This window comes from Chroicocephalus ridibundus, chromosome 12 (assembly GCF_963924245.1).
Source record: "Chroicocephalus ridibundus chromosome 12, bChrRid1.1, whole genome shotgun sequence".
Lineage (NCBI taxonomy): Eukaryota > Metazoa > Chordata > Aves > Charadriiformes > Laridae > Chroicocephalus > Chroicocephalus ridibundus.
In genome coordinates this window covers 3,751,984-3,873,879 of record NC_086295.1, presented here as the reverse complement: position 1 = coordinate 3,873,879, position 121,896 = coordinate 3,751,984, and the positions used below count along the sequence as shown (strand labels likewise).

General features: G+C 48.4%; 2 protein-coding genes across 12 annotated transcripts in view; both read left to right on the top strand.

Moving 5' to 3' along the window:
* Window positions 1-294: 294 nt before the first annotated feature.
* Window positions 295-78,332, top strand: KCNQ2 (potassium voltage-gated channel subfamily Q member 2). Of its 9 annotated transcripts, XM_063349647.1 has the most exons (18): window positions 295-596; window positions 24,767-24,857; window positions 26,419-26,545; window positions 27,699-27,874; window positions 29,031-29,156; window positions 31,502-31,612; window positions 32,277-32,372; window positions 33,097-33,191; window positions 36,535-36,564; window positions 41,085-41,153; window positions 43,144-43,173; window positions 48,778-48,831; window positions 56,203-56,426; window positions 56,834-56,942; window positions 57,477-57,608; window positions 60,536-60,643; window positions 66,523-66,646; window positions 67,391-78,332. In XM_063349647.1, the coding sequence occupies exons 1-18, from the start codon at window positions 301-303 to the stop codon at window positions 68,108-68,110; spliced, it is 2,718 nt and encodes a 905-aa protein (XP_063205717.1). In that variant the 5' UTR covers window positions 295-300; the 3' UTR covers window positions 68,111-78,332. The 9 variants fall into 9 exon arrangements, with proteins under 9 accessions (XP_063205717.1, XP_063205718.1, XP_063205719.1 ...); XM_063349648.1 differs by lacking the exon at window positions 48,778-48,831; XM_063349649.1 differs by lacking the exon at window positions 60,536-60,643.
* A 25,989-nt stretch (window positions 78,333-104,321) lies between these two features.
* CHRNA4 (cholinergic receptor nicotinic alpha 4 subunit) overlaps window positions 104,322-121,896 on the top strand; it is a 44,962-nt gene continuing 27,387 nt past the window's right edge. Inside the window, exons 1-2 of one of the 3 annotated variants that reach the window (XM_063350154.1) lie at window positions 104,322-104,347; window positions 120,631-120,771. The gene's annotated coding sequence lies outside the window, so the exon portion shown is untranslated. Of the gene's footprint in view, window positions 104,348-120,502; window positions 120,772-121,896 lie in introns of those variants that run through there. The other 2 variants (XM_063350155.1, XM_063350153.1) reach the window with 2 other exon arrangements.

Genomic DNA, 121,896 nt, shown 5'->3' with positions numbered 1-121,896 from the left:
TTTCTCCTTTCGGGTAGGGGGTGCCGAACCCGGATTTTTCGGGGTGGGGGGTGTGTGGGTGTGGGGGGAAAAACTGCCGGAGGCTGCCTTTGCAGGGGGCCGGCTCGGGAGGGCAAGGGTTAAGGGGGCGGGGGCGCGGGCGGGGCGGCGCTGGCGGAGCAGATTGCAGCCGGCTCCTGCGGCTTCGCCTGCGCCGGGCGCGGAGCAGCGGCGGGGAGCGCGGGCGGAGCCCCCCGCCGCCCCCGGCCCCGCCGCCCCCCCCCCCCCTCCCCATCCCACCCCCCTCCCCCGACCGCCACCATGGTGCAGAAATCCCGCAACGGAGGCGTCTACCCGGGACCCGCCGCCGAAAAGAAGCTGAAGGTGGGCTTCGTGGGGCTGGACCCGGGAGCCCCGGACTCCAGCCGGGACGGAGCGCTCCTCATCGCCGGCTCCGAGAGCACCAAGCGGGGCAGCATCCTCAGCAAGCCGCGCTCCGGGGTGTCGGGCAGCGGGAAGCCCCCCAAAAGGAATGCTTTTTACCGCAAGCTGCAGAATTTCCTCTACAATGTGCTGGAGAGACCGCGGGGCTGGGCTTTCATTTACCACGCATACGTGTGAGTAAAAGGAATTTGGGGAGGGGGGGGGCGCAAACCCCATGGGAGAGACCTCCACACGCACCCGGTCCGGATCTGCCCTTGACAGCCCCCTCTCTCCATCCCCCTCCCCACCCCCCCCCAAAACGCATGCCGAAGGATGCTCCAGCTGCAGAGCGGGTGCAGGGAGGGGATGCCGGGTGCCAGGGCTGGTTGGGGAGCCCCCGGGGGGATGCTAGGGGGTAGCGGAGGCTGAGCCTCCCCCCCCCCCCCCGCCAACTCTCCTCCGCCTCCCCCGCGAGCAGCCGGGCCGCCGCTGCATCCCTTTGCCGGTACCCGGGCACGCTGCGCCCGCGGACGGGGTGTGTGACGGTGGGGAGGGCAATCCGGGGCGGGGGAGAAGCTGTCCCTGCAGAGATGGGGGGTGGCTCCCCGGGGAGATGCAATGCACCGGTCCCCTGCCGTCCCCCGCCTTCCTCCTGCCCGCTCCCGCTGGCGGGGGAAGGGGCCGCTCCCTGCGGTCGGTGCAGGGGGCTGGAGCAGCGGGAGTGATGGGTAGGGACTGCTCCTCCGTCTTGCTTGAAATCACCATAGCAATGCTGTGAGCAGGGGAACAAAAAAGCTCTGCTCAGGCACTGTCTCTCCTTCCCTCCTCCTTCCCCCTCCCCACCCCCCCGGCCCCATTTTTGGTTGCTGCGGAGGGTTTGGGGGCCGGGGGTTGGTTTTGTGGCTCTGCGCTGGCCTCTGGAGGTATTTCTTGTCCCCCTGTGGGAAGTGGCTGAATGGAAGATGAGTCTAGAAAGAAATGCTAATCGGTGTCTGGGGCTTCCTGACTGCACAGCCATGGAGCGGTAAACAAAGGAGCAGTCCCAGGGTGCACATTTCCCCGCTGCCACCCCCTTTTTTTTTTTTTTTGCCAGAAATGGCCACATCTGACCCGCCGTTTGGCAGAAGGATGCCCATATCTGAAGGCATTGCTGCATAGGGAGCGCAGATGACTTCCCGTTGTTTGGAGGATTGCAAAGGGAGGGTCAAGATAAATTGCTGTGTTACTGCAACTCCCTTCCCTCTGGGACTTTCCACAGTCCCACCAGGCTCTTCTGCAGGCCTGGGCTCAGGCTTGGGTGCTCGTTCCCTTGGTGCCGGTGGGTTTTTTTTTTGTTTGCGTGTTTTTCATCATGGCTAGGGCCTCTGTCAGCGCCGGCAAGAGGATTTTTTGGGCCTTTTGGGTTTTTTTTTTTTTCCCCCCCGTTATTTTGCTGTTATGCCATTCTCAGATAAGGTGTCGGGATATGCTTTCTGGTCCTCAGCCATTTTGTACATTGGGGCCTTCCAGGGAGGTGTTGGTGAGTCCAGTCGGTGAAATGCTGGCTGGGTGGGAAGGGGGAGCTTTGCCATGCGCTGCAGCGGGTTGGGGTCCTTCCGGGAGCTCATTCCCCCAGGGAAATGGGAGAAAAGAGAAGAGGGAGTGTCTGTCGAGCTCAGTTGTGGTTGTGATGAGGAGTGTGGAGTCCAACGCTGGGACTCCTGAGCATCCTCCATGCTCAGGGCCGTCCCCTCGACTTGTAGATGGTTTGTGTCGCAAAATCCTCCAGAATCGTGTGGAGGGGCCAAGCGTTCGCGTTGCGAGCCGGGTGCTTGCTTGTGTGTGCGCCGAGGATGGGGGGACGTTGGGTGCAGCCTGCGCTGTAAGCTATTAAATACAGGTGACACCCCAGCTTGGGGACACTGGGGTGACAATGACAGAGGTGGAAGGGGATGAAAGCCAAATGGCAAGCGGTAGCCCTGACTGCGAGGGGTTTATAAGCATCCTTGGCTTCTTCAGCTACTCCGTCTTAACTTCTGACCCCCCTGGCTGTCTGCGGTGACATTTTTTTGGGCAGCTGGTAATCCTCACAGGGCAGGAGCGGGGACACCCCAAACTGACCTCCTGCCAGGGCTCACTTTCCCCGGGAATGCCCCGTCCCTGGTGCCAGGCTGCGGTGCCCCTTGGCTCTCATCACGTAGCCGCATCCCCGACATGCCTTTCCCCCCCACTGCCCCAGCCCAAGCAGCTGCATCTCTCCTGGGCTCGTGACTCCACTTGTACCTGCTGTGACACCATGTGGAGCCGTGCGGTCCCATCAGAAACCGCTGGCCTGGGATGCGCTGGGAGCTGGGCAACCTCCCTGGATCACCTTGGGGCAGATGCTCAAGCAGCCGTGAGATGTAACCACTGCGAAACCATCCTCTGACCCCCCACTCTCGCACCCATCGGGAAATGGAGGCGTGGAGGCTGGATTCAGGGCTGAGGTGGTAATTGCACCAATGTCTGTGAAGCATTGGTGATATAATTAATTTTTTTTAACAGTGTGTCGGGAAGTTATATGGAATCCAATCTTCTGGACTATACATATCATAGGTTTAGCCTTCGCAGTTTGCTAATATATTATTTAAAGAGCTGAAGGGTATGTTAAACATCATACAAATCACCAGGATAAGCCCATGCACCAGTTGGTGCCCTCTGTTGGCTGGGCGAGCCTGGCATGGCCTGTGCCAGATGCGCATGTGTTTGCGTGGGGCAGGGAGAGGGTTTTCTGGGTGTCTGTAATCCAGACAGGCAGGGCAGATGAATAAGCAGCCACTAAGCTTTTTAAAGATATGGGAGGGTGAAGGGACTGGCTCAAGGTCATAAAGTTTGTACGGGCGAGCTGGAGCCACCCCCGACGTCCCGATGGCTGGTGCAGTGCCCTACCTGCGCTACTGGGGTCACGCCATCTCCTCCTGCCCAAAACACCATTTTGTGCCAAAGCCTTGAGCACAAAAACACTTTTACCCTTCATACCGCCGGAGTGGTGGCCCCGAGGGAGGCTGTGGCTGGGGGACCCTGTCCTGCCACCGTGTTGGGCTGTGCATCACTCATCCCCTCCATCCTGGACCCCATCTACCAGCATCCCTGTATCTCTGCTCCTGCTGCTCGCAGGGGCTTTCTTCCATGAAGATTTAGGACCTGTTTCCAGCGTGAATGAGTTTGTGACCCTGCGAGGTTGGATTTTAGCTTGTAGAGATGAGTTTGTGACCCTGCGAGGCTGGATTTTTAGCTCCTGCAGATTCTTACAGACCCCCACAGCGTTTTTAGGCGTGGGGCTGCTGTGCTGCTCGGGCAGCCACCCTGCACCCAAGCGCCAAGACACAAACTGTAGAGACTCTTCCAGCATGGACGTGTTTTAACGAATCTGAGAGGTGCTTCTGCATAAGTACCTCTGAGAAATGCCGATCTGCAGAGGCCCACCTCCCAGGCTGGTATCACACCGGGTGACTGCTGCACCGCCTCGAGATGCCTCTGCAAGTTGCATTTATTTCCAGTGCTGCATCCCAGATCCAATCCACCCGATTTCTTTCCCCACCTCTTCTTCCAGTCATCGCTCGTTCCCTTTTGCACCATTTCATGCATAAGAAACCAGGGAAATTCAGAGCAACTCCCACCCCTCAGCCCCAAATGCGTTAACGTGGTCTCATCTCAGATGTTGCCTCTGTAAAAGCGCCGTTACCTCTGCGAGCAAAAGCACTATTTTATATTTCTGTGCTGTGATTCATTTTTGTACTTACTAGCTCTTCCTACACTGACACAACTGGGTGACCTGCTCATGGTAGCTGCGTGTTTATGTATATAATAATATATATATTTCGTGAAGCCCCATGGACAGCTGAGCCTGATGGGTCCCACTTTTGAGCATGGCTGGAGGCGGGCTCTGGCTGCCGGAGGTCTGAGCCTCCCCTGTCTCGCATCTTCTCCCAGTATTTATCTCAGCGCCTTTCTTTTCTATTCCCCCTCCTCCCCCCCTTTTTTTTTTTTCTTTTTCTTTTTTTTCTTTTTTTTTTTTTGACAGAGCCCTGGCAATGCCGCACATGGCCTCATTCCGCTCAAGGTTGAGCTGAAACTTGAAAAGTTGAGCTTGTGCCTGAATAGCAGGCCAGGCTTTTTGAGGGATGCAGCAGCACTTAGATCTTGTGGTAGACCTTCTCTGCATGGGGAGGCATTTTGCTTCCGAAATGCTTCCATTTTATTTCTTTTAATAATTTATTTTTTTTTTTCTTCTAGTCCTTTTACCTTGGTTATTGTAACCTGCCCTGTGCTCGGTGGTGCTGAGTTTGTAGGGCTGCGATACTTGAAAGTGATTTTTGTCCCTACCTGCCCTCTTATTTCGAGAGGGATCGCTGTGTTCTGTGCCAGCCTCAGCCAGGTGCTTGCAGAGGGCACCCCCGTGGCCTGATGCATCCGGAGACGCGTTTGCTGATCCCCCCCGGTGAGCTGCTCGTCTTTGGTCCCTGAGCTGAAGACGGGGGCTGGATTTGGGGCAGTAGCAAGAAAACAGCCTGTATTCAGAGACTTCTAAAGCTGTGTGCCCAGGGCCAACGCAATCCTTGCGTTTCCTACTTTGAATTTACAACCTTAATGCGTCTTTTTAACTGCGTTAAAAATAGTTTGGGTGCATTTTTTATCCGCATACTGTGCACCATGCATTCAGTTAATTAAGCGAGTGCACGGACTTAAATTATAATAAGGAAGAACATTTCCTCCCCATCTAATTTATTAAAATTTCCTTGTGCCATCCCCGTCCCGTTTGTTCTTCCCTTTTAACCTAGCCAGAAGCCACCTCTCTCTCCAGAAAGTCTCCTCCCTGTGCCGCCCGCATCCTGGCATGGCTACGGTTGGCGCGGTGGGAGGATGGAGAGTTGATGCGATTGCTTCCCTGAAGGTCCAGGGTTTCTTGGTGCAGAGGTCGCCGCTTTTCCGACTCCTTCCCCTCCTCAGGGACTGATGAAAACAAGGTTGTTTCATATAGATCCATTCCCAGATGATCTTTTGCATCAGATGGAACGACTCTGGGAACCCGCAGCCATTTTTCTGCTGCCTGGGTTGGATTTTTAGGCAGCTCTTGTGTTTTGTTTTGTTTTCCACTTACTTTTTCAATAATGGTTTTAAGACGCGTAAATTTAGTTGGCCAGTCTCATTTATCCATCCCCAAGCAGCGAGGGGTGGTGTTTCATGGCAAGCCCTCACCCACAGACCGGGGTATTGCTAGGAGGTGTGATGCCACCAAACTCAGCCCATCCACCAGCGATGTGCAGGGACCTCTTGGGTTCTCCTCCCCACCTCCTAGTTGAGTATGTGGGATGGAGGTGCCAATAGAGGTCTCCCGTAAGCGTTGAATTTAATGGACCTGCTGGGCTTTGAGCTCAGCTGTGCAGTTGTGCCTGTCCTGGGGACCAGGGACCTCCGCGGTGTGATGCCTCACGAGCTCCTCTCCAGCTGCTTAGTCAGAGCTTGGTGGGAGCAACCTGATTTCAGTCGCTTTAATGTGTCACGTTCCAGCCGTCACATTCGCCCCACACTGACATTAAAGAAATGAAAAACAAACCGATTCTCTGGGTGACCTCCTTTCTGTGCTGCAGCACACCTCAACCAGGTGAGACTTCCTATGGCTCAATTTATCATAAAAGGGAATAACCCCAAAAGCAAGCCCGAAATCCCACCCTAAAGGAAAGATAGGCATTGCTTAAAGAGATGTAGTTAGCAAAAATTAGATTTCTTGATTTTTCTTTTCTTTTTTTTTTTTTTTTTGCATTGCAGCAGAGGGAAGGGACGTCAGCAGGGTGAGACACGGTGTGGTTTGTTTGGTGGGGCAGGGTAGAGGGTTTGCCTGTCAGTTAGGCATCAGTGGGGCTCACCAGGATAAAAAAACCCACATACATTTAGTATTTGGCATCTGGGATTTAAGCAGCAAACACGTAGCCCTGCATAATCCTTTTTAAGGTAGCCCAAGTGCTCAGCTGGTTTCTCAGGCAGTTCTTGAGGGACAGATTCCTCTTTAAATTGTGGTGGCAGGGAGATGTGCCAGTCCCTTTTTCTGCTATGTAATCTCCTGTAGAGAAGATACAGGAGAGCTGAGAAAGATGGAGAGTGGTTCCTACAAAGGATTAAACTGTGTCTACGGTGTGCTTCTCAGGCAAACGTGAGCCCGTCTGTGCTGGTGTGAAATGTCCCCAGTCCCCACTGCATCAGAGAGAGAGGAGGTCTCCAGCACCGAGGTGCACATTGCTGCAGAATAACACAATGGCTTTTAGCCCCCAACGGCCAAAAAGGAACCCGATTTCAAAACCAGGTTATTGTGGTGGTCTGAGCTGAGCTTCTCGAATGTCTTTAGGCAGGAGGCGTGTTGCAAGGTGATTTGATCAGTGAGCACACGAGGGCAAAACCAGGGAGTGCCAAAGGGTTTGGCCGGCACAGCTGGGTCCTTCACCACCATATGTTTAAATGGCTCCTCATCGGGTCACAAGCCAAAATCATTTGGGCTACTCTGACACTCACCTATGGCAAAAGATGGCCCCACCAGGACTACAGGAGTAGGTATTTAAATATGGTCCCTTGGTGGACGTGCCCACCCACCCAAGGTAAAAGAAAAATGACGTTTTTCTCCAGTAAGAACGAGTTGGGTGGTACTTGGTCAGCCCACTGAAGCCGGGGGTGACCTCAGCTCCCCACGTGGTTCTCCTGGCCTTGTCCTGGGTAAGCTGCGAATGCAGCCTCCTGTGACACTTACATGGAAGGTGTGTTTTTGGGGGGTGGGAGTCATGTGCATTTATTCTAAAACACTGAATTAATTACATATAGTGTTGTTTGCTGGGGAGCATCTCACATAAGTCACCGGCTGCAAGATCTTCTCGCCTCTCGCTCTTGCTGCTGTAGGGAGGGGGTTTAAAGCTCCATGAGGGTCGCCTGGAGTGCTGGGCGCAGCAGCAGCCTTGTCTGTGCGAGCCCCGTGACCGAGCACTCACTGGATTTGTTTCAGTGCATACAATGGCCAGACGTCGCAGGTGGAGTGGGCGTTCAGCTGGGGTTCGGTGATGCTCAGATACCTGCTGGGTTCCTCGTGGAAATCCCATAGGAGCCTCCGTGCAGATCTCAGGTGGGCAGGGCTGCCTTCTGGAAGTGCCCATTTCTCTCTGTTGATGGCAGAGAGTTGATGCAAGTTCCCTTGCATACCTTAGGGGAAAGCTGGGGGGGATGAGTCCAGACAACAGAGGGGGAAGACGGAGCCTGGCACAACTTCAAACTGAAAACTGGAGTGAGTCGAGGCATCTCCCACCTCCTGCCCCAGCCTGTAGGAACTGGGGAGTTCAGAGCCAGAACTCCCCCGTGGACACCCTGCCAGGTAAGGTCACGGCGAGAGATGGGGCTGATCCGCATTGAAACGGGATGACCAGGATCCGAGATCCACATTTACTCAGCAACGTTTGAGAAAAGGTTTTGGGAAAAGAACCTTTATAGCAAAGCCTGATCAACTCATGGACCTCCAACCCCTGGGACCCAGGGGAAATCAGAAGATAATCAAGCCTTATTAATACTGATTAACGTTCATAAGCAGCTACAGTTGTGTTTAGGCTCTCAGAGGAGAGTGCCCAGTGGTCAGTGTTCGTTCAGAAATCCTCCTTTTTTTAATCCTCCCGCGGGAGGGTGGAACAGGACAAAGAAACAAGAGGACAGGCAAGGTCAGAGGGAGCATCTGTCCCTGTGTGGGTTGGGAGGTGACCGCTCGCCATCTGAGGATCCCGGCCGTCCATCGTGGCTGGCACTTGGTCTCTTCAGGACAAGATCGAAAGACACAGAGATTTTTGCCTTCCGGAGGGTCTTTCCCAGGGATTCACAAATGCCTCATTTGTAAACAAACCCTGTTCTGCCTGGAAGTCCTGCTTTCTCATTTCGAGCTTTGCCAGCCAGGGGGAGGTGACAGTGTCGACGCAAAATACGGCTGGGGCGATAACTGAGCTGCTGTCGCACGCTGCGGTGGATGAGCGCAGCAGGAGAGGCAATCCCAGTGCCGCTTCCACGGATACGCTGTCACCCTCCATAAAGTTACGATGATGCCCGGGGGGAAAAAAAAAACAAAACCAAAACCAAACAAAACCTAGCAGAAATCCTGACTCAAAGGTGACTCACGTACACCTCTTCTCCGTCTCGCGTGTGAATGCGGTAGCTTGTGTCTGGGTACCTGCTGTGTGTGCTTGTTCCAACTTTGGTTTGATAACGCTTGGAACAAGTAATACGCGGCACAAAAGAAAAAGAAAAACTTCAGTCAAATAGTAGTTAAAGTGCAAACCAAGGGGAAAACAATACTCCATTAATATTAACAGCAGCGTGTGAGCACCCGTAATGGAAATAGAGGTCTACAAGCTTCTCTTCTGTACGTCAAGCCAAAAAGAGCCAGTCCCTGCTCTAAGGACTTACTGTATTGAACAGACAAGACAGATGAAAGGCATAAAGCAGTTGTCAGGGAAGGGCTGGTAAATGTTATCTTTGCTCGGCTTTTTCTTTTTAACAGTGTTTGCCCGGCTTCTCATTTGCTTTTGAATTGGTGGGTTGGTTTCTATTCATGCTCCTTGGGTTTGCAAAAGAAAGCGGGGTTTGTTTTGGCCGGAGCAGACTCTCAGAGACACCGGCGGGTTTATCTTGGAGGGAAATCCCGTGGTCTGAGGACCTCAGCGGAGTTAACTTTGGGCTGGGAGAACGTCTTCCCGCGGCCGTGGCTCACCCATACTGGGGCAGTTCGCTGTGGTCTTGCTGTTCATTGCAAATGGGGCGCGTAGAGGGCTGTGAATTGGGCTTGTCGGCTTTCTCACTGTTCGAGTGTTGTACGCGGCAGCAAAATGACAGCACTGGGAGGCTTTTTTTCCTGCGTGTTTATGGGCTTTCGCACAACTCGGAGTCTCGAAGTGGCCATTAATTGAGTTTGTGCTTGCTCGGAGGTTTGTTACCTGATCTGAAGAACATAATAAGGGATGTAAGAGCGCTCCATCTGTCACTCAGGAGGAGAGCAAAGGAGTTAAATATAAATATCTGTATCTGATAGCTGGACAAGCAGGGAGCGAGGCCGCGTTGCTCCTGCCACGTCAAGCCATGCAGTGGTTAGGCCTGAGTGCTTCCAGGAGGGGCAGTGAAAACCAAAACCTCTCCCCAGTAACAAGGACTACTCACTGCTCTTGGAGGAGGTAGACGGCACGAAGGGGTCAGGCTGGTGTGGCCATTGCTTCAGTGTTGGACACTGGTTTAATTCTGTGGTTACTCGTCCTTCCTCTATGTCTGGCACGGCTGGAAATACCATGTCTTGTCGGGTTAACCCCTCTCTGGGCCTTCCCCCAAGTCTCCTAGGGTTTATTAGCAGTGATTTGTGCTTTAAGGACTAGTGAGATCCCTGAGTCATCTCCTTAGGCAGGGAGCTATTTATTTCAGTGTGTGTGTTACACTCCCTGGGAGTGGGTGTCTCTCTTCCGCTTTTGGATCCTGCCCTGACTCTATATAAAGACTCCAGGCTTGAATGAGCAGCAAAACCAACCCTCAAACTGGCTCCATCGTTTGGAAGATTCGTGCTGCTGATCCCGTCTCTCCTGGCTGAAGGAGCATGGCTGTTTGGAGCACGGGTAGGAGTTTGCGTGCGACTTCTTGTCCGTCTCCGCGTGGCGTAGCTGCTAGGACACAGCGTACTGTGTGTCCATGGCCAGGAGCAAGTCTTGCTCTACAGGAGGTTGTGAGCAAGAGGAAAGCACGATTTGGACCTCCTCTTCTTCCCTAAGGTCGATTTGCTGACACTGTTGGGTTTTCGGTTGGTGAGATTTTTCTTACTTAGGAGGGATGAGATATTTCTGATGAGATGAGATATTCCACTTAGGAGAGTGGCTGTAATTCTCCGTTGCTGTCAGAGCAGGGACTGGAGGTGCCACGGGCAGATGAAGATGGACTCCTCTGAGACATCATCAGTGCAGGAGCTGCCGGGTTTTCACTGTGTCTTATCTCCTGGGATGGCCCTTTTCAGACACATCCCGTGCTTGCTTGGTGGCCTTGTAGAAAGCTGCCTTGCTGCGTGTGAGTTTGGGGGTGCAAGGAGAGCCCCTCACGTAACAGTTCTCGGGGGAGCTGCAAAGAAGCCAGCGTGCTAATGGCAATGTTCATCCAAAAGCTGGCTTCACACCCAATGAAGCATCACCCTGAGCCAGAGGGACAAGTCCTCATGTCATTATGTCTTGAACTAAATTGCTGGCACTTCATGAGGGCTCTGTCTCCATAGCCTGAGGGGCCGATGCATTTAATCCGTATCAGCGCTAAAGAAACTTTGTTAACGTGACCTCGTGGTTTGGTCCTTACGGCTGCTGGATGCACATTGCTGTGGTTGTCTTTTTCTTAATTATGGCTATTCCTGTAAGGAAGGAAAGAGACCTAGAGAAAAGGAGAATTTTCTGAGCTCTTTGTCTGCAATTTGCCAGGCATGACATGCAGTCACAGAATTTTGCACTGGATTTTTCTTCTTTCCCACGTTTTCCCCTTTAACATCTAGATGTTTTTAATGCTTTCCTTATTTAGCAGCTTCTGTCTTACTGTACCAGCTAATGAAGGGTGGGAAGAATTTCTGCCTTGACCTTTTGTTGTTGCTGATGTTCTTCTTTTCCGCAACAGAAATCAGATATAATTTGAAACCTTCTCTGAGCTGCCCCTCCAGGCCCTGCGCCTGCGCTCCCCCCGATGCCTGTTTGCGGGTGGTTGGGAGCATCTCGAGTCGTGCGAAATGGCACAGAGCGAGCTGCCGAGCCTGTGAATCAGTGGGTCTCCCATCTGAGTCGGGGATAAATAACACAGCTGTAGGTCTGAACTTGGTTTTAAGTTGGTGATGGATTCACCTGCCTTAGTATGGGGGGAATGATTTGAGGTTGTGAGTACAGGGAAAGGTAAGGAAAGTGCCTGAATAAGAGAAGTGAATGGGACTCTAAAGGTGTCTCTGTCCCATTGTTTCTGCTGGGAGATGGAGACGTCTACAAGTAGATGAGTTTAGATTAAATATCAGGAAGAAATTCTTTGCTGTGAGGGTGGTGAGCCCCTGGCCCAGGTTGCCCAGAGCAGCTGTGGCTGCCCCATCCCTGGAGGGGTTCAAGGCCAGGTTGGACGGGGCTTGGAGCAACCTGGGCTGGTGGGAGGTGTCCCTGGCCAGGGCAGGGGGTTGGAACTGGGTGATCTTTAAGTCCCTTCCAACCCAAACCATTCTCTGTGTGTGTGTGAGGCATATCCCAACCTCAGGTCTCCACCTTGTGCTTTGGAAAAAGCAAATCTGGGAGACCTGCTAGTAGACAGGAGTTGATGTTGCCTGGGTGTCCTGAGCTTGACCCATCCGTATGCAAGAACTTGGGCACCTGGGGAACACCTCCATTGAATTTGCCATTTTTCCTGTCCCTCCTTGCAAACACCCTGCAGAGCCAATAAGCCCACCCTGGGGTGTCCTCGGTGGGGAGCACCTCCCAAGCCCCAGCTCCCTGCAGAGAAACGGGCTGAACCTCCAAAACGAGTTCCAGTCCTACCTAGCCTTGCTCGTTTGGCCCTTCTCCACGTGGGAGCAGACGGCTATTAAAAATTCTGGAGAAATTCATTAAGCTAACGGGTTGCCAGCCCCCATCCGTGACGGGGGAGGCCTGTCTGCCCTGCAGCCGTGTCCCCATGGGATGTGAGTTGGGAAGAGTGGCCGGAGCCAACCCCAATGGCATTCCCTGCTGCTGCGGCGGGATGTGCATCCCATGTGTGAAACACAAGGGCTGGCAGAGCAGCCCAGGGAGGTAGCCCAGACCTGATGGGACAGCTTATGTTTCATTTGCTGAAAGCACAGCAGAAATTAAATGAAGATTAATTAAACCTTTTCTTTTTTTTTTTTTTTTTTGTCTCCTGCTTCCTCTCGCTCTTTGCTGTTTCTAGGGAAGACTGAAAAAAAAAATGTGCTAGAGAGGAGGCTAACCTCTGAGCATCCTTTCATGGATGCAGCATTCGGCCCCCACGGGACTGCAGGGAAAGGCCCTGTAATTACGGGGAAGGTCCTGCGAGGCCGGGTTACACAACCAGGACGGACGGGGAGCTGCTCCCGCTTCGGCTTAGCAGCAGGCCGATGATGCTGTAACTCGAAATACTACCTGGCTATTATCCATTCATTGCTTTTTATCACTGTCGGTGTCCTCAACGCGCAGCACAGACCACTCGCGAGGCTCCGAGCCAAGGAAGGAGGTAGGAAGGAACGCGCAGGATCATAAAAGGGCCATTTGATATTTACAGTGCCTGGTGACATAATTCCCAGACAGCCCGAGCGTATCTCGGAGCCGGCTGACGAGTCGCCGGGGAGATCTTGCTACGATGCCACCAAGTGAAGGTGACTCCGTCCCGGCGCTGGCGGGAGCAGGATGCCCTGGTGGAGAAGTCGTGCTGCAGCGTCTGCTCGCAGGCTCCGCACCGGCTGCTGCCACCGGCATTAAGAGCCAAGTTGAGCAGCTGGGAGAAGGGATTCAGGGCTGTGGCAACCGCCTTGAGATGTGGTACAGGGGGAGCACTAACCCCTTGGCTGCGGTGCTGGGCATGCCCTGGTGTCGTGTGCTGGAGGACGTTGCTCTTGCGTGCTCCCCGGTGGCTTTGTGCTGTCACTTAAGATGCTGCTGTTGGCGCTGGTCCACGGGAGCCTTGGTTTCTGGCGTGCTTTGCAGGTGCTGTTGTGCCAGGCTCTAGGAGGACTTATTCGTTGCTGAGGGCCATGGGCATGCCTTGAGCTATTTGTGGGCTTAACCTCAGCTGTGCCCCCGTGGGCTGGGGGGAATCCTTACCCCTGTTTTCCAGTTTGGGAGCTGAGGTACGGAGGAATTCAGCGCCTCGGGATGCCAGCGGCATAATGCAGCATCCCTGCTCCCCGTGCTGTAACCCTAGCCTCTCCCTCCTCCTGCAGTAAGAACCATTTCCCATACAGACAGGGAGACTTCAGCATGTATCCTTGTCCCGTCAGGCCTTCCTCGGCTTTGAATTATTAAATATTGTCTCTGGTCTCCATTATAAAGGTTGTTAGAGCACAGCTACTTATCAGAATAGAAAATACTCGGTTTCCGTACTTTAACAGTTGGCTTCATCTGCTTGTGGGATTTACAATAAATGAGAAGAATTAAAAAAAAAAAAAGGGGCAAAAAAAATTATGAGAGCCTGAGGTTGGAAGTAAACACAGAGAAGTAACATCTTTGCGGGAGGATGTCCGCTTTTCTGTCCCAGTACCCACGTGGCTGCTGGTCTGTATCTTCTGTCTAAAACAAAATCCCATGCAAATTCATTAGCATTAATAGGCTGGAGAGTGTGTGCTGCTGTGACTCCGCTGATGCTGGATTAATTGTGCTCTGGGGGTGCCCCTTCCTCACCCCCCCCATCGCCTTCACCTCCATCAGCCAGCGGAGACCCCGGCAAACCATCCTGGCTGCGTTTTTGGGCAATGATGGTGATCAAGTGATATGAGGAGAGGCTGAGGGAGCTGGGCATGTTCAGCTTGGAGAAGAGGAGGCTGAGGGGAGACCTCATTGCCCTCTACAACTCCCTGAAAGGAGGGTGTAGAGTGGTGGGTGTTGGCCTCTTCTCCCAGGTGAATAATGACAGGACCAGAGGAAATGGTCTGAAGCTGCGGCAGGGGAGGTTTAGGTTAGATATTAGGAGGAATTACTTTACTGAAAGAGTGGTCAGGCACTGAACAGCCTGCCCAGGGAGGTGGCTGAGTCACCATCACTAGAGGTGTTTAAGAAACATCTAGATTTGGCACTTCAGGCCATGCACTAGTGGCAGAGATTGTAGGTTGTGGGGTTTTTTTGTTGTGAGGGGTTGGTTTTTTTGTGTGTGTGTGTGTGTGTGTGTATGGTTGGACTCGATCTCAAAGGTCCTTTCCAACCATGAAGATGCTATGACTCTATGATTTCGGCTTAGGGGGAGCAACAAGAAGGTGCAGATGCAGAGGAGGAGACCCAAGGCCAGCTGCAGACTGCAGCCAGCTGCGGAGCTCAGTGATGGGTTTATCGTTATTCCTGCCAGCCTGAAGCCCTGGCTGCAGATTGCCGTAATTTCCAAGGTCACGTTTTTTTCCTTGTTACTTGTAAGACATCGGGTGGTACCTGCTGCTTTGCACGTGGCTGGGTTTAAGCAGCAGTAATCCGGTTATTCCCTGGCTCTGGAAGTCTCTTGCCCCACAGCTGGGCACCTCCTGGACCACTCATCTGCAGCATCCCCGAGCGGAGCTGCGTGATGTGACCCAGGCAGGTGATCCCTGTTTTTCCCAGAGCATAAACCATGGAAACCGGCTTGAGAATGAGCTGGAAATTGTGACGCGGGGTCACAGTGCTGTCAGCCTGTGTCTGATTTCCTTGGACCTGCTGGGAGAGGCCCCGTCCCCTTCTCCGGCTCCCGAGTTAAGCCGTGGCAGCTCTCCCAGGCAGTGGTATGGCACACGGGGAGCTGCCAGGGGACTTGGATCATGCCTGAGAAAAGGGGGTTAAAAGCAGGTTTTTGCAAGCTTTTGCCTGCCATTTTAAACGGGAAGGATGTTTCCCTGGCAACGAGATGGATGCTTCCCAGCAGAGCATATGGCTTCCATCGACTTTGATTTACCGGCGTGTTGAAATGGCAGCTAGTTAATCTCTCTTCAGCTTTAATGTGTCCGTGCCCTGTGTCCCTGTTACTTATGAGCTTTAAAAGGCCGTGGGTCTGGCCCCTGCGGTGCTGGCCTTGCTCCCAGTCCATCCCAGGGCTGGAGCTGGTGGGGTCCCATGTCAGGGTTGGGTCCAGGGACCTCTGCAAAGAGGGACCCGCACGGAGGACCTGAGCATCGCCTGGAGCAAGGAGCAGCGGGGTGGGCAGGAAAAACCTTCCCTGTCTCTGCTGCCTTTCACCAGCCGAACTCCTCCTCCTCCTCCTCGGAGAATATAATCCGCAGCGCACTCTTCCTTTCCTCCTCCCTGCTTTAAATCATTTTTAGATGTTTTCCACCTTTCACCACACAATCATCTGCCTCCTGCAGCTTGCTATTTATTGTTGTGTTTACTGGCGCGGAGAAATAAGGAGAAGGGAACAAACCTGTCCTTTGCGGAGCGGGGGAGCTGGTTCCTGCGAGCTTGTGGCTCTCCCAGGCTCGATGGCATGTGCTGGCCCCACCACGCTCCCACGGCAGCCGCCTCCGAGGGGCAAACCCTTGGGTGCACCCCTTCTCGTTGCTGCCCATCGCTGGGTCTCAGTGCTTCGGCAGGTTTGATGAAAATTGGCCAGTGGGTGCAAACGTTAGGTAGGGACAGTGAGGGAGCCAGAGAGGGCGATGGCAGGAGCCTCGTTGCCTTAGGAAGCGGGATAGCCGGAGAGGTGCATTCGTGCACCCGGGCGATGCTGGGGCTGGTTCCCGGCTGCCCCTGCCTGTGGATGGTTTGTAGCCGCGAGGGCCAGGCACGGGGCTCGGGAACCTGCTGGGTAGGGTGGCCTTAAATGAGATTAAAGTGTGGCGCTGGGCTGCGAATGGCTGCGCCGCAGGGACTAGGGGAGACACACATCATTCCTCCCCTCTTCCACTCAGGGAGGATTTTGGGGAGCTGTAGAGGAGGCAATGCCGTCTTCTTTGCAAGTATCCAGGCAAGCCACAAAGCCCCGGTCGGCACATGCTGGCTCTCAACGAGCCCCCAAAGCTGCCCAACCTGAAAGGCTTTAAAAAGGCGGCTCCCTTGTAATGGAGGTTGCCTTTATTTCTTCTATTTATTTCTTCTGGCAGGACCATTGCTTTGTCCTCCTCCCTGGGCAGCCTGTCCCCCTGCAAAGGGCGCTGTATGACGGGGGTTCACCTGCTCACCCATCCACACCTGGCCACCCGCTTGTTGCATTTGAGTTATGCCGGAGAAGAAGCAAGAGATAACAGAAGTGATTAACCACCCGTTGGTGCTGGGGATTAATTTGTCCGGTGTGAGGAGAGGCTGTGCCCTGGCAGACCTGGTGCTGCCTGTGCAGGTGGGGCAGGTGTCACGAGCTGGCTGTTCTCTGCCCTGAGCAAAAAGGGGACACCGGCGTGGTTGGTGGCAGGAGCATCTCCCCATCGTTCCTCGGGGACAAATCTGGCTCCCCAGGAAAAATCTGGCTCAGGGAAACTTTACTGCTGTAGAGGGGAGATTGGTGGAAAAGGACTTTGAAGCTCCTGGAAGACCCGAAATAGTTATATTAGTGGCAAAGTTGAGCGGAGTTTGACTGGCAGCTGTTTTGATGCCCTCCCCTCCATGCAGCATAACCAGCTGTTTCAGCAATTTTTTTAGGGCTAAAGAGTGCTGCCTTTTTAAGCCTGAGCTCTCCGGAGATCTGGGTTTGTTTTGCATCCTCTCACCCCGAGCGGCTCCCCCAGGCCCCCCTGTCCGCATGGCCCAGGCACTGCTCCCAGCAGAGACCTTCCATCCCGGCGGACGTGAAAAGCACCAGGGCCGTATTCTGCCACCTTTGCCGTGGAGGAGCGCACCCTCCTGCTGCTGTGGGGAAGGGATGCAGAGCTCCAAAACTGGCCGCTGGCCTTTTATTTCTTGTTGTTGGACCTAATCCTGCGTTTTTTTGCGTGCCAAACTCGGGTGTCTCTTGGGCATCGCGGGGTTTGGATCCAGCTGAGCTGGACGCGCTCTCCTGGCAGTGCAGCCCCCGTGGCTTTCAGGGGGTTATTCCTGATTTGTACCAGTCTGAGTGGGGGAGAGTTGCGGTTTCTGCTGGTTATAGCACTCCCGTTATTCCTCTGGGTATATTTTTTTACCCAGCTTGAGGGTCATCGTCTTCTGGGGACTAAAATCAAAAGGCCGTGAATGAGCTCTCCTGCTTTTTGGCTTGGAGCTCCTTCCTAGTCACTAGCTGGGACGAGAGAAGTAAAATTGAACAGATGGCAAAAATTACCAACTCTAGGACATATTATACGGGCAGTTTGCAAATACTTCTTTCTTTTCACCAAGACTCGGTTAATTAAATAAACTGATGAGCAAATGAAATTAGCGGTGCTTTGGTAATGCTTGCGTTTTATGCTTTGGCATTATCCGTTAGCCGCTGGCTCCGAGAAGCCACGTTCTTGTCTTCTCGTTATGGAGGCACGAAGCTGGGGATGGACCCAGAATCTCCGCTGTCCTTCGCCGTTAGCTGGGAGGGAGCCCCGGAGCACAGCTCTGCGGTCCTGCCTTTACAGAAGCGTAAACCGTGGGCTTGAGGCATGGGGAAAGTGAGATTTTTAAAGTCAACCTTGAGATTTTGAGCTGTTTAGTTGCCTGCTGGGGATCTGTAGACGGTTCGTGCGGCTGCTGGGAGCCGCCGAGCCTCTGTGCCGGCAGCTCCCTGCGGATGCTCTCGGCGAGGATGCTCGGTTTAGAAGTAAGTCTTGGTGCTATAAAACCAGTGCAAAGTCAGAGCTGGGGAAGCGAAGCTCGAGGAGCTCAGCGAGACAGAGCTTGTCCTTCGCGGGCAGGAAACCTCGGGCTCCAGCTGAATCGCTGATTCTGGGACAGACCTTTGAAAAACCAGCTACTATTCCTGTCTGCAGCGGGAACCAGCCCTGCACATTTTGAGACGATCTTCCTATCTGCAATTAGACCGGAGCCTATTTTTGTATATCCCGTTCCCTCGAGGAATGTTTAGATGAGATGCAGCATTACATTTTACAGGGGCATCTTGCTTTTAACCCAGTTTTCGAGCTCAGTTAAGTCAGGCCAAGTGACTTGCCCAGGTCAGTCAAAGAAGCTTGACATCAGCAAGAAGATTTTTTTTTTTTTTTATTCCTGCCTGCTCCAACCATGCGGTATAAATCTTAAATTTATTTAATTCATTTTTCTTGAGGTGTTGCAGAAAAGCAGGGCTTCGCCCGTAAGAAACGGAAATGACTTGATCTCCGTATGCAGGTAAAGGTTAGATGAGGAAGGCTCGTGTCCCTGTGCTCGCCAGTAATGGTTTCTCAGAGGTGGGGAGGAAGCACAGGCTCTTTTGGGGGAATACCCTGCGGGATGAAACGGCGCAGTGCTCAGATTTCAATCTGAATAATACGGGCATTGCATGAGACAGCAACTTTCCTTCACATTAAAATCAATGGATGCGCTCTGAGTAAATGCCTGTGCAGACATTTTAAGAATTACTTAAATGTCCAATGTTTTGTACTCTTAATTTACCTCCCAACGCACCGTAATTGCACTGTGGTCTTTAGGATTTTCTCTCCCGTGAACCGTTTCTGCAGCTGCATGAATATATTTCTCCCCACTAAGTTTTTAAACGAAAACCTCATCCCGGCAGCGCTGAATCGCAGCGGAGACAGACTCTTCTGGCAGGTGCATGGGCTTGATTAATACTTTGGGTTTTCCTCCAGACATCTGGCTCCTCGGAGGCTGCGTGCGCAGGGCACGGAGAATATGCAGACAAGCATTTCCCAGTGATTCATGTTAGATGAGGATGGAGAGGAACATTTGAGCTAGAACTTTGCATGCGGTGATTATTATTAATAAGGCTTTTACTCGGAGTTGAGTTGCCTTGAGTAAGTTAAATGAATAGAGCCAGCCTGCAAAACAAACAACCGATTCCTTAAATTTAACCCCTTTTTCTGCTGTAAACGTTCAGATCTTGATCTCCATTCCCTGTCATTTCCAGTTGGCTTTTGTCCTTTCAGGCTTCAATCCAGAAAAGCTCTTAGGCTCACTCTGGCTTGGAAGTGTGGAGACACATGATCCTTTACTGGACCGGGTCATGCAAAGATACATCACATAAAACCCATTTCTGCTCAAATTCCTGCCGTTCATGGGTCCAGGTGGGGACTCCGGCTCTGGGCAGTCGGGGAAGATGATGCTGTTGCTGCTCTCTGGCTCTGATACAAGCAAGAGGGAAAGGCTGGAGGAGCTCTTGGAGTGGGAACTGATTTCAGAAGTGGTAGCTGTTGAAGGAGAAAACAAATGTGAGCCCGTATCCTGCCCTTTTCCTAGCTGAGAAACGTGCTGCCTAAATAGAGGGAAGGCAGGGGAAGAGAAGTTTTGTGACTTGTGCCCATAGAGTGAAGCTATGGACACCTATTCCTTTTTCCTTAGTTTGCTGGAATGGATTTGTGAATGCTCCTTGTGTGCCCATAAAGCAGAAAATGACCTTCCCCCCGCCCCCCCAAAAAAAAACTGATGCAAAGGAGGTCTCATCCCCCTCTGTTTCCCTGGGGTGTAAATGTGCAGGCATGTTTCGGTGGCTGGAGGGGAGCCGGAGCGGGGAAGCAGGGTGCTGTGCTCGGCCAGCAGCGTTCCCGCTCCTGGCCACGTGTCCGGGGAAGACCCCAAAAAAACCCGATCTGCTGGAAAACCACCTCCTGCGTTTTGCCACATTGCTGTCGGGCAGCCAGGAGAGCAGGTTTGCTGCATCTGTGCACGGGGGGCTGGGGGGCGTTTCCTGGGGCTCGTCGGGAACATTAACCCTCTCGTTTTCCTTCCCACCCCAGTGCCACCCCTGTGACGTGATCCGCGATCTCTTAAGACCTGATTCTCTGTAGCCTGATTAATTCCCACCTCTCAATTCCCACACTGCAGCCTCCTCCAGGAAACTGCTTGGGTCCTCTGGAGATGCTCCGTTGCACGTTTTACGTCACCGTCCTTAGCACGCTTTATGGCTTTGTACGAACAAGGTGCGTCTTATCGGGGCTGCGCAGCCATCATCTCAGTGCACCGAGGAGGCACAGGAGCTATTAACGTTGTCCCAGAGAGGCTTTTGCTAAAGATTTATTAAAAAGTGTATAAACAATGAGAATCCCCGCCTTGGAGCCAGCCTGTGTGTTGCTCATAGGGAAGGTTTTCTACCCGCTGGGTGCCCGGGGAGCCTCCACGCTCCTCCGAGGAGTGAGACCTGGGCTGGGCACGGCCGAACCTGCGGGGAATGAGACGCCATCAGGAGCTATTTTGGGAAAGGAGAGCATTTATTAAGGCACAGGACCGAAAGGCAGGACTCCCTGCTTCTATTTTCAGCTCTGCTAGTGACAGAAGTCGCCTTGGAAGATGATTTTGGCCGAGGCTGAGGGATGTGGAAAGCCGGAGTGAGGCATTTAGGCTCGTGTTTAGCCTTGTAAATGAAGAGCTGGGTTACAAATCACGGCAGGGTTGCCGACATGAATAAAGATGATGGATGCTCCTGGCTAAGGGTAGGTGCAACGCGCAGCGTCTTTACCCCTGGAAAAGTCATGGCGTTATCAGAGTTCTGCTTCTGATTCACCGGAGGTTTGAGCAGAGCTGTAAATGCTCCCGTTCTGGTTATGGGGCCCTCTGAGTGTCAAAAGGCGTTTGACAATCTCTGTTTCTCTTCAGTGCGGATGTTCTTTCGCCTTGGTTTATTGTTGTTGCTGCGTTTTCATGGCCCTGTGATTTACGTTGAAGTTTCAGATAGTTGAAAGCCAGGGCTTTACGGAGACCGCAGCAAACGGATTGCTGGGATTACAGATGGATCGCCCGTCAGCATTTTGGTTTTATTTTAGCACAATTATCAGTGCCGTTTTTACATCCCCAAAAGTAATTTTTAAGAGTTTTAAATGTTTTCAGTTGTTTTCCATTGTGCAGCTCTCAAATACCTGTCATAAAATACTCCTTCCTTTCCGGCTTTGCTCTTTTTAATTAGATCTTTAATTCCCTTTCCCAATTCCAGGGAAAGCCAGCGAAGTGTATAACAAGCACAGTGGCTTGTTACCAGCTTGGGCCGCCTCCTTGTATCGTATCCATCCCCATCGCATCCAGGCATCCCGTTGCTAATTACTGGTGCTCCATCAGAGGAAGCCCAAAGCTTTTGGATGTTGGGTGAATGTTATCTGAATACAAGTATTTCAGGAATAAAAATTTCAGGTCTTTTAAAGTTCTTATGTAAATGGCTGTGTAGATTCCAAGGGGGTTTCTTTTGGAAGGCAAATGAGATGATTAACCTGAAAAGCTTGATGATGATTCCATCATATGCTTTTACTGAGGGGAAAAAAAAGAAAAGAAAAGAAAAGGACAGTCTTTCCTGTTTCAAGTCATTTTAAGTAAGTTTTTTCTTTTTGAGAGGGAGTTCAGTCATTTCTTTTTCTATTGCTCACATGAAGCACGATGGGTATGAAATCTGGATATGCAGATTTTTGTGCTGGGATTTATCGGTTGTAATAAGAAGCTTGTATGGGCGTTTTAAGTCAACGTAACCTTTGGATGTAAAGCCAGACTTTGGGAGGACTTTGGATGTATTAGTATTAGCAGCAGTCAGATTTGTGCAGCTGAGTCTGGGCTGAGCGTAAAGGTCTAAGCGACAGGAGTGGGGGATGCCCAACAGCAGAAGGTGCTTGGGTGCCCGTCGGAACGGGGCGGGGGGGAGAAGATGCAGTGACATGAGGTGTGTCCTTCTCCAGTGGCTCCAGGAGGCTGGAGCCACCTTCCTCTGTGCCATCGCTCCATGGAGGGGACAGTGGTCCAAAGCCCACTCTTAGCACCCTGGTCTGGGTTTGGGAGATGCTGGTGCCGGCTCCAGCCGTGCCTTGTGTAGGACCCAGCTCCTGCCTGCTCAGGAGGAGGATATTGTCTTCTCCCAAAGCTCTAAGCAGAATTGGCATCTTTAATGTAAAAATCATTAGACGGGACATAATTAACGTTCCTTATTGCACATTAACATTACCCAGAGTCAGGCTGCAGACATAATTTGCTTTGATTAGATATGTAGCTTTAAAAATTAGATTCTTCCCAACCCCTACACTATTTATTGGCCTGTTTCCCTTTCCCTAGCTATCCATTATTGTCTGGAGCCCTTTCCTGCGCTGTCTGGGTAGATTAGGTGAAATTAAAGCAGAGTCAGCCTTCCTGTTCCCCACTGCCCTCCTCCGGGGGAGCTCAGAGGACATGCGCCATCTCCGGTGTGGACATACCTTTCAGCTTTCTTCCAACCCTTATTCATAAGGGGTCTACAGATCCTGCAAAGCCTCCCAGGAGCCATATAGCCTCCAAAGAAAGGGGGGCAAAGAAAGGTTTCATGTTCTTAGTCTCCTTTTACAGCCTCCCAGAGGTTTGCGAACCACAGGGTCAAACAGAGCAGCTGTGCATCACTGTGGAGCTATTTTGGGATGCTTGAGCATCTCACCCTGTGATGAGCCAGTGCCTGCATCCCTTGCTGGCAGGACCGTTCCTTACCTGGTGGCTGAATGTCCCCATCGGGACTGAGACAGGGAGATTTTGGTCCACGTGGGATTTGGCCGTGGAGCTCCCATACTTCACTGAAGAAGCTGGTGCCTTCCCTGTTGCTTCCCGTGCTTGGCAGTGCTGTAATTAACGCTGGCCCTGCAAGCATGATCTGCATCAGGTCTCCCCGGCAGTGAGAGCCCTGGAGAGCATAGAGCCGAAATTACAGCAGCCCCGAGCTGGCCCCAGGGAGGTGAGGGAACGGAGAGGCTGGGGACAAGGCTGCAGCCGTGTGCTGGGGAAGGGAAGAGGTGGCACCTGGGCATCCCACTGCCCCAGCAGCCCCCGGAGCTGCCCTGGCTCTCCCCATGTAACTGCTGCTTGCACAATCCACCCTTGGGATTCAAAGCGATACAGTTATTTTTCCTTTCTTTCTTCTACCCGATCAATACATGTCTAATGACAAATTTAATGTACAGCAATCCGCTTTCTTGTGGCGTTTGTCCCTCCCAGGACTCATCATTTGAACGTGGCATCATTCTGGATCCCTCCGAGGTGGTCACCTAACCCAACGCAGTGTGCAAGTCCACGTTGATATTGGCGCTTTGCTTCCAGCACCTCCCCAGGCATTTTGTTGTGATGTTTGGTCATAAAAATACAACCCAGATTCTACTTCTTTAATCAGAAAATGTAGGATTTTCTTTTTCCCCTCTTCCCTTTCCATTATCTGTTGTTTTTGTTTTCCTCTTTCTTCTTTCATTGATTATTCATTTGTTTCTCACTCCAACGTAGGAGTTTGCAGCCAAATCTGGGCCACCCCAGCAGTGGGGCTGCCTTGACCCAGTTGCAGCTCCCTCCCTTCAGCCATGTGGGGCTCTGCTTCCCCCACCACGGTGGGTCCCCAGCTCCCGGGGACCCGGAGGGATGGATGGAACCCGTTTGGCTGCAGGGCGGGTTGTGGTAGGCTTGTTTATGGCAAGGGGTTTTAAGAGACCAGCTGGGGGACAAAAAAGCATTTTAAGTGAGACACAAGGAGACATTAGGGACATCGTGAGTGGGATTGCAAGGGATGTTTTTCTTGCTCTCTTGAGGTTGTTTCAAGTCTCTGGGTATCACATCTGGTGTGAGAAGAGGAAATTTGCAGAGAGAAATCAGGCAATTGTCCTTATCTGGTCTGCACTGAATTCATCTCGCTGCTGACAAAGTGCAGCCTTCGCCGAGATGGCTCCGAAGGTCCCTTACCTCCAGCAGGCAGGGGATGGTTCAGCCTGTGGTTCAAATAAATACTGCAAGTTCCCCGGTTTTGACTTGTTATTGTGACATTAATGGTCATTGTGAAGCCACAAGCACGACCCGCATGGCGTGAAACTCCTTCGCTTTATACAACGAAAAGGAGCAGAACCCACCAGCTGAACCGTACCTTATAAATATTCAATATGCAGTTTGTAGGAATGCGAGACAAAGCCAGACAGATGAATTATTTAATGCTTTTAAAGAATGCAGCTTTTAGTTTCTCCCTGAGCTGGCCTACTTTATTGTGTCAGTAAATAGATCTTTAGTAAATTAATTTCCCTCCTTTTGTTTGAGCAAGCAGTGGGCATCTCGGGCTGGTGGAAACCTTCTCCGTCTGTGAGCGGATGCCAGGACACCTCTGTAGCTGTGGAAAGGAACATGAAATCCGCTGGAAAATGTCCTACCTTGGCAAGGAGGGGAAATGCAATCCCACTCCTGTGTAAGGAGAATGCATAAGCGGAGCATCAGGGGAGTTCTGTCGGGGTTCGCGTTCAGCCCGGCTCCTGCTCATCAGCCAGTCTGGGCACCGCTTATCGTGTTAATAAACGAGCGTTTCCCTCGTTGTTTGCACGCTTGTTGAAAGCGCGTTGCAGTAAGAGCTTGACAGTTCCTTGGGGAAATAATGTCAGAGGTGATCAGAGCCAGCAGCTGGGAGAGGAATTGGGTTGGAACTGGCCAAACTGGGAACAGTCCAGTGGGTCCGTCTGCTTATAACCCTTCCAGTTAGTAAAACCAGGGACTCTGCTCTCCCTTTTTACATGGTGTTGTAGGAGCAGCATAGTAAATACTCCTAGAGAAATACGTCCAAAAATGCTCTCTGGATTAGTCTGATGAAGTGTGAAAAATTCCCGCTCTGGAGACTCATGTGCGCTCTCTCTCTCTCTCTCTCTTTTTATTTTTGTGTTCTATAGTTTTCTACTAGTTTTCTCCTGCCTGGTGCTGTCTGTCTTTTCGACCATCGATGAGTACCAGAACAGCTCAGAAGGGGCCCTTTACATCCTGGTAAGTGGAGGGCTGCAAATGAAGCCATCAGCGAGGCATTAAAACAAGGTCAAAAGCACACAAAATACCGAGGTTGGGGGTGTTTAACTTGGGCAAGAATTTAAATTGTGGCTTGTGAGAAGGGGACCACTGGCACCTGCAGGTAAGAAATAGGGAAAATGTGAAAAGGAGAAATCTGGATCAGGAATAAACTAAAAATATTTTTAAAGATCCCTTAAAACCCTTCTTCCTAAACTTTTTCTGCATTTATCTTCAATTGCAAAGCCTAGTAGCAAGACTGATCCCCACTGAAAAGCAGTTTGATGTCCAGCAGCTCCCAGTATTTAAAGCTGCCGGTGCGCTGCGTAGGGAGCAGCCTGCTCCTCTCCCACGTCCCTGCAACTGTTTGATCCGACATCAAGCTGCAGACTTTCGTTCCTTAAATAGCCTGGCATCCCTCGCGCTGACAGCGTGGCTTCTGCCATCAAGAGCCCGCAGAGAGATCCTGCACGCACCGCCACGGCGCGGGGCTGCCGGATTCACGCCTCTCCCTGCCTTTTGTCTGTCTTCCTCTTCCCCAGTCCCTGCCCTACATCGGCATCAAAAGGCACTGCAGGCTAATTAGGGCTTCGTCAGGTTTGACACATGACAAAGCTGAGGCAAGCGCCGCTAGTAAAGAAATGGGAGGAAAGGGAACGTGCAGGTGTTCGGGTGGTGATGGAAGGAGCTGCGATGCACAGCATCGGCGTGCTCGCTTGGCATCAAAGGATGGAGGATCTCCACCGCCCCTGCACCAGATGGCCCAGAACACAGAGACAACCAGGCCAATTTTCTAGGGAAAAAGCTCAAATAGCTTATTAAGAGTCTTAGGGTGGAGTAGCCAGTGATTTCCATCTCTGGTCTTCCCCGATCTGCTCAGCGTTAACCTAGCCAAGTCATAGAGCATGGAATGGTTTAGGTTGGAAGGGACCTTAAAGATCGTTTAGTTCCAAGTCCTGGAGACTCGGTGTCTTCTCCCAGGTGATAGGACAAGAGGAAACAGCCTCAAGTTGCGCCAGGGGAGGTTTAGGGTGTGTATTAGGAAAAATTTCTTCACCGAAAGGGTTATCAAGCATTGGAACAAGGCTGCCTAGGGAAGTGGTGGAATCGCCATCCCTGGAGGTATTTAAAAGCCAGGTAGGCGTGGTGGTGAGGGACATGGGTTGGTGGTGGGTTTAGCAGTGTTGGGTTGATAGTTAGACCTGATGATCCTAAAGGTCCCTTCCAACCTAGATGATTCTATGATAAGTATGTACTCATCAATGCTGTAACGTGGGACACAAACACAATATAAGAAGGTGCAAAATTCTAGTTCACGGCTACAATGTGCGGTACCTCTCACCACGCCAGGGGAGGGTGAGGGAAGACGCAACAGCAAAGATCTGACAATCATTCAAGCCTGGGCTCTCCATTTAATGGTGCAGAGAGCTCTGTGATGTGTTTTCTGAGGTGTGCGGAGTTTAGGTTATGGGTTGGTACTTGGTTCTGGAGCGTGCTCTCCATCACGTTGCTTTCTCCACTGATGGCGTTGTCTCCCTCTCAGGAAATCGTCACCATCGTGGTGTTTGGGGTCGAATACTTTGTGAGGATCTGGGCGGCTGGCTGCTGCTGCCGATACCGGGGCTGGAGGGGAAGGTTAAAATTTGCCCGCAAGCCTTTCTGCGTCATCGGTAAGACCTGCGTCCGATTTCCCAGACCAAAATGGCTATTGCGGGCTCTTGCTTACACAGTGCTCCGATTGTATGGGTGTTGGGAGTTGACCCTCAGCTGCTTCACGGTTGCCTTGAGAAGGGAAAGAGTGCAGAGGCCAAAGTCCTAATCCATGGGCATGTTTTTTGTTATTCTGCACGAGGTCCACCCTGTTTTCTGCAGACCGGGGAGCCATCCCGTGGCCCTGCGTGTACCCCAGGCATCGCTGACAACTGCCCATGGCCGCAGAAAGGGGGTTCAGCCAGGAGAAGCTGAGCACAGGCGCTGGGATCCTGCGATCCCGTGTCCAACCTCGACACCGAATCGCTCGGTGTCGTTGAAGCTCTCGGTGTCTCACTTTGCCTTCCCCGGTGCTGATGAGGTGCCTCACAAGGGAGTTATGAGACTTAATTAATTCTTGTTTGTGAAGTACTCGGCGGTCCTCTTGTGAAAGGGGCCATCTGTGCACAGCAGTTATTTTTAACGGGGTAAGGAGTGGGCAGAGAGGCCGTGCCGTGCGCTATGAAGCCTGCTTTCAAAGGTCCGGGAGCTGGCAATGGTCACGTGCAGGTTTTTAGCTTATTCCACAGAAAAGCACCCCTATAAAATTTGCATAGAAAACCAGGGAAGAGGGAAGTTCTCAGGATCCTCAAACTTGGGATATATAGAGCAAGGCTTTTTTTCGTTGGCCTTTTTCTTGGCCTTTCTGCGTCCGTGAGCACCCTAAGATTGCTATGGTGGACCTCAAGGTTTTCATTCCCAATTTAGACAGGGGAATTCACACCTCTGTGTGACACTGTAACAGGCAGCTGCGGCTGATTAAAAAAAGGGCATGCAGTTTGCAAGGATTTAATCCAGTTTAGCGGTGTTAACACTGAATCATAGCAGAATTCAGGCTTTGCAGTATTTGACACGTTTTCTATAGGAAGGATGAGTGTAGAGAAAGAAACTAGGGCGTTTCCATAAGGTGCGTAGTGGCTCCTTTCATCCAGGTTGTCCTTCCAGTACAAGGTACAACTGACACAAGGCAGCTTTCCTGCACAGCCTCTGCTGCCGGCGGCAGTAGGTGCGCCACCCCGTTTGGTCGTGGTTCAGCAGCATTTCTTCAGCTTTCAATGCTCTCTGTTGGTGCAGACATCATGGTGCTGATCGCGTCCATCGCCGTGCTGGCAGCGGGGTCCCAAGGGAACGTCTTTGCCACCTCGGCACTCAGGAGTTTGAGGTTCCTGCAGATCCTGCGCATGATCCGCATGGACCGGCGGGGAGGCACCTGGAAGCTCCTGGGCTCTGTGGTCTACGCACACAGTAAGGTGAGCAAGCCCTAGGCAAGGATGTTGAGTTGCTCTTCGTGTTTCTCCCCACCAGAGACGCCCCTTTGGTTCAGTTCTCCACCCCAGACATCTCCCAGGCCTGGGGAGATTGGAAAGTCACCGCAGAGTAACGTGGGGAGCAATGCAAAGTCAGACACCAGGTCCGATGGAGCCCTCCGACCAGCAGAGGAGAGAAAGGAGGGATGTTCGGATGTTTGCAGGGAGTATCTTGAACATAGCGACCACCTGCACACTGACACAGCTCATTTCAAAGAGTTAGCAATTAGCCAGCAGCCTCGTTAAGCACAGGTGGTGTTGCCAGCTCTTTGTCTACGCTTCAAAGCGTTTCTGAAAGCGCATCCTGCGAGCGGCAGCCTCTCGCAGGCACGAGTGTTGTGCTGGGTTCCTCCTCCCAGTGTGAGATCATGGACCAGTTGCAGAACTGGTCCCGGGTGTAAGGCACCGTTCTCCGGTTTGGGAAGAGTTTGTTGATCGCTTTTTTTGTTCCCTGCTGCTGAATTATTAATTTGAATTTTCTCCTGTTTCCTGCACTTTTCCCATTGAAAAGCTTAGCCAGCTTGTCCGGATCTACGTAAAAATCACAGGGATTTTGTGGCTTTTTTGTCCATTGCTGTATTAACTTCATCCAAAACCAGTCACTCCTGTGAATTCTGAATTAAAACTTCCCTGAAATTGGGGGATATTCTATCCAGACCCCAGCTTTGTAGCTCCCCCCCAGTTAGCGGAAGGGACCTGCCCTAAGCAGAGTCCCCAGGGATTTGGGGTTCCCATTTCAGTTTTAACCCCCCTTCCCTGTGAGAACTGGGGAAATATTATTTTTTCTTTTTTAGTCCCAGTTCGGCATCTTGAAATAATGGAGCTATTAAGACTCCCTTTCCTTCTCCATTTGCTGTGTGTGTTTAGATGATGGGGGTCTTCAGGACAGGGATTGCCCCATGCGTGTGGCGGGGCCACCACCGCTACGTGTTTCTGTCTCAAAAAAGTGTCACTACTGATCTCCAACCGGAGCCCTGAAACCTAAGAAAATGCAGGGGAAGTTCAGATCTGAGGCCCATCCGCAAGCAAAGTAACTCAGCTTTCGGAGACGCGCACCAGGATTGCAATTATTCTCTTCTATTCCTTAATGATCTTGCAGGAGCTGATTACTGCCTGGTATATTGGCTTCCTGTGCCTCATCCTGGCCTCTTTCCTGGTATACTTGGCCGAGAAAGGAGAAAATGAGCACTTTGATACATACGCAGATGCACTCTGGTGGGGTCTGGTAAGTAATTTTCCTAGAACAGCTGCTGGTTATTAAAATAAAATGTCCATTAACCCTCCATCTTCTATCACTTATGCGAGGAATCAACTTACGGAGTGCTTAGTTAACATTTTTATTAAAAGGCTTCAGGCTGCTCCATTTAGCTCTTTTTTTCTTAAATAAACCTCATAGAAAATGTTAGGGGTTCGAACGTCTTGAATTAGCTGGAGCTGCAAAGAAACTGGGAACTCTGGGCGTGCTCTCAGTCGTGAGATTGAGCTCTGTCGCGACAGCAGAGGCAGGTCAGATGAAGGCCCCGTGCTACAGCGTGCTTTGATCATCGTTTTGACAAGCGCTGCCGCCCTTTAATTATTTATAATCACCCTCGGGCAACGCGTTGTTAAACATGCTGGAATAAATTTTATAAAATTAATAGGGTCTAAGTACCAGAAAGACTTGAGCGCTGAAAGCATTCCCCCTTCACATCTTTGCTGAGAAAGGAGGAAAGGGCAATACTTTCAGTTTGCTCTGTGTGTGCGTGTGAATTATTGGATTACCCGATTAACAAAGAGAGACTTAATGACGTTCTAATCTTCTTGCGTTATTGTTCTTCTGCTCCGACACTGTGGCGCTACTTTGGCCTTGATTACAAAGCACGTAATGAAAAGCCCCCAGATGTGATCAAATCCCAATAACAGGCTTGGGGAGGAATCGGCTGATCAAGCAGCTCCTCTGTTCCAACAAAGGGAAAGAAGCAGTAAATTGCTTTTCGAGCCCCTTGGTTATGACAGAAAAACAAAAACAAAGCCCAATTTGACATAACTAGAAAATAAACAATGAGGAAAAAGTGGCAGCCCATAATTAGCGCTCAGTCTCGGGAGAGCCATGCGCAGATTCATCCCTCCTGCTTCCCAGGCTGTGCGAGCCGTTGGCAGAGGATCACCCCTTCCTCATTTCAGGACATGGAGATGCACCAGACTGTTTTGCCACTGAGAAGCTGCTGGGAGTAAAATTTGAGCTTCATGAAAATAAACAGATTTTGCTGTGGTCCAACTGACGGGTCCAATACAGACAGGTGTTAAAAGATGGGCAAAATAAATTAAATGTCATGATCAGAAACTTATCCCTTGGTCGGATCTTAGTAGATGCAATCCTTGTAGATGTCTATATAAATTATAAAAAAAAAATAAATTTATTCAACTTTGCAGTGATTATGGAGAGCGCGTTGCTTCGACATTGTGTTTCAGCGAGGAATAGCCATGTAGATGCATTCTCTAACCACTTTGTCCAAATGGCGTCTAATTGATAGGGCTTTTAGTGGGTCCAATTAAACAGTGCTTTGGGATCGTACTTCCATTTGTGTAAAAATGATTTTATTCTAAGTTGAAGGCATGAGGTTTCTAAAGCCACATCAGCACGGTGTCGGCTCCTGTCCCTGGGGGCAGCTTTGTCCGTGGTGGCTTTGGGACGGAGACAACAGGGATGTTGGGGTCCGTTGAGCAGAATTCTCACAAGAAGATGTTCCTAATCTCTCCCTGCCTTGCCCTGCCAGTCCCAGGCTCTCTAAATCCTCTCGGAAGCCTCAGGGAATGCCCAACATTTCCCATTAGTGATGTCCGTGGACCGAAGTGGGCAAATGCATCTTTTCCTGCAATTTGGAGTTCTGGGGATTCTTTGTCTCCAACAAATCTCTCGGTTCCTTCCCCAAAATGCACACACGGCAGCTTGCCAGCGCTCTCCTGGTGCACTGCAAAAATACCGAGGAGGGGGAAAAAACATCCCTAAATTAGGTTGTATGAAGCAGCCGTAATTCATCCTGTTGGGCTAATACGCTGTGTTTAAATAGGAAAGGAGACCGGCTAATAGGCAGTGCTGGGAAGATTAGGAATAAACAACATCAGCTTTTTTCATTAGGAATAAATAGCATCAGTTCTTTATGCATGCAGCTCGCCCTGCGTTCTTTCGTAAGATGCCGAAAAGGGAGTTTGCGGGAGCTCTGCCGGTTCCCTTCCCCTGCCGAAGGCGCAACCCCATCTCCCAGGGGAGGCTCCGAGCTGCCGCAAGCCTCTGTGCCAGATGGCAGCTCCCTCCGTGTCAGCCGAAGGCGAGAAAACGCTCCCGACCGGCCTTGAAAACCCAGTGTGTGGAGCAAGGAGGGTGGCAGGGCATCGCTCCTGCCCGCCCAGGTGCCCGTCCCGAGCAGCCGGTGTCCTCCGAGCCGCACCTCGACTTGCTCAGCTCGGGGCACGTGGTGGCCCTGGCTCCTCCATGTCCCGCTCCGGTGTTGGTGGGAGTTTTGGCTGTGTTGGTTCAGTTTTAGGGCTGTCGGACCGAGGGCTGTGCGGTGATCTCTCTCCTCCCTGCAGATTACTCTCACCACCATCGGCTACGGGGACAAGTACCCGCAGACCTGGAACGGGCGGCTGCTGGCGGCGACGTTCACGCTCATCGGCGTCTCCTTCTTCGCCCTTCCTGCCGTAAGCACCTCGCTGGGGAGAGTGGGGCTGAGCTCGGCTGCGCGTTGTCCCCAGCCCCAGGAGCTGGTGGCAACGTAACAGCGGCGTGATGCACCCAGAGACCTCCCGACCGCGGCTGCTCCGTGGCTTTTGAGTCAAAAAAAAACGGGAGAAGAGGGGAAAACCTGTCTGAATATCCACAGCTTGGGCACCGTGTGTATGAGTGAACGGGATGGAAACTCTAGATTTGGCTCTGCAGAAATATTTATTGAAGTGAAACCATTTTTTTTCCTGCCAAGGGCTGTTCCTAGGGGCGATTACGCCATTTCAGCAAATTACCCCCAACCCTTTCGCAGCAAATTTCAGCGTCTTGCATGGATCTGATTTTCCCCCGCGGGGATAATTTGCTGAATGCCAGCACGGTGTGGTTGTGTTGTATTTTATCAGCCAGCTGGAGGTAGTTTGGTAAAAGCAGCAATTCCCGTGAGCGCCAGCAGAGTCTGCAGCCCCTTCAGGGGGAGCTTCTGCCAGCGCTGCCTCGGATGGAGGCTTCTCCTTCTTCCCCCCGTGCGTTCCAAGCGAAAAATGACCCAGAATAAACCTTTGGAGGGAAAGTTCGCTGCAACTTTTTAGTGGAAACGTGGCTAACACCCTGCTAACTGCAGGTTTTCGTTCTCTTGCCCAGGGCATCTTGGGTTCGGGGTTTGCTCTGAAGGTTCAAGAGCAGCATCGACAAAAGCACTTTGAGAAGAGGCGAAACCCAGCAGCAGGCCTGATTCAGGTGAGGAGCGCATCCGAGGAGCCCTGGGGGGTTGTCACCCCAGTTTGGGGAGGCTTAATTATTTTTTTTTTTTTTTTAGAAATAGAGGAGGAGACGGTTAGGTGAAAAACGGGGCTGTGTGTGTGAGGTGTGAGACAGCAGCTGGTGACTGGTCTTGTCTGGGAATAAATGCCAGGAAATCAGCCATGGGAAAATAGCGTATGTTGTAGGCAATCCGGGGGAGAAAAGGAACAAAATCCAGCCCAGCGCAGCAAGACAAATGCATTAGGACAGTCTGTTTTCACCAAATTTTTTTTTTTTTCCCCTCCCCAAAGAGATTATTTATACTGATATAAAGTTACCATTGGGAGCATTTTCTTCACGATAACAGATGTCTGCGCAGAAGGCTGGCCTTGGTGATTTGAAATTAGAGTCATTTGACATTCCCCTGCTCCTCTCTCTCCAAATTTTTTTAACTCCCTGACGTGCGACAACACCCATTTGATCCCTGACCTCACCCTGGCAGCGAACGCCTGGGACCCACAGCACTTTTACCCGGGCTCACATTGTCCGGAGTATCGTGGTACCGCCCCGAATTTGTCATGTCTCAAATCAAGGAAAAGGCAGAATGTCAGAACCGTCCCACAGAAAACAGAGGGAGGACTCGGTGTTGGCTGAGGTTTATAAAACCCAGGGTAGTGCTGGGCACACCTGGGGCCACCATCCCACCGTGTCTCCTCCGCAGGCGGCTTGGAGATTTTATGCCACCAACCTGTCCCGGACGGACCTGCACTCCACCTGGCAGTACTACGAACGCACCGTCACCGTCCCCATGTACAGGTACCTCCTCCTCCACCTCCCTCTTCCACCGCCTTCCTCATGGTGCCACCGTCTCCATATTTATTTTTGTTATCTGGTTATATTGTTTCGTTTCTTTATTTTTTTTAAGTTGAAAAAGTTGATTTGAAGGCCTCTTAAAGGCTGGTATACGCTTTTTCTTTTGGAGTTTTTTTGCTTTGGTTTTTTTTTGGTTTTGTTTTTTTTTTTGGTGTATTTCTTTTTGACTTGATTTTAATTTCCCTGTTGTGTGTTTTTTTTTTTTCTTCTTTTTGTGTCTGTGTGTGTACGTGCTCTTCTTTTCACCTTTATTTCTCCACGTCCGCTGGTAGTTGCGTTGTGTTGTGACAGTTGCCGTGCCCAGGGGTGAAGACCTCCCTCCCGAGCTGCTCTGGATCGTAGGTAAATGCCCCCCTCCTTGTGCCCTTGCCCGGGCTCTCCTCACCGCTCCAGCTGGTCTCTAATGGTCCTTCTGCCTTTCAGCAAACTTCTCTCCCTCCCTCGCCTGGCCCAGCTCTCTCCCCAGGTGCATTTGCCCTGGCTCCTCCTTTCCTTTCCTTTTTTTTCTGTTGTTCTGTAAGAGGAGGGAAACCAAATCGGGATTCAGTGAGCGTTTTCCCATTTCTTGGATTTCATTTATCCATCACGATCTGTTGACATGAGTAGGGAAGGGACGGCGGAGCCGTGACGGATGATGCTGATAAAGCACCGCTGTCTTTTAGCAGTGTCCATCTGTCTTGCTTTGAGGAGAGGTAACTCGTCATCGTACCCAGGCAGCTCTTTCAGCTGAAACAACACAGGTTATAGCAGGGCTGTGGGAATTCACAGCCTCTTGGGATTTGGAGCTTCATGGAGATGGGGACAGAGTCCTGCGCTGTGCCTCCGGGACGTGGGGAAGCACTGCATCCCCCATGCCGCTCTTGGGGTTGGTGGCATCGAGGAGGAGGAGGCTTCCCCAGCACCTAAAATGCAAAAGATTGCTTTTCATTTTCCACTGCACTGCATCCCGGGCAGGGCTGTTGCATCCCTTTCTCGCGTGTTTTTAGGGGCTACCCAGATCTCTTTGGGTTTGTGCAGGAGTCGGGTGTGTTGGTTAGATGTTCCCGTAGCTTCGCGGGGTTTTCTTGGCTGTGCTGGGGCTCGCTGTGCTCCATCTCCCTGCTCCCACGCAGGGCTGCGCTCCAGCACCGGGTCGTGCCACTGCAGGTGTGAATCCCTTTGTGTTTTGCCACGAAAAGTGGTGCCTTTTAGCCCTTGGCCAGGCAATCTGGATGTATTTCCTAGGGTAAGCATTACCCTGTATTTGAAGCGCAGCAGCCAGCCTCTTAAACCATCTTAAAAACCTGTTGGAAGTCACGTTGTCGTGGTCAGTAAGTTTTCATTGGATTTGTTCCCGGTGTGTGTCTGATCGATTATTTCCCCTCCCCCAGAGATTTATGAACCGACTTCACGATTTTGCTTAAAAAAAAAAAACCCCAAACCAACAACCCAACAAAACAGACCAAACCTGTTTTCCAATAGCATTAAACCCACCCCCTCTCCCAGTACTTGACCTTCTCGCCGCGCGTTGGCGGCGCTGGCTGAGATCAGCTACTGGGGAGGGTGAGGACCGGAGCCTGGGCCAAAGTCCGCTGCAAAACGCAGAAAGCCAGGGGCCGGTTTCAGTGGACTTGGTCAGGTTTTACTGCCATTCGAAAGACTGAACTTACCACGCGGCCAGACGTACAGCGACACCCTCTTGCACGAGGGCGTGCTGGGGTAATTACTTGCTGCTTAATCCAGGAAACCTGTATTTCCCATGGAGCCAAGACACGCACGAAAACTAAACTAAAGAGCTCCAGAACAGGCTAAATAAAAACTTTTGGGGTGGTGAAAGAGCAAAAAAAATGTAGTTTGGTGAAGCGCCCGGCTGTCTTGAATAAAAAGCTGGGATAAAGTTGTAGCAGTTTTGCTGGCTGATGCCGCGGGTGCTGCTGCTCCCTGGGCTTCCCTGGGCACAGGTTTCTGCTCTCCCAGCTTCACCCTTAAATCCCAACTCCTGTCTGTGCGCAGGCGAAGCGAAGATCACCTGGGAGGGTGAGGTGTGGGCGCACCGATGGATTCAGCCGTTAGTCGAATTGGATTTTATTTTTTTTATTTTTTTAACCGAGAAAGCAGCGAACCTCTTTCGAATATATTTTGGATGCAGGCAGATAAATTAATCAGAGGGAAAAAAAAAAAAAAAAACAACTAGAAAAAAAAAAAACAACCCAACTATAAAAAAAGAGGGGGTAACTGTATGTTCTGGCTGCAGCTTCCATCACTCACACTGTCCATCTGTCCTCGTCTACCCACTTCTCTAAGCCGGCTGGCGGATGCTGGCGGATGCGCTGGTGCAGCCTCAGCGGCACGTGGAGCCCAGCGCCGCAGAAAGGCGATGGCCGCTGCCCTGCCGCTGCGATGCACAGCGGCGTTAGGGAGTGGGTTGGAGGAACACAATATCCCCGTCTCCCTCCCGGATGCCTGGGACCCTTTCTGCTCAACACCGGGCTGCTTATTCCTCTTAGTGGGAGCCCTGTGACTTGAGCGTTCCTATCTGCCCAAGGCATCTCCAAAAAGACTGATATGCTTGATAAGAGAAAATTGTTCCACATGCCTTGGAGGAGCTGACGTGTCTCCAGAACATCACTCAAATCACTGCAGTAGAGCTGGTCTCACTCGTTTGGGGGAAAATATGGTGGCCTCTGAGAGTTATTTCAGATTTCATCTTTAAATTGAAAACGTGGGTAGAACCAAATCTGAAATTTGCATGAGGCTCCTGCGCGTGCAGGTAGGGTTTGGGCTTGTCATGCATGCATAGCTTGGTGCGCCCAGACCTCGTAACCTGTTGTGCATCAGCCACTGGATTTGCTGGAAAAAAAAAACAACCAAACCTGCTCTTTATTGTCACTCGTGAGAACAAGACCTTGGTCTCGCCGATGTCCATGTATTGGTCTTTAACAAAAGCCACCAGCACATCGTGCCCGAGTCAGCAGCGCAGCCCGAGGAGTCGCTGGCTGCTGGGACCGAGGGCTGTGCATGTCTCATGAGCGGTCTCTCGGAGGCCCCCGTATTTTCCCTGCTCTCTGGTGCCCGTTTGCTTTCGGAGCAAGGTGCCAGCTGCCTGTCCCTGAGGGTGACACGGGCACGCGGTGGTTTCTGACCCCGCTGCCTGGTCACAGCGCATCTGCTCCCGGGGATACACTTCGTTCATATGCTAATTTTCTTTATTCTGTTTCTTTTCCCCTTTCCTCCACCCTGTCTTTCCCCCTTATTTTTTTTCTTTCTCTTATCCCTTTGGTTTTCTTTGGTGAAAACACTTGAAAAGCACGCAAACGCAAACGTACGGTGCCTCCAGGTATGAAGTGCATGTGACTCTGAAACTGTGTGTCATGTCACTCCTTGTTCTTCGTTTGGGACTGTAACGTGCAAAGCCTTTAATTAAAAAAAAAAAAAAAAAAAAAAGAAAGCTCTGAAGATCAGTTTTTTCAAAGGAATGAGTGAAAGCCCAAACAGACGCCCCATCCTGCTGCCTACAGACTAACTCCATGCACCTCCACGTACATCTTAGCTATTGGTACACACAAGTGTTGGGAAACTGTCTGCCAAAAGGACAATTTAAGGAAGGAGACTGGGAGAGCGCTTGATAAGCTTGCTTTTTTAAGGATGATTTCTTGATGGTCTTACCAACCTCCTCCAATTCGTACAACGCTTAGCAAGAAAACTTCCCCGTTCACGCTTCCATTTTCCCTCTGCCATCGCTCCTGCGTGTTCCCCTTCCTCCGTCCCTCTTTTCCCACCCTTCATTGTGTCATCTACCTCACTTCGTGCTGTAGGAGCTGTGCCCACCAAGTAACGCTGCGTTTGCTGAGTGTGCTGGTGTGGTGGCACCGTGGGACGCATCAGTGGTAGCACAGGGTCAAATCCCAGCAGCAGCCGTGCCTGCTTTTGAGGACAACATCTGGAGGAGAGAGAGATCTGGAATGCTAAACTGAAATGGTCATTCATTTCTTCTAGTAATCCGGCCTGAATTTTGGGAAAGGGATGCCCCATCTCAGCAGGACTTTTCCATTTCAGTGTTTTCTTCCAAGACTGACCTAAAGCCAAGCAGTTCTTAGCCCCAGTTCTTCACTCTGAGGCTTAGCCTTTTGGGATGAATCCAAACGAAAAGACCTGTGTGTGGCTGGGTAAGATTTATTATAAGTAATATTATCTCAGGTTCTGCAGAAAAGAGTAGATTTTCAAGTCGCAGGTGTGTTTTATGTGAGGCGGGTATCTGAAGGGGTAAAGTCAATATTTTAAGATGGGGAATAAATGGCTTGCATTTCAAGACTGTGAGCCAAGCTCTGTTCTTAGAGCGGTTTAAATCCTCACTAGATGCATTAATGCCGTTCGAGCTGATGTGATTTAGTGCCTGATTTCCAAACCTGGTTCCAGTTTTCGCAGATGCAAATTTTACGGCCTTAGTAAATCACACTTACCACTTTGTGTGGCTAATTTGCAGCAAATGGCATCAATGAATTGCAAGCATAATATTATGAATGTATTTTCCTGTTGTCCTAATCAACAGCCTGTTGTGAGAACCAGACACTTTTCTACTGCTGGGCGTGAAATAAGGATGTGTCACTTCCATCCCATTTCTTACAGTAAAATATTTTATAAGTTTCATAAATGTTCTCAGTTATGAAAAATAGCTTAGGTTGGGGACGTAAAGTCATGGTTACACAATAATTGGCTCATTATAGGAACTCCAACACAGCATGGAAACTCATTTAAGTCCCCATCCCATTCCGGCATCCATCTCCTTGTCACCCTTTTCCTAATTGTTCACATTGGGGCTGTTCAACAAAATCATCGTGGTCTCTGCGTGCGTGTCGCGGTGCGTGCGCGGTTCTGTGTGTGCTCCCACCCACTGTTGTGTGCTGCTGCCCTCCTCGTGTTGTGGGGTTTTGATGGTGTCCTGGCCAGAGGCATGATATCCCTGCCGTCCCCAGATGCTTGAACGTTATCTGTGCTTCCAGGAATAGAAATTTTCCCTCCCCTTTGGACGGGGTGAGCCGGCACCTGGAGTTAGTGTGGCGTTTCTCTGTGCTGTGCTGGGAGGGATGGTGGGATGCAGCTCTAGGTACCGCTGGGTCCTCTTCCGAGTTCCCGAAAACTCAGAAGCGTTGCTGTGGTGGGTGGCATGAGCTGTGTGTGTTCCCGTGGCGTGCAGATCTTCTCACCTCGCTCCCTTTTAACCCAAACGTCCTTCCCTTGCTAACAAGTGACATACGGACCAGGAGGAGAGAGAGAAAATGTGAGATGCCCCAGCCGGAGGTCTTTTCTCCCCGTCTCTGGAGGACACGGTGGCACCGGTGGCACCTGTCCCCCGGGCGCGCACACACCAGTGCAGGGTGCCCTCCATCCAGCATTTCCTAGCAAAGCTCAGTTAAAGCGTTGTGCTGAGCCCTGCCTTTTCTTTGAGGTTCTGGTGAAATAGTGCAATGCAGTAGCTGTTCCCCAAGCCAAGACGGGTTATGCTGAGCTTTCAACGCAGATTAAATTTCAGGTCAAGCACATGGGTGAGTTTACACCCATTTTTAATAATTATTGTTTCGGTAAAACACTGGTGGTTTTTTCCACCACACGTGTACCCGGCCCATCACCCAACCACAGAAACGGTAAATTTCTGTGCTTGCTTTTGTGTCTTCACCTGTGGTGGCCCAGGAGATTGCCACCTTCAGCACGCTGTAGGCTTTGTGTTATGGGCTAATGCAAAGGCAGGAGCTCCTTCTGGGATCTGGAATCCTTCAATCCAGCGAGGTAATGAGCTCTTCAGCTCTGAGACTTGCATCGCCGGGAGCACTGGATTTGTGATCTCAGCTGGAAAAAGCGGGGCTGTTGTCCTATGTTCTGCTGAATATGGACCTCCCTGAAAAACTAACTCACCGAAGAAGAAAAGTTGTGCACCCTTCATTAACTGCTGGGTACACTTTGTGCTTGATTTTATGCACCACCATCTCCTATCTTGGAAGGAATCTGCAAACCCTCTGGTGGGTTTGAAGGGAGGTGACAGCCCAGCGCTCGCGCGCTGCTCCGCTGCACCAAGGTCAGCTTCTTCCTGACGTCTTGAGTGAAGAGGATCATTAATTCGTCAGATCAAGATGTGCTCTTCTCTGGATGGAAGCGAACAGGGCTGGACTGGGGAGCCGAGCCAAAATTTTCAGGCCTATTTTTATTCTTTCCTCCATACTTAGGATTGGAAAATTTTCTGATTGCCTCAATCTTGGGAACAGCAAATCTGCTGTGCTGAGCAACTGCGGGTTGGAGGATGAGTTTTGTGCATGCAGAGGAGAGGCTTTTCCAGGTGGTTTTCTGGTTTTTTTTTTTTTTTTTTTTCCAGTTAGAGGAAAAATGTGAAACTATTGGTCTCGTAATGGCTGAAAAAAGTGTGGACATGAATATGTCTGCTTTTATTTTACAGTACGAAACAGCCCCGTTTCTTACAGCACCTCAGCCGAGACTGGTCTGTTAGTCTGCAACCACTTACACCCCTTTCCGTCCAGTCCTAAGCCGCAGGTTTGGGACAGTTTGAGTAGGTCCTTCTTGCTTTCATTAAAACATTTGTGGCTCGTTTTCCATCAAAGCCATAAGTATACGCTGCCTTGGGGTTGTGGCTCTTTGGGCTGTGGCCCCAATCACCCAGATATGGGCAACTGGAGGCAGCCCGTTCCCAGCCCGCCAGCAACCCCTCATCCTCCCCTTCATCCCTCCCTGGTGCATCCTCCCCCTCGCTTGTCACAAGCGCGACCGGAGGCGACTGCTCTGCTGACTTTGCACCCTCTGGGCACAGCGATGGCGTGTGGCACGTCGACGCTTTGACAAGGGCACCGCTGGTGGCCCAGAAAGGAGTTTGCAGCAAGCCACGGGATGAGCCCCGTTGGCCTTGACCTCGACTGCAGGGTCCCCAAGCGCGCTCTGAAGTAGATGCGGCTCTTCCCAACCGCGTGCAGCGTTCTCCGTCCTTCCCCCGACACCTCACGTCTCTCTCGCTTGAAAACTTGACTGTGAATGTCAGCGTTAAATATTTACAGAGCAAGCCCCGGTCTGCCCGGGGCTGAGGGAAGAAAGCAAAAGTGGATGCGGGAGCTAATTCAGCATCTTTTAGCACGACAGCAGGATAGGCAACAGGGTGTTTGTGCATTGGGTGTTTTTTTATCATTATTAGCCAGGATTCCCATTGTCAGGTTCTTTTTCTTCCTGAAAAAGATTCCTTCCTGATCCAGAAGGCAACGATACATGATTTTGCCTCATTTTGGGGTAAAACCTAACACAAACAGTAGGGAATTGGCTAAACTTGACCCCAGAGCATCCTGGGATGCTACCGACCCCAGGTCCCTGTTTTCTCTGCCCTATAAGCTGCTCCCTGCCATTCCTCCCCGCATTCCCAAGAGCACCAGGGTTGAGTTTTCCCGTTTACCTCCGAAACTGGAGCTTCTCTCCACTTAACGCACAACCAAAGCTCCAAACAAAGCAACGGCAACCTCTAGACTTACAGGTGGTGACAGAGCTCTCCTGCCAAAACACCGCCGTGCTGCTCAGAAACCCTGGCAGCCGCTTGTTTTTTTGGGAGGTTTGAAATCCGGTGGTGCAGACAAGTTTCTCTCTCTCTCTTGCTGTCGCTCTCTCTCTCTTCCCCCACCGCTCTGCCGTAGGACACTGTTGGAAGTAGCAGCCAAACCCTTCTCCATCCTTCCCGAGCTGTCCCCTGGTTGCAGTTGGTGGCACAAAGCTGGTTCTAGTTGAAAGGATGGGGCAGCGGGGGAAGGTTCCAAGACAGGAGGCTCTGAAATCAGTTCTGCCGGAATATTAACGGTCTTTATTTTCTCCCTCTAGACTCATCCCTCCTCTGAACCAGCTGGAGCTCCTGAGGAACCTGAAGAGCAAATCGGGACTGACATTCAGGTTAGCAGCAGAGTTAAGAGAGCTTGGAAAGCACACACTTTGCAACCTTTTTCTTTTGGTTTTGTTTTTTTTTTTTCTTTTTTTTTCCTTTTGTTTTTTTTTTTTTTCCTTCCTGCCTTTTTGCATATGGACAGCCTTGAAGATGTGAGAGGTTTTGGCAGCAGGTCCCCCCTGGGTTGTTCAGCGACCTCCTCCCCATCCCTCTCCCATGCTGTACCTGAATTTCTTCAGCCTAGCTTGGCTCTGGAGTGATGTTACAGTGCTTGACTGAAAATGCAAAGTCGTATTTTCAGAGGTTCTCAGCTAGGCAGTGTTCACAGTTTTCGTCTGACCTTTCTCCCTCCTCACCACCCTCAGAGGAGACTCAGGCCCACGATGTGTTAGTTCATTCTCCGTTCCCTCCAGCCTTCCCTCGCCGCCCCCGAGAGCAGGCAAGGTTGGAGCGGTGAGAAATTTTTGCTAAATTTGCTGTGGCAAGGTGTACAGGATTGGCCCAGAAGGCCAGGAACCCTGCAGCTTAAAACTACGCTCAGGAGGGGTAATTCTCCTGGGTTTTTTTGAAGCAGGTGAGGTTGCCCCAGTTGAATGGGGAGTGTGCAGACCCTGGGAGGGATGGAGAGATGCTGGCCGTGCCGGTGGGCATCGGGGCCACCTGGGGAGGTGTGGGACGGGGCCTGTCCTGGGCTGTGCGTCTCAGCAGAGGGTAGAGATCTGTAGACCCGTGGGTCAGACTTCTAACTTTAAAACGTGAGTATTTGAGCTAATGACTGAGGCTGGGCTTCCAAGCTTGTCTGAGCAAGGAGCAGAGGGTGGAGGGGTATTTTTTTTCAGCCTCTTCAGGCTCCCGCCTTCAGCCTAAGGGAGAGGGGTCGGGGTCTGCGCAGATCCCAGCAGTCGCTGCGGGGTGGAGGCAGGGCCAGGGCTGGTACAGCATCCTGCTCGGAGGGACCGAGCTCCTCCTGCCCAGGTCTTCTCACAGTCAGATTTGTCCCTTAGACTGCCCGGTGACAGGGCAGGCAGACCCTTATCCGCTGAGGAACGCAGTCTGCTCCCTCTCTTGTGGGGCTGCAGGGGCAAGGCTGCTTCGAGCCCCCAGATTGAATGCAGTTTCCCAGTGTGAAGAACCCATGAATCAGAGTAGTTGAAGGCAGAGGAGGTTTCCCTCACTGGTGGAGGGAAATGCCACCAAGATGCCTTGTCAGTGAAGGTGAGATTATTTTTTTCTGCTTAGCTTGGCTTGCAGTGTTACGCCCACCCTTTTGCAGGTGTTTGGCTCACTTTGTCCTCAATGTCAATGGTTTTTCAGGGCAATCAAGCGGTTTGGGTTCTCAGGACAAAACCGCATACAAAAATTGTGGTGTCCCACTCCCTCCGCCTAGCCTTTGCCAGCTCCTTTGGTAAAGTAGCCGCCAAGGGCTTTGGAGGCAGCAGCCCCACCTGGGGTGTCAGGGGGTCAGGGCAGGGGTCCGTGCTCCTTCCCGCCAGTGTCCCCCCAGCACCACGCGTTATCATGGCAGCATGAAGCCATGCATCAAGAGATCTGTCATTAGCTCAGTCCCAATGGCCAGGAAAGAAAAGCACCAGGGGCACGGGAGCCGTGCGGGTCCTTCCCTGTGTGCAGAAACAAGACAGGGAGGTGCATTTCCGAAGGAGAGGGGGCCGCTCTCTGAGCCCACAGAAGTCCTCCTGTGCTCACACAAATCACACGACCGTCAGGTGTCCCAGTCATGCCTAGGCACAAGGATGGGTTGGGATAAACTCTTCAACCCTGTGCGTTGTATGTGTCTTCTCTGAGGTTGTGTGAGTCTCCAGTGATCTTCTGTCCGGGCCAGAAACTCCGGGAATTAAGTGCTCCTTTCCCTCTCTTCTGTCCACAACTTCCACTTAGTTGTATTGTTTGGTATTGTCCTTTCGTTATGTTTTAACAGTGAAGCAGCAACATCTTTTGCCACCTGACACCATGCTAATGTACTATTGCTTCTGTTTAAAGGAAAGAGCAGCAGCCCGAACCATCGCCAAGGTCTGTATCACTGCCAACACGCCATTCCCATGCATTCCCTGTAGATTTCTATGTACGTGTGTGCGTGTGTGTACCATGTCGTGGCGCCATCGAGGGAAGCATTCTAGGTATTAACGTGCTTTTTCTGTGCTGTGGCAGTCCAACGTATCTACGTGTATGCTGGACCTTAAATCCTGTCTTCCTTCCAGTCTGCCTCGGGCTGTAGCTGCGAGGATAGCCAGGCTGCGGGGGCTAGAGAGAGCAGTGGGCAGCACGGGCAGAGCCGGCGGACACTCCTCCGGGTGATGGCAGGGCTTTGGTTTATGCTGCTTTTTTATTTACTTTTGTTGCTGGAGTCGTAGCTGAAGGAGTATAACGCAGGCTCAGTGAGTGCCGATGGGTAGGTGGTGCTTTGCCGATGTCTCCATCACCCAACGCCACACCAGGCGGAGGTGACATGGGAACACGAAGCCGTCACCATGTCACCGAGTTAGCGACTTCTCCTGAGCTCCTCTCGCTGCAGGGCGCTGCACGGGGCTGCGTGGGACCTGCTGCGCCGTGGGACGCAGGAGGGTTCTCTGGCCCGGCACGATGTTGCATGGCAGGGACACCCTGTCTCCACCCCATTCCCTTTGGCCTCACAACCTCTGGATGAAGCACGGTCCCCGCTCCGTCCTCCCTCCACGCCTCCAGTCCACCACGCAGAGCGCGCTCAGCCGGGCGCCCTCTGAGACGTGGCGAGCACCTTCCAAGGGCAGCCATAAATCTCACCGAGGGGAGAGCTTTTCTCTATTCACATGTCCCAGGGAAAGCAACAGGGCTGGTATTTGGGATACTTTTCGGATGCTTTTCATCACCTTAGAAGTATTTAATTCTGGGATTTTTTGTCCGATATTTTCCCTTTTTTTTTTTTTTTTAAGAAGTAGTTCTGGGGCTGAATCTCATTTTTTTTTCTTGGGAGGCAAGACGCAGAACCGATGATCTGTGGAGATCATCTGCTTGGCTTTCGGATCTTCCATCTCATATCTCAAAACACAGCTTACAGCCTAAATATTGTAAAGACTGAGTATGTTTTCCAGAAGTATAACTGGAGCCTGGCATTTTGCAGATGTAATTTTCTGCTGTGCCTTTTAGCTTATAAGAGGCCAGAAACTAATTTTTCCCTGGCATTAAATCCAACGAAAGATATCTGGGTAGATACGGTGCTGAGTAAAGGGAGGAAAATTTCATCCTTCCTTCCTTTTTGCCCCTTCCCTCCCTCTTTTTTCTGTCTTTAATTTGAGCTTTTCTTTGCAAGCAGAACCTCCGCGGCGCTCCATCCACTTTTCCTACCAAATAATCCAAATCGCCAAGATCATGTTTCAACTATCCAGAATTACTATTTTTTATTTTTTTTTTCCTACGTGGGGTCTCAGCCTGTGTGGCGAGAGCGAAGGCAGCCTCCATCCAGCCGTATTAAAGCAGGGGGAGCATTTCATGGGAAGCGTTCCCTGGGAGCAGAGCGGGACTGAAATCCTGGCCACCCGCCCATGCCATCAGGAGGGTCGGCGTTCCGTCCCAGGGGCCTGGCTGCTCCACTGCCCTGTCTCAGCAGTGACACACGTTGGATGCATCCAAGGGTAGATCCACATTTCTCACAGGCGTATGACTGTGCGATGAGACGAAATCTCTTTCCAACCCCCTCGGCTCCGTAGCCGAGGAAATCTTAGGACGGGCGGTCCCTCGTAGGGTCACACCAGCCATCATCCCTGCAATCGCAGGCCCTAGTCTTATTTCTGAGGCAGTAGTCTTATTTCTTATTTTTAAATTTCAGTCCCGTCTTCCAGGGTTCATTTTCACCAGTTAAAACTCCAGGTTGGATGTGTTTCTTTGTAAAGGTTGCAGATTTTTCCCTTTCTACATCCATTCTCTACATTGCTTTCTTAATCTCGTGTCACAGAAGGAAGTAAATATAGCCTTTCACTGCCCTTTTTCAGAGTTTTTTTTTTTTTACTATATATATAGCTCCTTCGTCGGGGTCGTTTCCAAATGCTGCTTTCCTGCTCCTGTAGCGCGTCTGTCTCTTGTGGCACTGAGGGTTTTGTTGCCCTCTGTTGTAAGATGCTAAACCAGACCCTGAAGCTGAGGGTCTGCAGCTGCCGTGGACATGGCATTAGAGTCCTTGCCGTATTGTTCAGCTCAGCTGCCACAGCAAAGCTCTTCCCTTCTGTGTTTTGTTTTTCTACCTGCTCCCGCTGCCCTTTTCCATCTGATAATGTCTCAGACCTCCGGAAGAAATTTCGCACAATGGTCCCTACATTCAGGGGGCCCCAGATCAGGTATTTTCACAAATAAAAGTTTCTGGATCTTTTAGATTCACATCCCAAATCTCCCACCCGCTTTGATTTCCAGCAGGCTGTCAATGATGCTCGATGTGTCATCCTGCCCTTAGAACAGAAAGCTTGTCCTGTTTCTCAGCCCACCCACCGGTTAATCATCCCGCCGTGGTCTGTCGCTGATGACTGTTTCTCTTAGGAAACTCCTCGGCATGAATCTTCTCTCGTAGGCGACCCCAGCACCACATTTTTATTGCTTCAGCTGGCAAAGGATTTTCCACTTCCCATCGATGTAAGGAGACACAGTCTCTCATCTGGAGATAGCTGGATCTTCCTCCCGTTGTAGTTATGTGTAGAGAGTGGCTGATTTCCTATATCCCTCTTTCCGTAACTGATACACCGCAAAGTCCTTACAGCAAACAGAACAGGAACGTTTTTTCCGCTATTTTGCATCTTAATGCATTTTAAGTCAGAGAAGGGATGCTGGCACGGCTCGCGGGCACGTGCTGTGCCAGACCAGCATTGCCTTGCAAGGTCAGGAGCATCTCAGGCGCCCCAGCACGCGGGGTCTTGCCCTCTGGCTCCGGTGCCGCTGTGGCCGTGCTGATTTCTGCCCAGGCAGCGCTTGCGGAGCTGCTGCCTGGGACGGGAGGACACGGGGAGACGATGGGGTTAGCGTGGCGGAGGCTCAGGGTCACCTGGAATTACTCGGGTGGCTTTTGATTTGGAGTTGGTGTAACATGGGACAGCCGATCTGAGAGACAGGTTACGTCCTTTCTCTGTCATTTCTGTTTTGTTTTCCACCACGAGCTTGTCTGCATCCATCTATGCCCGAGTGCCGGGAAGCTGGGAGCTGACCTGCTCGGGGCAGGGGGGCCGGAGCTCACCTCCCCGTGACGTGGAGCTGCGATGAGCGGAAAAGATGCTGGCCATTTTCTACATGCTACCTACCTCTTCCCCCTTTTTCCTTTACTTTCCTCCCTTTTTAAAAAAACTGCTTACGGCGCCTCCTCTGTTGCCCGTCGCTTCGGGTGCCGTGTCCGCCCTACCATCTGCCTTGGCCAGGAGAAGCGGCTCCTGCCCTTCCCCGGCCCAGCTGCTGCTGCAGGAGCAGGTAGTGCCCATCCGAGCCCAGGCTGCTCTCGTGCAGGGTCCATCGATGAGTCCTCTCTGCCTCCTAACCCCAGGGAAGGAGGGCTGCTCTCTGACGGGGCTTGTCTCACCCCTGCTGCTGCAGAAAGCCAGCAAACCAGAGTGGTAACGGGGTTCGATTGCTCCCATGTGAATCAGGCTGGAAATTCGCTGTGGCATCTCGTCTCTGTTTATTTTGTCTTCTGATTGTAATGTCAAAAAGACGAAGGTACGGTTAGCCAGGACTACGGAGGCTTCTATGCGAAATGTGAGCTGCAGATGCTCTTTAACAGATGGTTTGATCAACATCTGAAGGCATCCGTGACCACATTTTTTCCTCTTGTATTTTCCAAAGTGCGATTGGGTGAAAAGCTAAAAATCAATGACCCAAATGATCGTGATAATGCATTAATATCAGAGAAAAAGAAACAGAAGGATTCCAGGGAACTGGGAAGCTAAAAATCAGATTACTTTGTCCAGCATGAGTTCAGTCCTGTAGGTGATGAGAGGAACCTCATTGGAAGGTTGTCCACAGCTGTGGCTCGTTCTCGACCCTAATGAACCCAGCAAGACCTTGGCCGTTAACATTGAGTGAATGCTGGGCTGGGCCGCCTTGTAATGTGTGTGTATATCTGTGCGTATACCTATCTATATATCAGTGTATGTATATGTCTGTCTGAGATACACACTACATTAATATCTCCGTTCAGGGGTGTGATTAAGGCTTTTGTAGGCACTGGAGGATGCCTTTGGGTGACTCAGTGGGCCCCTGCTCATCCAGCCTAGGGTGTCCGAGGTGTCACTAAGCCCATGGAAACCGGTGTCAATCACAGGAGCCCGATGGGCCGTGTTAGTCTGGGTTGGCGTTTGACCTTCTAACCACCTCAGCTGGTGTCAGAGACTCATGCTGGGACTGACAGTAATCTGGAAATAATCGGTTGCCTTTAGGGGAGCGGATTATTTGCGCAGAAGGGACTGCATCTTTCCATGGGGACCACAGAGGAGACTAAGAGGAGAGTAACCCACCTGTCTCCCTGAGGCTCTGCATGCTGAATATCCCACTCCCCCGCCGCGATGCTCAGACCCCGGCTCCAGAACAGCCCCCGTAGCACCACCGGTCCCCGGGGATGCGGGGTCCCATTGTGGGTACCTGAGGAGTCCCCAGGATGGAGAGGGGGGTGTCGGCTGAGCTTGCACGGGGCGCTGCGAAGCAGAAAGAATTCCTGCAAATTCCTTCTGTGTGTGCCCACGAGCTCCTCCGATTGCTGAGTTCAAGTGTAAAACGAGGTTGGGTTTTTATGCCCTTCAGCCTTTTCGGTCTGTCCATGAGCTCAGCAAGTGACGCCCGCTGGGGGCCAGGTGGGGTGACGGGGGCCACGTCATTACCCTTCCGCAGGTAGAGGGCTGCTCCATGGCGTGGAGGACCCTGGTCGTGGTGGCGATCTCCTGGCAGGGCAGTGCCTGAGCAGCGATTTGGGATGGGCGCTCACAGGAGCTGTGGTGGTGCCTCAGCCGAGCCAGCGACTCCCCAGAAGTGGTAGGGCCCGTCTAAAAAGCATTAACGAGAACCAGATGCGTGAACGCAGATTTTTCAAATCCTTTCCTATAAAAGACCGCACCACACTCCGTTTCTATCTCTTTATTTTTTTTTTAATGCCAGGCTTAATATAATGCCATTTCCTCTATGAGAAGTGCAAATAATTTGCAGATAAACTTGATCTTTTTGTGATTTTTTTTTTCTTTTGAAAAAAAAAAAAAGAAATTTGAAACTTTTGGATGTCGTTGACCAAAATAAGTTAAAGTTTTGGCTCTCCATGGCTTAGACAATTGAAAAAAAAGTCTTTTTTATCTATTTAGAGGAAGAGGAGACTACTTTTTGTTTCCAAGGCGGATGAAAAAAAGTCTTCCTGCAGGACTCAGTCAATTGTAGATGAGCTGACGCCACCCATTCAATGCAGAGTGCATCATTTCTAACTTACTGACCACAGTGAGACAAATTTCGGAACCCCCCTTGATTTTTATATTTTATTTTTTTTTCCCATTTAACGCTCAAACAGAAAAATCCTGTCATGAACCCGGCCCTCAAAACACCTGTCTTTTAAACCTAGAGTCAGTAATCAAAAGTTTCCTGTCTGGCATTTGCTTCCAGGTCTAATTTTTACTCTCCCCTCATTTCCAGTAAAAGCAAACCGTGCAGAGAGTCACTATGCGGATGCTGCTCAGGAAACTCTAGGTACCACGGGAAATGCGTCGCACGGAACTAATCAAAAGCTGCACGGCTCATTCTCCCTCTACCCTGCTACCACCCGTTCTGATCACTTCTCTGCTTAATAGAGGTACTAGATGAGTGGAAAAAAAAAAAAAAAAAAAAAAAAAAAAGGTGAAAGAGCCTCCCCATTGCCCGCTCAGAAATTAGAGGCTTCCTTGTCTGCTAATCGTGCAGAACATGTGAATCAAAGAGACGAGGATGGGGAATTTGGTCTGGGCTAGCAAGCAGTGTCTGCTCAGCAAGGAAGGAGGCCAGGAACTGAAGATTAACAAACGATGGAAAAAAAATTAAAAATTAAAAAAATTCATTTTTTTTTTTTTTAAAAAGACCCCTTCCTCCCTATCACTCCATCCCTCCTCAAGGTGCAGGGAATCCTTGCAAATTGAATTGCACTGGACGGCAATATCGAGTTAGTAGCAATAGAAATACCAGCTTCCTACCTCTGCTCAATCACCGTTCCTTTGGCTCTCTGAACACTACAAATTGACTTTTCCTGGTCTTGTGGCCTTTGGAAGCCATGGCTTGCCTATCTAGCACCTCTACTACGCAGCTAGAGAAGGACTAATCTCAGCCTGTCCCACCAGGCGTAGGGGATACGGGTTCCCCGTAGCGTTGACATTGGCATTGTGAATGGTTCTGTTTCTAGATCCCGTGGGGAACAGCTAGCTAGAGCAGGGGGTTTAGTTCGGGCAGAGTTTTCATCTTTTTCATCAAGCTGACAATTGTTAGGCGGCTTCAGAGAATTCCCAGTGAGCATCCCTTAGCGCACCCATCTGATGGCCGTAAGGGTACACAGATTTTACTTCCGCACAAATACGGCGTCTACTTCCGCGCCTGCGCTGGAAGAGCCTCTTCCCCCGCCCCAGACACTGCTTCTCAGCAGCAAACGTGCACCTTCTTGAATTAGCAACGCCCAGAGTTTGCATGCGGTGAATGCTGGCAGGTGAACCCCATCAGCTCTTCCCCCCGCAGCCAGGCAGGTGGAAGCCCAGGAGTGGCAGGGCACTGAGCGATGCCGCATGTTTGTGAAATCGGATTTTTGCATGCTCTTTTTTGGAGTCCGTTTTAATTCTCAAAATCACCAGTCTCTGTCTCCCTCAGAAAGCCAACAAACTGCAGTTTCAAAAAGTATATGTATCTCTGATTTTCTCCATTAATTGTTCCAACTTGTATCTTTTCTTTTCTTGCTATTTTTTTCCCTGCTGGCTATTTTTATTATCTGTCAGTCTGGAGGCTAAGACTCACGCCTGAGACTTGAGTGTACCAGAACTCAGGAGTAGTGTGGTAAATCCCATCTCTGAATGGGTAACAAAGAGGACGGGGGCATCATCGAGGTTTCATAATAAGCAGTTCTCCATGGTAGAAAATCCCTTGTCCCTGGATAAATAGCCTGAATCTTTGAGTTAGCCTCCTGCTACGTGTTTTGACGGTACTGTGGCCTTCCTTGAAGCTTATCCATGAAAGGTCTGGTTTAAATATTGGGTGATCATCAGTTGCACAGGCAGCATTTCAATACGTTCCCAAGTGGCAAAGATTTGGTCAATAGTCTAGCTGAAAAAAAATAAAGTTATCATGACTTGTGTGGTGTTGCCGCTTGCCAGGTGAGGCTGTTTCATCCTTGGAGGCAGAGGCGTAGTGCAAGTAGGGACTGCTCCCCAGAGAAAGGCTCCTTTTAATGGCTTAACGTTGGGGTTGGTTTTGGCAGAGATTAAAGCAAGCAGTGATATTCGTAATGCTGTCCTCTCACCTGTCCGCGTCCAGTTCTGTTTTCTGGAAAATCAGCCACTCTGATCGTAATGTCTTCCTTGCATGTCTTCCTAGGCATGAACTGTTAATTGGTAACGCCAGTATAATTGTTTTCTATTTCCTACTGAATTCCTTCCCACTGTGGTCCTCATTTCATCTCCCCCATCTTGAGTTCTGCAAGGGAGAGGGAGGATGAAACAAATTATTGTCTCGAGTTCATCTTAATCCATTGGAGACCCTGAGACGGAGGGTTACAGACTGTGGTTCTTCCACTGAAAGAGAAGTCTTGAACTTCAGGTTAGCTACAAGAGCGTCTTTGATACCTGCATCCATCCTGAGTGTAGTGTTTTATACACTGTGCTTTAGGAAAACTATAGGTTAACCTTGAAGGGACGTAAGGATAATTCAAATCTCCTGTTTTCCTGGACCCTTGGGCTACCTGCCTGCAATCCCCCACTGCACAAACTCTTAGGGGCAGATGCCAGCCCTTTGATGCATCTAAGGCTGAGTGCTAAAAGCCTTCATCTAGGATGCATATAACAAAATAACAGTAAACGATGAGGCAATCATGGAAAACTCAATGTAGGTAAATTAATAGAAAACTGCTTAGAAGCTGTGGTTTCTTAATGTACTAAACCAATGATCTCTAGTCAATAAATGCAATAAAGCCTGCATTTTCAGACAGTAATGTAACTATACCAAGCCAGATTATCAGGCCTATCGTATTCTGCTTTGTTAGAGACTTTCCTGGCATCTACTCGGAGAGATGAAGGCACCACGGAGACCTGACAGTGGGAAGAAATGGCACGCAGGCCGGGGAAAGAAAGGTGTTTTGCAGAGCCCTTGGCTGGCCTGCGGGTCTGGCTGTGGCGTGTTTCTTAAAGTCTTGTTTAGGAATAATCAGCCAGCTCAAAGATGCAATCTAGCTGGTTTTGCCCTGCTCCTGAAATGCAGAAGAGCTGAGCTGGCAAACAGCAAAAGGTTGCGAGAAGCTGCAGGGTATGTGTGATGTGGTGTTTGAGAGCGCTCAACGTCAGTTTGGGGAAGAAAGGCTGTGAGTTAGGAAGAGAGGGGTGATCGTAACAGCAGTGCTGCAAAATACCAAAGGCCGAGGTTAAGGACGTGTCTGGCTCCAGTGTCCCTTTGCTCACCCGAGGCCCCATGCTCGGCCAGCCTTAAGTGGTGGCTGTGGGGATGGCGCAGCTCTGGTCTGTCTCGTTATGACTCCCTTCAACCCACGTCTAACACCGTGGCTGTCGACGAGGAAGAGAAGAGGGATTACTCACCATGGCATTGATCATTGGCTGACCTTTTGTTTTCCTTATGCCCAGGTTCCTCTCCTCCTAGAAACTCCATTCTCTGGGCTGAATTCACCTTTGCAGTGGCTTTTCTGAAATCACTGGAGGCAAACCAGGCTTGAGCCTGGTCCTCTCTTGATTTCTGCTCTAGTCGTGGCAAGTTTTGCACACACAAATGTATTTTCCCTTCCTCCATGTCTCCAGTAATTGGTTTCTGCCTCTTATTCACACCTGTGACCAGACTGGAGCCCAGCCATAGCCACAAAGGCTGTCATTCATTCCCAGCGCTCCCGCCTGGTTTGAACAAGCTGTTCTCATACGCCACGAGCTCAGCACAAACTCTGGATTAAAAACCAGACTCATTTCCCAACAGGAGAGAACCTCTTTCTCCTGGCCGTGGCTTCTCAGAAGAATGAACGCTGTTCCTGCTTGAGTTCGTATGCAGAGACGGATCTGAGTCCACCCTAGTCCAACTCGGTTTGGCTAACATTTGCTGCCTACAAAACGAAAGGAGAAAGTGAAATAATTGCTCAGGAGTAGTTTAGAATCAATGACGAGACATTACAGGTGATACTTTTTATTGACCCAAAATTACGGCTCACGTAATGAGTCCACATTCTTTAAAAGTGCTGGTTTGACACTGTAGAGGACTGTGGAATGAGCCCCAGACCAGAGGGTTTCAAACAGGAGCTGAAGTCCCCAGCATCCTAAGGAGGCTGATGGCAGCTTATTTGAAGGTTAGTTAATATTCATATTTGAAGGTTAGTTCATATCACTCATATTTGGCTGCTGAGTGCTGGGCTCTTGGACCTAAATGAACCTAAATGCACAGCCCACTAATGCAACGAGCATCTTTCCATCAGCGGTGGGACCACGGGTTGGTCCTTAGCGTGGTTGGCCAGCGTGGGCTCTCGTGTTCCAACTGGCAGCAGAGAAAAGGTCAACTCAGTTTCTGTCCTTTGCTGTATTCAAGTGAAAAGCTGAAAGTTTTGTAAACCTTTCCCAGAGTCAGCCCGGAAACATAATTGTTTTGTTGTTGAATATGTTTTTAATAGATGCCAACTGAAATTGGTTCTGAAGACCCAGGAACTAAAGCCCCCGCCCCATTACGCTGTTACGGCTTCCCATAATCTTTGTCTGTGGTTGCAAAGCCACAGTTTTCTTTCCCCTGGAACGAGCAGGGCGCCTGCCCCGTGCTCACCCCCCTCTTAGCTATCACAGTTCCAAGCTTCAGTTCATGTTGTCGTGTGTGGCTGGATTTACTGCGCTCCTCACGCTCATGTCACCGACACGGGCACTTCCCACCCAACTGAGGCTCATTTTCCATCCGCTCGAGCGCCATCCAAAGACCCCTCCTCCCAGACACTCTGCGTCACTCTGCATGACGTTCTGGTTGAATGAGAACATGATCTTGGATTAGCTGACAACATATATCTCTATATATGTCTGTATTTCTTTTGGACTCTTTCCTACCAGCTCCTGCAGACCCCAACAGCATCCTCCTCTGCAGGGGTTGTACTTGCATGTGATTCCAGGTGTCATTTCCAATGAGAGAATTGCATGGCAGAAGGAAAAATTCTATTAATTGTCCGTGTTGTCTCATGTCGTCTATGTTAAAACAAAGAAGCGTCGGGTTTTTTTCTGAGTAGTGAGTACTCAGGAGCAAAACCCACCCAGATCTTAATTGTTCATCAGATTTCTAAGCGATTTTTTCATGTGTAGAAGCGTTGCACCTCATGCTAGCAGGCTTGAAACTCCTTGCTCATATTCCTCGCCGAGTTCAACGCGTTCTTTCTTGCCTTTTGTGATTCTCGCAAACGTTTGCAGCACATTTATGGTGGGAGTGGAAAAGGGGCCCAAAGAAAAGGCCCTGCTTTACTCAGGGACAGGCAACTGGTTTCACGCTGAGGTCGGTGATGGGAGCAACTCAGCAGAGGACAAGGCATAAAGAGATCGCTTTGAATTCTGGATATTGGTGTGTTGCCGATTTGTTTTTATAAAACTTGCTTTTAAAAAAGACCAGGTAGTTCAAACTATTAGTACTACTGGAATGCAGTAGAATCCAGGAATATTCTTCTGTAAAATCAACTAAAATAAAGGGAAAAAAAAAAATTCCAATTGGCCTATTTAGGCTTAAACGACAAAAAAATTTTCAATCTGGTTTCTAATCCAGGAAACACAGAATGAGAATTGCTTTTAACCGTTTGGCTCATTGTGTGCGAGGATTTTGGTAGCATTAGCGACTAAGGCTTACATCCAGAAAGGTATTTAGGCACGTGCTTGTTCCTAGATTCCTGTGTGGATTTGTACCTCTGATCTGATTTTCAGCTACGCTCAACATCTGTTGGCCCCGTGGCTTTCAGACAGACCCTGCAGGTGGGCAGCACGCTGGGCATGACCTCTCCAATACTTCCCTGAATTTTAAAAATGCGTCATTAATTGGAAGAATTCCGCCTTTTCTGACTTGGTCATGAACAAATTGTATTTTCTCTCAAACCAATCTTTCGATGTGAAATCGTTGCCCGGCCGGTGGCCACGGATAGCCCTGCCTGGCAGCCCGTTCCCTGGGGGTCGTTCATCGGGACAGCGGTGACCCCCCCGGGATCGCGCTGCGCCACTCCCGAAAATGCTGCCTAAGCACCTTTCTCTCCCTGTAAATGTTCGGCGTCTCGCAATGTGAAGTGACTTTGTAAAAATAGCACCTTCTTACTCAACAAATCTGCTCCCTGTGTGTCTTCGAGTCACGTCTTCTTCCTTTACTGGCAAAAACAAGCGTCTGTTCCCGTCAGCACGGTGCAGCCGACACGGCTGGGGAAAAGGGAGCTGGGTTTTGCTTTGCTTCAAATATCAGCACTTAAGTTCTGGTTGAAGAACCTTGTGCCAGTTTGGAAGGCAAAGGAGGACTGTTTGGCTCTGAGTTTTGAGGTGGCGATGCTGGGAGACAGAAAAAAAAACCACCCAGGTCTTTGGTTGGTGACCTGGAAATCTGGTGTGGAAACCAGAATTCCTGCAATGTTCTTCCCGCAAATTGAGTCAGAGCATTGGCGGCAAAGCGATAAGTGGCTACTGCGATGGCGCAGAGTATCGGGAATTAAATCTGCGTTTTTACTCAGCTTTGACTCACCTATATAAAAAATATTGTCTGTACGTGCAAGTGCCTTGCACTGGTTGTCTAACCTCTGTTAGTGTATTTTAATATTCAATTGCTATTCAGAAAATACCAAATTATCCAAAACTAATTGCAGTTTGGTTTCCCCAGCGCTGTCTCTATAAAGTTTGCCCTTTCATAAAGAGTCACAAAATCTTTTTTTTTTTTTTTTGTTTTGCAATTTTCACGTGAAAATTCATCATCTTCATTTGGGTGAAAGTTTTTTAAGTACAAATTTCAGAATTTGGAAAATAATTCCAGCTGGGTGGTCCGCGGACTATTTCCCAGTGAGATCATCTCTGTTTCTGGAGAGATTTTCTTTTCAAACCATAATTGCAAGGTTTTAAAGAAGTGGGATTCTAATAGAAAAACAGCAATAAAACGCCATATTCCGAAGTTGTAAAATTTTGCTTTGCGTGTTCATGACACCGGTAGCAGAGCTGCAGCTAGATGTTAGCTAGCTTTTAGATCGAATCTTTATAGGATACAAAGGAGTTGCACATTTAAGTGTTTGTATTTAAGTATTTAAATATACGACTGGGAAAAGAGAAACTCTTCAGAACATATAAAAGGGGCAGATCATGTTTGAAGAGGGAGGAAACACAGGAGTTGCAGAAAGGGAAAGGGCAGATCTGAGCACGAGAAGTGAAGTGTTTCCAAGAAAGTTAAAAGTTCAAGATAAAGGCGGTTTTTAATTAGTATTTTCTTATTAGATGTAGGGTTTTGGAAGGCAGTTGTGAAAGAAAAGCTTCCTCGCTCGTGATCGGAGCCGATCAGTGATTTAAGGAGTCATAACTTCATTGTTTAACGTCATTCTGTCCCGCCAGCCCTGGCATCCCACGAGGGGCTTCTGTTTAAGTCCTCATTATTTTCTCTCTCTTAATAATCATCCCCATTTCACTCATTATGGCGGAAACATTTCTACAATGCTTTCTTTAAAAAAAAAAAAAAAAAAAAAGAAAGAAAATAAATATTAATATTTTTTTTGGAAAAAAAAAAAAGCCAACAGCAAAACTACATCTCACTGCTGCTTGGAAGTGCTCTTGGTTTCTAATGGCTGGTGGGGAAGGACTGCGTGGTTTCCAGAATGACTCCTCCTGCTGTCTCCTTTTTGTCTTTGTTTCAACGTGTTTCTCTGAACAGTCAGAAGGTCAGTTTGAAAGATCGTGTCTTCTCCAGTCCCCGCGGTGCTGGCACCAAAGGGAAAGGCTCTCCACAGGCTCAGGGCATCCGGAGGTCCCCCAGCGCTGACCAGAGCATCGAGGACAGCCCGAGCAAAGTCCCCAAGAGCTGGAGCTTCGGAGACCGCAGCCGAGCCCGGCAAGCTTTCCGCATCAAGGGAGCGGCGTCGCGGCAAAACTCAGAAGGTGAGGACTTGGGACGCTGCACCGGATCCCAAAGCCTCATCCAGCCCCAGTGTCTTCTCCATCTCCACCCAGGAAGGGCAGAGCTGCCAGCCAGGTCTCCTTCTCCTTCCAGTCCTTCAGCTCAGAGTATAATAAGAGATAAGAAAACCCCTGTTGGCACCCGTGATAATGTATATATTTATGTATATAGGGGTGGGGAAAGGAGGAAGGGTCAGGCATCTAGAGATGGATGAGAGCTGCAGTTGGCATTGCTGGATGTCACCATAACACGTCTTGGGAAATGCTGCCATGGGGATGCTCAACAAAGATATCTCCTGGGATCGCTGTTTGCGATCCGACTTGCGTTTTCTCGCGCGGCACGGGAAATGGTAACACGTCGTCTTTGTTTCTCCCTCTCCCAAACCCAGAAGCAAGCCTCCCCGGAGAAGACATTCCTGATGAGAACAAAAGCTGCAACTGCGAGTTTGTGACGGAAGATTTGACACCAGGACTGAAAGTCAGCATCAGGGCAGTGTGGTAAGAGAGGGAGAGGGGGAAAGCAGTCCGGAAAAATAAATAATAGGGGGGGGGGGAAATCTAAAAAATTTAAAGTCCAAGCAAAGGTGGCAAATGCTGAAATGTCTGTGCTGCAGGCTGTTTTTCCCCTGGGTGGCCTGCCCTCCTTTACAGAAAATTCTGCCAGAAAGGGCAATTTTTGCTGAGGGAAGGAATAAATGGAGAAACAGGAAAATCCCCCGCAGGGATGCATCCAAATGATCATTCTCACCAGCTTTGAGATTTAACGCTGACATTTAGAAAAGCGATGCAGAGAGGACATTCGCACAGCTGATAGTCCGAGGGGCATCGGGGACCCCCCGTTGCAGACAGGGCTTCGGCCCCCGCAGCCCCCTTCCCCTCTCCTATTGCCGCATCCTCTCCCACACCCACAGGGTTGGGATTTATTCCATTTTCCTTCCACAGCTGCTCCCCGCGGTGTTTTTTATCTGCCACTAAGCAGGTCAGGCTGCAGCCCAGGGACTATATTTTCTCTTTCCTCTCCGTCTCCTGCAGCATTATGAGATTTCTGGTCTCCAAGCGCAAGTTTAAGGAGAGCCTTCGTCCCTACGACGTGATGGATGTCATCGAGCAGTATTCAGCTGGTCACCTGGACATGCTCTCCCGGATTAAAAACCTTCAGGCCAGGCAAGAGACCCCTCCCTTTGCTTCATTTTTTCCCTGTTTTTTGTTCGTTGTGGAGGTGTTCCCAGGAGAGAGACACTTTCCTTTGCAGCTACCACTTCTTCTTTTTCTTCCTAAGAGAAAGCCTCAAGGAAAACTTCGGTGCTTGTGGCTGGAACCCACAGGGATGAGCAGGACAGGGACTGCAAAGGGGGGTGTTATGCCACTAAAACTGCCTTAATGCCCACCCCAGGGCATACACACATAAAACACGGCTCGTCCTCCTCCAGGCCTTACTTTGGGAGTTTCTGTTATTATATTATATCCTATAAGTACAGCAGGTCCGTATCTCAGTGATCTTCCTGGCAGGATAGCAAAGGTTCAGTGCCCCAGTTTTAAGGCTGATCTGGACAATTGGGTACCTTTCTGGGAGCGATAGAAAATAAAATCTGGTGTGCTGGGTGCGAGCCGGCTGCGATGGGCAGAGGGGGCAGCGAGGAAGCAGCGCCTTCCTCCCGCCCGTCGGGTGCTAAGCTGTTTCAGGAGAAATCCCTCCTGGGATGGTGCAGTCCGGCAAAAGTACGTGCAGATGGGGCTTTCTCATCCAAGCCCACCGACGTAGGTGTGGTTTCGCCGAGCTGCCTTTCGTCCTCTGTGCTCAAATTTTAGGGGGAGATGAGTTAGTTTTAGCAGGGGAAAAAATGCGAAAAAGGGGCAAATGGAACCGAGAAGGGCATTTAAAATTTCGTTTTTCACTACAGTCACCCAATTATTTCTCCTGCAAAGAAACCCAGGTGAATTTGGTCCCCTGACCAGAGGACCTGAGCTAAACCTTTTTGCCTGACCACTCCTCCCTCCGCCCTGACGTCCCACGTTGGACGCTGGACCCCAAGCCCCCAGCACCCCCCAGCTGTGTCGGCTCAGCAGAAGTAGCCCCGGTTCTGCTGAGCTCGAAGGACACCCAGAACAGAGCCAAGGCTTGGCCATAGGCTATCTCCAGTCAAAATAATTTTCCATTTATTTGTATACTGGGAGTATCTCCCTTGATGGCTGTGGCAGCCCAGCTTCCTCTGGAAGCCAATTGAGAAGTTTTCCTTTAATTTCAAACCCATCTAGGTCCCTGGCAGAGTCAGAAAATGTGCAAAAAAGTGTGTCTGGGTACGCAGGCAGTTAATGGGAACCCCAGGAGTGGAACAGGAAAATTGTCTTAGGAAAAAGAGGAATCTCTCTTCTCCCATTAACCTCTCAGAGACCATTTTAACTCTGCTATTTTTGGTCTTCAAGCAGCAGAGGTAACTTTCTCAGCCTTGCTGCACGCTGTGCGTTTCCCATTTCCAGATACGCAGCCAGAAGGTAAATTCTCCCTTGCGAGGGAGACTAAAATATCCTGGAGAATTTCCTCTGGTTGAGCCTCTCACCCCCTGTTCAGTACAAATTCAACGGTTATAGATCCAAGACATGTAGCTGAATCTGGAGAGGGAGGAGGGGGATTTATATTTCCTAACTTTAATGACCTGAAACGTGAGGCGTCCCGGCTGCCTCCTCAGTGGGTAGTGAGCCGTTGGGGTTGTCGTCTCCACTGGCTCCAGGGGGGACACCTGAGTTTTCAGCCCCCCGAGCTGGTGTGGCAGGTTGCCTCACCGTCCACCCAAGTCTCCCATTGCCAGTCCTCCGAGGTGATGTGCTGCACAGACAAAGCGGTTTGGTTGGCTGCTTCTCTGGGGGAGGTTGGGGGTAAGGAATATCAGCTTTCAAAGACCAAACTGAATTCTCCTTTCAGCTGTACCCGTGGGACGGCAAGGCTGAGGTTGCTGAGGCTGGGCTAGGCTATCCACCCCAGCACAGGGAAGTCAGGAGGACCAGGAACTGCTTTAAAAGTGTGAAGTACCTGGATTTGGGCTCCAGGGCTACCAGGAAGCTTCACTGGTTTCACTGTCCCCACTGAGCAGGAGACCAGTGATGGTGATGGGAGCAGACCCCCTTGGGGTCATCCTTCGAAGCACTCATCATCAAAGCCAGGTGGGCACCAAGAGGTCCCGTGGCTGATCACTTGTCCAGTAGAACTGGAAGGGACACCCTGTAGACGAGGTGTGTGCCTGGGGTGGCCATGGGCAACGTTGGGGCATGACCCAGCTGGTGCTAGAAGTACAGTGCACCCATACGGTGGACTCCAGGGAGGTCATCACGGGCCTGCTCAGAGGAGAGCAGATATTTTTATTTCCTTTTCCATCAGCAATCAAAGCACTGTGTTCTCCCTGCCAGCCCAGCTTGGCAGGGCTGGCTGTGACCTCCCGTAGCCAGGGCTTTAGTGGATTAAAGCTGCATTCCAGCAAATTTCTGGGGTGTTACATGCACTTTCCTCTTTAATCATGAATGTCTCTGTCACTGCGGTGTGTCTGTAATGTGCTCTTTTTAGTGTTGTGTTGACATTGTCCCGTGTCTCATCCTGACACCTTGCCAGCCATGGATGTCTCCCATTCATTGAGTTGTACAATCCCGCAGCGTGTCTCACCGACTCCGGCGACTCATGCTTTTCTGAACTAGCTGAGGATGTGTTATCTAGCACTGGAACTTAAAGGAGAATGAATATTTGTTGTTGGTTCATATCCAGCCACCTCAATGGGATATTGCTACACATATACAAATATATTCCAGAGGGTAAAGCATGTTGCCTGTTATATCTGGGGCGGGGGGATCTCCTAATGATGTTTCAGTGGTGCCTAAATCCCCAAATCTTACACCAGGGTGGGTAAGACTCTGGCTTTCACCGACAACCAGGTGGTAGGACAGAGCCTTCTGTTTCCAGCGGAATATATTTTCAGCGTCTCTTTCTTTCTCTGTCGTTCTGTTTTTCAGTTGTTTCTTTCTGCAACTTTTCTGACCAACTTTTCTCTACGTGTTGCTTCATTATGCATTTTGCTGGTGTCTTTTTTTCTTATTTACTTTGCCAGGATAGATATGATTGTGGGTCCCCCGCCCCCTTCAACTCCCCGGCATAAGAAGTATCCAACCAAAGGACCCATGTATTCTTCCAAAGAATCTCCCCAATACTCGCCTAGGTTAGGATTCACCAAACGCCGCTTTCTCTGGATTTTTCATTTGCTTAATGTCAAACCCCTTTCATGCCAGTTATATGACGGCATTTATCACTTAGCAGTGCAGCTTGCTAAATCGTGACTCAGAAGGGCTTGCCACTCTGGGTACGCTCTGATTTACTTTCCGTAATGAGCTTTCACACTAGGCAAGCCAAAGGCAAAAAAAAAAAAAAAAGAAAGGAAAAAAAAAAAAAGAGGATTTTCATACAGTCATCAATAATCATCAGTTTCTTCAGCTAGCGTATTTTCTATTTTCAGTCTTCTTCTAGGTGTTAGAAAGCAAAAATGTATCTTTTTAAAATCCCATATTTTATAAGGCTCTCTTCAAATGTAAAAGGTGGAATATTTACCCACAAAGCCAATGTAAATGATCTACTGGCTAAAAGATGAAACACTCCACACACAAGCGAAGGAGCCGCTGCAGCTCTTTGTGCTACGAAGTGAGTTTACTTCAGTGGGCAAAGTAAGAATGAAGTGTTTCAAGTGTTTCATACCCGAAGAAGGCAGTGGTCTCTTTTTCTTGCCGATGCGACTCCACCGACCACGGAGGAACAAACGGTGTTGAAATATTTCAAATGCGGGACTCATATTCAAAAAAAAAAAAAAAAAAAAAAATCCTGTTTTTGCAAGCAAAAAGAAGAGCAGGAGTCAAACCCAGCCCTCAGTCGTGCAGCGAGGTTTTTCTCATTGCCCTCATTAAGTTCTCTCCTTAAGTAAAGCTGTACCTGAAGCTGATGCCACGAGGAAGGTATTCTCACTGAAGTTCCCATTTGAGGGCATCCTGAGGTCTGGTCAGCGGGGCCACGAGCCGAGCTCTATTTTCACCTTGTATTGAGACCTCTGGAGCCCAGGGCAGGTATAAATATTTGCCAGAAAGTCATTTTCCCAGCACAAATAGTAGGTGATTTTTAAATGCAGCAAGCTTAGCCTCAAGTATTTTTTTTTTCTAAATATATTTGCCCTCCCTAAGAGCTAATACATGACAAATCTCTTGATTTTTATTTAAGCCGCTCTGAGTAATCTTCGCTAGAGGAATGTGAGTAAAAGGAATATTGAAAGCTTACCTTGTCCCACTCAGCTAGCTCAAAGATTAAAAAAAAAAAAAAAAAAAGGGAATTTTCCAGAAGCCCAAAGCATTATGCTTGGAAAAAAGATGCTCCCAGAAAAGCATTTTTCCCATTTCTCCTCTCTGCCAAATGATGAGGCCCAAAACTAGTTTCAAAAAGGAAATAACTTTCTTATCTGCCAAAACATTTTGATTTTAAAATGAAAATACCTACAAAAATACATACAGATGGATTTTGTTGTATTTAACCTATAAGATCAGCTGTGCGACAAGCCTTCATTAGAAGTAAGATGTTCGTGTGAAAGCTTGTGCCTCGCAGACAGAAAAGGTGATCGATGGATAACGGGGGAGGAAGCCCAACACCTCACACTGGGATGTTTATTTTATTCAATCCAAGCCTGTTGCTGTATCAGCTTAACGTCAATGAGTTTTCTCCCCCTGTTTTTACAGTTTCTAATACTGATGGCCAGATTAAAAATCTATTTGCACATGCCCACTAGGCTCCTGGGACATTGAAACTTAATAATTGCTCCCTTTTTCATTGAATTCCCTCATTTCTTCTGTATTGAGCTGTGGCTGAGAGGCTCCAGAAAGCAGCAGAGCACAGAAGGCTGCTGAAATCTCTGCTCCCACCCATCAAAAGCCTTATGCTGTGCTTAATTTTCGGCAGCTGCATCCTCCCACAGACACCGGTGGCACTTGTGAGGTTCTTGAGGTGCCCGATGGATGGGAACCAGAGCTCTGAGCAGCCCCAAGCCCAACTCCAAAAACTCTGGGTCAGGCTCTGCTGCTGCCATGGCCTTCATCATCTCAGCGCCACGTGGGTCCGCGCCGGGGGGACACGTGCTGTGGGGTCCCCATGGGCTCTACCGGCTTCTCCTTTTTAGCCTGCGCACCCCTGTTTCAGCCAAATGCTGCCCAGCAAAACGGAATGATGTCCTGTGAGCTGTCTCCACCCCGTGGATTGCGCTGTGGTGCTCTAGTGACAAGGGCTCAGTTCAGCCAAAAAGGTTTCTGCAAGTATCTCCCAGCAAAGGCAGCTGGATTCCAGTGGAGGTCCACGGCTGTGGTTTGGCCGAAGGTGTTTGCTCCACGCAAACATAGACGGTTGCACACAGGGACAATTCGGATCGAATTCCCTTGATCGGCTGATTTAACACAGAATAGGTGCAACCTCAGCTGTAATTTTTAGCCAAGAGATATTGGTCAAAATATGTCTAGAGCAAACTTTATTGTGAAATGAGGAGGTAAGTAGCCAGTCCTGTGACATGGATGAAGGGGGTTTGGCTTCAATGCCTGGATTGTGTACAAAAAATTATAAGAGATAAAGAAAAAAAAAAAACGAAAAGAATCGAATATATATTCCCAAACACTTCATTTTTATCTCATTTGAGCCGTTTGACCTTTTGATGTCTGCTTCTGGCCCGAGGGTGACATATTACACCTCTTTGCATGCACTGTTAGCATGAAGCATAATGAAGCATGAGAAAACCTGCACTGTGGCTGATGCAAGACTTTACATTTTTTTTGTACCATTAGAAAGAAGGAAAGATATCAAAGTGCACTTTAAAGAGCAACCCTCTTTCTCTCTCCCTCCCAAACTAAGACCCAGCAGAGCCTATCAAGGACAGCAGATGGCACAGTTTGTCACGCATCGTTAGAAATCTCTGAATCCTCTTCTGCCACGCAGGCAAAAGCAGAGGGCTGACTCTTCCAAAGCCTCAGCCGAATTCTTCCCTCTGCACGTGTGTATTCGACACAGCCAAGATCAGTGTTGGGAAGGCACAAGGCTCCCCGCGGGATGTAGTGCAGAGGTGGGATTTGGCATCTCAGAAGATTCATGGTCCTTTGTCACGCAGTAGGAACATACACTATTCCCCTGTGTTTGCCAAGGTGGAATATGTTCTCTCTTCTTCATCTTTTGAGCTCTGCTGCCCAATTTGGACAAAACTTCAAATTCTTTTGTAGTGGCTAAGAGGACCTCCTGCTCTGTGCAGTGCCCAGCCAGGCACAGGTAGGTTGGGAGCTCGCAAGGAAATTCCTCTCTTCTCTTGTATCAGATAAGGCACAAATGAAATCTGTGCACTTTGCTGAGGGTAGGAGCACTCTCCTCTGGTCTGACTTCTGCCGTGGGGAGCAAAGGAGTGGGAGACCTTGAGCCTGGTTTCTCCCGTCAAAAGAAGACTTGGTTCACCACCTTCTCCCCTCCCTGCGCTGAAGTCAGTTGTTCACAGGTGCCCATTGCACCTCCTCGGTGCAGACCCTGCCTCCAAGGTGAGATCTGGCTCTCCAGTTCCTCAGAGCTGTGGAAGATGACCACCTCAGGGGTTAGGACTATGTTAAAGTATAGACACAAAGGGAATAAATCCAGCAGGATTTGTCCTGGGCTCTGATATCAACAGCATATGGGCAAGGGCTTCTGAATGCTTTGTGGGTGAGCTCTATGAAGTGCTGCAGTCCCGCTTTTAAATCACAGCAGGTCCACAGGCAAGTTGTGTCCAGCCTGAAGGTGATGGAAGAAGATGGTGTTTTTCTATATGGTACTAGTGATCACTTCATCTGTGAAGTGCCAGCTGGCCTCCTGTGCTTCACATGGATCGTGCAAGGTTCACTTACTGGATAGCTCTCCTCTTAAGGACGTAGCAGAGAGCAGAAGTCCTTCCTCAGTTTCCGTGAGATTAGAAATAGCGTTGTACAAGACTATTTCTGCTATTACGATACTCCATAGCATGGCAATGTTCAGTTTTCCTCTCTGTGTTACAGTCTGTCCGGCCTCCCTGCTCTACTCAGCAGCTGTTGAAGGACATCTCATTTGCATTAGTGGACACGTTTCAGTGTTAGTGCTGGGCTAGATGGGACACGAGGACAGAGCACCCGGTTTTTTCTTGGCCTTCCACAATATTCAGTAGCATTTAGACTTTGGGCCTCTTTAAATGCATGTTCATTGTTTTACTAGTCTACTTGCTTGTGCATACAGGAGAGGAGATCGTACAGTGGCTGTACTACGCCTTGACTTGTGATTCCAAACCAAGGTAGCCCGAGGTATCCAATTTAATACCTCTTTGCTTACATGGTAGCAACATTGTCGTAGGATTTCTTGTGCTGTATGTCATGTCAGTAATTGCATCCCTTGTGGGGAGTTCCTGTACGTGTCAATAATTTGCTTCTCCCATTACAAGAGAGAAATAAGGCATGCATATTCCTCACACTTGTAATTATAGCACTTGGTGCTCCTTGTACTCCTGTGCTTATGTTGCTAAGCAAAGGATCAAACATGACTTTTTAAACGGAACAGTATTCTGTCGCATCCCTGCCCAAATGAAGTATCTTCTGGGATCAAAGATAAACTCTAAAATAATTGTTGGCTTATATTTTCTGTCTTTGGTGTGATGTGCTCATCCACTTCATCTCTTTGAGCCAGATCTTCTGGTGCTGTAAACTGCTGTTGGTCTAATATAAGCCAAGGGAGCCCCGCTGGTCCATACCCACCGATATCTGCCCCTTAATGTCAACAGCCAACATACGTATTAAGTCCCTGTCAAATGTAAAGAAAAGAGATGGCTCTTGTGTTGGAAATAGCCTCACGTCTCATTCCTTTCCTTGGTTTTTGTTTGTTCATTTTCCCTGTCTGTCTGTGTTCAGCTCCTTCCTTTTCCTCCTCCTGGTGCATGGACCCATGGCCCACACGGCAGAACTGCGTAAGAAGCATTTTGAGTTTTCCGCTCAAGATACCTCAACTTGGTTTCAGTCAGATTAATTAACCCTTCTTTTCCCCTGCCACCCTTACGTTTGGTGCATTATGCAAGAGTAAAGTTTGCCTGGTGTAGAATTAGGTTATAAACAGGGCTGCCGTTAAGAAGCTCTTCCAAAACCGAGTTGCTCCTCTGACTTTTGAGGGATCAAGAAGCCCCAGTGTTTACTCTCTATAAAATTTATATTTGATGCCTCAAATAAAATTGACTTCCAGCCTCCAAACTGGCTCTGCCATCCGTCTTCCTTTCCATATGGAGCTGTATATCAACCCAGGTGTTTCTAGACTGGGAACGAGGAGTTGCAAATGTAACGTGCGTAAAGAAGTTAGTGCCAACAACATGCCCAGTAGCTTTAGCTGCTGATTTGGCAGGAGCGTCCTCTGCTGTTACCAGCTTGGAGCCCTGCTAATAGAAACTGTCTAATGATACAGGTGTGAATCGCCGTAGCATTGAGATGAAGACAATTTGGGAATATTTGGTGAGTTATGACCAAATTCAGACTTGATGTAACTCCACTAAACCAGTTAGCACAACATCCCTTTGTCTGGATCTTAGGGCAAGCGGCTCATTTTCATGGGCATGAGAATTACACACTTACATTTGCATCGAGAAGAAGAAACTGCTGCAAGGACTGAAAAAAATCCCGTTGACATATGCTAGACAGAAAACTTGATCTTCCCCCAAAATAATAATTTTTCAGTGCAAATAAGAAGTTAATTGATTTGGAAGAAAGCCAGTTAAAGAAATTCTTTGCAGCGGGTAAATTTACTGTGCATAATGTGCCAGGTTTTATCTGTATAAACAGAAATGGATGATTTCAAACTCTGCTAATACTGCTCTGAATTTTGCATCTGAATTAACACTTCAGTGCCACTGCGTGTCTGTGAGTAATTTGGAGTGTTAGTTGGGCGAGAGGCTGTTGCTTTGTCCCATGGAGGCGCGACGAGTGGAGCCTTCCTCGCCTGCTGCCTCCAACTGACTCCAGGTCCTTTTCCGGGGGCGGGGGGATTTTCTGATCCCGGTAGAGTTGACCAGATCGTTGGGAGAGGATCCTCCATGACTGACAAGGATCGGACCAAAGGGCCAGCGGAGGGGGAGCTGCCTGAAGACCCCAGCATGATGGGCAGGCTTGGAAAAGTTGAAAAACAGGTATATTGGGTCAGGAGGAAGTTCTTAGTAGAAGGTGTTGCATGCATTGTGCTGGTTTTTTTCTTGCCTTATTTTTCCCCAGTGGGGAAATTTTCCCATTTAGAAAAAACAAGTAAGAGCTAAGAATATTTTGAAGAAACAAGGTGAATGTTATGAAAGGACACTAAATGTCTTAGAAGCCTAAGGACTACTTTCAAAACAGGCGCTTTGGAGTCCTTGGCATATAGTCTTTCTTTTTTAGAGATTTTACCAAAAGTCTACATTATTTTTGAAAATGTCACATTGATTTCTTTGCCACCATACTAGACATGTTTCAAATGAGTCCGTGAGCCTGACTGCTGTAGCTGCTGGCCTTGCCAAAGATTAAAATCTTCCTAGAGGATAAGGCTCAGAAATCCCCATGGCCACCTGAGCCCAGGCAAGTGCCAAATGCAGTAAGGAGCTGAAAAGATGCGAGTGTGCTCCAGCTTTCCTGGAATTTGGCGCCTGTCAAAAAGATTATAGGAGCTTATGGAAAACCCTGTAACAAGGTGGAGAATTAAATGCTCCAGAATAGATTATGCTTCAGAATAAATTAGTATTTACTAAAAGTTTCGGTTTGGTGTAGGTCGGTGTAGGCTGAGGTCATCTATGAAGCCCAGCCCCACACTTCTGCCTAGATGGGTTGGAAGTTGCTTGTACTCAGGACGTTAAGGTGCTTCCACCTGCGTGCAGCGTGTAGCACTGAACTGTGGTGTTTTGCAGGTTCAGTCAATGGAGAAGAAGCTAGACTTCCTGGTGAACATTTACATGCAGCGGATGGGCATCCCACCAACGGAGACGGAGGCTTATTTTGGGTCCAAAGAACCAGACCCAGCCCCTCCCTACCACAGCCCCGAAGACAGCAGGGAGCACATTGACAAGAACGGCTGCATCATCAAGATCATCAGGTCTACCAGCTCCATGGGTCAGAAGAACTTCTCTGCCCCGCCAGCCCCAACCAACACGTGCCCACCCTCGACGTCATGCCAGCAGCAGGTCTACCAGCGGCAAAGCCATGGCTCCTCGCCCGTCGGAGACCCCGGCTCGCTGGTCCGCATCCCACCTCCGCCCTCCCACGAGCGCTCCTTGTCAGCGTACAGCGGTGGGCACAGGGCGAGCGCAGAGTACCTGAGGAACGAAGACATTACAACCAAACACCACGAGAGTGCCATGAGAGACAGCGACACGTCCATCTCCATCCCCTCGGTAGACCATGAGGAACTGGAGCGCTCTTTCAGCGGCTTTAGCATCTCCCAGTCCAAAGAGAATTTGGACATCCTTAACAACGGTTGCTATGCAGCCGTGGCCAAAATCAGACCCTACATTGCAGAAGGGGAATCAGACACCGATTCTGACCTCTGCACGCCCTGCGGTCCTCCTCCCAGGTCGGCCACGGGCGAGGGACCCTTCAGTGACATGGGCTGGTCGGCCCCCAGGCAGTGAAGCCTTCTCGCAACCACCGAGCCACGACCAAGTGCTGGCAGCTGCCCACTCCAGCTGTCCACGCGTTGAACTTCTCAAGGAGATTGACAGCTAAGGTTTTCCTCCCTCTAGGACATCCTTAGCTGGCGGATACTTTCTTGCAGCTTACTCTGGGGGGTGAATGAGCAGGTCCAAGCCTGCATTTGTGGAAGAGGTCACGGTGGTGAGCGAACTGGAGCCGTGAAGTCCAGATTTCTTTCATACTCTCTTTCTAAGATCATTAGGTGAAATTATGTCATGGTGCAGGGTAGGCAATTTGCATTTCTTGGGAATTTTCAGAAGTGCAGGGCAGGAATAAATCACCCAGCCAGGGCTTTTGGAGTGTTAGGTGGGAATTGCCATGTCATGGCACTGGTAATTACACCTTTAGGTATTTTGGGGTCGCAGAATGAACATGTGTCTGTTTCTGGCTTAGATTTCAGGTCACGTGTCATTACAGGGGGGTTGTTACTTTCTGGTTCTTCATTAACTGTCAGGAAGGTGGAATAATTCCAGTATAATACATGGAAATGTTGCATAGGCCCCTGGAGGAGGGGGATGGTGGCTGGAATACTTGCATGAACAGAAGACATGGCCTCAGAGTGGGACAGGTTGGGATACTGCTCTGAACCAGAATGGTTTGGAAATTATCCCATCTTATGAGACTGGAAAACTAAGAAATACGAGCTTGAGTGTAAGAAGAGAGACAACCCAGAGGGCAGAGAAATGAGACAGAGGAGGAGGATAACAGACTGTGGGGCTGGAATTTTATGTTTTAAACCATGTATTATATGTAATTATCTCTCCTCCCGTTGACAACGGACCTGGAGGTGCTTTGGAAGCATAGGCAAACCAAAGGCAACCCCTCTGGAGGGCTGCCACGGTGTGAAGCCAGTCTCGTGGCCAGCAGCGGTGCTGTGGAGTCACAGCCACACCGGGCCACAGGGAGAGGGGGGGTATGCGAGACACTGTGGTCCCCGCGTTGCTGCGAGTTAAGTGCTGAGCTCCATCCTTTTGAAGCCCTGTTGGTCAGAGCGGGCACTTTTCTTACAGTTTGCATCGTGCCTGAACACTTTTGCACACACTATGCCCCGTGAAAATCTTCCCTTTCTTCTTCTGCCCTGCCAAGAATCTCACACCCATGTTCTTGGGACATCCTTTGGTTTTGTTTGGGTCCCTCAAGCTGAGTTAAGAGGTGCTTCTTCGTTTCTTCATGGTCTTTCAGAAGCCTCTTACCTGTGCTTGCCCGCAAGCTGTGCCAGTCCAAGTCTGCCCCGTTCCGTTGTTGTTAAAGTACTTTCTCTTGGAAGGATCTTTGTGTTGTTACCAGGAACCTCAGCAGCACTTTTAGCTGGGGGAAGGCACGGGAAAAAGTGATGCTCAAAGTTTCTTTTGGGACCAGAACGAAGTCACAAAGTGATCCTTTACATGGATAGGTTGGTGGGGGGTTTTTGCAAGGGGGTGGGTCAGGAAAAGTTGTGTTTGGGATCCATCTCCAGGGCTGGGACACCGTGGCTGGCATTGTGCCTCTGAACCCTCTCATGCATCTCCAGCCCAAATCCCGTGTGTGTTTCTGCTGGGGCTGTACCTGTGGTTTCAAACCCCATCCCTCCACATTTTCCCTGTGTCGTATCAAGAGCCTGTTAAGGATATTTAGGTGACAATTTCATTTTGGTGTGGCCTTTGAGAGGTTGTACACTGACTTGCTTGAGGTGAAAGGAGAATCACAGCCTTTTTCTCTCCTCCTGGTTGTTTGACCAGAGGCAGCAACCAGGGGAGACCCAGGATTATTTTGGCCTTAGGGAAGGTGTGGGTGCAGTCCGGCAGCTTGCAGGTGGGAAATAAAACCATCCTTTTTGCTAATGCTCAGGACCAACACGCAGGTCTTCACGTGAGATTGAGGGGTGGGGAAAGGCTCTGCACAATTTTTCCTGCCATTTTTCACCGTTCAGGAGGGGAAAACATTTTTCTTAGAGGGAACGTAGGCTTCCAGCCATGCTAGTTCCTTTCTTTCCCATTTGATCCATTTTTTTGTTACCTCCTGCAATTTTACCCTCTCTGCTTGTGCTCCCAAACTCCTTTTTGGCTCCAGATTTCTTCGTGCAGAGTGACCCCAGGGATGCCCTTGACTTCCATACAGAGAAATCTTTGAATGCAAAATGGCTGCAAATTGTGCAGATTTGCCCCTGGCGTGTTGCAAAATGATGCCTTCTGGTAGGGCAAGAAACGTCAGCAGGTCCCAAATCAGACTTGGTGGCGTGTGTTTTCTGGTGACCACAAGAACGGAAATTGAATCTGGTGAGGCAAAAGTCAACGTTGCTCCAGCCAGCTGCTCACTGCAAATTTTTGCCCAAGTCAGAGATAGCAAAGTTTTATTATCTTATTTGTTTGCAATTACTTTTCAAGGCCTGCTGGAAATTTGGCGCAGAAGGATATGATATAAAGGGTCCGATAACCGGATGAGGAAGATGACATGCAGCCCTATTGCAGCACAGGTACATGACTGGGTTTTACTATAGGAGGCAAAGTGAACAGGACTTCAAGGCACAGGCACAATTTTTATGGGACGTAATTTGCATCGTGTCCTGGTGTTGAAGCCCTGTTGGCTCTATTTTGAATGTCCATTTCCTAGTTCTTATTGAAAAATCCCTTTCTCCTGCCCAGATGATGTTACACCCTTCAAAGCAGATACTGCGAGTGTGTCCCAAGGAGACGCAGTTCCGCTGTGTCCTCGTGAGTTTTCCACAGATTGACGTCCGGCAGTCTTTTACGTCCTTTAGGAAGAATTGTGTTTTCCCTCTTCAAGTTACTACACCAGAGTTTATAGAGATCTTCTGATTTGTACCTTTAAAAGGTGTTGGATTTGTCCCGTAATCACCGATTAGAGAAAACTGGTTTTATATACATGCAGCACAGATTGTGTCTTGCTGTTACAAATTTCACAGAGAATTTTATTTGGAAGGTGTAAGAAATATCCCACCTTTATCTGTGGCATCATTCCAAAGGAATTCTGACACATGCCTCCATCCACAACCATGCCATAAATCATCAATTCTCATTCAAACAGGCAAAAAGACCTGGATTTTGGGGTTAACTTGCACCAGAATTAGCTCCAAATAATGCTCCTTATTTCCATGGAATTATTTATGCCTGCGTAAATGATAACAGAGCCTGCTTGTTGCTTATTGACATAAATAATTTCATTCGTGTCCTAAATCACAGTCCAATACTTCTTCACTTACAATCCCTCGATTCCCCCGTGCCTGTGTCACACACTCCTGGTGGTGATCTCCCACAAGAAGTCATAATCACTGGATTAAAAGAAAATAAGTGTGTTTTGATTTGATAATAAAACAGTCCCGATGATAAAGACCTTTAAATGGAGAATTAGGCAAATTTTGTCCCTCTGCTGAGCCTCTCTTGGTCCGGTCTTTGCTCCCCTGTTCCTCCCAAATCCGGTTCTGCATTTTTTGGAGGACAGAAACAAGTTTTAGCCAATGCCGAGTGTGGACGGAGGAGACCAAGAGGAGCTGAAGGAGATGAGAAAGCCAAATTTCCAGCAGGCCATGCTGAAGTGCTGCGGGGGTGCCTGTGCCCACACGTGGTCGCGTGCACAGAGCCTGGGTTCGAGGTGCCTCTGTGCTGAATGTGAAGCCGTGGCCTTGGACCAGAGCCTGGGATCTGGTCTCCAAGAAACCTTTGGACTTTTTTTTTTTTTTTTTTCACAATCTGGGTCTGGGTGCGGAGAGAAATACTGCAAATGGTCCCACCTGCAGGATGGAGCAGTCCCTGAGACTGGGACCTGAAGCCACAGTCAGTTTTTGGGTGCCTCAGGTCCGAGCGGGAGTTCAAGTCGTCAAGGAGTTCATGTCTCCGAACAGGAGATGTGGCTGCAGATGTTGCCATCTCTGTGCAGGCGGCCTTCCATGATGTGACCCCGAGACATAGGAACAGAGCACTAGCCATAAGTCGAATTTCCCAATATTTGGGAAGGGACTTCGGTGTTACTCAAGTGCAGATTTTGTATGTGAATTTCCTTGTTGACTCATTTTCTTATTGATAATTTTTAAAACAAAACTGTCAAGGAACTCACTGAAAACAAACCTCTTGTCCAGCCCAGAAAGCCGTTATATTTCTTTAGACAGACTATGTGATAGATCAGGTTTTCTAAAAATGTATTTTATTTCAAATGCTGACTAATAGATCAGAATAAATTCTGTGGGGCCGTTGCTATTTACAGCTAAATAGGTATATTTTTAAATTTTTAATTGATTTTTAAGATTTTAAATTATGTGGATTTTTAGAACAAGTTTGTGTAATCTGCCTGAGAAGCCAGAGCATCACCTCAGATACAAACGCTCCCCTTCCTAACAGTTACCCAAGAGAGAAGAAAAACACATTTACTTCTATTTTTCTCAAGAGGGAGCTACTGCAAACCTCATTTCCCTTCTATCCGCTATGGTCACGGCGACGTTGTTGCTAAAAACAAAATACAAGTATTAAAAGAGAACCTGAAATTCCTAAGGAGTTTTCCAGGAGTTAGACCCTTAGCAGTGAGTGTTTTATTGGGAATGTTGAAAAGCCCAGGAGCAGGCTAAAGACTTCTCTTTCTCCATCCACGCTCGGGCTGAGCGAGCCCCGAGCCTCCAGCCCGTCACCCCTGTGTGGTCCCCCGACCCGCGGCCCCCGCCTCCTCTCACCCGCTCTCCGCCGTGGGTCGGCATCTTCTGTTGTCATCCGCTTCCTTTTCGTGAATGAAAAACAAGGAAATCAGATACAAAAGCTCCTTCACCTGCAGTAACGCGGAGGCTGCGATGCGGGGGTCCGTGGCGCGGGGGTGAGGGCAGCAGCCCCCCACCCTGAGCCCCGCGTGGGTCGCTGCTGCTCGGAGCTTTGGAAAAGCAAACTCTTGCTTTTAGCACACAAACACCCCGACTTTTCTGCGCCACGGAGCAAAATCTGCTTAGAGCGCGGGTGTGGGTTCGTTGGTTTTTTTAACAATAACAATAGGGTTGGTTTTTTTTTTTTTTTTAATAATAAGGATAATAATAACGCATAGGAATCTTCTTTAGTATATCTTAGTGTTTGATGCCCCAGTGACACAATACTGCTTGCCTTATATTAGTGTCTAGAGGGAGAGGGATTACACACGTTTTGATACAATATTAATCACGCTTATAATTTAGGTAGCAGCAAGGAGCGGCTGCTGCAGGAGGAGCAGCCGGGTCCTTTTTAATGTATGAATGTGCTTTCCGGGCTATCTCACGACTGTACTCTCAATTTTGCCTGCTACTGCATGCAGCCTGAGATGAGTAGACAGCAACGTGCTCCAGCTGTATCTGCACTCCCAGATTGCTGTAGTACCCGACGAGGTGACATTGCCAAAAGCATCATTTTGGGGAGAGGCCGTCCTCCCAGCGACCCATCACGTAGGGTGCTGCGGCGCTTCCGTAGGTAACACTGATATACCAAGTGTCTTTCATGCCGCGACTGGTCATCGCCCCATCCCTCCCATACAGCATGCACGAACTCCGCTGATACTGCTTGTAAAGTAGGGGGAAGAAAACCACATTTGTACCTGTGGTTCCTTGAAACGTGTACTCGGGGAGGAAAAAATACAAATTGTGTTGGCTGTGTATAAAAACCTCTTTTCCACCCAGATGCCTCTGAGGAAGAGCATCCCAGGTACCCCTTTCTGAGGGTTTGGAGGAGCAGTCAGGACAAGGCAGGCAGTGCCAAGGATGGAGGCCTGGTCTTCGTTTAGGAGATGCCATTTGATCCCACGCGAGTGGGACTTGCCATATGTCTGGTTTAATTCCCGTAGGGTTCTCTCGCCTGCATCCAGCTCTGGCGTGCATGAGTGTTTGTGCCCGCAGGCCGGCACGGGGGGAATGTGACTCCCAAACTTTGGAAACCCCACTTTGGAAATTGCATCCACCCTTGTCTACGGCCCCTGGGGCTCTCGGGACCCTGCAGCTGTGCCACGTCCATTCCTTGCGGAGGCAGCTCTTACTCTCCTTATGGAGAGGCGTGGAGCTACCTTCATATCTCTGTAAATGTTTTGCCAGAGTTCTCCCCGCTGTAACACCAGACTGTCATGAGGCCTTCGGGGTTTGCTCACCTCACTGGTGTTTGCAGTCTCTTGTATCTCTTCACGCCGCTGCCATAACCTAGTTTGACACTGGTCCCGCGTCCTCACCTTCCTTGTCCAGACTATATACAAGTGAAGATGTAATGCCAGAACTCTGCTCTGAGACTTGCTTTTGGCCTGGCCTCACTAGATGCACCAGAGAACCTTCATGTTTTGTTAGCATGACAGTTTTGCTTTTTTATTGGCAATTTATTTGCTTCGTCATTGAGCCACCGTGGCCTCAACACATCCCTGGTTTGTTCTGCTGGAGCCTTCCAGCGCAGGGATGGAGTCCGATTTGCCGTGCGGTGCAGCGCCCTGCGAGGGTTTGTCCCCTTGGCTTTGGCTGATTGCAGTGAAACAGGGATGAGGGTTCGGTTCAGGTTTTCTGGTCAAGCTGAACGTCTTACAGACTCTAACAGCATTGATGCTTTTGCTCCCTGAAGCAAGAGCTGCTTTCAAAGACCCCAGTCCCCTTCAGCGGTCCACGCGTGTGGCTTTGCATGCCAGGCTCCAGCTCGGTAGTGGGGACAAAAGGAAAGCAGCCGGTCCATGGTGTGCTATTTCCAATGCTGCCGGTGAATGTGGGAGCATCTTGCCCTCTCCTAATTCCTGTAAATACAGACGCAGATGAATTGTTCAAGCAGCATCTCTTTGCCTAGTCCTGAGAAACTTGAGCTAACCGCAAAGCTTTCCGAAACTCAGTGCCAAGCTCAGGCTAGATTTCACCTGCAGCTACGCCTATAATTTTAGGGCAGGGTTAATGGTTTCAGGTAGAAGCCATGCCAAAATCTCCAGTTTGGATGGTTCTGGCCCCAAACCAAGGCTGAATGTCATGCTGCTGGTGAAGCCTCCCCTGGAATTTCAGCTCCATTTGACACTGACGACTGTGGACCTGGGGAGATGCTCCACACGAGAAAAGGTGGGCACATGCCTTGCAAGCCAAGATGAGAAAATGCCTCCTTATTTTAGCGTGCCATGAGCACCTCCCATTAAAAGTAGAAGCAGCATTTCACGGTGATCCCTTAAACCTGACCAACACAGTGGCCGTGACCCAGTGTTTCACGTATGCAGTGATGCTCGTGAAAGGGGTTAGTTACAGATGTGGATATAGAAGGCTCAGTCCTTTCGCATCTCTGTAGACACCATGTTCAGCCTTGCTGATGACCTGAGAAGCCATCAAAGGAAGTGACAGGTCTTTTCTGTCCTGCCCGGTTATTCCCGCTGCTCCAGCATCTTCCCTGGAGCTGAAGATATCCCGTGCTCCTGTCGTCAGGCAGGATGGGGACCCTTCTGTGTTGGTTACTCTTCCCCACCACCCAAACCCAGACCCTAGAATTTCGAGTTTCTTCACTTTTTCTCAAAAAATTCACGCACAGGGTGGAGAACCTGAGACTTTCAGGAACACCAAGATAAAGGAAGATACAGCTGATAAATGACAGAGATTTTGTTATTTTAAGTCAAGAGCAGATTTTAAACATAGTTGCAGTTGCTGCGTGGTATATCAAATGCTTTAGGAGATTCAATAAATTATTCTTATAAATGTTTTATTCTTTTATCGGTAATTCGTATAGGTGGGTGCCACTGTTCTTATACAGCGACGCTCCACACACGAAAACTATATTCCTGTTTCTCCACTATAGACATTGTATTTATGAAATTTATCTTGCTTAGTGTCTCTTTGGCACACTGTCCACATAGACCGCACACAGATTGCACATTACATGCCAAACGCTGATAAGTATCACTACCTGTAATACGCATATGTGCGTCGAACAGACACCACACCGTTACCTGCCTAGTTTGTGACGTGACTCGACATAAGTGGGAAAAGAGAAAAAGGAAGATCCTGTTTCGTTAAGAAATACACTTCGTTTGAATGCTTCTTTAAACAGATTTTACTGGGAAACTAAAATACGTGAGATTGCCTCTGTAACGTTACTTAAAAAATACCTGAACAAAACAAACACACACAGCCCGAGAATACTTCACAACTGCTGTATTTCTATATTTTCTTCATTGCTGTTCATCTGAACTGTAAATTCTGTACAGATTGAATGAAGCTCACAGTTTATCTTTGTCATAACCTGCAAGATAAAAGGACAACACAACTTTGGCTGCAAAAGTGTGTGCGTGCTGTTTGCGTACATGCATGTATGTCTTGCTGTACGTGTATGTTTACACAAACACATGCGCGCACGCGCTTCAAACCACATAAAGCTGCATCTGAGATGCACAGGGGACCAAAACGTTCTTTTTTTTTGGAGGTGGGAGAGTGGGTAAGACCAAAACAAAAGAGTATTTCAATAACGTGTTTCTAATAAAAAGGAAGATTTGCAAAGGGGATTGATGCGCAACTGCCATCCCGAGGAGAAATCCCACCTCCGAAGGCAGCACGGGCCATGCAGCGGAGCGGTGCAGTTGCTTCAGATGATAATTTCTTTGGCTTCCTTTGGAACGAACAAACAAAAGCATATAGCGGCCAGTGCCAATTCCAACTCCAAACCAAAAAGCCCATTCCCGGGACGTGTAGCCAAACCGCTGTCCTGGGCCATCAGAGAGCCAAGGGCGAAGGCTGGACGTGCTGTGACAGGGTGACCTTGATGGCAGCGGTGCCGCCGGTCACCCTGGGTGACACCCAGGTGGGCAGTGCCACAGTCTGCCACAAACCCGGCATCATCCGGGTATGGGCTAATGCCCAGGCAGAGGATCCTGCTGCCCTGTGTGTCCTGCTCGTACCTTTGCCTATGTATTTTAAAAAGCCCCTAGTTAAGAGACATTTAAGAAAAGAGTCATCAAAAGCCCATTTTTGATCTTAGAGTTATGAAAGAAATGACAAATCAATAAATCTGATTTTCCAAGCAGATCAGCCCGCAGATTCCAATTGCCCCTATGCAGAGATTTCGCCAACCTCAACAAATGAATCATCCTCTGGGGTTTAATTTTGCCCGTGTTTTCAGATATAAGAGCTATATTGGGTAGAACTTACCCTTCAGTGTTCAATCTAAATAAACAAAGGCATGAAGAGCTAACTTTTCCAGTTAAATACTGCTGGATGCCAATGAAAAAATAGCAATCAGATTTTTACATTGGCCTGGAATTCATCTTTAGGTCCAAAGTTGTCAGCAGTAAGATCCACTTCGGTCCCAAATAGGTTTCTAAGCAAAGGGTACATCCATTGCTGGAGAATGTTGCCGTTTCCCTGAGATGCCTCGAAGCTCTCACGGTTTATAACAGCATCTGGCTCATTTGGCCTTAACTAGGCTGAAAAACGGTCGATGCCTTTGTGCTGGGGGTGAGCCGAGGGGTGGATTTCGGGGTGGGACAGGCCCTTCTCGCTTGGGGCGAGCGCGGGTGCTGCACCCCCTCGCCTCCCGCCGGAGCAAACCCGGGGCCCAGCTGAGCATGGGAGTTTGGTTGTCCTTTAGAAAGCAAAGGCAGCTGCTGCTTTGCTTCCTTTAATTTGCTCTGTTGCCTTGGCTTTTTTTGCACTTTCGTTTCATCTCCAAAGAATCTCTCATAATGCCTTTGGTACTTATGTACAATTTTAAAACATTTTGTATGTATTGAATGGTACACACTTTCTCTTGTAAAATAGCGATCGGACTTTTTATTTTTCTTTTTTTTTTCCCCCCTTTTTTTTTTTTTGGTGAATGTGTAATTTCCTCTGTACATTTTCAATCATGACTTTGTGCGATGTACATTTTATAGGGACAGATGCCAAGGGAATGACCTGTAGTTTTCTAAGGGAATAGCTAGAAGCCGAATGACACAGTCACAGACGGTTTTACATTAGCACCGCGGAAGAGCGACGTAGCCCAGACTTTTACACCGAAGCGTTGAGCATGATGCAGCGTGTACCTTCACGCGAATGACTGTGGCAGCTGCAAAACTGTGTACGTGTGATGCTAAAAACAAGAGCGACGGTTGCAATTGGAAGGGAAACGGAGGAAAATTAAATAATCACAATCATTAATTTAAGCCTCAAAGCATCAGAATGGAAAATTTGCATTCAGTAAAAATACCAGAGATTTAACCTTCATGAGATGAAATACACATTTATTTTTCTTTGCACTTCTGTTCACTTTGTTTGTTTATTTCTGGTGATTTCTTGGTGCTTTGGGGACATGTTTAATGGCTGATGGAGGAGACCGAGATGGTGACCGAGGGCCTGACCCTTCCTGGCATTAAACCTTCACACCTCCCTTTCTTATTTCCAACGCAAGACAATGTTTGTCTTCCTGACATATAAAATCCAAGCTTAGAAATCTCAAGTGCCCTCAGTGTCCCTTAGAGTCCTTTAACAATATTGATTTTCTTAAGGTTGGACATCAGCCGCATCCTGACAGATGAAGGATGGCTACCGAAGCTCTTTGCCCCCCGTGCCAGCTCCTTATCACCGTGCTAAAAATTGAGGCTGGTGTCACCCAATTGGGCTCGGATCCAAGGAATGGCACTGGAAAGGGACCTGTATCTGTCCCACGAGTTATCTTGCTTAGCAGGCCTCTGTCCTAAATTAAGTAAGCGCATGCTGGCTTTTGGAGAGCTCTCTAGCAGCGAAGTGTACGGACTGACGCTGTTTTCTGTAGTGAGGTTGGCTGATGAACCAGCGCTTCCATTTTGCAAGAGAAAAGGAAAAAGTAAAATCCCTCCCTCCACCCTGATTTATTTTTTTTTTCCCAGAAAGATGAAGTACGAGAATCGAGATGAACCAGTGCCTGGATTTTAAAAAGCCTGCCAGTCATCTGGACATGGCGGGGGAAGAGGCTTGGCAGAAAAACCCGTTTGCTTCAGGCACAGCAGCCCCCTGGTTGTACCAGATGACTTGGCTCCAAGCCCTCGGCAGCTCCCGTCCTCCCCAAAGCTATTAAAGAAGGCCAGGTGCGAGCGTTTCCCAATGGAGGCAGCACATTAAGGCGTACTTAAATAACATCCTTGTGTTTTATCTCGTTATGTTCCACTCCAGTGAGATAAGCAGGAAAATTCTCGGCTTGCTAAATCATGTTCCCCCATCACCTGAACAGGCCGGTGCGTTGGCGTGTGCTGTGCCCAGACGCTGTCCTGCAGCTTCTCCCAGCGCCCGGGCAGGGATGCTGGTGGAGCCAGACGTGGTACCTCCTGTGCTGGAGCGGAGCAGAGCTGCCCAGCAGACCCAGAGTCCTCGCTCGCAGGTTCACCACCCCACCAGGGGAGACCACGCAGGAGGAGGCATTGCTGTCTCTTGGCAATTGGCCTCCAGTGCCCCGATAGTCTGGTCCAGAGGAAAAATCAGGAGGACCCTTTTCCCTGCAGTGGGAAATGTCCCTTTTTTGCGGAGCAGAAGTAAACGCTGGAGCTTTAGAAGAAATACATATGAATACAAGGCATCCAAATTCCTTAGGATTGCAGTTGCCCTGGCTATCATAGCAAAATATCTACCTGGTCTTCTCACAGCTAAAGCTCCTTAAGGGGAAATTATTTTTATTTAATTTCTCTGGGCAGGGATATTTTACCCTCCGTGCTTTTTACCGCATGGTCTATTGGGATGCCAGGCACTGGGTCCTGAGGAGCTGCGATAACACAAGGACATGGCGGTAACCCGGGGATGCTCCCACAGGGGTTTACAGCCCACTGACTCCAACTGGGCAAAAGCAGCTGGTTTAAGGAGTAAAGTAAAAGTTGTGTTCCCGAATGAGCATGGTTATTTGGGATGGCATATGCAGTGACAGGGTATGAGCTTCTGCAGGATGAACACATTGCCCAAAACTCTGCCAAGCTCTCTTCCTAAGCAGAATCCCAACCTGGGTATTTCTGTGCCTCGTTCCCTGGCTAATTAAACCATATACTATCCTTGAAAATTAAAGAAACATTTCTTCCTTATTCACCGGAGGGGTAAGCAGGAGTCGTCACAAGAGGAGGGGTCAGGTCGTAAAATCTGAGTCCTACTTTTGGGCACTCAGTTTAAGACACCTGAAGCTTCTCAGTCCAAGGTGAAAAAGACAAAAACCCACAACTCTGGTTTTTGATGCCACCAACACACCTGACTCCAGCATTTGGGTTTCCATCCCTGGCTGGGCAGAAACCTTTCTTCTTTCCAAAAATGCGCAATAACTCAGTGGCAGAACCGTGAATGAAATCTCTCCGATCCATTTAATGCTACTCCAGCACTGCTCTGGGGTATCATTTACCCTCATTACGTTCTTGGCAGCTCTCTCCTGTTTCCATCAATAGTAACCTAATGGTGGTTTTGGCCATACAGTATCTTTCTGGAAAGAGGAACCTTTTTCAGCAAGGTTGTCGCTCTCTTTTTATATGAGGAAGTTAGTAATACATAGCTAAAGAGAAAGACATAAAATGAAGTGGAAGGAAGAGGAAGAGAGCATGGGACACGCTTTAAAAGATTATGTAATTTGGCACGAATAAGGAACTCGGTGAATAATGGAACATGGGATTTTTCACACAAAACTCATGAGCAAATTTTTCACCTCCTTGCCCTCGAAGGACTGTTAACAGGAGGCAAGTCAGAGACAGAGAGAGGAGAGTTTTGGATACTGCTGCAAAGCCAGCAAGATTACTCTTTAAACTATTAAACTAAAGGAAACAAACAAATGCCCCCGAGCTCCTCTTTCCCCTTTGGCTTTCAGGGATTTCTCAGCTTCAGGTGAGTCAGTCCCAGGTACTCCCCCAGGACCAAATTTATGAATTACACATTTCCTGATGATTTATTGAACAAATGTTTTAGCTGCACTGACGCACTTTGTCACTCCAACTTTCTAGTACCCAAAATGAGTAGAAATCCTTGCCGTTTCTTTTTCTCCCTCGGCCACTCGTCAGCACTGATGTCAAGTTTTTGTTGACCTGGCATTCCTTTCATTTTTGTAGCTTTCTGCTCAATTCCTTTTTAATCACAAAAGCGGTGCATAGGTTTGGGGCCGGTTCTCCTCACCAAGATACAAACGCCATGTCTGTGTCTTTTTGGGTCCTGGTTTCTTCTGTAGAAGACGAATACTAAAATGTGATTTTTATTCTTTGCCTTCTCCTGACTCAGCTGAAGCTTTTCCTGAAATCAGAGCATGAAGGAGCCAGTGAATATAAATCAATTAGGGCAGTTTTAATTAAGCGGTTAAGCCAAACGGCAGCACACACCGAGGCGTGATAGATAGATTAACTGGTGCGCTGTGTAATCCCAGCTCCCTGCTACGCACAAAGAGGGCTTCGCTGGGGCAAACACACGGAGGCACGTTTTCCTTGGGCGGAAAGTGTTTGAAATAGTGAATAAAAAAGTAAAGTCAGACAGAACAGCCTCTGCCCAGTGGTGACGTGACCGAAGGAGGTGATGATCCCTCTGGATCTCCCTCTGCCAGAATCATAGAATCATAGGGTTGGAAGGGACCTCTGGAGATCATCTAGTCCAACGCCCCTGCCCGAGCAGGGTCAAAGATGCATTTGCAGATGCACTTGCAATCGCCTGCAGAGATGCAGGCAGCGTTGCCGCTTCAAGGCTCGTCCCCGAGCAGCGCGCTGCTGCACGCGTGCATGGCGTGTGTCGCATGAACTGCCCCCAGAAGGGGCTCAAAGCTGGAATTTCCCCTCCAGTCCGTCCTGCAGAAAAGTCAGAGCTCCTCTTGGCGAGGCAGGCAGGCTCGCTGGAGGCGTGCAGCCCGCCGCGGAGCCGGACCCTAGATGGCAGAGCGACCACGCTGCCGAAGAACCGCGCCGGGAACCCGCCTGCTGCCGCAGAGCATCACCTTCGTGGGAGCAGACTCACTTGCTCCCTTTTCCACCTGAACTTCTGAGTCTTTCGGAGTCCAGAAGGCCACCTACGTGCTCGGTAATTATAGTTAAGCACCACTTGGACAAACACAGTGGAGTTTCTGGGGGCTCCCAGGGAAGCATCCCTTACGACCAGCCACCTCAGAGCTGTTTTTTTCCTGGGAGAAGCAGGAGATTGCTCCCAGAATTGAGCACACACACAGGCTGTGCCCGCAATCCCAGCTCAGCAGGGCAAAGCGTCTGGATTTCCTTTCTCCTAAATAAGGGAGGAACACAGGCAAAGTCTGGGGTCTTCCCTGGTTTTCGGAGATCTCCCTTAGGATGTCTCACCCTTGCTGTTTGTAGAGTGGAAACAGCATTGTTGGCAAAATCAAAGGGATTCAGTGAGATTGGCTTCCTAAACGGGGCAAAATCTGTATTCTTTAAGGAATTCTGTGGTATTCTGTGAAAAAGGTATTCTGTGAAGTATGCAAAGCTGCCGGCTAGGCAACTACCAAAGACTCAAGTACTCATGTCTCCTGTCCTCTTGCCCTAGGACAAGAAAACTATTTTGGTTTTATTCCATGATTTATTGATAGCATCAAATATATTATTCAAATCTTCCTTCTCATCCGGGGTCTGCAGGCTTTCTCCTTCAGCATGGCAGGGAAGGCTGGGGTAGGGGATAGACTTTCCTGTCTCCACCAGCTGAGTTTCACACCTGGTTTTGCTGTGGGTGCCTCGATGCCCCGATCATGCTGCAGCTCAGATACCTGTAGGTCCAGCTGCAGGTCCACCAGTGAATTGGGGGATGCACCAGTCCAGGGAGGGGGTACCAGAGCAGGGACTCAGGTCTGGGGGATGCTCAGGTCTGTCCTGATTTTCATTCTTACATAAAATAACAAATTTTTCTAGTGTCAGGAAAGAAAAGACGAGGTCTTTATTAGTCGTCTGTTTCTCAGTTGAAGGATGAAGAGCTCCTGGCATGAGTCAGGGGTGGTGTGAGCACCACCTGCACATCAGGTCTTCTCCTGCTCTGGCCCGTTCGTCTGCTGGTGGCACATGGCAAAGCCGAGTGTCTGCAGAGGTCTCAGTTGGTGTGTGAATCCCTCGGGAGCAGCAGACCCGGACGCGCACATGTCTGTCGCTGCCACCGCATCCCCACCGCCCATCGCTGCACTGAAATGTCAGATGTCCCATTTGCACGGGTCCTCGCTTGGGCTCGAGTGGGGAGGTTCGAGGAAAGGAATTAAAGGAAAAAATCTGGGTTTTCTGTCCTGAAAATAAGGGAGCAATAAAGGAGAGGTGAAGCAGGATGGTCCCAGTTCCTCCTGTCCAACCTATGGTGCCTCTTTAAATGCATGGACCCCTTTGACCCTGCAAGGGCAGCTCAGCCACAGCCCTGCTGGTATTTCCCTGGTAAAATAAGCACTTTTTAAATTCCTTTTAAAGGACAGCGTCCGACCAGGACAGCGTTGGCATGCCAGGCTGTGTATCCGTGACCCTCTCCCCAGCAGAGGGTGCAGGAGCTTTATTTCCAGAGTCGATACCGCATTATTTGGTTAATTTGGGATATTTATTAGTGCGGTGGTACTAATTGGGTCCTGCCTTCTCTCGCTTGCATTTTCTCCTGCGGATTATGGGAGTTGTGCTCATCTCCTCTGTATCCAAAGACTTGGGACACTGTCCTGCGAAAAAGGGGTCAAGGTCCCACAAGCTGTATTTCAGAGGGAGGAGAATGTGCACTGTTTGTCCCCAGCTTGCATTATGGCTTGCTTTCCTGTGTTGAGCAGTGCTATTTAGCTAATGGACGTACAGCTCTTTGAAGACATATGGGACTTTGTAAAGCCTTAGTATGATTACTCTGCATTAGTCATAAAAGGCAATGGTGCAATTCAATCTTCCACTACAGGGTGGATGCCTTGGGGACCAGCCGGGGAGCCGATTTACTTCATCTCTTCCTAATGGAGAGAGGTTTGGGATGCTGAAGCTCATCTTTGGAGGAGATGCTATGTGATGGATATCGATAGGGTATTTGATACAGAAATGGGATGGCTGAGAGAAGAATAGGGGTGGCTTTTTTTCAAATCAAATTTCTGCAGGTTGCTAGGGCACAAAGTGTGCAAGGTGGCTTTATCCAAAATGCCAGAGAAACTGTTTTAATGGGTTGGAGTTTTTGCAAAGGCGGGACTAAAAACCACGGGTTCTGCAGAAATATGAGCTCTTCAGCCATCCCATTTCCCCCTGGAAACTCAGGCTGCCGCCTCCTATGGCAGACCAGCCTGTGCACTCGCACCCAGGCACAGGGACAGCACGGGGACGTGGGGAAGGTCCTGCTGCTGCCCAGCAGCCGAGGCTTTTCTTGGAGAAGGAGGGGGAAAAAGCCAAACGCTGGATCGCTAACACAAAGTTCAGCAGCATTCGGGAATTTTATCTGCCTCATTGTGAGGGGGTTTCAAGAGTAAATCTTAAATAGGCTCTTCACCACATTGGCTGCAAAAGGGGAAATTTGATCAAACTGGCTGAATCTCAAAACTCCACCTCAACCATACTGGGTAAATGGTGGGGGGGAGAGGGAAAAAAAAAACCAAAAACAAAAAAACAAAACCAAACACCAAGAACCCTTCCTATTCCTTTCATTTCCAAGATTTCCAATAACCAGAAACCGCCTGTTCCAGCTGGTGGCATGAAAGCTCAGTCCTTTTCCATGCAAAGAGAAAATTCCTCTGAAATGTAGGGGAATGGATGTGCCAGGGGTGCCGAGGTGTATTTGCCGCTCACCCTCTTGCTGTGCTGGGCAGAAATGAGAGACACTGAAAGGAAGGAGGTGGCTGAAGAATGAAAGAGAAGCCAACCTTGGCCTGTGACAATAAATCCTGCTCCTTAATACAACACTGCTGGGGAGCATCGTGTTCTTGCCCTGCTTCCAAGCAGATAAGGTTTGCTTCCCAAAGTCTGTTTTCTCCTTCAATCTTCACAGATATTGATCTGTATAAAAATGGATTTTAGAAGAAGGAGGGGAGAAAACAGCCCCATGACCTTCACATTTTTTTAACAGTCGGAGTCACTTGAAAAATATCTTGATTATAGCCTGGCAATTTTCTCCAGCCGCTCCGCAGCAGAAAGGCAGGGCAGCTGATGTGGGCAGGAGGCAACACAAGCAGCAGAACTTGCCTCTGTAATCTGAAGAAAGACTTGTTCCAGAGGATATACAGTGATTTCTTTGTCCTATTCAGCCCTTTGGACAAAGAGTTGAGGTCACTGGTTTTGCCTGAAGGTGGTTCTCAGTTGTCTGCTGGCCAATGGGTGCACCTCCATTGGAGCTGCTCGCATTTATAAGAGCTGATGAGGTCCCTCATTACCCCTGCCCAGATCCGTTCCTCTAATCCACATCATGTGGGATGCCCAGCATCCTTCTCAGGAGCCACACAGCTGGGCTTTGCCCAGGGACACTCTCCAATGCCACGTGTGGCTTTTGGATAGCAACGAAGATGCTCCCAAGCACCTCTCACATCCCACTAAGCAAACCAGGTACATCCTTAGTAAACAGCAGTACATGAAGGGCATCACAAGACACACGCATGGACTGGTGATCTAGTGACCATGACTGAGCATAACCACAGTTTGTGGGCTCCTACGGTGAAGGCATCTGGTACGGCCAGAGTCTACTGAAGGCACAGCACAGGCTTTTGCTCACATGGTTTTGGAAAAAGTCTTAAAACCTTTCTGGTTATGGGTGTCGTATTAATGTGTAGTCAGATAAATCTCCAGGCATCTCATAGATGTAGTGGCTGATGAGATGGGTATCTGATTCCTGGAAATTTATGTTCTTGTGAGTCCTTGCACTGTAGTTTTCAATTTTGTGCGAGACATTATTTGTGCTAAGCAAAAGAAAAAAAAAAAAAAGCAATTTCTACGGAGGAAAAAAGGAAAAAAGAGGTTCTGTTCTCTTGCCTTTGGCTAAAGTATCTTTAGTAATGTTGGCAAAATAGAAGAAAAAACCCAAGCTTTGTTTTTCACAGAAGGGTGGGCAGACAGATGGAGGGCTTGCGAAGAAAGCTCCAAACTGACTCGTGACCTGTCCCTCCTAGGCACAGAGACTTTCACCTTTTGCCTTGGCTGGGGGTTGTTACAAGAAGCTGCTTTCTTTGTGAGGGTTTTTAAAAGCATTTAATGAGTTCCCTGTTCAGAAATCAAAAGCCAGCAGAACAGCATCACAGCCTGCTCTTCACCTCTCATGGATACCGTCTTCAGTGTATCTCCCCCTCTGGAGCAGTAAAGGGGGATGTAGACAATAAATAAATATCGTAAATATCTCTTAGTACTAGTACTCCCGGCCACCGGGTGTATGCACAGTCGAGCCAGCTTGTCTTGGGGCGTGCACAGGGACAACCATGGAAAGAAAGACTTTGCTGGAGACACTCTCATTAATTCCCCATGTAGACAAGACATAAAGACACTCTGATAGCTTCTTCAGATGTTGAGAGCTCCTGGGTTTGCCCTCTGTAGAGCTGCAGACACATAACCCTGGCCAGTCTCTGCCATGCTACTATTTGCTGAGTGAATTAAAAGTCTGCGCTTATCGCGGGCACACAAAACAAGTGTTATCTCTGTAATTAGAATGTTAAACCACAAGGCAAGCTACAATTTCTCATGATAATAAAATAGTGCATTAGCATAAGTCAATCAAGAGCAGATTTTAAAAATAATAGGTTTGGATTTTGAGCTAACATCTGCTTTGGTTATTAACTCTCGGACACTTTGTTTTTAATTGCAACAGTTTAAAGAAAATGTTATCCAGTGCCTCCAGTCTTTCTTCAATAGAAAAATTCTTTTTAAAGAAAATGTATGCAATAACAACAGTTACAGACATTATTAACTGTAATGGTGGCTGAGGCACAAAACTAAAAGAAACAGAAATCAGGTAGCGTTTTTGAAAGGTTTAAATCCTATCCTCCAAATCTGAGCACGGTGTCCTGGAGGAACCAAGCATCTTGCATCTCAGAGCTTCCTCGTGTGCTGGAGATGCTGTTCCACTTGGGGTTGTATTTTTTTAAAGTGGTACCCAGGGACCTCCGGTGGGATCCCAGCCCATGTTCTCAGTGCAGAGACTATGCAGCAGTCTATGGTGATGGCCCGTGCTGGCAGGAGAAATCCCGTTATCGCCTGCAAAGCCAGGAAATAGAGGGACAGAGAGGCAGAGGGAGATGCTAGAAATGGTCCGTGAAGTTTTGTGTTACAGAAAATGGATCACATGGACAGAACTTCAATTTAGAGAGCTGGAAATACACACCAGATGGAAGAGACCCGTTTGTGCCAGAGCAGAACTTGGCAAGTGGCGGCTGAAACTGTTGAGATAACATCAGCTTCTGTTTCATTTGAAAGCTGTGTTTATTTTTCTTTTTAACCTGAAATCCTGTTGCAAAAAAATGGAGATTCTACAGCACATGAGGAAGAAGCGTGAGGTCACAAGATGAGCCAGACCCTTGAACCTTCCTCTTCCAAAGCAACATGAATCTTGGCCCATCTGGGGTTCTTGTCCTCCTGTTTTTCAAACTGCAGCCTTCCGGCATTGCCAGACATCTCCTCTTCTGCTGCCGCTCTGCAGCAAGTCTGTAGCCAGTTCCCAAGTCATACTGTCTCAGTCATTACTGTCTCCGTAAGTTTGGACCATCCTTTCTCCACTCCTGCCATTGTAGTCCTCCTTTGGGATCCCCCATCCTCCCAGGCCCCCTGCAGAGCTCCCTCATGGGACATGAGAGCTACCCGGGTCACTGCTCCCACGGAAATGATTACAGACCCTTTCCGGGCAACTTTTCCCTTTCCAGCCCAGATTTCTGGAAATAGCAGCCTGCCTACATTTGGAGGCCTTGCCTGAAATGAAGCAGATGAAGCCTGTAAAACTCTTTCCCTGACATTCAGAGCTGCTAATTTTTAATGCAAACTGTTGCCTTGGTATTCGCATTTGAAATGAGTTTGCGTTTCCTTAACTCTGTTGCCGCCCCCTCTGCAGCTCTATCGACTCTGCAATTCTACAGGAGCATTCGAGACACCAGGATGTCCCTGGGAGCTTTGCCCGTGTCCCCAGGACATGCAGTTCTTGAAACACCTCAGTAAAAGGATGATGCTGCCCTCCTCGCTGCCAAGATTCATCCCAACAAGAAAAGCCCAGTCCTCATAAAGCAGTGGCTGGGGAAAGGACCATTTCTGGCACGCTCGTATTCCTAATCTCTTTTTTTTTTTTTCTTCCTGGTTTTGTGGCTTGGGAGCTGTAATCAAACCATTTTGTTTTCTCAAAGGCATGTAAGAACAGCTGGTCGTTCAGCGTGAATTAGCTTCTACCAAGCATTATATCCTGCAGTAAGAATAAGATATATTGTAGATGATCAAACAGACTTATTCTGCTTTGCTTGAAAACAAACCACCATGAGAATATAGCAGAAATGAAAGATGATATATTGGGTCTTCTTCATGTCAGGTTCCTCCAACATTTTTTAAAAATTGGAATTCTAATCAAATTAGCGATGTGTTAGGGAGGGTGAGTGCTACTACCAGTTAGTATAAATGCATTTATGCAGACAGCTCTTTTCAGTTTTCAAAGTTTAGGTTAAAGCCAGAAAAATATGGAGTCACACAGTTCAGCGTGAAGTTTTCAAAGGGACAGCCTATGTCCAGTTTTATACACACCACGATTTGCCTGAAAGCAGAATCCAGTTTATATGCGTAAATAAGGATAGGCACACAGCCTACCACGTTTGCTCAGAGTATGACAACAGATTTGCAAGATGGCATGTTAAGGGGTGTTTCATCACTTTCTTTTCTAAGGGTGTTTATTGCAACAGCCCGTTGTAGCTACCAGGTCCCTTTGTTACTACAAAACTGCACAGAAACTCACGTCAAAAAAAAACATCGGAAAAAGAATCAGCTTTTGCATACGGGTGTTCAGTGCACATTGAAAGAGAGGTGAAAGGATTTATTGCCAAGCGTGAGCACATTTCTCATGACAATGAATCAATTCCAATATACTCAGGGTGAAGAAGGAATTTCATGCTTTGGTTACTTTTCCTGACATTGTAATTTATATGGGCCCTGTCTGTGTAACCACTGAAGTGCTGAAAGGAGTGGTTTTCCCGAGGAAAACGCAGCTCATTTCCCCCATGCGACTCCACGCAGAGTTGCTGAAGCTGGAGGAAACCTCTGGGTGCCTCCTTCTCCAGGCACCCTCCCCAAGCAAGGAGGACTGCAATGTTAGACCAAGCTTTGACGTCAAACCAGGTTGCTCGGGCCCTTTTGCAATCAATTTTTGAATGTCTCCAAGGATGGAGACTTCACGGCCTCCCTGGGCAGCTGAACAGCAGAAGGGTAGACACAAAGTTGACTCCGCTGATGACCCAGTGGTGGCTGTTCTTATCAAAATAGAAACAGCACTTGGTTATCTAAACTGCATAGACCCATATGCAAGTGCTGTACTCTCCCTTTTCAGTTTTTCTGCTAAATCACATAAGCACATAATCAAATGAAATCAAATTATGGCATGACAAGGTTAAGCTCACCAGATGAGCAGAGTGGAAAACCTTATATATGCTTTTATCCCTTCAGACGGTGAAATGTATTTGCTTAGGCTTCTCTCATTAAGTCAATCTAACATGATCATTTGAGCTGGCACCCTGGACCCATCCATGCTGACGTGGAGGCTAGGATTACGGAACCTAATCACCGCCCTCCCCTCAGTCCTTTTCCTCTCTACAATGTAAGACAAGGCAAATATTGCAAAAATGAACGTAGCTTTGTCAGGCGTCAGGATCATGGAAAAAGATGCTATTCCCTTTTACTGGGTGATAAGCACTGAATATGGCAGCAGGAGACAGTCTTTGGGCAGTAAGCAGTGGTTTGGGAGCTTTAATTTAGTGCTTTTTGCAACAGCACAATCCGATCCAGTACGATAGCATCTGGACACAAATAACGTCATTCAGCCAGACAGCTAAGGGAAGGAGATATTTTGCTATCCTGAGAACCACAATATGGTGTGATTTCAGACTATGATAATGAGCATACTGTTATTTTGTCACACCAAGAGCGACTGCATTCAAGTCCCTTTGCTGCATTACAGCTGACAGATCTGGTCTCAGTGTGAAACCCAAGGAAATGAGTCAAAAGTCAAAATTCATCCCCTGTGGTGGAAGAGAAAAAAAACGTTTGACAGACAAAAAATATTACCTTGATAATATCTACCCCAAAAATGTCCAAAAGTCGCCAATGCACTGAAATTTCTGCTCCGCAGGTACTGGCTGCTGGGGTCAACACAGCATCCACAGCATTACAAAGGAGTCCAAAAAGGTCCCAGGTGTCTTAAATCCTGGTTTCTTAGCCTAAAATGCAATGTTGTGACCCTTTCTGTTAACTCAGAATCCTAGACTTGTTTTTTAAATTAAAAGAGGAGGCTGTCGTGTCTGGCTGCATCTGTGAGCTTGTCCTTTGTGAGCTTTCTGGAGCATCCATCCCTCCGTCCATCCATCCATCCATCCATCCATCCACCCATCCATCCATCCATCCATCCAGTCTTTTCAGACCATTTAAACAGTACCTTCAGGTGTCAGGCCGCAGAGCTGCCTTACAATGGATTAAACACCAAGTATATTTCTTCCAATGCAATTCAGACATGAATCTCAGGAGACGTAGGTTTATTCACCTCACTGCTCTCTTTTAAAAATAACGAAATTCAGAGTGTGCTAACTTTATTAGTAATCACCAAATTATAGCAGTGTTGGCTGGAAAGGGCTTCTGGAAGTCTCTAATCCAACCTCCAGCTTGAAGCAGAACTGTTGCCAACACTTGATCATGCCAGCCATGGCCTGAAATCCCTGACCTCATGGGTTTTATCCATGCCCTTCACATTGTCCTATTTTCCCGTATTTTTTCCACTCGGTTAGTGTTTGTATTATTCTGCAACCAAGAACCCCTAACTACCACCATGCTCCACTGTGCAAAATGATGCACAGACACATAATAGATGGGATTTGCCTGAAAACTGCCTAAGTAGGCAAGAACTAGTACTATCTTTATTTTGCAGTTGGAGACACAAGGAGGTACAGATCCATACATTATGTGCCTTAAGGCAGATGAAGGGCAGAAGGGACACAAGAAGAAGGAATGCTGTGACAAACAAGGGACTGAGCCTGTGTCATGCTGGGGGGTGTGATGGATGGGGAGCGCGTGCAGCAGAGTGTCAAGACCTCGGTACCCTGGTGCCTGGAACAAATTGCCTCATCAGAGTTCAAAACGATTGGTGCTGCCCAAAATTCATCTCTTGCTATTTTTTGTCTTCTAGAGTCCAGCCCAACTTTAATCCAAAGCAAGAAAATCCCACTGGTCTCCTACTCATTTCCCACCACAAGAGCATCCTTCGCAGGGGCAGTTCTTGCTGTTCTTCAGAGTTCGGTCATCTTGCAGCAGTTCATGATTTTCTGCGATGACTTACTCACCAAGAACACCTCAGAGTCAGTGGTTGCAGGACCTGGGCTTGTAATCTATTCCGGGAAAGGAATCTATCTTCATTAACTCTGTAAGCAGCCATGTGCATCCAAAGTCCTGCGTTAATAATAACCGGTCCCACACTTGATTAAAATGGAGGCACAAGTCCAACATTCATTAAATGCAAGGGCCCAAATCCCATAAACATTCCTAGTGCCTTAATTACAATAGAACAGAGAACAGACAGCAGATAGTCATGTACTTTCTGACAGACAGTTGCTCTGTATTACAAGGGCACAGGGAATACAGACCTTATTTGAATGCATCAAGAAACAACAGCCCTCAGAAGAGCCTGAAGAAAATGTCTACCATATTTTAATGATTTTTTCCAGCTAATTTTCCACTTAAACAAGGGAGCAGTATCAGTTTACAATCAGCTGAGACTCTAACGCTAGCTCTCAGTGCTTCCTTATCACACTTACAATAGCTCTTTCGTACGGCTTGGTTGGAATTAGCATTCAGGACCAGAAGCAATGCAGGCTCCCGAGCCAAGCACCTGTATTCGATCGGAAATTAAAATCAGGAGCCAGAACTGAAAGCCAGATCTTGCATACAAGCAACCCAAATCTCCAGAGATGTTGTATAGACTGGGGGATTTCATGCTACATTGAGCATGAATGTAGCCTGATTTCTAGGTCCAAATCTGCTCTTATTAAAGGCATACAGAGCAAGAATAACCCACAAGGTAGGATTCGGGGTTGGGGACTCTGCTTTGCCACAGATTAATCTTGATCAATCACTTTGTTTCTCTGTCCATCGGTTCCCTGTAAAATGAAAACGGCAGTTTTTCTCCATCCAGGCCATGAGATGCTGAGATCTTCTGGGTGGGAGAGGGCAGAGGAAGTAGGAAGCAGAATTGCTTGGATAAGCCATCCAAATACCAAATACCAAATACTTATTTAAGTGGAAAATACAAAAATCCCACTAAAAAAAAGAAAGGGGGTGGGGGGGAAGCACAGATTCCCTCCTTCACCCATTAAGACGCAAGTTTATGGAAGAGGAAACCTGCCTGCATTGAGAGCTTGGAGAAAGTCACTGCCCGAGATCACTGCTTTCTCTGTTTCTGAATGTGCATTAAGTTACCTGAACACAAAGCCTCTGCGTTTATCCTTTAAGCCTTGTCTGGTCACGCAGAGCAATCCAGCGGAACAGCTATCTGTTGCAGGCAGGCAGCTCACGGCAGGTCTTTGTGCCTGTTCCTCCCTCCATTTGGAGGAACGACGCTGATCGCCCTGATCAAGCCTCTGGGGTCTGCCAGCTCCCATCAACAGCAGCTCCCCACATGGGGCTCCACTATTTCTGGTCTCCAACTGCGGTCGGTGCCTCTCCATCCCTCCCTCCTACAGTGCCCCACCTCAGACACCTGGCTGCCGCCGCCGCCTCGTAAGTCTTTCCTTAAACACACGACAAAAAACACAAAAAGGCAGATTTATTCTTTCACAGCCATTTTTGCAGAGTCATGGGCTGTGAAAAAGTGAAGACCATCTCCACCTTTTAAACAGGTCCAAGGGCAAGGTACCTGCCTTGTTGCACTCTGCCCTGACCCCAGGGCAGCTTTCTCTCCTCTTGGAGACAGGGACCACCAGGGACAGTGTTGTAGCTGGGCACATCCCTCTGGGAGAGGGGAAGGCTGCAGTTTTTCTCCCGAAGGGGCCAAATCCCTGAGCTGTGGTTTGCTCTGTGCCCTGAGGAAGGAGCTCACAGGACTTTGTCCAGAAGACATCTTTTTTTTCTGACATGCTGTCTTTCTAACCGGAGGTTACACGCTGTACTAGTAGAGGATTTCTCTTGAACCCCAGGTCCTAGACAGCAGAGCCTTCCTGGGGAGAAGTTGCTTCGTGGATCTGGGCAGTAAGCCTGGGATGCCTGCTTCCACCACAGTCACCGCAAGCAACGGGAAAGAGGATGGGGTGCTAATTGCATTCAAGGCATGGCACTTGGGTCCTGACCGTTCAAGTTGGCCCAAAGGAAGCCTGTGATGAGCTGGTGCAGGTCAGACTTTCAGATGCTCAGGTTACAGTCGCTCATGGAGTCAAGAAGCGTTTTGTAGCACAAAGACCCAAACCCTGTCTCGGAAAAGTGAGGCAGGACCCATCGTAGGGCTGAAAGACAGATGTATTAATCTCCTTCTCACACCTTCCCTGGCAGGGCTGAAATGTTTGCCAATCCTTAGTTTATACGAGGTAGATAAGGGTCTGGAAAAACAAGATTATATTCACTGAACACTTCAAAGAGAAGTGGCAACAGTTTCACGCTGCAAAACCAGCTCTGCCTTCCCTGTGCGTGCAGCTGGAGCCCATCGGGAGGGGAAGCGAGACCTGCCTCCACCGAAAGCAGCAAAGGGACTGTCCCCGTCCTTGTCCCCGTCCCCGTCCTTGTCCCCATCCCCGTCCCTATCACTATCACTATGCCTACGCCTATCCCTAGGACAGCCCTGCCTGGCAGTCCCTGCAGACCCAGGCGCTTCCATAAGGCACACTGCAAGCACTGCGGTGGTTTTCTCCTTCAGAAATATTAAATCTGCGTTTCACTTCTCCCTGGCATTTTCCTTTCATTCCAGATGGCACGTGATTAGACTCCTAATTGGCTATTAGCTTATCAACACCATCCCTAAGTACTGACCAACCCATAATAAGAAAAAGCAAAAGGGAAGGAAAAAACATTCATTGGGGTTGATTCATTTACCTTATACAGGTTTGCATGAAACAATTAACTGGGATCCTCTTGATTGGTATTTTGTCCTGAAGGATGCCCCCATTGACACCTTGGAGGAAAAATCATTATGGGAAGGGGAGTTATAAAGTGAGGGGAAAAAAATATTGAAAAGGATTTGGGTTCATTCTTTCATCTTAAGCAAAGAAAACAAAGGAAAAATAAAATTTTATTTGCCCCCCAACTGCTGTTCCCACCTCCACGGGCTGTGAGTCACTCTGACATGCACAATCTAAGGTGTATCAGAACCCCGTTTGGCTCCGGCAAGATCTCTCCGTCACATCCACACATTGTCAAAAAGCAGCTGAATTTCATGGTTTTCACTGGAGTCATGCTGATGAGTATCTCTGATGGTCTGGCCCTACCTCTGCTAGGCGTGACACAGGGAGGGACTGGAGCGGTTGAGGTGATCAAAATGATACTTCAAGAAAATTGGAAGCCAGCTAAGACAGCAAAATACCATGAGAAGCTAATGAGTCATTTAGGGAGGCAGAAGAGAGAGAGAGCATCCTATCCTGAAGGAATACAAAGGAATACAAAGGAATACAAAGGAAGGAGCTGAACTACAGAGGCAGATGTAAACCTGGTTTGGTTGTGCCTCATTCAGTAAGAGGAAACCCCATCCCATTAAAATAAAAAACGGAAACTTGCTCAATGCTTGGAGCAAGAACCACCGAGCACACGGCGTCTTTCACCGTTGCAGTGATCAGGGCTCCTTCCCCCAGATGTTGCGCTGAAGTCAAATTCAGGGGTGAAATGGAGAAAATATTGCTCTTTTTCATGAGGGGTTTGTCCCTTCTCCTGCACTCCAGCGTGACAGCGCTGTGTGTGCCAATGCGCCCGAGCTGAACAAGCAGGTCCTCCTTTCTCGAGGCAACTCTGCAAGGATAAACACTTCCCCTTACCAATTATTTCCTCCTCATTACAACTTGGAAATCTATTTATTGCTAAATTGTCCATCTTCAGCCAGGCTACATTTAGAATCACTCATTGCTGCCCTTTCCTAAATATAAAATATCTCCTGCTATTGTTAGAAATGTATTTAAGTTTCCTGTATTACAGGAACTAATCCAAAATTCAGTACAATATGAGGATTCTCCCTATCTCTCTTCTTGTTGGGTCTTGTTAAAATAAAAAAAAGAAAGGAAGTCAAATCTCAGGCTACTTTTGAAAGAGAGAATTGATTCGTGTAACCTGGGTCCTTTGAAGCACCAATAGCTCTTTATTATACATAGCTGACTGGTTTCTCGGGATGTCAGATCAAGCTCTACAGGTAGGATGAATGTATTCATGTGATATTTAATTCATACATGGCTGCATGGATGCGGCACTGATAATACGGCACCGCTCGCTGAAGGCGTGGGAGATGACGCCGCTCGGTTTATGTCTCTGACAATGTCCCGGGGGGGGAACAGACTTTTGCACAGCCCCTTCAGGGCAGGCTCTGCCCTCAGCCCTGACCAGGCAGGGTTCACGTTTCATTTGCTAGCAGAACAGTCCTATAAATAGCATCCTCGGCTACCCCTTCGGATGGCTGATCCTGGCCTCTTTCCCAGCCTCTGTAGCTGCCCAAGCATCTCTAGATCAGAAATCGGTACTAGCCTGTCCCTGAAGGATGCTGTTGGGCCATTTTTTCCGGGATAGAAAATTTAGGGTTGGAGCTGTGAGGTCTTCTGCATTTTGGACAGCCTGGGAAGCTAGTTTCCACACTCTAGCCTGCTTATTACATACGGTGATATTTGTAATGCTGAATTACCTGTAATTAAGAAGAAGGGCAGCGAGGTGCCAAAGTGACCCACTTTGGCATCCCTTGGCGTCCCTTCTCCTGACGCATTTCCCATGGCTTTTGCAAAAGACAATCTGACAGTTCTGCAGACAGAGGTCATTGCCACTATGGCTCGGACTATTTACCAAAAAACAGCTCTTTGGCATCTGAAGGGAGGAGACGCTTGCGTCCTGGGAAAGGAGGAAGACAGCTGAGGGACTGAGGAAGTTTAGCCAACCGTAAAACTTCTTTCTTTCCCAGAGACAGGGTGAAGACTTCCACACATGCTTAGGGTCGCCCCAGGTCTTCCTCTATTGAAGTCAAGAGGAATTGTTAGCACTGAATGGGAGCTTTTGCTGGGGAGGTTTGCCTGCTTTTGAAAACCCCATATTTATTTCTTTTTTTAATTATTATTTTCAATAAAGGTAGCAGGAGATCCCAGTGAGAAACGATCTGGGCTGCTCAACAAGAACATGACAAGGAAGAGAGTATCCTGTCTCGGGGTGGTTGTTTTGCTTGTTTTAATTACTAAACCTCAGCTGAAGGCCCATGTTTCACATATTAGCAAAACCTGGATTTTCCATCTTGCAGTAAACAGGTATATAGTTTTGACTAACGTCACCAAACCTCCCCCTTCTCCAACAGTAACTTCAGAGTGAAATTCCAGGCTGGGCCCAATTCCCAGCTCAGCGTGCGCTTTGTATTGACAACCCCCGTTAGCAAAACAGAAGGAAGAAAGGAGTAGTCTGAACTGAAACACTTTGTATGAGTCTATCAGTGTTTGATTGCTGGTGCCCAGAAAGAGGATGTTGATAATGTATTATTGCTGAGGGCTCTACACAGCCTGGAGAGGAGGACATCGGCATGACAGCTAAAGCAGTGAGGCACGAGTGTGAGCACAAAAACCAGAAACATCCACCAGTGCATTTCCATCGTACCATTTACTCTTAAAACCAAAATAATGACAGAGACTGTGAAGATTTGTACTACAACTTAATTCAATGTAGATGCGATGACCTATTGCACTATGTGCATTTCCTCTACAGAAGGTGACATCTCCCGGGGTTCCAATCAGTGCACTGCTGTCCCCCATGACTGCATTTACGTGTCCAACGCAAACATCATCTTCCAGAAAAGATGGCAAAAAACCCAACCCTCTCCTATTAAGCTGGTTGTGGTTCTGATACTTGCTAAATAAACATTAATGAGCAGGACGGGACCATCTAGCTCAGCCCACCTTGTAAACAAATCCACTCAACATGTCAATGCTACACCAGAAGGAAGGAAGATTGGATGTGGAGTCCCTACTCCTTTTTGGGGATAAAGTGCCTGAGGTTTCTTAAAAATATTCAGTGTATTTAAGCGTGTTTAATAGCTGCCTGTGAAACCTAAAGTAAGAGACTGCGAATTTCTCTTTGGCTGGCTAAAAAGCTAACCAAAACATAACATGAGATGTATTATAGACTCTTAAATGTGAACCACCCAAGGAAAAGCATATGACCTTAAATTTAAAAATATGTCTAATCAGAGCTAGCTGCTAAGGGCATTATTACACTCCATGAGAAACTGCCAATATCGGTGCATTTTTCTCTTCTACAGCAAGACTGACAGTGCCTCTGGTCAATGCCATTAGACGAAGGCTCCTGGAAGCCTTTGAAATGTTTTTCTGCCAGAATGAAAGAGAGCGAGTCAGATCAAAGTTGAATAATACAGGCTAAAAAGCCCCTCTTTTCCTCTTCCACTTCCTAATTAAGATTAGTGTGTAATCTCCATGAAGACAGAGGTTCAGCAAAACCAAGAAATGGAAGTGCTGCAAATACAGGGCTCGAACCTTTCTTCGCTAATTGAAGTTTTTCAAGTAGCCTCCACAAGCCATAGAGACAAATTACCCTCCGGGACCGGGTGAGAAGGAAGAGGAGGATTGCTAACGACAAAAGAAGGAAGAAGAGAAAGGGAAAATATTCTGAATCATATTTTTGATGGGATTTCCAGTTTCCTTTATCAGCCTGGACGTACTTCCCGGCTCTGTCTGTCCCGAGATTGGTGACATTCACCCTAAACATCGGCTTGAACACCAAACCCAGCCATTTCCAGTGCTCGGCTTTAGAGATGCCTTTGAAGGAAATAGCACTGGCTGTTGTTTTGGGACAGTTTAGAGCTTTTGAATATGAATATGGTCGTTTCTTCCAGAACAAACTCAGAGCTGTTAAAATTGAGCAGCTGACGAGGCAGAAGGTCTTTGCCGCTGCCTTTCTTTGGAGGTAGAATTTAGGGAGCGGAGGCAAAGTTGGGTGCTGTGGAGCTGCCTGGCTCTGGCTGAAGGTTTTGCCTGTTTGCTTGCTCTCTGCTCGCTTGGTCCAACAACTTGTCACAGCAAACCAGAGCATCCCAGGGACTGCTCAAAACGGTGCCAGGGTCAGCCTGGCCTCTGCCTGGCCCACGGTACAGACAAGCAAGAAAACTGTGTTTTGCAAGAGTTTACTTAAATAGGGATTTAGTCCTTTTGTCCCGCTGCCTCAAATTGTTGCTACTGTGCCATATTGCATCCCTTGTACGAAAAGTGACCCCGACTCCTCTGCCCCTAGCATCTGGCCAGTATTAAACGGTGGCCTCGTGGAAGCGAGGTGAGCCAAGAGGATAAATAATTATCCTTTGGTGTGGCGAGACGGGCTGGGGGAAGGGTGGAAGAGATTAAAATAATCTTTTTGGAAAATGGATCAAAAAGCTCTAAGCGCAGATTATCCACAGGCCAAGCCAGGCCCAACGCTATACATTAAATAAATAAAAAACCGCCAGTCTTAAAATGAAAAGTCAGAAGATTGACATAAACCCCACGGAAATTCGCGGCTAGCTCACTCCCTGGCTGTTTAGACCTAACAGCAGCAGCAGAATGACAACAGACAGATTAGACTCAGCAGGGCGCCTTTTGAAACTGTTCCACTAATCGCCTCCTCCCACGGGCTTATTATTATCTTGTGTGGGCAAAATCAGCTTGTTCCCAGTATATCCCCATACAGGGCTACGAAGAAACTCTAGTAGGGCTTTTCCCCTTTTCCCACTGGTGACAGATTAGGGCGATCCATCTTTAAAGGATGCCAAGAGCATAGAAGTTGCACAAAAGACAATGAGTAGATGGTTCTGTGATTTTCAAACTCACGACAGGGGTCTCTGCTACTTCTTTGAGCATAAGAGAAGAAATCCGTGGAGAAAGTGTGCAATTCGTCTCCAGAACTGATACTGGGGAACACCAGCAGAGCCAACAAGGCACGTGAGGACACAAAGATGGGCAGGCTGAATTCGTGGGGACAGGCAAGAGGTGAGAGGGCTTTTTTGTCACCAAGAGCATCTTTGGGGAGACTCCCATGCCCTTGTCCCACAAAGAAATCCCAATATCTGTAAAGTGAGGCTGCACCTACCACTGCTCGTCGCTCCTGAGCTGCTCTCTTATCCCAGTGAGCGAAGGGGGAGGTTCGGAGACTTGGGAGTGGAAGAGAAAAGCAAAAATGTTACGTTTTGCCTTCAATTTCTAGTTTCCCAAAAAGAGGATAAATATTTCATGACTCCTTTCTGCTTAAAATAAAATGCTGTGAGTCAGAGAGAAACCGACAGCCAGTTCAAGCGGGCAATGCTGAAAGATGTAGCTGGTTGTCTTCAAGGTAAAATGCCATGGCATAAAGTGACTGATAAAGGATGCTGGAGTCAAGGGGACAACTGACCACTCAAGAACACTTGGATGAAAGCTCAAAATGCTCCAATTTCTTTTTATTATGGGATTATGCTTCAAGTTACACAAAGGGAATGGGCCAGCCACTAGGAACTTCTTTGCACGCATGCTGTGGGCAAGAGCAATAGAGGGGCTGCTTGTCATCCAAACTTCTGGTCCATCCAGGCAGAGGGAAACAAAGCGAAAAGTGCATTTTGTGTTGTTGGATCATTTCTCCTCCTTCTCATCTCCCTGCCTCGCTGCTGGTTTTGTTTGCTAGCATCAGATCGTCTTCTAGGCACAGATTCAGTCTGAAGCCTGGGCGGCTCCTCCGCATCCCTCTTTCACTTGAGGAGTAAATACGGCCCTTCTCCCCCAGCAGTGCTGAGTCATTAGTTTGCCATAAAGGACAGCCTGTTCTGCAAAAGGAAAACAGGTCTCAGAGGGGCATTTTTCTACGCTTTGTCAGACACAGAATTTGTATAGACATGCGTGTAAACAGAAAAGGCAGCGTAGGTCCCAGCAGGGGTGAGGGGGGAGCGGAACAAAAGCGCAGACTTCAGAATGGATTTAGAGTGATCGGAAAATGAAAGGAAGGACAGTTTGAGATGGGGAGAGGGAAGTGGAGATGAGAGAAGGAGCAAATTTTGGAAAAGATGGAAAAAAATGGAAGGGAAGAGGCAGGAGGGCAGCTGGGTGAGAGAAAATGAGATTGCAAGGTGATTAAGCCCGAACAGGCAAAAGGCTGTGCTGTGGGGGCGTGAGAAGACCCAGCATTTCAGCAGAGAGCGCCCAAGGAGTACATCTGGATGGGGCTGACCCCCACTTTGCTGCTCAGCCCAGCCCGGTCTATAGGTAGAACCAGGGCAACAGCTGTTTTCAATGACCTGCTGTTTTATGGCTCTGCATTGGGATGCAGAGGCCAGAGTTTTATTCCTACCTGCTTCCCTTTTCCCTGGGGAAATCCATAGCCCCCTTGTCTTCCAAAACACCATCTCTGCCCAAAGCAGGGGTACAGCGAGACGCTCTCCCTCCCTGGGGCTCACAGCAGGGCTGGAAGAAAACCCTCTGGGGTGACTGAGCCCCCTCTGCCCTCAGAAGTGACAGGAGGTTTACTTTACACAGGAGACTTTTTCCGTACATGTTTTCATGGTGCTTTGGAATGCAAAGCCCTGTTTTTCAGCTCTTGAGACATAAATAAATGAATAGAGGAGTTTCTCCCTCACCTGCATGTTTCCCAGTACCCTGCAACAGACTGATCACCTGCCTCAGCCCCTGTTACATTATAGAGTAGCATAAAACTGTTATTTTGTACTGAATTAAAATGAGATTCCTGGATTATGTATGAAAAGATATCTTAAAGCTAAGAGCCTGGACGAAGAGCTGGGGAACAGGGAAGGCTCTGCACGGCTCTCCAGACGAGGTGTTAGACTCAAGGTCAGTAAATCAATCACCATCCAGGAGACAGAAAAGAAATTGGACAACGCAGAGTCTCTCTGACATGCAGATCCTAAACACAGTCTATTGGCGTGGCTCCAGTGACACAAACAAAGGGTTTCATTCCCTGCGGCACCTTGGATGTTGCTCCTTTCAGCACCTGGGCAATTCTTCTTCCCACAGTCGAGACAGCTTTCATAATCCATCATTACACTTGCTTGAACTTCTTGCCCATCCATCACACGTGTCAGCACTCACAGTAACGTGGACCTCACACTCCACATCCCCCAGACGCATCCTTCCCCTCACAGGGCTGACTTGCCCTCAGGTTTCTGTCCACAGCATGTCAGCACCATAAATTATTATTGCCGGGGAAAAATTTGGGGCTGCTGAGAGATCTCAGCAGCTCTCTCTTCCACCCTTTACCTTCAGCACTGTACAACTCCGACTTTCATCTGACAACTAAGAAAATAACAAATCGCTGCTGCCTTTTGTCTTTTGCCAAGACTAGAGCTGAAATATTTGACTGACATGAATTCTGTCTAACATATGTGTATTTATTTTAAATCCCAGCCTGCCTGCCCTCTGCTAAGTATTGCTTCCGTTAACATCAGCCACACTAATTGTATATGCAAATGAATACAAATATCCCCCCAAAAGATACAAAAATCAGCAGGTACGGTGTTTGCAGGAATCGGTAGAGCCTGCCAGATAAAGTATGTGGGGGATTTATTGTCCAAATGCATGTTGTTATATAAAACTGGTGCAACTCCTTCATATCCCGTGGGAACATGATTCATAAGACCATATCACTGCACCGAGGCTCAAACGTGTCATACAATTAAATGTGCTTAACCACCTTCCCCAAATCAATTCAGTCTTTTCAACTCATTTTAGCCATTTTTTTCAGCATGACTGTTGGGAAAAAAAAACAAAAACCAAAGCAAAACAAAACTATTTTAAGGAAAAGCTAACCATGGGGGAAGAGAAGGAAACATCTTCATTTGTTGTCAGAACAAATTAGCTGCCCAATAGATGGCAAAGACTCAAGTGGGCATTGATGCTGTCTGACACCTGCAGTCAGGACACAGCCAGCTCTCTGACTGCTGTGACCAAGTGTGTTTTTTCTTGTCACACAGCAGCGTTAGAGAAGGCGATGCTGACCCCCGGTGAGTGTTGCTTCAGACAAAGCCAAGGGGGTCCTGCTCAGGCTGCTTCAAGGGTTGGTTGGGTTTTACCCTTTCCGATTCTCCCATTAAGTTGGTTTCTTTCTGCCCAAAGGAAGAGCAAACCTTGTTATCCCACTGACAAGATGACAAGTGCAAAGCTTGTGCCAGTCCAGATGACACGGAAAGACCGTTGTTCCAGCAAACCCCACGCTGCTTTGCTGCTTCAGGGTGAGAGCCAGAGATCGGACCCAAAAAAATGAAAACCGTAACTGCATTTCCAGCTAGAACAGCAGCTTGCTCTGCTTCCCAAATTTGTTTGCCCTTGATCAAAGTCAAGCTCTTGTTAAGAAAAAATCTTGCCAACTGCTAAGACGTGAGTATCTGAGAGCTACCACAGCCTGTATTTTCCAAGGTGAACAATGATAAATGGTGAATATTTGACCAGGGAACACTTATTTCAGAATACCAACTTTTTTAAGCTATCAGTCAAAAAGTATATTTTGCAATGGGCTTAACAGTGCCCTCCTCTGAGGAGGGAAACCCTGGACAAATTTGTACTGTCAGGTCTAAAAATGTAACACGAGAGTGATATGAAAATAGGGATCCAGCAGTCCTCTGGGTGTGCGAGAAATCCTAGAGTGTTGCTGTGCAGAAAAGATCTCATTTCCCAACAGGAGCAGTTGCCTGTTCACTGACATGTGCAAACGCACAGAGGAACATGGAGGAGACCAGGGACCCGCACATCGTAACGAAGAGCAGATTTGGGGTTGCTTCCTCACTCCTCATGCACACGCTTCCCTTCTCCATGCCTCCCCAAGGGAATCCTTAAGCCTGCAGTAACTTGCCGCTGCCCAAACACCGTTAGAAAGGTTTGAAAACAGAGAGCCCACTGCACTCCCTCCTCCCCTCATCCACTCCCGCACATCTTGAAAGACAACATGGCATAAATCGCGAGCAAAAGGAGCTCGGAGAGCATGCGAGCCACATCTAATGACACCACTCAGCCTTTAAATGGTTGTCACTCCCGTTACAGAATTAGTCCTGACAAGGAGTCATTATCCCTGCAGTAAACACACGCAGAGCGTGCAGCAGGCTGTCGGGGCCGAGAGATGCTCCCAACTTTATTCCTTTGATGGTGCTGCTGAAAAGCAGGATGATGCTTGTCCCCTTGCTGGGATGCAGTGAAAGCAATGGTAATTTTCCATTTGTGTTAGCAACCCCCCAGTTGCAACTTCATGCCGAGCCACAAGCACAGGGGTTCAGAGTCTGTTCTTTCTGTTATTTCCTGCCATAAATTCACCCATTTCTTTGAAGTATGACCTATTTTCTTTCATACAGTCCATCCCTAGAAGCTTAAGTGCTTTCTCCTCAGTGCCTGTGCCTCCTCCGCGGCTCCGGGTTGTACTGACCCCACCGGGAAAGCGGCACCTGCAGCTCTGTGAATCAGTTTCCTCCTTGAGGAAACTCCCCCTTACAGTTTCACTTGTAACAAACAGAAAATATTCAGGAAGAAAGGTTTTAGGGAGAAAAGCTTGCAGAAAAGGTAGAATCCTCTGACTAGGCACTATCAGCTAGGGACTTAGAAAGCAGAAGACGCACATTGTTTCACCTCATCTTTGCGGCCTTTTCAGGCCTTCATTTCATGCCCGCAAAGCTGTTGCTCCCCATGAAATTTCCATTCCCCAGTCTTGCTCTTCCTCCTTTTTTTCTTTTCTTAAACAGAAAAGTTAAGAGAAACAGAATAGAGCTGGGTCTAACGGGAAGCTCAGCTTGACCTCCTGCCTGACTCCTAATATAACAAGTAAAAGAAAACAAATCCATTTGAATTTTCAGACAACATTTACCCTCGCTTATAAGGACAGCCTTTCCCTAGCAGCAATCATTGCCTTCCACAGTTACCTCGTTTATATTAACTCGTGCTCGTTAGGTGCCGCCTTATAGGAGCTCAGTGCCCAGCATGCATCTGTCCTTTTGCATTCTCCGGGAGGAGCTCACCTGGTCCTGGAGAGGTGGTTGGTGGTTTCCTGGTGCTTACTACTTGGTGAGTGAACAGCACTTCAGTTGTAGTTTTTCTTCCTGATTTGGCAAGAAGAATTAAGTAATTGGATTGTTTCTTTCTTATCTCTGCTGTTGAGGAATTAGTAGCCTGGATATTTCATGGATGTTCTCTGAAACTGTATGGGTGCTGGGGAAACCTCTCCCTGCTGTAGGCAGGGCTTTGTTCTTGCCTGTAGGCTGTGTGTTGTTGCTGTTTGGCTCTCTCTCTGTTCTTTTTTTTTGCCCTGTGCTCAGGGCTGCTGAACAGAGTGCTAGTAAAGCCCCACTGTGGCTCCCGGGGCAGGGCTGGAGGAGCACCCTGGGGGTCTCAGCATCACAACTCCTGACTACTCTGTGGCTGTGACTAAGTGTAATCAGAGCAATGTACTTTGTACAGAAGGCTTACATCAGGCAAACCAAGATTCCAGCTAAACTTCAAGCATTCTGTCAAACACACCCATGAGAAGATCCGCATATGCTTCAGTGCTTACATAGAAAGTCATGTCTGAGTGTTGAGAGTCCTCCTAAAAGACTTCAGTTAACAATATTCCCCTGTGGATGGTAACAAGTGGGTGCTCCAGTCTCACAGTCCATTTATAGCATATATTCTCCCCTCCTGGGGTGCTTTTCCCCAGTACTTTCTGGAAAGATCCTTCATCTCACAGACTGAGCTGAAACCTCTTTCGTGAGCTTAGAAGTGAGGTGGTCCCTGCAATAAAGATACTGTATTTTAAAGGGGAGGAAAGGGTGGAAGCAACTTATTGCTATGCTGTTGGTGCATGTGAGAGAATGGCTGATGAACTGTATAAAATGGCCCATTCCTGCCGGGCATGGTTATCTCCCTGCTGCGCTGACCCTCCGGCCTCAGCAAATTCATCTGCTAAAGACCGAGCCAATGCACCGCTGAACTGGGGCACGACAGGAGGTGGAATTAGAAACCCTCTTTGGCGCAGCCTGAATGAGCAGCTCAAACGTGAGTGTGGTCCTCTCTCTGAAATGCTCCAGGCTCCCCAAACAAACACTCACAACACACAGAAATCACAGTTCTCTGCTGCACGATAATCCCAACCAACCAGACACTAGGCTCAATAACCCTAAAAGACTCACTCTACCCACACATCTCTCCATAAGCCTATGAAGCTTTGTAACCCTATTAACACAGAACTCATAGTTTGCATAGGTTCAATGAATTCCTTCCTGCTAAAGCCTTTCCAGCCTCCTATTTCCTCCTTAAAGAGGTGGAACATTAACCTCAAACTCCACTCTGCAGCAGATCCTGCGCGGAAATGATCCTCTTAAGAGGAAGGTCCCCCATTTCTCAAGAGTTTAAATCTGCTCCAGACTAAGTGTAGGTATGGGTTTATTCAGGCAGAGGCTGTCAAGTATCTCTGCTAGTTATTTTCATTATTATTTGTTTAAGTGTTAGATTTGAAAATTGCATCATGCTGCAAAAGCTGAGTGTGTTGGTCATACAGCTGTCAAGTGCCAAACCACCCGTTGCTGGTCTCCATGTGCACATCCCACTGGCCCTGTCCTGCCTGAGTGCTTCTGGCTCACTGCATATTGTATTTAAAAGTGCCTAGATAAAAGATTTTTCTTTTCTATCTGGAGAAAGCAGAAAAAGAGCTCTGATGAAAGCTGAAAAATGTCCTTTTTGGAGCCTGTTCGTGGTCGGTTGCAATTTTAAATTTAATAAGGAAGGGAGCAGATGAACCAGTTTCCATCCATCATCTGCTGGCTTTGGTTCTGACCTTGTGGGACAGGTCAACCAATCCATCAGAGCCAGCCTTAATCTATTGCTGGTACCTGATTGAAATTTAAGGCCTGGGCTCTGACAAACTCTGGGTTAAATTGTTAAATGTTTTGTAAATACTGTTTGTATTTACTCCTTTGTCAAAGCAGATTAGCCACAAGTGTGGTTAGCTGGTTTTAGGACCTAGTTTTAGCTATTGCTGCCCAAGTCCCCTTGAATATTTGGGCTAGGCTTTGATGTTTGGTTTGTTGCTCTCTTTTTTTTTTTTTTTTCTTGCTAGATCACAGCAAACAGATAATGGAAGAATGACTTAAAGCTAAGACTCCAGCAAAAGTAAAACCTAATGCCTCATAGCAAGCATGAGGCTGATGAATGACACCTTATACTTCTATTGGTTTGTTCAATACCCTCCCTTAAGTGAGGGCTGGCATGGGTTACCTCATCCAAATTTATCTAAACAAATTGTTGAGACTTCTGCTAGGGAAGAAAAGAACAAAGCAACGAGTGTATCTCTATTTAGCACCCACAGCAAATAAGCTGGGTGGGTAAAACGGGCTTCCAGCGCCAAAAAGCAACCCTGACAGATCTCCGACAGATTTAACAATTTTCAAGCAATGAAGTCTCCTTAAAGCTGTCGGAGCATTCCAGGTTTCTTGAAAGAACGGAAAATTAGGATAACACAGCATAGGTCACTTTTTTCCTTGTCTTTCTTCCCCCAAAATACGTGTTACACTGGGGTGCCTTCCAAAGCCTGTCTCAATATGGCCAGAAGCCAAGAATTCCTGGGCTCTTACCCTGACTTTGCCCTTTTGGTCTGCACGGTTTTGAGCCGAAGGTTTCGCTTGGATCAATGGCTCATAGCTGATGCATTCATCAAGGGGAGTAAGCAATGGTTCCAGCACGATGCCATGATTTGCTCGCAAGAGTTTATGCTTTCTTGTGGAGTGTTAAGCTTGTTTTTTATCTCTGAGGTCCAGTCAGTGCGCGATGATGTGTATTCACCACAGGGAAAGGCCGGGGGTGACAGCAGGGGTTATTCTCTGTAGCTGGCAGGTTTTGTTAGAAGCCCTTTTCCCTGTGATCAGGCTGGGATGTTGCTGCCTTGTATGTGGGATGTAAGGTGGGATGTAAGGTGGCTGGAAGGGATGGCGGAGCCTCCCCGCTGGGGAGAGGAGGCTGTGAAGACAGTCTGAGCGGTTGGGTGGGAAGATGCTCAGGGAGGAGGGGGCTTATGCTGCCTATGCTTGAGGGGGGGGGATGGGAAACAAACCCTGGGAAGCACCTGCTGTGTGGGCCGCATCCCTGGAACAGAGAGGAAGACATGAACTTCCAGACCTTGGAAGAATGCTTCATCCGTTCACCTACCCTAAGGCAAGACCAGCTCTGCTGAAACCATCTGCGTACAGTCCTGCTCATGCAGAGCTGGTGGGTCAAAGCTCCTGAACAGGCACACAAAAATACCCAGAGACCTGCTCAGAACCAACGTGCTTCATGTTAGTGTTTGTGCAATAGTGGATCTTGCAAGGGTCCTTATGGACAGAAAAAAAAAAAGCCTGTGTTTTCAGAACAGGCAAAATAAGTAAAATGCATTTTCAAGCTCTCGGAGAATGGAGGAGAAAGGAAATGACAAACCCCAGTGTTCCCCATGGCATCCAGTAAATAATGCAACAAACTCCTGAGAGGAGAAAGGTGGGGAGGAGGGAAAAAAAAAATAATGGAAAAAAAAACAACAAACCAGGAAAAAACCCAACCAAACAAACCAAAAGAGCTAGAGTTCATGCAGCAAGAAGCATCTACTGCTGGCACAATTAAAGAGAGGGAACTTTGTCCTGAATACTAATGGCCGTGGAAAACCATTGCAGCTAGGAGGTGAACCTAAGTGGGGTGGTGGAGTTGATAAGACTCATTTGATACAACTCGAGGCAAATAGCAACAGTGGTTTGGTTAGTTTTATACAGGACTTTCCACTTCTTGAAACCAAGAGGAGCAGGCTCTGTTCTCAGCTGCACCAGGAGGGATTGGTCAGGGAATCCCCTGTTCCTGCCTGGCCAGATGGGTGATGCATAACTGCAAGCAGCATCATGTTCTGGAGGTTCCATTCCCACCTATTGCATGCAGGTTGCAAGAAGAGAGGTGCTCTTGTTGTGGGAAGAGTCACCAGATGGTGCTCTTACACATGGTCATAGCAGGTCGTTGCCTGCAAATGCTGTAGAAGAGGGCTGCCCTGCCAGATGGAGCAGTCCTTGGAGCAAACTGTTGTGTGCAGCAGAAGACTCATCCCTAAGATATGTAAATCATTCATAAGATGACTGCAAATGGTGGCATTGGATTAAACTGAGGTTAAACTGGTCTCACCTGACCAGATGCATGCTCTGAGTCCACAGACAAGCTAATTATATGGGTTAATATATTTGACTGTGGGCTGGAGACACGCATAGCTGTTCGCTGGGTTTCGCTTGACTGGTGGCTTCTCAGACTGTTACAAACTGTAATTGCCTGATCATATTTGTTACCTCCGAAGACAGTTTCTAGACATCAAATGTTCTCTGGTGTGGGCCAGCTCAGCTTTACCATGGCTATCACAGGAACCTGTAACCAGCACTAAATAGGAATCCTTCACCTTGTCTACAAGAAGCAATTTTTCCATAGCTCTTGAAGACCCCATGTCACTGACTTCTCTTCTAATGGGAAACCAGTCTGGGACGGTCCAAACCTGTTCCTGTCAGACTGGGCTTTGCAAGCATCTGCAAAGCTGGTTTGCACAAATAAACGCAGGAGTTGTATTGTCTTCTTGAACTCCTCAGAAACCTCTTTGGAACGGGTGGACTGGACTTTGAATCTTGGTTCCTCTTTATCTGTCCCCTATCCCATTTGGCACCTTTTGAAGTTTCCTCTCACTGTTCCTCATTGCTCAGACTCTAGTGTCCCTCTTACTGGGTGAAAATAAAATGAAATATATGTGTCTGGTTTTGTATTTATTTATCTATTTATATATAAAATATATTTTGCATATATACACACATATGTATAGTCTGTATATAAATATATGGGGTTTTAAAGTGAGGCTTTAAAGAGTTTCTACTGCCTGCTTAAAAATAAAAAAAAATTCTTCAGAGAAAATGCAAACCTGTAATTTCTTATGACAGTAAAGTTATGTTTATTTAACCTATTTCCTGTGCTGGCTTTCAAGTCTTATCCTGGAGAAAATGTTATGCCAATGCGTTATCATTTTTTCACAACTTGGACTTTAAAGAAAATGCTCATCCGTGAGCTATTTTTTTCAGATCTTCAGAAACTTTAAATAGCGTTTTTCTGCCTCCATCACAAAACCGGTTAAACGCTAGCTGACTAAATGTGTGAGCAGAAATATCTCATTTTGTTCAAGCTTTTAAACCCTCCTTGTCAACAAATGATTTGAACATCTCTGCGAAGTGTACTGTCACTTTTCTGCCATCTGTCATGTGTCACTCTTTCTCTGTTATTCCCCGAGGAGAAATGTCAATCGCTGATTTATATTTCATGTTTTCCTTCATAAAGGAAAATCCTGTTAGGATACAAATGAATTTTGTGGCTCTTACTCAACTTCACAGAGGATATTAATTGTTCTCTTCCAGGCACTGTGTAATTCCTTCCTACCAGCATATTCTGTTTCTCTCTAATTTTTTTAATTTTTTTTTTAAGAAGCCGTACCTTCTGTTCATTTTAAAGTATAGCAAGCGTAAACAAGTTTCAGCAAAAATACTAATTGTTTGTTGATACTGGTGGGAAGATGCTACTGTGGAATCAAAGGACTGTGGGAAAGATTACATTAGAGGGGAGAAATATTATTATAATTACTCGAGCCTAGGACAGCCTCAGACTCACAAGGCTTGCTTTTGGAAAAAAATATTTTTAAATCACTCATGGCAAACCATTTCTAATTAGCTCTCACTTACTGTGGGGTGGGAACTTGCATATGGGGAGACCAAAACAGCTGACGTGTTCAGACAGAATTAAGATACCCTTTTGATTTTGAAATCTAAGGAAGGAGGGAGGGAAGATGTCTTTTTACTGATGTATATTTAAATGGATCCATTTACATAGCCACTCTCTGTCCAGCTAAGGAGTCTATTTACTATAACTAGTAAAATGCTGGTTTTCTACCCATGGAAAATGATCATTAATGTTGAACCAAGGGATCTCCTGTTTAGCAGGGTTGGGCTCAAGAAGCGTGATGGTGGTCCCTGACCTTCCCTTTTCCTTGGATGTTCCTGCTGAGCTTCCCACCGTCTGGCTCAGAGCCTTGTGGGATGGGCAGTAACAGAGAAAGAGGCACCAGTGTGCTATGAGGGAACCTGCACAGTAGGTTGTGTCAGAGAGGCAGAAAGAGGCAAAATTTAGGGAAAGGGTTAGAAACCTGTTTGGAATTCTCTGTGCTCTTATTTCCTTGTAAACGTGTGGGCGAGTCTCAGGTTGGGGAGGAAGGCAGGGCTGGTGGTGGCCAGCAGTGGACTTTCCCTCTTTAAGGGGAGCAAAAAAAGTTTTGGGAGCTTCCAGAAACTTTGGTCCCAGTCCATGCTTCACTGTCAAAGGAAGATTTGCACTTTTGAGAGGAGAAAGCTTTGACACAAGAAAAGAAGCTAACTTGCAAATCTTAATAGTTGCTGTGTGTTTGTTTCTTTTCCATGTGCATTTGATCACTTCTGCTCTCAAGCTTTGGAGAGTCTTCAGCTGATGTCTAGTATTTTCACTTTATCTTAGCAAAGCTGATGGTTTTGAGATTTAATTAAAAGTAACACTTGTATTGATTTATGAAGTTTCCCGGTTGCACGTGGCAGCACCCGCACCAGACTGCTGATGTAGAGCAGATGGTGCTGCTCCAGCTTTGGGAAGAGCCTTGGCTGGGATCAGCAGCTCTGACAGTGGTTATGAGGTGAAACGTGTGGTCATGCGCGATTACCTACAGCCCTGCTCCCCTGCCTCAGGTTTCTACCATTCTTGGAAAACTCCGGTCTACCTTCTCTTTAAAATGCCACTGAGCATCTCAAGCTGTGTGGAAGCAAACCAGTAGCTCAGGTAACCTCCAGTTGGATCCCCTATGATGGGATTCACTAGCAAAGAGTCACCCAACCCCCCGTGACCCTCTGCTGCCGCTCTCCAAGCATTTTTCTACTAAACCAGGACTGAAACTTGAAATCAATTGAGCGATAGGATTTTTTGAGCTGAGCATGTTCAGTAAAAACAGGCACAATGTTAAGCTGAAGAACAGATGAGTAACTTCGACACAAAAATGTAACACATGGCCTAGAGGAGCCCTGATGATGTCATTACCTTATTTTCCCCATGCTTGTGATGAAGTGCCGTTTCCAACACCCCTCCAGATTCCTGTACATTACAAATTAGATCCAGATGAAGATGACTTTGATTTAAACACCCTTGCAGTAGGAACATGGGCGAGCTGTGCTCCAGCTGATTAAACTTTCAGCAGTTCACCTTTGTGAGAGCTTAATTAGCTGAGATACTGCCTTCTCTATATTTATCTTGTGTGTCTTCCAGAGATGCATGTCGGAAGGAGGTTTGATTTGCAGCTTGTATAACCACAAGTGTGCTAAAGCTTTTCTGCTCCTCTCCCCGGAAGGATAGATGCTGTGTAGGAGTCAATGGCTAAGTTGTGGTGTGTTGTGGTTTGGGTTTTTTTTTACATGGAGCCTGAACATTCAAGGTACCTGTATGTTCTCATGGTTGCATGGTGAGATGTGTCAAACATTTTCAGTGCTGAAACTGCTGAAGCAAAGCTATTGGGTGTGTGGAGCCTTGTGTATCACCTCTGCTGGTCTCTGGGTCAGGAGCACGAAAACCCACTTTGGTAAATGATCTTTAATTCCAAAGAACATCCACTGTGTTTAAACTAAAGCACAAAAGCTACTGGAATCCCACCCCATCCCTCTGCATAGCTCATGCCCTGCAGCAGCTTTCATTCTTGCTGGGATTTCTGGAGATGTTAAACTTCTCCCTCCTTCCCTCGCTCTCCTCCTTGCCTCAGTTGGTTGTTCAGTCTTTCTCACATGGGAATGTGGGTGCTCGTTCCAGTGCAGATGGGGCAGTTGCCTTTACTGGGGGCAATATGCGATGCTGGGTGGGTGGGAGAGGGAGGAATGACTTGTGCATAGTGCCCTTCCTGCAAACCTGTGTGTCAGTGCCTCAAAAATCCTGAGAGAAGCTTAAAATCGTGAGGCTTTAAAGACGATGCTGAGATTTGTTTTCATGTTTGGTTTGCTTGCCATTTCTTAAACTCCTTTTTGACTTTACCTGCAAATATCAGGTTTACAAATTTATATTAGAATTAATATAAAGAATAGGATGTTCTTCTGGCTCCACAATGTGTAATATTAAAGGAAAGGCATTTCACAAGCAAGCCTCATGAGAATCGAGCTCAGAAAGTTTTATTCCTGTGTAGCACTTTGTCAGGCAGGTATCACTAAAGACTTTCAAAACCCCGCTTTTCCAGCCCAGACTAAAACCCAGCAACTCAGCCTTACCTTCTCTCTGCTAATGGTTTCAGGGCCCATCACCCAAACAAGCGAGCATCGCTAAATCTGCAGCTGCTGTGACTGCGCAATGCATGTCACTGTTTGACTTGCACGCTCTAGCTCCAGAAGCTTTTTCCCTCCTCCTGAGAGATTGAAATGACTAGTGGCTTCCCTGAGCCTACACAGAATGCTACACACAGCCCAGGGGGCAAATAACACCTTGATTTCTCAATGTATCTCCAAACTGTTGTAGAAACAGCAGGCGAACCACTGCTTCTGTTAAGGCAAGGTCAGGTCACCTCTCATATATATATATATCCCAAGAAAAGTCATTGTCCTTCCCTATAAAATTAAAAAAACCTATAAAAATCATATAAATGCCACAGCACACTGCAATTCTGGAAAAGAATTGCTTTAAAAGTACATATATCACTGCCTTCCCCCAAAAACTGAGTCATCTTGAAGAATACCTGTGAACAGTCCCTAATAGGGCAATAAATATTCAACGGGGCTTTGGTGGATGGCTTTGGAGGACTTCTAATTACCTCTAATTAGGCTTACAAAGCCTCCCTTGTGCACACTTAACCAACTCGGACTTTTCTGGTTGACATTTTTTTCCCTCCCCTAAAGGCCGGTTCCCAGCTCTATTCACGTGTGGCATCGTTCATATGTAGCATCCTCTGCCAGGAGAACAGATCTGGGGAAGGGAGGTGGTAAATTAAAATGGGGGCCCAGGGGAAAGGGACTGTCCTGCTGGAGGTGGGTGCCAAATCTGGGAAATGCAGGGAAATTCAGCCGCTTCCCAGAAGCTTGAGCTGGGAGGACAGTGTGGCTGGCACCATCTGGGTGCGGACCACAGCCTAAAAAAGGTGGATCCTCATGGAATTCATTGTCCTGCTTGGCATGGAGTCTTATTTTGTCAGGAATCAAGTGCCCCAGGACTGATGCTGGCCACTTTCTGATTTTTGGATGGTGCTTTGGTAGCAGCAGCATCCCAGCTTTGCCAGGAGATGCTGTCAGCCCTGGCTTTCCCAAGTGCAGGCTCTCAGTAAGCGCCCAGGCCTTGGAGGACGTGTCACAGGGACTGTGCTCAGCCCATGATTCTGTTTTCTGATTTATACAGCACTTGGAGGTCTTTGCACTGGTGAGTGTTTCTCCGTAGGGTAATTTGGCCTTTTAAGATGTGAATAGCTCCCCTGTACCTCGCTCATCCCTGTCCAAGGAAGGGCTAAAGTCAGTCAAGCATTGAGTTGAGCCTTCTTAAGGAAGCCCATGAGCGGCTGTGTCACCTTGAGCACAGACCCCATGGGTCATTCCCTTGCTCCCAATGCCAAGCCACCTCCAGGCAGCATCTGATCCAGAAATGCCCCTTCCCTTTGCAGGGTGACATTGGAAATGCTCCCTATGGAGCACTGTTCTCTATATGTTATGCCCAAACCAGCATCCCAGCTTTTCTGGGCACCAGTCCTTGGCAATGCTATCTCACCACATCCACCACCAAACATGGGGCATTTCCCTGTTCCTTCATTTGGTTTTCACACAGGGCGATTAGACTTCCCTTGGCTTTGATGCGCTGCAATTAGTCAAGCCCCAACACAACAGTGGCAATGGTACCTGTCACTATATGATTAATGGGTGTCTGACAGCCTCGGGGGGAAAAAAAGAAAACAACTACAAAAACATCAAATGGTCTGATAATGAAACCAGTGCCTGGAGCCAGCTGGGAGGCACTCGGCAAAGCTCCCACTGTCCCAGGGTCCGGTCACGCATCTTGCTCCGAAGGACCAGCATAGCTGCCGGGCACAGCAGGGGTGGGATCTCTGTGTCTCAGCCTTTGCAGCCTTTCTGAGTTAAAGCCAATTTCTACAGTAGTCATCTTTCTCCCTGAAGTCCCCTATCCTTTGCATCACTGAATTTTATTTTGAAACCTGTTTTTAAAAGGGCTCAGGCCAGGAGCTTACAAAGGAGCTAGAGAGAGTCCTGTGGATACCACACCAGCTGCATGGAGCCTTCCCTGGCAAGTAAACCTTTTAAAAATGAAATAAACCTCAGCAAGCAGCTCTGGGCAAGTGTTTGTAACCCTGTTCCTATTCCCCCACCCTCTCTTCCCAACCCCGTGTACTGCTGCAGCTCCAGCCCCGAAGCCTTTGGATGAAGATCTTCAGAAGTGTGCTCTTCCCTCACCTTGGCCCAAAACAAATGTGCCTGGTTTCCTCCCAGGTTCACCTCGCTCGGGGCTGACTGTCCAGATGCAGAGGCAGGTAAATGCTCTGGCACGTGTTGTCTTGTTCTGGCCTGGTGCAGATATCTTTAAGCGATCCTGGTGGAAGTCAGCATCTTGCCAAGTCAGTCTCAGCACAACACATGGTGGCACCCTGGACTGCGAGACGAGGGGCATCAGAGCTCAGGATTGCCACAAACCCTGACGCTCATCCCTGCCGACAGCTGATGCCCAAATCACACAGTTGCTCTGGCATGGTTAGCCCTGGGTGTAAAGTCAGTTGACCTTGGCTGGGGTCAATGGTATGAGGTTCAACAAGGCCAAATGCCGGGTCCTGCACTTGGGTCACAACAACCCCACGCAGCGCTACAGGATTGGGGCAGAGTGGCTCAAAAGCTGCCCGGCAGAAAAGGACCTGGGGGTGTTGGTTGACAGCCGGCTGAATACGAGCCAGCAGTGTGCCCAGGTGGCCAAGAAGGCCAACAGCATCCTGGCCTGTATCAGGAACAGCGTGGTGAGCCGGACTAGGGAAGTGATCATCCCCCTGTACTCGGCACTGGTGAGGCCCCACCTCGAGTACTGCGTTCAGTTTTGGGCCCCTCGCTACAAGAAGGACACTGAGGTGTTGGAGCGTGTCCAGAGAAGGGCTACAAAGCTGGTGAGGGGTCTGGAGGACAAACCTTATGAAGAATGACTGAGGGAGCTGGGGGTGTTTAGCCTGGAGAAGAGGAGGCTGAGGGGAGACCTTATCACCCTCTACAACTACCTGAAAGGAGGTTGTAGAGAGATGGGGGCTGACCACTTCTCCCTGGTGACAAGTGATAGGACGAGAGGAAACGGGTTCAAGTTATGTCAGGGGAGGTTTAGATTGGATATTAGGAAACATTTTTTCACTGAAAGGGTTATTAAACATTGGAATAGGCTGCCCAGGGAGGTGGTGGATTCACCATCCCTGGAGGTGTTTAAAAAAAGGGTAGATGGGGCACTTAGGGACATGGTTTAGAAGTGGCTTTTGGCAGGGTAGGTTAAAGGTTGGACTCGATGATCTTAAAGGTCCCTTCCAACCTCAGCAATTCTATGATTCTAAAGATCATCCTTGTTGAGTGCAAACACCTTTTCAGTGGCAGCTGAACCCCTTGACACAGATATTGTCCCAAGGCGGACACACTGCTCTGCGCTCCCTTATCAGGTGCTGGTCTGAGGGGAAACTGAGCTGCAGCAAACAAACAAAGGAGGCAGCAAACAGCAGCACTCAAAAAGGCAGGTCAAAAGGGCATTGGAAGGTTCGTCTGACTCTCTCAAGGCTGTAAAAGGGGAGGTTTTCTACGATAATGTCTTTTTCTCCGATTGATTTCTTCTGGCTCTGCCTCTGATATGCTTCCGCTGCACTAGGGCCTTGGCATTTATGAACTGCTGATCCTGCCAGCTGCATGGAAATCTTTACTGTGTCCAGCACGGCCGTGCAGGAGGATGCGGTGGGACAGGTCCTACCCTCATCTACCTTGCGAGGGATGCCCCTAGCCAGCCAAGGGCCATCTCTAGCCTTGGCTGCATCAAACCCCCAACAGTTTCACTGGAGATGGGGTACAAATTTAAATTGTCGGTGCAGTGTTTCCTTAAGTGTGGCTAAAGTCTCCACCACAGACGGCGATGGCATCTGAGGGGCAAGGAGAGCCTTGCCAGGGATGCACAGCTTGATGTGCGTAAAGGAAAAGGGTGCGCGTGGCTCTGAGCCCCTGCGCTGGGACCAACACTGCTGACCCCCTTGGATCTCACCTAAACCGAGATCTTTGCAGGGACCATTTTTATAGGCAGCTACTTCCCCCTTTTATAATTTTTTTTTTTCACAGCTACCAGCTAGATTATTTGTGTACGGATGTCTAGATCTTGGATAAACACCAAGACCTTGAGGTGTTGATCTGGGGTGAACCATCCCCTGGAATGTTTGGGGAATTGCTCGTAATAAGTTGTTGCTATGGCTCTGGACAGATTTTCTTGTATCCTAGCAATGATTGTCTTTGACTGAAGCTGCAGTTGCTGCAGTTGGGATCCTGATGGAAATATTCAGGCTGTCAGCCCCTTGCCTGCTCTTGCGCTCTCTCTCCCACAAATGATCTCCCGTCCCCCTCCACAAAACTGATAGCTTGCCTCGGGCAACGTCAGTCCTCGCAACCTAGCAATTTACACCTTGCCGAAATGATTGCGATATTAGAATCTGCACGGGACCTGACTTGATTGTTAATAAACTGCAGGGCTGGTGTGATTGGTACTTATGAGTCACTGGCGGTAGCAGAGCTGAGCCGCTCTCTGCCTTCAAAACCAGCTTCAGTGAATCCCCCCTCAGAAGCCTCATTGATTTTTTTGCCTGCATAATTTATACATTTGTGTTTGCCTTCTGTGAATAAAGGAGCAAACAATGGCTGGGTCTGCTCACAGAGGCAGCCCTTTGAAGCAAATATCCCTCAACGAAACACACTCATGAATTCCAAAGCTCCTTCACTCGTGGGAGAAGAAAATAAAAAGCAGCGAATCCTAGCAGCAACAACAACAAAGTTAGTTATGTGGGTTTTCAAATCTAGCAAGTTTTCCACAGTTCCAGCATGCAACATTTGCCGGAGTAGAGCAAACCGTGCTGAAACGGGGCCAGAGGTTTGGCTTTCTAAGCCTGCTGCTCTCCTGAGAGGATGCGGCAGCGGCACTGGCAGAGGGGTGGACACTGCTGCCGGGTAAAGGGCTGAGAGCTGGGACTGCCGGCTCGCAGGGTTACACGGCAGGACTTGCCTTGTCCCATCAACAGCCACGGCCACTGAAGTTAAATGAGCATCTAAGAACCTCCGGGGCTTTTTTTCTTTCTTATAGCTGTAAAAAGTCTCCATCGAGAAGTGAAGTGTACGCTCTCTGTAAAACAGGACAAAAGAGGATCGAAAAGAACGTCATATACATGTTTTAATCCTATGATTTTTAAGAAAACCTCCTGCTTTTTGGAGTATGACTCATGTTTGTGGGCTCTTTTGTTTCTGCGCTAAGCGGTCAGCGCTTTTTCCCTTGCACGATTCAAAGCTCAGCTCAATGATTTGAGTCTTCATTAAGGACAAAGATGAGAAATCTCTCTCGGGCAGAAAGGACGCACTGCAGGAGCCCCTTCTGCTGGAGATGTTTGACTACAGAGAGCAAAATGGCCCGTAGGTCCTGGCAGCACAGCCTTTTATATTTGCTGTTATAGTTGATTGATTTTTATTTTATTTCTTTTTCCATTCTGTGCTGTGTGGAGCTGTCTGTCTGATTTCCATTGAAAAACTCATTTGCTCAAGGAGTTTGTATGTGTGTAATATGTTATATGTACCTAAGCCATAGGGTCAAACTCAACTGTTTCCACACGGGAACAGCTCTGCATCCACCAAAATTTCCATCCTGTGAAATGGACGTGATCTATGATTTCAATGTTCTCTTCCGAGAGCCTGGTTTGGTTTCCCTGCCAATAACAAGACCACAACTGAGAATATTTGAGGAATCCAAATGTTCTACTGTGAGCGCTTTCTGGACAAGGAGCAGGGATAATTTGCCCATGCCCATCTTTTCTTCTTTTACATGAATTTTACTTCTTGCTGCAGCCCACAAATTAGTCAGCTCCACTCTGACTGCACCAAAATCCTTTCATCAGGATTATGAGAAAAATGTTAGCACAAGCCTTGCTATTAACAAGGATAGGGTTTTTTTTTTTTATTGGCTGCTCATTATTCGTACCTAGTTTTGTGTGAAATAGTCTGTGGAGTCCTTTTTCATTTCTCTCTTAGTCCACCATGCCAAAATTTGAAAGAACGGATGAACTTTTACTCCTGAAGGTCTGGATAGTCCTGAGGACTTCAAAGAAAGCGAGTAGAGACATGTCACTGTGTTTTCGGAGATGGTATACAAAAGGAAATACAACAGCGCCCATTCCTTCAAATTTCTACCACCAGCTCATTCTCAAGAGTTCAGTCGAACTCCTCACAGATGAGAGAAAGCACCCTGGCTGTGGGTATCCCATGCAAGGGTTTCAGGCCCATGGAGCAGGAGATCGTTCAGGCCAAGGGTTCTGTTCTGTAAAGGAAGGAGCCATTTGATTTTTGAACCTGGAGGCCAGAGCTGGGAATGGATTTCTATTCTCCCAAGTCCCATTCAGAGCTGAATGTCTGATCTGAAACCCGTTTCTAGTCGGAAATACGCTACAGGAGATCAAAAGAGGAATATTTTATCCCCGTAGAGAATAAACTTTTATGTATATCGCTCAGTGTAGAAAATGTCTTCTTCCTGTTGAACAGCAAAATAAAAATGACATGACTATTTCCATTTGCCAAGAGCATTTTCAGCCTGAGCCAGCCCAAAGGCACAACTTGGTATTTTCAAGTGTCAATCAAAGATGCTTTCCCTTCAGCTGGTGCAGGGTCCAACAATAGGCCATATGGGACGTTAGTCTCTGCCAAAAGAAGAAGAATTGAATCAGGAATAAAATACATCAAAGTATGTTCGTGCTAATTCCAAGCTCTACAGTCATCATGATGGGAGGGGACTTATTGTGGTCATGCCAGCCCAATTGGCAAAATAAGAAGCATCACAGGTATAAATATCCCTACACTTTTGGATATTTAGAGTGGCAGGATGAGGCCCAAAGACATCATGATAAAATATTTTTGTGAAAAATTAACCACGTTCTTAAGTAGCAAGAGGCTGTTGTGGTTTACAGACAATGCTTTGATGGGCGTGTTCCAGATCTCCAAAGATCAAGACACTTGAAACCAAGTGTTTGTGTTCCACTGCTCAGGCTGAGCAGGACGTAGTGCTGTAAATAACTGCTGTACAAAAACACGCGCTGTAAGTGAATCTGGACCCAAGTAGAAGCCGGTGTGTTATTAATATGCAGGACTTCTGCTTTGAAAGCAGGCGAAGAAACCGTAATTTTAGAGGAAGACAGTATAGTTTTGGGAAATCAGTGGGAAACGGGTGCTTTTTTGAAAAACTTCCTCCTTAATCAAGGAAACCATTGTGATCCAGAAAACTGTGGGAGTAACAGATGGCTGATGTTTCTTTTCATGTAGGCCAGTCAGCAGGAAAATAATAGAAGCTCGTGTCTTAATGAGCAGAAAGAAGATGTGAGCCTGAAGGTACCAGTAACGTGGGTGATGGACGCAGACAGACCAGGTGCTACCATCCCAGTTATCGAAAGACTTTCTTATCTGTTTTTCAGAAAGAGATGTGCTGGGGTCTGTGAAGGGAGATGGGATCTTGGGCCCTAATTCAGACTATTATGGTATCTTTTTCTGGGGGTCTTGGACTGAGGGTTGTGAGGCACTGGAACAGGTTGCCCAGAGAAGCTGTGGCTGCCCCATCCCTGGAGGTGTCCAAGGCCAGGTTGGACGGGGCTTGGAGCAACCTGGTCTGGTGGGAGGTGTCCCTGCCCAGGGCAGGGGGGTTGGAACTAGATGATCTTTAAGGTCCCTTCCAACCCGAACCATTCTATGATTCTATGGCTGCCCATTCTCCACCTTCCGAGGTGCACATTTGAGAGATGCAGCACCCGGATCAGGTGCCCTTATGATGAGTGTGGCCGCAGCTTCTCTGTCAGCCATTAAAAAAAGGATGCTCTGAAACTTGTTTGTTTTTTTTTTTTATAAAAAACTTTGAATGCAGGCTCTATAATAGGTACCAATAGGTACCATCTCAGCTGGCTTGATTACAGCCGGTCTACCAGACAGGACAGCAGCAACTCAACGACCTCCAATTCCCTGGGTTTCCTGAAAAAAAAACTTCCTCTCCTGTTTGGACAGTACTTTGGAAGATTCACATCCTGACTGTCAGCTATATATGAATGAATCCAACCAGTAATGAGAACTGATGAAAAAAATAAGAAGCTGGAACAGAACTGTCATTACAACCTCTACTGCGGGCAGCTTTTGGACAGAGCTTAAGTAAGTAAATATACACGTATATATATTTTTCTTTTTCATACTAGCCTTTCCAAACTCAACAGGGACAAAATGCTGTTGAATTCTGTGAATCACCAGAAATCATCATTTTGGGGTTGCTTCAGAAGCTGTGGGAAAACTGCCCTTATTTCCCACACAAGAAAGACAGGACCCCAGTGCCAATGAGCGTGAGCCAGTTACTACTCAACTATAATTGGGATTTAAGCGCTATCATTTCCTATTGGTTAACCAAGGAAATATTTATGGCCAAAGCTTGATGCCAAGCACAATATTTATGACCAAGTTTTTAGCACTGACTGCATTTTTTAATGCTGATTTTTGCACGGAGGACACAGATCACAGTCACACTGATGTGGGCATGAAACCGAAGCCTGAAGTCATCAAGACAGAGCTTGGAGCAGGGTCTGTCTCTGGCAAATCTCATCCCTGCCTTCACAGCAGCCTTGGTGAGAGCGCTTGAAGCAGACTTCTGAAGGCCCTCTCTGCTCTCCATGCTTGGCTAAAACGACCTCTGCTCAGGGTGTTAATGCCTGGCATGGATGTTCTAGATCGTGTCTATGCACTGAGATCAAGGGCTTCAAATAAGGGTGGCACCTCCTGAGCTCCACTGATTCAACCAGAGGTGGATGGAGAATCTCTCAGCTCCTGTTCTCCATCTGGACAGATGGTACGTGCACCACTGAGCCCCTGATGTTCATAGCCTGGGGTTTTCAACAGATTTATTTCACTTCATATTAATACATCAGGCCAGGAGCTTGGGGGAGGTTGTAACTTATTCAGCCACCTCATCTGGCTAATTATGCTGTGGCTTTCATCAAGCCCTGCTTTGCTTGTAGCGTGCAGAGCCCTCGGACAGGTTTGTGCTGGTTGGGAAGATGTGATCTACAGATCACAGCAGTTGCTGATTATGGAGAGAAAAGGGGAAGGATTTGTCAATCAGTCAACTCCAGATTTCTCTAGCAAACAAATTGGGCAGCATTTGCCCTCTGGTGAGGAAGGACAAGAGCCTAATTTAGATCTACAAAGCTGAGCAGTGAAACCAAAGCTATCCTTGGAGAACAAACTTGTCTGGAGAGACATGCTTCTGTTCTCTAATTTAAAAATCCA

Coding starts and splice junctions, on each gene's coding strand:
- KCNQ2 (XM_063349647.1), top strand. CDS start 301: ATGGTGCAGAAATCCCGCAACGGAGGCGTCTACCCGGGACCCGCCGCC. Junction 56,427..56,833: donor GTCGCGGCAAAACTCAGAAG/GTGAGGACTTGG, acceptor TCCCAAACCCAG/AAGCAAGCCTCCCCGGAGAA. Junction 60,644..66,522: donor TCTCCCCAATACTCGCCTAG/GTTAGGATTCAC, acceptor TGATCCCGGTAG/AGTTGACCAGATCGTTGGGA.